Source organism: Rattus norvegicus, chromosome 14 (assembly GCF_036323735.1).
Source record: "Rattus norvegicus strain BN/NHsdMcwi chromosome 14, GRCr8, whole genome shotgun sequence".
NCBI lineage: Eukaryota > Metazoa > Chordata > Mammalia > Rodentia > Muridae > Rattus > Rattus norvegicus.
Genome location: NC_086032.1, coordinates 20,371,847 through 20,516,025, shown reverse-complemented (window position 1 = coordinate 20,516,025; position 144,179 = coordinate 20,371,847). Strand labels below are relative to the sequence as shown.

The following is a 144,179-nucleotide window of genomic DNA, read 5'->3' as shown; positions in this document are numbered from 1 at the left end:
CAGCTCCTCCAATTGTAAGCAGAGGTTTAAAGGGTTATGTTTTCAATGGCCTCAACTTTACAACAAATCTTTTGTTTCAGAAATCGCCCTCATCCACTGAAGAGGTAAAGTGATTTCACATGTTCTGGAATTTTGTAGTTAAATATATTAATATATAGTGTGTACTATTTTTCCTTAAGATATCATTTCTATCAAATGATATTACACAGTTCAGTGTTACTGTGGTTTTGGGTTTTGTTTTGTTTGTTTGTTTTTTGTTTTTTGTTTTGGTTGAAGGACTAGGAGATTTAAGGACACGTTCACTTCTCTTCATTCGTGGCCCCACATGCATATGCATATCTTGTGCATGACAAAACGTTTTATCCACACTGGCATCCTGCCCATCACTGTACGTGCTTAGCAGGATGAGCGGGTTAAAATGAAACATAAGCTTACAAAGTTTGACATTATAAAAAGTATAATTAACAAGGAAGGCAGCACTTTACCAAAAAAAATGTGAAAACTGAATCTGTGCCACAGGGAGTCTATTATTAGGAAAATACCTTGCAATGCATCTAAATAAAACAACTCCAGGCATAAGAAACACTGAGTATAATTCTTTGAGTGACAGTCAAGCCGTAGCTATATAAATGACCAAATTCTAAGATCCTGATTTGGAAAACCAGGGAGGGGGGCATTTATGATAGGATATAAAATATTAGATGTGCATGAGTAAAAAACATTCCTATTTTCTGTGAATTCTTACATAATTAGGTGACCTGACAGGTCCATGGCAGTCTTTCAGAATGGGATAGATAAATCTAGTAGAACCACCAGAGGAATAAGTAGGGGTCCTATCACAAGAAAGAATTTGAAATTTGGTGGTTAAATGCATGACCGATGTTATTAAAAATGCCCATTTAAAACAGAAATATCGCTGGGAAATTTATATATGAAAAGCCAAGCTCGTTTTTCATACTTTCTGGCTGCCCTTCTGATAATAATACCTTGAAGGAAACGAAAGTTTGAGGAAACAGGACAGATATGGGACATGGGTCACAAATAGTGGGGGAAGAACATGGACCTGAAGGCTTCAAGTAGGACAATCTACAGAGAAGAGGGTGCGGGGTGCGGGGGTGGTGTGAGGTGCTACAGGCACAGATAAAGAACACAGTGAAGAGTATCCTGGAAGAACCAGTCCTCCATCCTCCATTAAGTCTTAATCTGCATTCAATGCATAGCTTACCTATGCCCATCCTAACCTGGGCGGTGTATTCTGTAATATGTCACACTCTGTCACCTGTACACAGTGTTTCTCCTTCAGTTTGGATTGATTGGATTTTCTCAAACTAGTTTCATTTCAGTAGTTATGGATACATATTAGTTGTTTTTAAAAAAAGGTGTTCCCTTAAAAACATTATTCATATATGACCACAGTTATAACAGAAATAAATACAGCTACGTGTATAAACGATCGGCCAACTTCAATGAACTCATTTTCTTCTGTTTAGGATTACTTTGGAAATCGCTACCCACTTAAACCATCTCTGAATATCCCCTATGGCCTATGGAATGATAATTTGCCACCTTTTGTTTTGCCTCCTCTTAACACTCAACAAGGAAACGCCATCACCAAATTCTCCGGAAATTCTGAGCTTGAAAGAGGGCTATCTCTATATCCTTGGATTCCCACTTCTCCCAAATTTCGCTATATATACCAAAACTATAACTACCCCGCAGATGCGCCACTGAATGGTCCTGCAATTGTTCCTCTTCCTCCTCCCCGACCCTTTCCTCCCAGGCCATATCCCTTTGTCATCCCTCCAAAGATTTCTGTCATCTCACCCATTGGACATGAGCCTGTAGCAGCTTCTGCTGTGCCTGCTGAAGGCGAGGCTTTGGTACCTGAGATCCCTGTAGATAAACATATTGCGGGTCTGCCTCCGGTGATCAAACTTGCAACACCCATGCCACCCTCTGAACCCAAATCTCTTGCACCTGAACCTGCTCCAGCCCACTTTGCTGCACCCGAGCCTGTCCCAGTCCATTTTCTTGCACCGGAACCTGCTCATCCCCAGCCAGAGATGGCTGTGCCTGCCGCACCCCACCCCATGGCACCTGAACCCGCTGTAGCCCTATCTGTGGGAGCACAGCCTCTAGAAGCTGAAACCCCTGCAGGCCAGTCTCCTGAGAACAAACCTACTTCAGGTGAGCTTGCTGTAGCACAGTCTCTGCCGACCTTGCCTGCTGCAGGCCAACCTCCTCCGGATGAACTCATGGCAAGCCAGTCTCTTGTGGGAAAACTTATTACAGCTGAGCCTACTGAAGCAAAACAGGAGGGACCTGAACCTTTTGAGGCCAAATCTGCTAGCCACGAACCACAGCCGTTTTCTACCAGGTAAATTACCTATCACACCCAGCCCTGCCTTATAATTTTAAACATATGCTTTATTTCAGACAAGAGACGAAACCCTCTTTATGTTAGCGATCCTGTTTGCAAGCAGATTCCTCTGGAACTTTTATAAAGCACCTCAGAATAACTAGAAGATTTAGAAAAGAAAGCCCCAGGGCTACCAAATGAAGTATATTTAATCATAAATGAAAATGCCCTTTTCCGTTTTAGGTAGAGAAGTGAGATTTTTCTGGAGAAGAGAGTGATATTCATTTGTTTCTGTAAGTCATGCATAATAATGAGATGTGGAGGTTCTGGGTTAACTGCAACTACACTACATCTCCTCAGCTGACACTGCCTCCCAGTAGTCATGTATGTATATGCACATATACACACATGGAATGACAAAGTGAGGTGCAGTCGCCAGTTATCAGCCCCTCAGGAGATAAGACATGATGAATTTGTTTCCTGTGTAAAATTTTCAGGTTGTTATTAGAATAGGTCTTTAAACTGATCCAAAGTGAGTATGACCTGACTACCCTGCAACGATACTCATCCCTTTCGGAACAAGCTCCTCTAAACCGGAAGGAGACTGAAATGAGGAGGAAGGCTGACCAGTAAGGCCTGCCAGCCATTCTCCATCCTCACCCACTTTCTGCTCCCACACCCTGTCCTAAGAAGAAAGGCCCCGAGCCAAAGTGCTCAGTTGATCTCCTCACTTCCTATGTAACCAAAAATAAGCGAAATAAAACAATTTCCAAGTCCTAACCCCGAATTATTACCAGGTTATGATTATAAATGTTCCTTGGACTGGAAAGAGGGAGACATTATTTTGTCTGCCAGCCAAATAAAATTCGACTGAGGGGCCACCCATGCCTAAAGTTATGTTGAGAATAAATGTGCTGTAAGCGATCTCTGTCAGTGATGCACCTTCACAAATAGCCATTCATAAAGACATTATACACTTTCAGTTTTTCCTTAAACCCCTAACTCTAGCTAAATTATTTGATGCTTTATTTTACTAGTATTTAAGATGAGAGGCCTATTAGTGAATAACATCAAGATATTAGATTCATTTAACAATTTCACATGCATTTAGGCACATGTATCAAGTTTCTTACAAATGTAAGATACTCAGCATGAAATGGGTAAAGTGGAAAACGCTACCTTTCTAGACAGTCTATTAAGATGGAAAATAATTTTCCTTTACTTCTTTGATTCATCTCAAGGGACATTGTAGATCTATCTCAATAGCTGCTCCAACCCATGATCTGTGATATCTGCGTATGCATTCAAATCAACCGAACTGCTGCGATTTGATTAAACTGTTACGCTGATGCTTAGTAACTCCTCTAAGAATATATAATTGTAAGCACTCTGCATCTGTATGCAGATGGGGAGAGAACATTCTTTCTTTTAAATGTGTATTGTGATGAGTGCTTTCAGATGATCATTCTACATAGGCTTTTATAACAAACTCTTGAGTAAAGAAAAACAGTTTTGCTCTATATGTACAAAAATCGACAGTTTATTATGCAAAACTGACATGTTATCTTACTGTTTTACAGATGCTGATGAACCAATCAAAGAAACCTAAACATTCTTTCTTTTCCCAACAAATATTCCCTGTTTTATTAAAGCTATCAGTCTCTCCACATCTGTTGGTTTGTGTTGGATTTCTTTAAACCTATAACAAAATAAGATTGATGAAATACTTTATTATTTTCAGTCCAAATTATAAAATACATACTTTAACAGAAACATAAACAAATTTAAGTATGTGGTACCAGTACCTTTGGCTCTAGGATACAGCACAGACACATTGTTGCTTTTTGTTCTTAAATCCTTTCTCCTGAAGACCCTGTGACCACACACACGCTCCCCACCCACTGCCATTTTCTTGGCTTCAAAATGTCGTCAACTTTTCTAAGCAATTTTTAGAAATTTTCAGAATGTCTGTGCCTGTGTCAGAAGCCATTCTGAGCTCCTCACAATGATGAAGCCCTGACAGTAATCATACAAATAGATATTGTTCTCACTTTAAAGACAAGGTTTGTCCATTATTAAATAGTTACAAAGTATTTGTACAGAGATAAAAGAACATGCCAAAAAATTGTGGACTTTCACTATTGCTGAGAAGGATAGGTGAAATGAACTAGTGTGAGGTTGGTCAGTGATTTTAGTACTTTCTTTTCACTCTTGCAACAAATTACCACAAAGTACAATATATATATATTTTTTTTCTCATGGTATGAAGATCAAAAGTTCAAAAGTAATTTTACCAAGTTAAAAATCAGTGTGTTGGCAATCTGTGCCACCGATGGCCCTGGGGAAATTTCTTCCAATCTCTGCCTCTGGCTGTCGCCTTGTGACTTCTACCCACCTTCCACTCTTTGATGTGCAGTCACATGCACCCATGGATGAAAAGGGAAGATGAGAAATCCTAGATAGGTGGATACACAGCAAATCTCAGCACTTCTTACCTTACTAGTTAAAATTTATTCTCTTAGTTTTCTTCCCACAAATACAGAACAGCCACTTTCTTGTCAGATCAGAAATATCTCAAGATCCTTACCCTTCACTGAATCAGAACGAGACTTTTCCTATTCCTGAACATCGAACAACAACAACAACAACAACAAAAATTGGCCAGTTCCCTAAATGGTGGTCCCATGAAAAGCCTGAGACAGAATTGCCGAAATATTCCCATTTAGAAGGTTGTCGCTGCTCCACCATTGGAAACGGAAACAGAAGAGACAATGTAGAGACATGTGCATGATTTTCCTCTCTGGAAATAAAGGTTGTAGTGATGATTTCCTCCAATCATATAAAAAGTGTGCTTAACAACTTTGGACTATCAAAGTCCACCTCCTGCTTGGAAGGCTGAAGTCCTGTTATATTGGATTTACTTATTTTGCAGAAAATAGAATGACAATTAGCATAGGATGGGGGCTGGCATAGTGTTCAGACTGTGTATATATGCTGTTAGAAGATAAAAAGTTGTGGAAACAAGGACTCCAACTAGATGACTAGATAGTAATGTGTTATCTACTAGAAACTTATGGAGAGAGTATACATTAAGGATGGTCACTCTCTAACAAATCATTTACTGTGAAATGAACATGTCAGTTCATTTAATCGTGGTAATATTTTATACTATGTGTATGCATGTATATGTATATATTACATATTTGTGTAGTGTATATACATTTAAAATATGTAAATACACATATATATCAAACATCATTATACACTTTGAAAATAGATAGTTTGCCAGTCAGATCCCCCAAAAAAAAAATCTCACAAGGGAAAAGAAAATAAAGGCTATCTCAGTCAAGCAATTAATATTATAGATTAAATTAAATATAAAACCCTATCTATTTAAAAGAATTAATTATCTGAGGACAGAAACACTCAGTGGAGCCTTTTTCCCTGAGGGTTTCTTTGACAACCTAATTTAATAAAAGTCTTCAGGATGCTGACCAACTTGCTTTCAGTTAAGGCTCTTGTGCCAGTATATACAATATATGTGCCCTTTCTACAACAAGTTTCTGTTAGTCCATATTGTTTCCTTACTTCACTGGCTACTCTAAAAATGTCTTCATGGGGGTGGGGGGAAATCACTGGGAATCTAACCATACCTTTTTATCAAGTTATTTTATTAAACTAAAATTATTTACTTGACCTTAAGCATGTAATATGTTAAACAGCATTCTACTTATTGTTCAGGATGAATAAGAAGTCAGCTTCCCAGTGGTGTTGAGGTCCAAGCCTCTAGCAACCATTCTTCTCACATCCATGTCTAAAAGGAGCATTTCCTGAGGCAGCTTCTTGTCCCGTCTCGGGCAACTTGTTAGAACTCACAGAATCTAAAGTGCGCTCATGGCAAACACAGACTTGCTAGGGTGTAAAAAGGTGAATGTGGCCAAGTGGCACATATCATCCTGAGGACACACACACGCACTGGGAAGACAGATTAAGAGCCAGAGTTTGAGGCTAGCCTGGGTTACAAAGGAATTCATGACTACAAGAGAAGCAAGGGTCAGGGTAGGGTAGGCAGACAGAGGACACAACAAAGACGGTGAAAATATATAAATTAATTTCTAGAAAAATATCCTGTCTTGAATTTGAAGTAAAACATTGAGAATTTTTTTTTAGAAAAGAATATTTTACTCATAAATAAACCTTAACTTTTGGGTATGGGGGTTCGCGTGCACATGACTGTGCTCCATCTAAATGCAGTACAAACAGAGGCCAGGAGAGGGAGACAGAACCCCTGGGACGAGTTAATGGAGAGTTGCAAGTCACTGTACAAAAATTCAACCTCCCACCCCCCCTCCCATCCCCGTCCGCAACCGCCCCCCCCCTCCGCCCTTAGAAGGGCAACTAGTGTTAACATACTGCCCCCTCTCCAGCCCTAAATCTGTAATTTTTTTTCGATATTAAAGTTGATTTATGTATGGCCAAATGTTGAGAAATTCTAGTTGCAAGAAAATCAGGAATATTTTGGGAAAATCTAAAGTTTAGTGGCCTGAGAGTTTAAACGAGCGCTCAAAGGGCGGCACTTAGAAAGGGCCTTAAGGAAACTCTTCCTCTCTGGGCAATCAATAAGGATATTTAGAGCAGGGGATGATTTGAAGAACACTGGTTTTATGATGATTGATATAGAGTCGGAGTTTCTGGGTTAGAAGGAAAAGAGAGGACCCAGTTAGAAAGTCTTTGTTGGTCCATCGTATATAAATATACAGCACAGTTCACAGGTTTATGACCAAGAGCATGGGTTCGTCCCCTTTAACAGGCCCTAGCCAGAGAGAATATGAGGAAAACGGGGCCCGAGCCACTATCTGCCTAACCAAGCACCCAATTCAGTCAACTTTTGTTTATTCATGCATCTACTGAGCCCCGTCCATGAGCCTTTCTCCCTCTGCCTGTACTAAATTCTGATAATACTTCAGTGATCAACGGTCCCCTGATCCTGCCAGAGTAATGGATGGAACCGAAGGCCCACAGAAATAGCAAAAGGGGGTGGAGGGTCCTCCTACTTAGTCCAATCCTTCCTCCTAGATTAAAAGGTGCCTGGCTTTTTTTTTTTTTCTCAGTTCGTTGGTCTCTATGGAAACCACTGGCAACGCCCCACCCCCCACAACACCTACACCACTGTAAAGACTCCCAAACTAAGAGTCACATGGTCTGGAAGCTGCTCTAATATTTTTAATTTCTTCAGAATGTAACTCTTCGTGTTTGTGCTGCAGTCTGCATGCTCAGGAGTAGACAGACCTTAGGCTCGGAGGTGAGGCCATACGCTGCCATGGCAACATCCTGGACCTTGAGGTTTTAGGCTGCAACCACTGCAACGAAGGTCCAAGGTCTGGGCTGTCACTTTCTCACATTGGGTGTAGAGTCTTGGGACTACAGGTCGTCTGGCCAGGTAAGAAAGACCGTCCTGTTCCTCCAGCCGCAGTGTAAGCAGCGGGTTGGATTTCAAGAATGCCCTTCCAGAAACACATCTGCTACCCTCAGTCCAACAGCCAGAAGAATCGAGTCGCCCCAGAGGGAGGTGCAACCCCCAGGGCCTGTGTCACCTCTACCTCGGCCTCTGGACCCCTGCCCTTCTTCCAATTCCGACCTCGGCTGGAGAACATGAACTGGAGGCGTCTGGACACCATTGATGTAGACAAGGTGGTGGGAACTATGGACATCCTGACACTTCAGGAGAACATCATGAACATCACCTTCTGCAAACTGGAGGGCGAGAAGTGCCCATACTGCCAGGCAGAAGTGGACCCACTGCTGTTGAAACTCATCCGCCTGGCACAGCTCACCATTGAGTACCTGGTGCAGTCTCAAGAGTTCCTCACCTCACAGCTGAGCATGGTAGAGGACCGGTTACGCCTGAGCCTGAGTGGCTTCGAGCAGAACAAACAGCTGCTCGCCAAGCAGGCTGAGGATATCAGACTTCTCAAGCAGGAGTGTCGGCGCAGGAAAAAGATGCTGTCTGCCCAGCAGCTGATGATGGGCCAGGTCCAAGCCGGCCATTACCAGTGTGGTTTTTGTGACAAGGCTTTTATGAGTCAAGCTTCTCTCCAGAGCCACCTCCATCGCCGCCACGCTGCTGTAGATTCTTGTTCTGGGAAAAAGGCAATGGCAAGGAACGACAAGCTCCAGGAGGAGGTCACCATGTTGAAGGAGCAGCTGCAGGTCACCAGGACCCAGCTGGAGTCGGTGCAGCACACCCACAGAGTCCGACCCTCTACAGACTATGAAAGGCAGAAAATAAATGAGGAGGACTTCCAGAAGTTAGTGGTTAGTTGGGAGGAGGAAGAAAAGCAGACACTGGTGAACGAGATGGAGAAAGTCAAGGACATGTTAAGGAAGGAGTTTGAGGAGTTAACATTGAAGAATTCATCTTTAGAATATCAATTATTGGAAATCCAGAAATCTAATGTGCAGAGTGAGGTCAACATGGGCAGGGAGAAACTCCCCTAGGTTTAAAAACTGACTTCCTTATTCCCAATGTTTCCAAAAGACGCTGCACATCCTTGAGTGCAAATAAGCCAGTGACCAGATGAGTTTAAAGTTCTTAAGGGAAGAATGCAGCAAGGAGCAGGGTTATCAGGTCTTTCTTGGGCAACTACGGCCGCCCTGATGACATAATGTTACCGCTCTGTCTGGTCCAGAGACACTGCTTTGCTGCAGACCTCCCTACTCTCTTATACAGTCTTTCCACCCCTTTCTTCTCCACGTTGTCTGCTGAGTCCTATGGGGTGTGTGTGTGTGTGTGTGTGTGTGTGTGTGTGTGTGTGTGTGTGTGTGTGTGTGTGTTTTAAATGTCTCAGGAGCAGCTGCAGTTCACCAAGACACAGCTGGGGCTCCAGAATCCCTTGTTCTCTGCAATTTGACCAATTGTAAGGCGGTATTAACCACTACCGGCTACAAAGAGGAAGTTTCTCTGATAAAACATATTATTTAGACGGCACTTTGTCATTCTAACGAGTAAGGAAAATAAGTTGAATCTCATCCCAAAATAGTTGGTTATCCCCATATATTCTTGCCGCTGTTATACTGTGATAATATTTACATTTTATATTTCTAGGAATATAGACATCTCCCCCCATGTACAGATGTAAACTTACAAAATTTATATTTTCAATACCCAGGTTATAAAAACTTCTTTATATTTTAAAACATTTTCAGAGTCATTTTATTGGGTAAGTGTTGGTCTCATACGGATTCTGTTACTTGATCCTTCCTGTATTGTTGAAGACCTGTGCGTGAGGTTGATTCTTTTTCTTCTTTCTAAGTGTAAATAAAGAACTGTTTGCATTAACAACAACAAAAATACCAAGAAAGACCTTTAGAAGAAAATATAAATAATATTGGATAATTAAGATAGACAAACAGTAGAATGGGAGGAGAAATAAAAGAATCTAGACTTTCAGTGTTGTTCAAACAGGTTAGTAAAAAAAGGTATAGTCAATGCATAAAAACATTAAAATTAAATGAATAGAAACATGTAGCAGTGGAGGGTGGAGAATGAGGGGTGCACTAGAAAGTCCCAGAAACCAGGGAAGCAAGAGGTTCTCAGGACCGAAAGGGGATGACAGTAGTCAAAATACCCAACAAAGGGGAGAGAGAACCTGTAGAGACCACCTCCAGCGGATGGGCACAGCCCCCAGTTGAAGGATGGGGCCACCCACACATCTCTAAATTGTTAACCCAGAAATGTTCCTGTCCAGAGGAAAGAAAGGGCCAAAAAATGGAGCAGAGACTGAAGGAAAACTGTTTCCTCTGCAGACACCAAACCCAGACAATATTGCTGAGGCAAGAAGCGCTTGCCCACAGGAGCCTGGTCCAGCTGCCTGAGAGGCTCTGCCAGCACCCGACTAACACAGATGCAGATACTCAAAGCCAACCATTGGACTAAGCCCAGGAACCCCAATGAAAGAGTTAGGGGAAGGACTGAAGGAGCTGAAGGAGATTGCAGCCCCATAGGAAGAGCAATATCAACTAACCTGACCCCTCAGGTTAAACCAACACTAAACCACCAACCAAAAACTACATGGCTGGGTCCATGGCTCCCGCTGTATGTGTAGCAGAGGATGGCTTTGTCTGACATCAATGGGAGAAAAGGCCTTTGGTCCTGTGGAAGCTTGATGCCCCAGCGTAGGGAGATGCTAGAAGGATAAAGGATGGTGGGTGGGTGGGTAGAGGAGCACCCTCTTAGAGGCCAAGGCGAGGGGATAGAATGGGCGGTTGCAGAAGAGAGACCAGGAAGGGGCACAAAATTTGAAGTGTGAATACATTTTTAAAAATGAAAATTATCATTTTTATGAGGAATTCTATTTTGCTTTAGAGGGAAAATATGAAAATAGAGAAAATAGAGTTATGTCCCTTTATAAGTGACAAGGGCAACACACAGGAGGGCATGCAATTCGAAATGCCAAGTTGCAAATATGTAGAAAACAAAAATAAAAAAAAAACTTTTTAAGAAATTTCTCATTGGGGTTAAAACTAAAAAGGCAGATTTGACCGATGCTTCTTCCATAATAAAATGAACAACTCCTGTGATCACATTAGATAATAGAATTTACAGGAATTGAGGAAAAATTGAAAACAAAAAGATTACTGCTCAAGCCGTCACGTAAGTAATCATACAAATCTTTTCATTTTTAATTATCAGCTGAAGGTTAAACATCTTCTACATTAATAGGTGACAATCAGAAGCCAAGACCACACCTTCTAAAACTTTATGGACTTAACTGCCAAACAGAAATGTAGTGGAATTAGGATTGTCTAGTAAGACCTGAAACTATACACTAGAGTGACGTAGAAACCAAATACAGTAAAACACTATCAAAATACTAGCGGCCACTGTTAAAGCTCTCGGAAATAACTAAAAAAATCTAGCAAATAAAGATAATAAAATTTGTTTGAGAATATAAAACTTTGTATAAAAGCCAACGTTAAACTATTACAAATGTTAAATCATTTTAAAATACGTGCCAACCAGTTAGATTATGTTCTCTTTGAAACCAAAGCTGAGAAATGTATAACTTTCCACTAGTCATGTGCTAGTCTGCAGTAACATAGGTCTCGGAGCTTATCTAGTTCATGAGGCAAATTCTGACAGTATAATAAGTTACAGACTTGAAGGACTATTTGGAGTGTGTTCAGGAGGGATAATGATGTGTTCAAACATCCTCGTACTCCTTGAGTAGATGTTTGATGTCTAACCAGCATGAACATGAAGAATTCACCTTAGAGACACTGAAGCCACGGTGATTTATGATCATGAATGTGTATAAGAGAAGGGTAGATAGCAGTGAGTGGTGACAATACGCAAAGAATTGACAAGTTGTGGAGAAATGGAGCCCCAACAATTGGAGGACCCCATCCAAAAACCTCACAATAGAACATGATGGCATACTGGGTGGGTAAAGGGAAGCAATGTCAGCTTCAGAGAACACAGTGTTTGTGGGGATGTGGCCCTGTTCAAGGTGGCTGGTCTTCTCTCATTTGGGAAAATTATGAAATAATGAAGACATCTACGCAAAATATCTTCTACAGACAGAAAACTTAATTTTCTTTCCTTATTTTGCTACTCTTCCCTCTGTGAACAGGACTTCTAAGTATAATACTTAATTTTTAATAAATATGTTAATTTCTCAGAGAAATTGACAATGAAATTCCTGAGATATATATCAGGAATTGATTATATATATATATATATATATATATATATATATATATATATATATGGGCACGAACCTGAGAGCAAGGTGGGTTATGGGGGCATTAATGGAAGGAAATGAAAGACGGTAAAAGATATATCTTAATTTAATAATTTATTTTCTTTATTTTTCCTTTTATGTGCATAGAAGTTTGGCCTGCATGTATGCCTGCATGCGGATGTCAGACCTCGGAGTTATAGACAGTTGTGAGCTGTCATGTGGGTACTGGCAATTGAACCCAGGTCCTCTGTGAGAACAATCAGTCATATGTGCACATATATGTAAGGTAAAATCTTAATACAAGCCAGAAATTAAAAAATGCTCCGTGAAATGCATTGTGTGATATTATAAGGGATAATCTGTTTGAAATGACTATTACTTAGGTAAGTTATGAACTTCAGATCACAACTAGATGATTCTTTGATTATATTGAATAAAAATAATCATCGATTACATTAGTGAACATTTTAAAAAACCTTTTAAAATTTCTTAAACAACTAACTCTCTCTTTGCTTTTTAGTGAGGAAATGTTCAATACTCCTGGAGTCTTTCCAGTGAATCGGTAACCATTTACTATTTTAACATTTAAATATGACTTTTACTGAATTTTTTTAGTACCACATTTGAAACACACTTCCTAATTCCCCTAATCAATTACTAAATTGATTATAACAATTTTGACCACTGAACAAAAAAATCTAAGTTAAATAGTCTATGTATCGTCATTAACTTTAAAATATATAATATATGAAATTAGAAAATACAGTTATGCTTGTTTGTTTAAAACAATCTTTCACTATACAGCCCAGCCGGCACCAAAGGGAGGAGAAGCCCTTGGTCCTGCCAAGGCTGGACCCCCCAGTGTAGGGGAATGTCAGGGGGAGAGGCAGGAAGGGGTAGATGAATAGGTGTGGGAAAGGGGATAACATTTAAAATGTAAATTAAAAATATCCAATAAAAAAAGAATGATTTTCCTTATGATGAAGAAAAAAAGGAAATCAACCATCCCCCTGCTTGAACCTCCAAGGCTGTATGTCTCTTCCCGTTCTCCTCATTTGTGATTAAGCTATACCCTGACAGAATATATCACACAAATACTGGTAACTTAAAACTTGAAGACTAAACAAGAATACATAAAAGTAAACAATAAGATGTTAATTTAACCGGCTTATTGGAAGGTGTGGTGTCAGAAATAATGAGATACCTGCTTTTGTAACAGATTAAAGGCCAGTGGCACATGCAGCTCAAATATATTTCACTTTTATTTCAAAGTGTTTAGCTTTTCCTTCCATAGTGACCCAATCTGGTCATTTAGACTATCACAATTAGCTTTGTTCCAACCTGTACCAAAAATATATATAGTTATCCACAAAATACAATTATTATAAAATACAATAAAAAGTACAAAGAATCTACACATGATCTTAAAGCTATTGTATGGTCCAGTGACCGGTCCAACTTGGGATCCATCTCAAGCGGAGGCTCCAAAGCCTGACACTATTACTGATTCTATAGTATCAGTACTTACAAACAGGAACCTAGCATGGCTGTTCTCTGAGAGGCCCGACAAGCGGCTGACTAAAATAGACACAGATAACTACACCCAACCATTGGACTAAAGTCGGGGCCACTGTGGTTGAATTAGGGAAAAGCTGAAAGAAGTTGAGTAGAGCAACCCCATAAGAAGACCAGCAGTCTCAACTAACCTGGACCCCTGAGATCTCTCAGACACTGAACCACTAACCAGAAAGCATACACTAGCTGGCCCGATGCCCCTGACACAGATACGGCAGAGAAGTGCCTGGTCTAGCCTCAGTAGGAGTAGATGTGCCCAACCCTTGAGAGATCTGAGGACTCAGGGAGTGGGGAGGCTTGCTGGGGAAGGGGGTGGGCATCCTTTTGGAGAAATGGTATGAGGAAAGGTGGATGGGGAGGGCAACACCTGGATTATAAAAAAAAGTAAGTAAAATAAATCAACAACAAAACAACCCATATTGTATGGGAACTCTAAATTTTAGTTGCAGCATTACTGAATTTTCTCATATAAAGAAGAACATTTTGTTCAAAAATTAATTTAATGCCCATGCCATTAGGATTTAGTGAGTATCTAATGTGATGGGAAATTCCGAGATGCTCTCAGCGAAGAAGTCGAGAGCTGCTCTAATCCCCAGAGGGATTCATTCTTCACCTACTACTACCTCTACCTGGAGAGTTCCAGATGGTCACAGTGAGCACTTTCAGGAGGCCTCCTGGTGCCCCAGAGGATTTAGCACATTCTCCGGTTACAAACAACAGATGGCAATGTTTCTGGATATAATCCCAGACACTCCTTCCAGACCAGACACGACCGAGGCAGTCAGGATGCTGGTCTCAATATTAACACACATTTCTCATTTGTCTGATCCTTAGAATTGAAGTGACTGTGACCATTATAATGACGATTCTTTCAAACACCTGCCTGGAGCCGACAACGTGTGGGCTCTTCCTGTAGGTGGTAGTAAAGGACTTCTAGATTTTGCACTTCCTATAGAGTGGAGACAAGGTAATTTCAGGTGTTAGTAGACATCGTTCAGTGCCCCAAGGTCAAACTTACTAACAGGATAGTCCAACCTGACTGTTGTTTATGGATGTGGTTTTCATCCCACAGCTTTTAAGTAGAGCTGATGGTAATTTAAGCATGGTGTTTGTAGTGTAGACGGCACCAGATTTCAAGTAACGTACAAGATGAAGCAATGCCAAGTAAGCAAGTGATACACGCAGTTGCTATTGCTTCAAGAATTTTTAAGAGAATATTTTTCTTTCTGAAATGAATCTTTTTGTTTTAAAATGAAAATTATGACAATATAATTAAGTAGGGTATGTGTTCATTTTTTGTCTTAGCTCATTAGCATATTAAAAACAGTTCCCAGGTTCAGAAAACTTATGTACACAGAAGTAAACCAAGTTAGTATTATCTCAGAAGAAATAGATTTTCTTTTTTTTCTTGGATATTCTGTGTATTTACATTTCAAATATCCCATTTCCCAACTCTCCCATCCCCCTGCTTCTATGAGGATGCTCCCACTCCCACCCACCCACTCCCTCCTCAACACCCTGGCATTCGCCTACTCTAGGGAATCCAGCCTTCATAGGACCAAGGGCTTCTCCTCCTCTTGATACCAGACAATGACATCCTCTGCTACATGAGTCCCTCCATGTGTATTCTTAAGTTGGTCGTTGTTTCCAAAGGTAAGCATTAATTTTTATTTCCTGCACATGTACAGAAGTTCTCTTCCATTCTTCTGTTTAAGATAAGCATTAATTTTGTATCTTCTGTATTATTTCATTAGTGAGTAAACTAGCCAAATAACTAGTTTACCTGAAATTACATTGGTTGTCAGTGACAGAGAACTTACTCTGGTTAGAGTTTCTGATAATTCTTGATAGGACCAAGGATCCCCTTTATGCCATTAAAACTGTGGGGTGAACCTGAGACAATATAGTAAGATTTAGTATAATTAATAAAAAGCACTATGAAATTCTAAAATACTGCAGCAAGGATATATTTGTTAGAAACAATGGGATTATTAGTTTGGGTGTTACATTTTAAGAATTCTGTATATATTTGCATCATGGCTGTTCCCAAATTCAGACAGGAAGTCCAACAGTCACCATGTCAGTTGCAGTAGGTCCTTCATGCTACAGAGACAAATTATCCTAAAGATATCAGTGCCTTTTGAATATTATTTTCTCTCACACTAGGTCATATGTATGTGTATACATACATATACACATACAAACACACCACACACACACACACACACACACACACACACACACACACACACACACACACAGATGCAACCAAATTCATATGACCTCAAAATTCCAAGCCAAGGGTGGGGTGTGACGAACACTCTCAGCTGCCATAGCCAGGAAATGGAAACTATAATGAGTCTCTACCACATGAAAAGATGGTGCAGGAATCAAGGCCCTTACGCTTTACACCTCAAGCCATGCAGTGCCTGACCACCAACGGTTGGGGTTGGGCGGAGCTTGGAGGGTAAGCCATAAAGTCAGTGAAACTGGTGGTGAATGTGTTGAGTCACTAATACATTATTTTTTAATTTTCTGGTACAAATCTCTACAATATCTTCCTTCTAAGACACTGATTTCTACACCTACATACCCTCTAACAAAGCTCCACGTAGACCGTAGACCTCCCTTCTCAAATGTTGCTTCCCTGTGGTGCCCTGCTGTGGGCTGCAGCAGGTATCACAGCAGGAGTGAAGGACAGCTATACTCTTGTGGAATTGGAATTTCTTTACTTTCACTAATAAAGCCTCTTGTAAGCATTAAAGTTTTGGTTTCATGCCCCCCTCGGGGGGGCAAAGCTATTTTCTGTTATATTATGTTATAGTTTGACTCAACTAATTTTTACGTCTTCGTTGTTCCACCACATATGTATCATACATGATATCACACTGTATACCACTGATCTATAAGTAGCCCATTGTTTTCTGAAGAAAGAAAGACCCAAAATGGCAAATCATAGACTAAGGAACATGTTTGATGGGATGAGATACCAGATTGTTGTTCTCTGAGCTCCACTCCAAATATAGTCATTCACAGAAAGCTTTTATCCCATAAGAAGAACAACAGTATCAACTAATCTGAACCCCTCAGAGCTCCCAGAGACTATGCCACCAACCAAAGAGCATACACCGTGGCTGGCCCATGGCCCTCAGCACATATGTAGCTGAGGACTTCCTTGTCTGGCCTCAATGGGAGAAGATGCACCTAATCCTGTAGGTGCCCCAGGGAAAGGAGATGCTGGCTGGAGTGAGGTGGGTGTAGGAGGATGGAGGGGAGACCCCCTCAGAAGCAAAGGGGAGGAAGAACGGAATGAAGAAATCAGGGCGAGGGGACTGAGAACGGGGGTAACATTTGGAATGTAAATAAATAAAATAATTTTATAATAATAAAAAAGACAAATAACTTTTAGCTGTCCTCTGCTTCAGGAGTTATTCTGTGGAGTGGGAACTGGGGTCTCAACAAGAGAAAAGTAATTGTTCTCAAATTGCATTACGCAGGGACATACAGAAAGAAAGATAAAATAAGGTGTGAATAAACCAACTGCTGACCACAGAAGACAGAACACAGAGCTTCCACACACTGGCGCAAAGCCTTACTGTGTACCACTGAGGTACTTTGGTGTAGATGTACGTTTTCTGTTCCTCTCAGTGCATCAGAGAGCAGACATGCATTCGAGAGTTGGGCACATATAGGGTTCTAATGAAAAGATGGCCATTATGTCAGCCCTAAGATCTGTGTCACTTTCACTCAAACTTCCTGATGGCAAACTCTGTCCCAGCATTGGAAACTGTCAGCATGCCTCTAGGCTGCACATCATCACACCATGTTTGTATACTAAGATTGTCTAAGGTCTTCTATTTTATTAAGAATCTTTCTGATCTAACCAACCATTGAATCCCCAAGCCACAACCTCTGGGAATGGGGAAATGTAATAGGGTGGATGAGTAACTCCATTCTGTCTGTCCTGTAGGCCCATGTGCCTCTTATCTATCCCCTCCTTCAGTATCCCCACTGGCCCTGCCCAGTCTGCTTCCTGAAAGGACCCTTCTAGAAGCTGCCTATGTTATTATTCTCTTTCCTTGCCCCTCAGTTCATCCTGGACAACTCATTTTCCAAACTACTTGTTTGTAGATGTGGTCCCTCTAAGATGCCCTGACTAGGGGGAGCTTTGACACTACATTGTTCACTATTGTAAACAGCGGGCGTATCTGACTGCATTCTCAGCTGCACTAAGATGTTCTCCAACTTCTGACCTTTGATAACCTTTATACTGTATGACTAAACACCCCTCAAACTAGTCTTTTCTTTAAATATTATCCCAGTCAATATACCAGTACAATTTTTTTGTTGTAATCAATGACAACCAGAAAAAGAAAAAGAAAATTGTACCTACTAAAAGTAAGTTGTTATCTACTAGATACAAGAGAGTGTAAAGGCGAAAGCTGAATGAATTGCAATTCTCTTGATTATATGACTTTCTCCAAACCCTCAAACCTTGTTTCTTCCTCTACAGAAATATATAATTATATAAAAAGGAAAATTATAATACAGAAAAGGCAGGTGGTATGTAATCTCAACACTTACAAGAGTTGAGGCAAGAAATTTGATGAGAGTTTGAGGCCAGTGTACACTCTACACTGCCCACTATAACCTTGAGGACCAGGACTTCATAGAAAGACAGTGACTCAAGAAACAAAAGAAGAAAAGAAAAACACAGAGAAAAGAAGAGGCATGCATTTTCCCACTGCAGGATACTCTGCTTTGTGTATTTAGTATGCATACTTCTTGAGAAAACTTGAACCCCAAATGTTTATTCTTATTCTCTTTAAAATTTGATTCCTGATGTGTTCTATAGGCCAAATTCTCAACAAAACCAAACAAAAAACAAAACAAAACTTAAAATGCATGTCGCAAACTCTTTAGCATGTTTGTTTTACTTTAAATGTGTTTTATTTTGACTTTCATAGACATGTTTAATCAAAGAGAAATCCTCTTTTTTTTCCACTATTTTTTTTTACTGTAAATGTATTTCTCCTCAGCCCCTGGTCTCTTACCTTCTCTGTGTTCCTGTGGTGCTGTCAAAGTCACTGGTGACCTGCTCTTGATAAAGGTGTGGGTGTTTCTAAGGTTCATTTTACTCCAGTCCTTAACCCACTTTTTCTTATCCTAACAACAACTTCCCAAGTAAACTTTGATTCCTTGACTACTCATATTTGCAATGCCACAGGAAGGCTCTAACACAGCTGTAAATACCCAGTGTGCCCTCTATCTTAGTTTATTTTCTCTTCTGAGCTCCACAGGTAGCAAGTATCACGTAGTCATAGACCAGGGAATTCAGCCAAACAAAGCACAACTCAGGCTCATCAAAGATATCTCATCTCTGTCCTTTGAGAAGACTGTCAACCGCATTCACTACATCCTGGTGGCCCACTGCACTGGTGGTAAATTGTGTGTGTGTTAGGGTAAGTTTACTGCATATTTTTCTTTATATCAATACGGCACTGTTCTTATATCACCCACAGACCCAGTCACTTCATTGTGGTCGCTTAAGGGACCCACATATCCACTAAATTCTTAAAATAGGGTGCACCCCATTTTTTGCTGCCAAATCAACTTTTCTTGGTCAAGAATGTTGGGGCGGGGTGGGAGACCAGCCTTCTTCATGTGGTTCATTTTTCTACTTTACTTTAAGGCATGTTTGGAGAAAAAGGCTCTGTGTGGAAGAGCAAATGCTTCTTGCTGGCAACATCACTAAAAGCAGTCATTTAAGTCTCAGTTTCTGACAAACCACACAGAGATGTTCTGTCCTGGCTCCCATTCCACAAGTTCAAACCCAACTTAACCGAGTATAGACGGTAGGAGCAGCCAGTTAGCTAGAACCTATCTGAGGCTCAGGAGAGATGATAATTTATTAACAAAATAATGATGGCCCCTCAGCAGTACTACATTACTGTATCTCCCACCTGCACCTCCTGTAACCCGCGCTTATGTCTTTTAGCAATGGAGACAATCTTACATACTCCCACCAGAGTCCTTCAGTGTTGCCTCTAGAAGCCTTCTTCAGTATACATATGTCATGTTGCATATCAGTGGGGGCCGTCTCCAACAACAGCAACAAAATGAATATCATTCTTCTACAAGTAAAATAATGCAATTGAATATTTGGGGTGGGGAGATCACTTTGTTGTGATTCTCTAACACACACACACACACACACACACACACACACACCTATTAACAGGCATAACTGCATTGACCTCAATGAGATTTCCTTTTCCTACGATCTCAGTTCTGGACTGTACAGCTCTTTCAACAAAGTGGAGTAGAAATAAGTTTAAAAACAGAAATAACTAGGCTGCGAAATGTTTCTGGAAGATAAGTCTTCCTGTGAGAGACTGGCCACAGGAGGTTTTTAAAGGGACACAAGTCAGCTGTGTCCTTCTCAGAGAAGTGAACAGGTCTCAAAGAAATGAGCGGTTCCCAAGAACAAAGGGCAAGGAATGTGATCCTCGGATTTTAAATATGAGAAAAGCTGTCCTTTCTGAAAAATTGCAACAGAAAATGTAATGGCAGGAAATTCACTACACTCTCCCTCATGTGTTACTAAATTCCAAAAGTAAAAAGGTATCTGTGCCTAAAATGTACGTAAATAATGTGCTGTCTCGTGATCCTCCCTACAGCCTGTCTGGGGACTCTTTAACTATCCATGGCTCTTAGAGAAAAGAAGCAAAGTACCAGAGGGATTGCAGAAGTGTCTGACAGTCAGCCTTCACACCAAAGCTCGGTGGATGGCGTGGCAGAGAAGAGAAGACAGACCACCGCTCAACTCCATGAAAGGTAGTTTCAAATATCAATCTTACTTTGAAACCTGTTCTGCTCAGGCTAGGACTTCACTCCGTTAGCTTCTACAAGGTGGTCAGTTCCACAAATAATTAATAACCTCCATTCTAGCCTTGAGATTTTGTGGATACACCCCACTGGCTTCTACAAATCCATACACAAACATCTAAACTTCTTTGGCTAACTCACAGTGAGGTTTCCTCTACCTCAGGAAGGTAGTTCTTCAACTCCGACAATTTAAAATGACACAAAGATACAGACTATGAAGTTTTCAGTAACACCGGAAATAATTACAAATTGTCCAAAGCTGGCTTTGGGATCTAAGGGCTCATAATCCTGTCCCTTCTCTGGTATATGCTCATGCTCTCCATATTCTTGTGTCTATGTCTTGTCTCTGGATGTCACCTTAACAAGGAAAGTGGCATTTCACAAAGCAATCTATCCACCTCTAACCTCCTGAGATCCTAAATGCTTAGCATTTATTCATTTAAGCAAATGTTGGAAGAATCATTTTCTTTCTTTTTTTTTTTTTAACTTGAGTATTTCTTATATACATTTCGAGTGTTATTCCCTTTCCCGGTTTCCGGGCAAACATCCCCCTCCCCCCTCCCCTTCTTTATGGGTGTTCCCCTCCCCATCCTCCCCCCCTTGCCACCCTCCCCCCAACAATCTAGTTCACTGGGGGTTGAGTCTTAGCAGGACCCAGGGCTTCCCCTTCCACTGGTGCTCTTACTAGGATATTCATTGCTACCTATGAGGTCAGAGTCCAGGGTCAGTCCATGTATAGTCTTTAGGTAGTAGCTTAGTCCCTGGAAGCTCTGGTTGCTTGGCATTGTTGTACATATGGGGTCTCGAGCCCCTTCAAGCTCTTCCAGTTCTTTCTCTGATTCCTTCAACGGGGGTCCTATTCTCAATCCAGTGGTTTGCTGCTGGCATTCGCCTCTGTATTTGCTGTATTCTGGCTGTGTCTCTCAGGAGCGATCTACATCCGGCTCCTGTCAGCCTGCATTTCTTTGCTTCATCCATCTTGTCTAATTGGATGGCTGTATATGCATGGGCCACATGTGGGGCAGGCTCTGAATGGGTGTTCCTTCTGTGTCTGTTTTAATCTTTGCCTCTCTATTCCCTGCCAAGGGTATTCTTGTTCCCCTTTTAAAGAAGGAGTGAAGCATTCACATTTTGATCATCCGTCTTGAGTTTCATTTGTTCTAGGCATCTAGGGTAATTCAAGCATTTGGGCTAATAGCCACTTATCAATGAGTGCATACCATGTGTGTTTTTCTGTGATTGGGTTACCTCACTCAGGATGATATTTTCCAGTTCCGACCATTTGCCTACGAATTTCATAAAGTCATTGTTTTTGATAGCTGAGTAATATTCCATTGTGTAGATGTACCACATTTTCTGTATCCATTCCTCTGTTGAAGGGCATATGGGTTCTTTCCAGCTTCTGGCTATTATAAATAAGGCTGCGATGAATATAGTGGAGCACGTGTCTTTTTTATATATTGGGGCATCTTTTGGGTATATGCCCAAGAGAGGTATAGCTGGATCCTCAGGCAGTTCAATGGCCGGCAGCAGTTTTTCATAATCCAAGCTCTGATGTTAAAAGCCAAACTGAAACCATGTCCCTCTGAGGAGCTTTCTGGAATCACTGATGTGTAGGAAACATAGACGGAGGAAAAAAAAAAAAAACCCAAAACCAAAAACCAAAAACCAACAACAAAAAAAACCTGACTCTTGAAATTGGCAAGCCATCTAAATAACTGGTAAAACTGCAGTTCAGTTTTGCCTCCGGGCACACAGGTGGCTGGCCTGTGGCGTGTCCTTTTCAGCTCTGGTGAACTGGCAACGCCAGTGTCCTGAGGGACTTGGAGGAGGCAGTAGCTTGGGTTGGGTGGCATGACTTCTCATTTCCCCTTCTGACTCTATTTCCTTTGGCTGTTCTCTCGTTGGCAGTCAAGGTGCCCTGTTCTCACCTGTGAATACCTTTATTGATTTCTCTGGTCACATCTAATTTCCTCGTACTGGACACTAATCCGTGGAATACATCTTGGGTGAATCTGCTCGTGCTGTCCTCGGCAACACTAGTCTAAGCCCTTCACAGTGGAAATCCTGCAGAAGCTGGGCACATGAGTGTTTGCACAGCTCTTGAGGGATTATGGTACTTGCTCTGAGCTACACTAAATTTCATCCTGTAAAATCCCAACACATGTCATGTTTCCATTAGGTAAGCTTTCGAAATAGATTGTCATAGAGATAACACTCTTCTAAACATTTGGGTTTGTTTTTAGACACATCCTGTGCTTTGTACCTTAGGAAAACATGGAGCCACCTTTTCCATTGCCTATGAGTTACATGATCAAAACTCACCCTTGGAATGATTTGGTTTCTTTACCCATAGAACCTATAATTGCTCCAGTTTCTTCACTGCATATCACTGATGGGGATGAAGTAAGCGTTATCTTCAATTATTTGGATAGTGGGGTCAGGAATCTCTATTTACATAATTTAGAATGCTTCTCCCTCCCTCCCTCCTCCTTCCCCCCCAAAAAATGCAGTTTGAAATTTTTATAAGAAAACAGAAAAAGAACGTTGTGGTAAACAGCGCCCTCGTGTGGTAGAGCTCCAGGAAGTGCACCACTAAACAACAATCCTGGATTAGTGGAAGGAGCTGATACTTAGCCAGCTTTGGGATGACAGTTACACAGCTTAGGGCCTCACTGTACCCATTTCAGTCATTAAAATTGACTTACCTCCTTAAATGCATCTCAGTACAACACTCAAAGTTGTTCCCCACAGTCACTCATGAGAGGCTCTTTTGTATGATAAAAATTCTACTTCTTTTCAATTAGCCACATACATACTTAGATAAAATATCCAAAGACTGGACTCAGCAGGATATAGAAAGACACATTTGTTCAAGTCTGCAGTTCCATATATCATTTTATTTAAGTTTACTATTTCTGTATGAGAGTCTTGTTTCTTGAAATCAGATAAGGAGAAAATATGGTACAGGACTTGAAGAGGGAAAGTGCTCTGTAAGAGAAGAGAATGCGTTGAGAAATCACAGCTGGAAATTGATCCCTTACATTTAAGCAGGCAAAGAATGGGAGGTTGAGAAGAATGCACTGCAAACGTGAGCATGACCAGTGACATTTAGGGATATACCTTCTTTTGTGTAGAATAGAGTTTATTTGGGGGCATGGGAAGGAGGACTGAGAAGGGAGTAGAAGCAGAGACAGACAATTAACTGTTGTTAATTGTCTATCTCAGACAATTAACTGTTGTTAATTGTCTATCTCAGACAATTAACTGTTGTTAATTGTCTATCTAAACGAACTTGATTGACTACTGAAGCTACCTTATTAGTTTTAGAAAGGCATCCTTGAAATTATCCTACAAAGAAAAACACACATTAAGAGGCATGTGACGTCACTGAAAGAGCAAACTAAAAGATACAGTGTTGCAGTTCTTTTTCATGAATCTGTTCTGAGAAGCTATATTGGGCAGTCTTCAAAAGCGTCTCCACAAACACAGTGGGTGAAGAGCATCCGTGCCTCTTCAGAAAAGCCCCTCCCTAATGATGAACCATTTGAATCATGCAAATCAACTCAGTGTATTATACCAAAATTTGAAAGCTATTTCAGTACCGCGTGAGCTGCAATCAGCATAAAACAGCCAGTGAGGTGTTTTTGTTTCTTCAATAAGCAATTTCCAAACAGTTAGACAGTTTTATTCAAAGGAACCTTTGAGCACTGAAATGCTGTTCTGTCTTGCAGGGCTCCCTGTACTTCAGACAGTGTATAAATCATTTCCTAAATTATGTATTTTAATTCTCATAGTAATTCCACAAATCGAATGAGATGATCATAGTTACCAGTTACAACTAATGATAGGGAAATAAGGTCTCAAGAGAGTAGGTTCTCACCAGAAATGCAGGTAAAATATTTCAGAGCAAAGGTAATCTGAGGTCAATAACTGGTGCACTGGAAAGATCCTGGGAATAAACTTCTGTAAGAGGAGGAAAAAGTAAATCACTTGGTTGGAGTTAAGGAAGAGCTGAGAACAGGCTAATCTGAAATCTATAAGAAAACTTACTGAAATCCATAATTCAAATGTGTTTGTACACACTCATACACACACACACACACACACACACACACACACACACACACACACAGTAACCAATAACGTTTTTGTTCAGTTTTTGTCACCATGTATATATAACTATACAAGTGGATGCCAGAGTTAGCCAATTCAATAGATAACACACTGTCCTGTGAAAGCAATTTTCTGGAAGACATGAGAGGACTTCTTGACCATAAAGGTATAAGTAATAAAATAAAATATAACTCTGTCCTATGCTCTTGCCAAACCACATGTTACAAGTTGCATTGGCTTTTCGTTCGCTTGCCTGATTCTCCCCATAACACTTCTTCCAGAATGGTCTTACAAAACTATAATTGTGACACTAATAAGAAACACTCAGTATGTAGTGGCATCCTAATACCTCACCTATTTAAACTACATTTGCATCTCCCTTCCCCTACACTGCCGGTCTACTTTGATCTCAGATGAACTTTTTTTTCTGCCCTGGAGAATCCAGACTGAAGGAGCAGAGTTGATGAATACCTGCTCTCTGGACTGTTGCCAGTGGCCGCCGCAGAAAGAGAACGGCGCATTATCCTAAAGCTTCTGGTCAGAAGTAACATATATTTCTCACTCATATTTAGCTGATCAAAGCAAATCTCCAAGTGTGAAAGCTGAGAAGTAGACCGGGAAAGGCACCAGCATGAGGAACGGAAAAACTTACTAGACATTACTAACAGATGATGCCTACATTGCCTCGCTTAATTAACAGATACCAGCTGCCGACAAGATGGACCTCAGTCGTATTTATTTCCCTAAGAAAAGCTTACATGAGGTGACCCCCTAACTACTCTATCTCACCTATCAATTCACCACAAGTATCCTACCTCCCAATTATCCTGAATTATAAATGATCCCCAAACTGTGAGCTTATGTCATACCCCTTGTATTTGCACATGATAGCCACTGTGCTTAGAATGTTCTGTCCTTGTGTGTCTACGTAAGAAGACTCTCCTCTGCCTCTGGGTCCCAGCTCCAATAGTTTCTCCATTATAAAGTTTTACCAGAGGTGAATATAGTTGTGCATTCATATAAATTCCAGCGCTCAGGAGATGGAAGTGTAGTTTCCCTTTGAATGTATAGTGACTTGCAGGCGATCTTTACTGCTTATAAAGACCTTATCAGAAAAGGCACATAATACATACATACATACATGCATACATACATACATACAAACTTATTGTGTCACCCTACCCTTAATCATATACCCATAGTTTTCTTTTAAAAACTTCACATTAAAAGAAAAGTTACACACGTTTGTGGAATACAGATGGGAATACTTATTCAGCAATTGAAAGGAAGGACATTATGAATTTTGGAGGCAAATAGATAGAACTAGAAAATATCCACCTGAGTGAGGCAACCCAATCCAAAAGACATGCATGGTATGTACTCACTGATAAGTGAATATTAGGCCAAAAATACAGGAAACCAAGGATAGACACCAACAGACACTAAGAAGTTAAACAAGAGGGAAGGCCCAAGTGAGGATGCTTCAATCCCATTTGGAAGGGGGAAGAAATAATGCCAGGAGGCAGACAGAGGGAGAAACTTGGGTGGGAGAGAGGAAGGGAGGGGAATAGTGGGGCAGGATCAGGTATGAGGCTAGACAGGAGAGAAGCCCAGAGGGTCAGGAGGATGAATGGAAATACACAGTTGCATGGGATGGGGTGGAGAGAACCTTTAGAAAGTACCAGAGACCTGGGAGGTGAGAGAATCTCAGGACTCAGTGTGGGTGACCTTAGCCAAAATACCCAAAAGTGGGGAGATGGAAACTGAAGCGACAACCTCCAGGAGTTAGACTGGGCTCCCAGTGCCCACTGGGACTCACCAATCCACTTTCAATTGTTTTGACCCAGAATTGTCTTGTCTTAAAGAACTGCAGGGACAAAACTGGACCAGAGACTGAATTAAAGGGCATCCAGGGATTGGCCCAACTTGTGATCCATCCCATGGGTGGGCATCAAACCCTGGCACTATTACTAATGTTATGTTGTGCATGTAGACAGAAGTCTAGGATGGCTGACATCATAGAGGGTCTACCAGCAGCCGACTGAGACAGACACAGATACCTACAGCCAACCATTGGACTGAGGTCAGGGACCCCTATGGAAAAGTTAGAGGAAGGATTGATGGAGCTAAAAAGGATTGAGACCCATAGGAAGACCAACAATGTCAATTAACCTGGGCCCTTGGGAGCTCCCAGAGCCACCAACCAAAGAGCATACACAAGGCCCCCAGCCTGTATGCAGCAGAGAACTGCCTTGTCTGGCCTCAGTGGGAGAGGGTGCACCTAATTCTGTAGGAATTTGATGCCTCAGAGTAGGGGGAGAGCACCGTCTCAGAGACAAAGGGGAGGGAGATGAGGGGAAGAATTCTGGGAGGGAGACTGAAAATGGGGCAACATTTAGGGTATAAATAAATAAAATTATTAAAGAGTAATTTGAAATAAACAAAACTCTATCACAAATGCACGAGAGAGAGAGAGAGACAGAGACAGAGACAGAGACAGACAAGACTTTTTGTGTCATCCTGCCCTTAATCACATACCCATAGTTTTATTTTATCAATCTTCGTATTTAAAAGACAGTCACACTCCCTTGTTTGTAAATAATTCTCTTAGTTAAACTTTTCTGGATTATTCCTAGCATTCAATAAATAATTTTGGTTGAAAAAGGCCTTTACTCTAAGGGGATACTATGATTTAGATTTGGCAAAATAAGCAACATCAATGAATGGGACAAGAGCAGGGTAGATGTGTGTGTAAAGAATAGTATTGGAGAGTATTAACTGATCAAGCTGACTTTTATCTACGTAACTTTTCTTAATTAAGCCTGATGATAGTTTTAATTGTAGTAGAGGTTCATATATGATTAAATAAGTTTAGAGACATTTCTCAAGCCTCCTCTATCTCATGAGCCTTCTCCTTGTCAGATCAGAGTGTCCTTTCCTCTAAATTGGCATAACGAGGGTCATTCTAATAGTGAACAATACTCTTCACTTTTTGTGATGTCCTATACATTTGTCATTTGTATCGTTTTACAGGGCTATGAATAGACTAAAGCAACAAAGCTATTAAGAACATGAAATGACATTTATTTTTTTTTTGAAATGACATTTATATCTAAGCTATCGTAAGGTGAACTCATGCTACCAAGCAGCTGGAGGTTGCCGAACTCGTGCTTCCTAAGCAGCGGCCATTTTGACAGCTTTACCCAGGTGCTGATGGTAATCAGACTTCCAGAAACCTCAGCCGTCCCAGCGATTCAGACATGACTGCTTCATTATGGAAAACACACCCTTGAATTATGTAATATTAGCTTGACCTTTAAACGAAAGAACAAGACATTTAGCTTTTCAGAATTCTCCGCTGAGAGTTTCCCAGTATTGCTAAGAAGCTGCCAGAGATTTCTCAAGCACATCCTGCTAAATGAACAGGATTAGTTCTAGGACAGATCTTAACAATTCTTCCTCTTTGGACTCGACCTGTATCCCTCAACCTGTGCCAAGAGGAAGTCTCTGAAAGCCTATTTAAACTGTAGGTCTAAATGTCATTTTTCCAAAGTACCCATAAAATATACAAAGAAAAAATGGACTTCTATATTTCAATTCAAATATCCTTGTAAAAGCACATTTTCCCTGTAGATATTAGAAGTGCCTTTAAATATCTTTGGTTACAATAATAAAGATTTGTATTTATTTTAACTTTGTGTGACACTCTAGACATAGAATTTTTGTGAAAAGTTCTGAGTCCCTAAGCAAATCTAGTTGCTATTTCTACAAAACCTAATGTGCATTCTTTGCTGGGAAAATAACATATCCACTCAGTGAACTTTGTGTTCCATAGCATTGAAGATGAGAAATTGCTGTAAAAGTACCTCAGTGGTCAGGTTCCTCCTGACATTGCAACCAAACATCAGCCTCACTGACCCCAAATTATCCCACACCAGTTATTGCCCCAGTTTTTAAGAGAGGCATTTCAGCCCAACCTAACATTTATTTAAAGCTGGAACTTAGGCATAACGCATCCCCAGACAGTTCCTAAATCATTACCCAATGTTTATTCATGGAACCCTTTAGTCTTCTTCGTAGAGGTGGATCTTAAACGGTAATAATTTTTCATTGAGTTATACTTTCTCTTAATTGGTTTAAAATTTTTCATTTATACCTTCTGGGTTAGATTCTGTTTAGTAACATTTTTTAATGGTTTAGCTACAAGACTTTCTTTTTCCCCAGTTTTTGTCTTGTGAATAAAATCATGAGGTGACATTTTTTCTAGAATATTGTAATCATCAGAGAGATAATTTGGTAATAAGTTACCAGTGAAGCTTTAATATTTTTATTCTTCTGTCTGTATGCAAAAGATAATAGAAGAGACAGTGGTCTTATATGCATTAGCTCTGTGTCAGAGGCCTGTCACTGTCAGAGCACATGCTTTAATGTGATGGTCCAGGATTCTGGTGTAGATTTCAGTTCAGATGCTGACCCTGGACCTCATCCAAACACTCATAGTAAGACTTTTTAATATTAATAAATGTTGAGTGCCTCACCTAAACATGAGGTCATCAAGTCATATCTAAATAAGCCTTAGATTTGTGACTTAGTGCGATTGAACTAACTTATACAAAGACAACATTCGTACAGGGCTTGACACAGTCCATGTGTTAGATAAACCATGATGCCCTAATAAGCATCCTCATCCAAAAAAAGGGGTTGAGTGTGAGGTTTCATAGGACAATGCAGGAATAGTCTACACATCAGGGACCCACATGTACATATGGAAGAACAGAGCACAGGAAAGCACAAATATTCCTGAAGACAATGGCATACACATTACAAATTCTTAAAGTCTCTAGTGTAGTCATAAATATGACAGCCAAAGGCTTCATCTGTGGAAATATTATAAATCACAAGAGTTTCTTATTAGATAAAAACTGAGATCAATACTACTTATAAATGAATCTTCCTAGCGATGTAACAGATACTCGTGAATCCTGGTGTGTCCACAGCATTTGTTCCTTTCTAAAAAACATTCTAAGAAAGGAAGTTGTCTGTGATTCTGGCTTATTAATTCCTGGCTTTGGTTGCTTTCAGTAATTGTTATTACAAGTAGAAAAGCTCCTTGGAAACGGGATAGAGAAATGCTATGCTTCTTTGCTAGAATACGGCTTCAACAATGAGCACTATGTGACCTTCATGTTTCGTGATCTCAGCTAAGTACACTGATGACTGGAACATGCCTGGATTTCTTTTTTCCTCATGGCAGACATAAGCAACTGCAGATTTTGATGAAGCAAAAATAAACAGCTTATCCAATAGTTATCACTTAGAAAATTCTCTACCAATCTAAGATTTGCCACAGAAAATTCGTAAGTTGAAAGATATTGATTGCAAGAATCTATAGGAGACTAGTGTGTGCAAGAGAACTGGAGAATTTTCAGCAAATGCTCAAAAGAAATGCTACTCATTCTAAGAGGGTGGCTCTCGGTGAGCTCGTCTGTCTAGTGGAAGAACACCCACCATTGGGATAGTGAGATTTAGAAATAAAAGGCCACAAAGATGAGTGAGTAGAAAAAGAGCATGTATGGAAATAGATGGGTCATGGATGAATATGACCTAAACTTCTTATATGAAACTCTCAAGTACTAATAATAAAGATCAACAGAATGAAAAATGCTTGCAAAACTGTGTAGTCTTTCAGTCTCAAGTAGATGCAAAGTCTATGATGGTGAAACACTTGTAAAGAGACAGTTCAAAGTTGAATTCTATTGGTGAAGAACTAGTCCATAATTTAGCAAATTAACCTCTTCGAATTTGAATTACCAATATAATGATGATAACCATACTTTAGAGGTGCTCAGGGGAACCCAATGAGAAGATCCGTTTGGACCACAAAGCAGAGTCAGACACCTGATGCTCTAACTTACTACTGACATATTTATGTTGCAACCCATAAGGGTCTATGAGCAACAAAAACCATTTTAACGGTTGAAGAGTTCACTAGCTTGTGAAGGCAATGATGTGCGAAACGGGCTGTTACTATCTCTTCAGATTCTGTAGTGAATAGCCCATTGTTAAACCATAACTGGATATTAGACTTAGTAGAATACTGACATTAAGGAAGTTTGAAGTTCCTTCAAATCAGGCATCTTTTATTGTTTCTTTGTTCTTTTCACTTTTGGTTTGGGGCGTTCCGAGTGTTTTTCATTTGTTTACTTACTTTGGTCAGAGATTTAGTTCACCAGCATGTCATTGTCTAAAGGAAAGGAGAGAATTAAAGAGAACAGGACCCCTGTTGAAGGAATCAGAGAAAGAACTGGAAGAGCTTGAAGGGGCTTGAGACCCCATATGAACAACAATGCCAAGCAACCAGAGCTTCCAGGGACTAAGCCACTACCTAAAGACTATACATGGACTGACCCTGGACTCTGACCTCATAGGTAGCAATGAATGTCCTAGTAAGAGCACCAGTGGAAGGGGAAGCCCTTGGTCCTGCTAAGACTGAACCCCCAGTGAATGTGATTGTTGTGGGGAGGGCGGCAATGGGGGGAGGATGGGGAGGGGAACACCCATGAAGAAGGGGAGTGGGAGGGGTGGGATGTTGGCCCAGAAACCAGGAAAGGGAATAACACTCGAAATGTAAATAAGAAATACTCAAGTTAATAAAAAAAATTTAAAAAAAGAGATAAGTGCTTTAAAATGTAAGTGGAATCTTCATAATACTATGAAGTTAATACTTTGTATCTATTTCAAGCTTTTCAATGAAAGAATTAAAGCTTATGTATATTTACAATAAAGTCTGTCCATGGTGGTGTAATGGACTCGGAAAATCCCCTGGTACATGTGACTCAGCTGTCTCTGAGCTCTTCTTAGCTACTTCTGGAGTCAGGCCGTTGAGAGTTTAACAAAAGTCCCCATCAGTCTGTGTAACTGATAACTCAGAATCTGCCCCTTTATTGACGTCCTCCTTCCCCCTTCTGTACTGCTTGTCATGAGTCCTTATTGCCCTATGTTCTTCTCCTTGAGATCACTTCTCAAGTGGTACCGCCTTGGGACTTTCTCATTCCCACTGTTGCTTCTGCTGCAGGGCTGTTCTTGTTGATTGCAAATGCATCTGCTGTGTCTTCCTCACCATATCTTGCCTCTTTTCCTGAGATGGATTCTTCCTTAATTTCAGGAAGTTACTGATTTCTGTCTTCAGACCTGGGATTTTTACCCAGTGGCTTTCTGAAAACTCTACTAATAAAGTAATCCTTGCTCACAAAAATCTTCCATTTCTAAGAATTTGCAAACTCACCAACTTAAATTTATACTTTTTCTCTTAGTAACAATTATTATGGTACCATGTGTTTCCTTCTCAAGTTAGATATTTATAGGCCTTAGAAGAATGCTAGATCCAGAATCAAAGGACTAAAATTCTAACCACAATTTTCCTTTTTTTAATTTATTTTTATTTTTATTTCATGTATGTAGGTGTTTTGCATGTATGAATGTACTACACTTGCCTGCCTTATTGCTCATGGAAACTATAAAATGGTGCAAGAGACTTTGGAACTAAAGTTACAGAGAGTGATAAATTGCCTAGTGGGTGCTAAAAACCCAACCTAGGTCCTCTGGGAAAGTGGGCAGTGCTCTTAACTGCTGGGTCATCTCTTCAGTAACCTCTCACACATTTTCGACAGTGAGTTAAATTAAATTAAAATTTTAATTTTCTTAGAGACTATAACCATACCTCTTATTGCTAACACCGAGGTTCCTTTGGTGCCTGGCATGGACATGGCTTTCCAGTAACTATTTGTGTCAGTGGAAAAGCAATGAAGAAAGATGCTGGACCTCCTGAACCTCATCTTTCTCATTGAAACAGGTAACTCATCTTGACTATATTGGAATGTATTAGAACTTGCTGGAAATTATAGCTCATATATTATAAAAATCATTTTATTTTAAGGAGTGCTAAAAGTTCGGATTTATTTTTTCATAGTCCACAGAAACAGTGGGCAGCTTCACAAAGGTATTCTGTGAGACCCTTGATTGATTCTTCAGGATAGTTCATAAAGCGAGCAAAGATAACATTGATAGAAAAAAACTAAGCCACTTCAGGTTACTAAGACAGAGCACAGATACGGAGACTTTCACTGCTACCTAACCCAACAGTCATATGCACTTGACCCATGTGATTTTGTCCTTTTATTTGAGTGAAGGTTTGTTTTGTGCTGGTGATCGAATGAAAACAAAATAATGATGTCCAGTTACAATTTCTAGTTCAGAATTTTCTCATCCTGTGTCCTTAACCTATACTGAATGCCATTGCTCTGGATCTTTTTCCTCACTTAAATAAAGTAAATCATTTATTTAACAAAGTTCCATGAACTATGTTCTAGATAAATGATGTAATTATAGTAAGGGCACATGTATAACAGAGTAAGACAGACACACCCAACATACACACTGCAGTACAGAAACAAGGTCTTCCTCTCTCCTCAGGTACAGATTTGCTTTCAATGATATAGGGACTTAGAAGGTATCATATATTAAGGCACAGGCTGTGGTTTTCCAGATGTTTCAACTATTACATATATGGGAAGTTTTAATACTTTTTAAATTGTTTTTAATCTTATAACATGTATGTGCACATGCATGTGAAGGTTGTCCATGGAAGCCAGAAAACAGTTTCAAAGTCTCCGGAACTATAATTACATGTAGTTTTGAACCACATGGTGTGGGTGATGAGAACCAAACCCAAGTCTTCTACAAGAACAGCGAGTGCTTTTGATCGTGGAGCCTTCTGTCCAGACGCTTAGCTAGCTTAAGATATTCAACTAATGGAAAATTCAAGTAAAGTCTCTTAATTATCTTCAGACTTCAAGAATAAAGCAAGATGAAGCTATTCCTATCAGGATGTTATCATCTCAGTTTAGTGCAAAGGCTTGGCAAGTTCCTGACTCGGTAGTGGGGTTAGCTGCCCCGGGGCCTGAAGGATGTAATAGAAATTCTCAAGTGACTGCTAACTTACAGGATATTTAATTTAATTTAACAATACTCAAAGTAAGCCAAAGTCTGTCTATCTACACACTGTGTGTGTTTGTGTTTGTGTGTGTGTGTGTGTGTGTGTGTAAATATGAAAACTACCTAGTTTAATCACTCAATTATTTGTCAGCATTTTTGAGCCTAGAATGGTTATTACATTAAGCACCAAGTTTTAGTAATTTAACTATCACATTCTAGCACAGTCTAAATATCTAATCTTGAGATTTTTTTGATGCATATAATATCTAGTACTAACTTATCTTCCTTTTTGGGTCACTTACTTAAGTTATCCATTTTTAGATGATAAAAGGAGTGGGACAAAATTAGCCTAGGGGAGTTAGTCATGACCGAGGAAAATCCAGGAGTGATCACAGAAAAAATGCCTCTGGATAATTGAAAGGCATTACTTAGGGTGTGGGAATCCATACACCACCAAGATGATTAGGAAAGGGGTTATTAGCTAAGCCATTGTCTAAAACCCACTGATTCACTGGTCCCTTTCAATCATGATTGGTCCCTTTTTTTTCTAAAGATGGGTTTTAAATTTTAAGAGGATCTGGACACCAGAGTGAGAAAGAAAGGGACACAGATCTTACAAAGAAGTAAGGTAAGATATCTTTGCTTTGATAGTTTACGAACCCAGCTTCTGGTACACTACCCTGGGTGCCCTAATCTGTATCTATATCTGTGACATGAAGTATGGTGGGAACTTTGCAAGTAGAGGCAAGAGACAAGAAGTGTCTACCAGTAATGCATCAATACCGCCTTATGCCTTGTCCCTTTCCTGGATTAGAGAAATAAGGCTACAACCCCTACAGTCAATAATCGGGAATAGTACGAGACTTCTAATGGAAATTTTATCTTTTGCTTAGGATTCTTAGATTTTTGTTGTGATTCTTTTTCACTAAGAACATCAAGATCATCCTAATACTAAGGATCCAGTCAGTTAACCCCAGGCAGGGGGCTCCATGGGGCATTCACTTCTGTCAAAGTCTCCCAATCACCTGCTGCTAAATGAACTGTACGATCAAGCAAACAGCTCTTCCCCATAAATAGCTACGCTGAGAGAAAACAGTTATTAAGATAACATTTTATTTTGAGCAATAAAAGATAAGACTGAAGAACTAACTCAACTATTACTTGGATTTGACAGGCCATCTGATGAATTTTGCAAGGCCTTTCTTTTTGTCATGACATTTTAAGCAAAAAGTATCTTTTAAAGCTATGTGTCACAACTTGTTGTATAGGTATATCATCTGAAAATGAAAATTATAATTCTTCTTGGACTCATCGGAGCTACATCGTCAGCCCCGGTAAGTGGTTTGTGGTGCTTTTGATTTCATGTAAACCCATGCAATTCCCTCCCTTCACCACTTTCCTTTCTTTCTTTTTTAGCTTATAACACAGCGTCTATTGTCTGCTAGCAACAGCCATGAGGTTAGTTTAAGCAATTAAAACATTCTCCTGTATTCTGTATGTGAAAACACACTGGGAAGAGATAAAAGCCTGCACCCGCCACTCTAGCTCTTAAACATCTCCAAATACATTTCTGTGTTGCATCATTGTTTTGTCTCTCAGGTGCCTTGTTAAAGGCAATTGCAAATTCCCCAAGCACAGATAGAGCGTCATCTGTATACTTTGTTCCAATGGCACCCTACGTGTATCTTAAATATAAATGTATAAACCATACCCAAGTCACTGGGATGAGCTGAAGCTGTGAGCTCTTGTTCACGGCAGGGATGGCAGTGTTAAACCTGAATCTTGTTTGCAACTCTAACTTCTAATCATTGTGCAGTCTTGTTGGGGGAATGTGTCCCTTCAAACTGAGAGCTGATCACCCCCGCACTGCCTTGAGCTCTAGCTATAGAAAACATATAGACTGAATAGTCATCTTGTTTCTATGTTTTCTCTCCTTTTCTAGTTACTCCTGAATCTTAATAATGGTCAACTTTTGCCACTGCAATTTCAGGTACCGCTGTGTAAATATTTGGCTCAAAGGGAATATATTTCTAATGAGCATTTCTTATGGTATGGGATAAGAGCAAAATGCATTTACTTATATTTGTTTTATAAATGGTATGACTTGATGAGTCAGGGTGGGGAGATACCAAGGGGCCCCATCCTCTCAGAGGAGAATAGGAAAGGAGATGGGGGAAGGAACTCTGTGAGGGGGATTAGGAGGGGGGCAGCATTTGGGATATAAGCAAACAAAAATGGACAAACAAAACTTCGTATATGCCAGGTAGAAATTCTGATAATCTTTGACATAGTTAACTATTTTAAACAAATCACATGTAGTCAACCCTGAGGAATGGGGTGCTAGGGGTATCTTTTGAATGCAGTCAAAGGCTGTAGAAGCTTGTGCTCTTTTATTAACTCTTTGTGTTCCATGTTTTTCATCATTTGAAAACGGTGACATTTATAAGTAGTTGAAATGCTGTCTTTTCATAAAAACTGAAATATGGGGGTTGGGGATTTAGCTCAGTGGTAGAGCGCTTGCCTAGGAAGCGCAAGGCCCTGGGTTCGGTCCCCAGCTCTGAAAAAAAGAACCAAAAAAAAAAAAAAACTGAAATATGTGAATTGTCTACACTTTGTTGCCTTTCTTACTGAGGATTGATTTCAATTTCTTTCTTTTTTATGCAAAAGAGTTATTGTTCCTTTTTATCTTCGCATTTCACAGAGCGCCTTCAACTCCTGGATTCCTCCCTTCCCTGGGCTTCTACAGCAGCAACAGCAGCAGGCTCAGGTCTCAGGACGCCCACAGTTTCCTCTCTCAACACTAGAGAGCTTTGCTGGGCTATTCCCAAATCAGATACCTTTCTCAAGACAGGTTGGGTTTGCCCAAGGAGGTCAGGCTGGCCAGCCAGACTTCTCACAGCAGCAGACACCATCTCAGACCCAGCAGGCTAATCCTGTAAGTGAAGCTTCTTCCCTTTTGGAACTGTATGACAGAGCAGAAAGGTTTTTGTGAATTAGCTTTGAAATATCACGGGAGTTTAATCCAATTTTCTCCTATACTATTGCAACCACCCCTGAAAGTATCTCTCTATATTTTCTGATTTTTAACATAAAAATAACATTAAGATCAATTGCCCTCAAATATAGTCAATAACCAGGAGCTCAAACAACATGTGGATGCAGTATTTGTATGGATTCTAGCTCATGTAGAAGGTCAATTTTACTAATGAAAACGATACCTGAGAAGCTGTATCTAGGGAAAGGAGAATTGTAACAATTCAGAGAGATTTGCTTATACGACTTTGTGGCTCTTCTTTTGCTCAGATGTCCTATGTGGTTCCTGTAAAAGTGCCTCAAGATCAAACACAGGTAAGTGAAAAGAATTCCTTGACAAAGACAGAATGAATTCCTTTATATTCCCTTTTGTCCCCCTGGGTCTCTAGCACCAGGACCGCCAAACTGTGTACCATCCATCACTATATAGAGGCACTATAAGTGGCCTCTGGGCATCTGCTGATGCTGGCCTAACTTGATTCTTTAAGAACAGGCAGATAAAAAGGGTCTCTAGGACCCTTGAATATCTACGACATCACTATGCAGGAAGTGAATGAGTCCAGTAAGACCAGTATCATACCTTCCCTGTATTTAAATGCCGTCACTGGGGAAGAACTGAAGAGTAAAACTATGAGCTAACTTTTTACCTTCCCAAATTTTGTGTCACGTGATTTTGCATGCATACCTGATGTGTAGGTATAAATACCATACTTTATTATAATGATATTTATTATTATAAATAACACTAACACACATTATTGGTCTGTTATAAAATTCCACTGAAAACTTTTTCAGTCTCTTTTATGCCGTATTTAAAATATGACTCTATATTATAATTTAATGAGTTTTTCCCCCTGGAAGAAAAAATCAAATTAATATTAACTGATAGATTAATTATTGGAATATAGAAACCCTGTCAATATTAGGATAATTAATTGTATAATACCTTAGGTTTGAAGGAACATGGCTTATGTATAAATTGTGATTCACATGAAGACTATTGACTTGTTCAAACAAAGTTATGCCACTTGGCTCTTCTATAAGTATAATTATGCAATTAAGTTTTGCTCCCACTGCCATTACATAATAACACAATTCTAGACATTATCTCATTGTATATCCTTAGGTCTGTAGTGAATCAGATATGTGACACATACGATTACTTCATTTTACGGTCCAGGAAACATAGTTTTAATGAGATTAAGTGTCTTAACCCAGTGAACCAAATAGCTGTTAGAAGTCACTCCTCTACCCACTTTTCAACCATTAATCCAGTGGCTCTCTGCATAGGCTTTAGGTCAAAAGTTTTGTGGGCTATTTCTAGAATTGCAAACACCTAAGCTCTACCTTAAGCCTAAAATATTAGAATCTCTACTGTACCAGACGAACATTAGGTTCCTGGAGTCTTAATGGATAATTTTTACTCTTGGCAAGGATTTAAAAAAAAAAAGACACCTATTAATCAAATTGTATCCATTTCAGAAACACAGTTGCAATTATCTTCAAACCTTATATCTAATATAATCATTTGGTGAAGCAAATCCTAAAACAGCATTTAAAAGTGTCTGCATGTTCGGTGTTCCTTATTTTCCAAACATGCTCTCCATACAAGCACATAGACAATATAGCTAGAAGCCAATATACGGCAATGTGGGTGTGGTGCTTTCCTTATTGTTTCTCCAATATTCTAAGACTGATAAAGATTACTTTCAGATTTCTTTCTTTGACATTTGTGAGTGTTTTGCCTCACATGCAAACAGCACCAGAAGTCAGAAGATGGCATTGGATGCCTTAGAACTGGAGTTACTGGTGGTTATGAACCACCATGTGTGTGTGTGTTGGCAATCAAACCGAGTTCCTCTGTGGGAGCATCCAGTGCTCTTAATCTCTGATCCCTCTCCATTGCCCAGGAATTATTTTAATAAAATGCAAATCACCAAGTATTCAATTTAATTTATTCTTCATTTACTATGACAGAAATTCTAGTATCATGTTCTGTAGAATGATGGTCCTCAAAATCATAGGAAAAATACTACATGAACTATTAACCAATGTATAACATTTCCAAGATGGCGTTTATGAAAAGAACTCATGCTTACTACACTTAGTTTAATCCACTATATCCTAACTTGTTTGACTATGCATCCTTACAAATGAAGCCCTGTATCATGTTGGGTTCAAGCCATTTCACAATTTGAGAATCACTGTACATCTGCTATGCCTAGTACATTTGCTTGGAATGGTAGCTTATACCTGTGGAAACACCAGAGTGGAAAGTATTGCACATCCTGATCTAATGGACTCTCTCATGCACTTCTGTTTCCAGATGTTTCAGTACTACCCAGTTTACATGCTTCTGCCCTGGGAGCAACCACAGCAGACAGTCACATCCTCTCCCCAGCAGACAGGGCAGCAGCTATACGAGGAACAGGTACTATGACGGTTCGGTTAAATTTGTGAATTTTAGAGTAAGGTAATTTCCCTGCAAAAAAGAATAATTGAGGATTCAGTGCATGTTCTTGACCACTTGACCTCAGAGAATAGGACATAGTGTCTCTCCTCATAGCAAACCTATAGATTAAGCCTTTAATAACAAGGAGTGAAGTCAGCAAATGGTTCTAATAAAAACAGGCTTAAAACTGACTTTTTTCTGAATTTGATTTTTTCTCACATTCAGAATCAAGAAGAATTTTTTCACTTAAATATAAATACACATACGTGATTATTATTAAAATATAAAAATATGAAAGATTACAAAGAAAAATAGTTTTGGCCATTAGAACCTAAGATATAATTTGATAACCATATGTTTAGTTCTGTGAATATAGCACAAGCTTTAAGAATTTTAATGTAAATTCAGGTCTCTCATGATGTGGTGTTAAAAGATATCTTGACATTTAATGATAATTTTTTGAAACTAAAACATGTGGACTTTCAAAAAGCATTTAGTTAGTGTAAAAGATATCTAATTTGAAGTAACCATTTCTCAGAAATTTATGTCTAAAATCATCACAATAAATCTAATGACTTTTTCAAAATTCTGACAGATACCATTCTATAATCAATTTGGATTTGTACCACAACAAGCAGAACCTGTGAGTAAATACATAATTTTGATTTCTAAAACTATACTTGGAACTACTTGCCTCTCTATTGCACACATAGGTATCATTCAGATAGAAAAAATTCCAGAAATTTTAATATAGAAATTTTAATTTTTAGATGTATGAAGTCAGAATTACTGACACACTGGTATGAGAACATAATTAAGAAACCATAAAAAGATTTCTTACATGAGCAGGAATTGCATTGAGCGGTTCTGGAAGGAGAACACTCACGTAGTAGTCAGCTCTGGAATAGGCTGTTCAGGAAGAAGGGGTATTCTCTTGAAGAATACCCCTTAAAGAAACAGCAGAAGGTGCAACAGGCTGTAAGTGGGGAGCCAGTCACTAGCAGGAGCCAGGATGTGAGGACACTTGCTCTCTTACGTTTCTCTTTAGATAGCATTATAAAGTTACACCTTTCAAATTCATCATGTTCAAAGACGTTCTTCCTGGAAGTCAATGCACTACAGAAGCCAAACCAAGTGTCAGAACAGTTTTCTACCTGCCAAGAATGCCTCTCTCTCTCTCTCTCTCTCTCTCTCTCTCTCTCTCTCTCTCTCTCTCTCTCTCTCTCTCTTTCCCCCCTCTCTCTCCCTCCCTCCCTCCCTTCCCCTCCCTTCCCCCTCCCCGTCTCCCTCTCCTCTCCCTCTCCCTCTCTTGTCTCCTTCCCCATCTCCCTCCCCCCTCTCTCCTTCTCCCTCTCCTTCGCCCCTCTCCTGTCTCCCCTCTCCTTTCTCCCTTTTCCCTTCTCCCCTCTCATTTTCTAATGTATTCACTTTACATCCCCCTTTCTGATCACCTATTCTCACAATCCTTCTCCCATCTCCATCCTCCCTCCCCCCATTCTTCCTCTTTTCCTCTGAGCTCTGAGTGGGTGTGGGTCCCCCTGGGTATTCTCCCAACACACACACACACACACACACACACACACACACACACACACACACACACACACACCCTGGTACATCAAGTCTCTGTGAAGCTAGGCGCTTCCTCCCCTACTGAGGCAAGACAAGGCACCCCAGCTTGTAGAACATATCCCACATACAGGCAACCGCTTTTTGATAGTCCCATTTCCAGTTGCTCAGGACCCATATGAAGGTCAAGCTGCACATCCGCTACATATGAGCGGGGAGGCCTAGGCCCAGCCCGTGAAGGAGTTGAAGTGCTGTGGTTGCCAAAGGAATGTGTAATGATCCGTCCCTGATCTAAATATTGTTACCTTTCTGCTTCTTCAGGGTGTACCAGGAGGACAGCAGCACTTAGTTCTTGACAGCTTTGTAGGCACAGCTCCAGAAACTCCTGGAATGGTAAGAGTCCTTACGAAAACGTTTGCAGCAACTGGAAACTGACTAGTGAATTCAGAAGGTCCCCCCCCCCCCGGGAGTATTCATTTTAATGTAAACGCTGTTAGGTCAACAACTGTTGTTTTCCCCTGTAATCTCTGTTAGGCACGTTCTAAATCATTCAGTTCCTCGAATATTTACTGAGAATTTTCTCCCAGAAACTTTTCTGTGCATCTTGCTTAAAAACTCAGGGCTTTTGTCAGTTGACAGTTGCTTGGGGAGAGAGAGAGAGAGAGAGAGAGAGAGAGAGAGAGAGAGAGAGAGAGAGAGAGAGAGAGAGAGTCATTTGTCATTGGTGGTGATGATTAATCCATGCATTAATGGATAGTCCTCACCAATGTGCACAATAACATTACTAATTTAATGCCATATATTTTTTAAAGAAAAAGTAAAAGAGGAAGCAGGAGGAGGGGGAGGAAGAAGAGGAGGAAACGCAGAAGTTGGGAGAGAGATGTGCTAGGGGACTCCAGAAGAAGCTAAAAGGGAAAACGTGGTGTGGCTATAATCATAAAATGTATCGGACATATGTGACATGCTCTTAGAGTAAATTAAAAGGTGGCTGTTAGTATTCAACTATAGTTTTCAAATATAATCTCAACCTTTCTAAGATAGCTTATGAGCTAAAATGCTAATGAAGACACGTGCTGTTTCATTTGATGCCTGTCTGTGCCTCTTACTCCTTGAGATTCACATTCTTCCAGTTTTAAACCGCTACTGAAAGCTGTAACCACTTTGCTCCATTCTTGATCTCTACAGCCAGCAGTAGAAGGCCCGCTGTATCCACAAAAAGAACCAATCGGCTTTAAGCAAGATAATGTAGGCGTTTCCACGCCCTCAACTTCACCAAAACCCGACACGGGCAATTTTTTCACTTCTGAAATAAACCCGACGATTGCTCCACTGCTTCCAGAACAGAAGGTAGAGTGAACAAAGATTCGTCTGATGAAATATGTGTCTATGATCTAAGTGAGATGCTAATTTTTATGGTCAGGCATCACAATAAAAGCATGAGATATATACTATGTGGCCTCAACTCTGGATCAAGTGGTTAACAATTGTTTCAAATCAATGTGTCAGAGTGCAATTTGATTCTATTTTAATATACGCTCTTATGATGTTCTTTCTCTCTAGGTCAATGCTGATAGCCTAAGAGAACCATAAGACTTTGTTTACATCACTCAGAAGTTTTGGTAGGTATTTTTTGCCAAAATTATGCTTTAAATTCCATGAATTCATTGGAAAAGTAATGATAAATTCTTACCCTAACAATTACAAAGAAATAAGATAGAATTTATATCTACCTTCAAAGACCATGCTGATTATAAAATTTTCCTAATTTTTAAAAATAAAAATTAATGTTTTAGAGTTATGACTGCTTCATAACTTTCTAAAGTTATATATTGCTTCTGTATAAAAGAGATTTCATGCTCTCTACGTAATCAGCCTTCCTGAGACATTCTTTCATTTTGCACGCTAAACATTGTGATAATGTCAATATTCCCTTATCTGTTTAAAACAAAATCTTAAAATAATAAAAGAATTGTACAATGGCAAAGCAATTTCAAAATTAATTGATTATATACTAAATATAACTGTTGCTAATTGTCTAAACCAACTTGGTTGACTACTGAAGCTACCTTATTAGTTTTATAAAGTCATCCTTGAAATTGTACTACAAAGAAAAACACACATTAAGAGGCTTGTAACGTCACTTAAAGAGCAAACTAAAGATACAGTGTTGCAGTTTTTTTCATGAATCTATTCTGATTCTTCCTTCTACAAGAAGCTACACTGGGCAGTCTTCAAGAGAAAAGCGTCTACACAAACACAGTGAGTGGAGAGCATCAGTGCCTCTTCAGAAAAGCTCCTCCTAATGTACTATTTGAATCATGCAAATCAATTCAATTTATCATACCAAAATTTGCAAACTACTTCAATACCGTGTGAGCCACAGTCAGCATAAACCAGCCAGTGAGGTGTTTTTGTTTCTTTAATGAGCAATTTCCAGCAGCTAGACAATTGTATTCAAAGGAACCTACGAGTACTGAAATGCTGTTCTGTCTTACAGGAAGAAGATGAGATGGTACCTTGGCGTCTTTTAAAGATTATTGTCTTCTTATATGCTAATAGAAGTTTGTTTAATGATATAAAGCCTCTTCACTGATCTCATTTTTCTTTACTTAAAAAAGATATACTATTGATGTCACAAAAAATAATGTATCATGGAAAAATCCTATCTTTATAATGTTGTCATTTCCCCAAAGATTATGGGGTTATATAATCTGGAAAATGACAAGCACTAAAAATAAAGCATATTTAACCAAAAAAAAAAAAAAAACAGGCCTTCTTAAAACATTCTGTAATAGGGGTTGGGGATTTAGCTCAGTGGTAGAGTGCTTGCCTAACAAGCGCAAGGCCCTGGGTTCGGTCCCCAGCTCCGAAAAAAAAAAAAAAAAAAAAAAAAAAGAAAAAAGAAAAAAAAAACATTCTGTAATAAAGGGAAAGTTGATTCAATGAAAAGCTTCTAAACATTTATGTGACACCCAAGCATGCACACACATACATACACACACACACACACACACACACACACATACACACACATACATACACACACATACCTACACACATATACATACACGCACACCACACACACATACATACACACACATACATACACACACATACATACACACACATACATACACACATATACATACACGCACACCACACACACACATACATACATACACACATGCACACACATACATACACACACACATACATACACACACATACATACACACATATACATACATGCACACCACACACACACATACATACACACACATACCTACACACAGATACATACACACACACCACACACACACATACATACACATACACATACCTACACACAGATACATACACGCACACCACACACACACATACATACACACACATACCTACACACAGATACATACACGCACACCACACACACACACACACACACACATACACACACACAAGTTCATGGTAATAAATTAATTTGATAACTGTGTTAATAATGAATGCCTCTAAACTTGTGTCATTCAAGAGAATAAATATGTACTAATGAGTAGATTTATGATGAGTGTGCTGATTGGTATTGAGATAAACTATGTGTCTATTTTTCTCATGTCAATATCTGGTCACTTTTCCCCGATTCACTCTGTCAGGTTGCTTATTATTCATTCTCGATGAAAATCAAACTTGTTTTGTTCTATTTTTGTTTTATGCTGTTTTACACTTTTTTTCCTTTCAAGGCAGGGTCTCACCCTATAGCCTTGACTATCCTGGAACTTAGTAAGTAGACCAGACTGTCCACGAATTCATAGAAATCATTACCTTTCCCTGCCTTTTAGTGCTATGCTTAAACTGTACACCACCACCCATGATCATCTAAAGTGGTTTTGAAACAGATATTGGCTGTGGGTGCACTTAGTGTACCACAAATACACAGAAAGATGGGACCTTAATTCAAAAGGACAAATGGAAGACACATGCTTGCTTAGGATGGCAGTGTCCTGCAGAACCTGAGACATAGATTTTTCAGACATAGATTTTGAATTTCATCTCTTTTAAGTTTGAATGTTCAAGGTATCACTGAGTCTTTCTTTCCAGTTGTAAATACAACTGGAGTAAGATATGAATTTCAGAATTTCTGAAGGTGCTTCTTGAAAAACATATAATAGAGAAGTACTCAGAAGTCTTTTCTCTCTTTTGTACATGAACCTAAAAGTATTTTCAGCTTGCTTTCTCAACGCCCGGTCTTCAGCAAAAATTACCTGAAAATAGGCAATTTGGCATCTAATAATATCTTATGTGTCTGTTGGTAGATGCCTGTGAATCCACATACATTAAAGAAAAGATTAAAGAGTTCATATAATAATACATATTATTACATTGTTTAAGTAGATTTGGTGTCTAGGTTCTACAGTCGATCATATTTCATAGGATCTTAGCTGTGTCTACTCTTAATAGTGTGAGAACTCTGGGATCGAGTACTGGCTCTGTGGAAGAGCAGCCCATCCATTTCATTCTGTGCTCTTTCACCTGAGTCCACGGATTAAAGAACCAATTCTCAGTGCTTACCTGAGTTCTTAACATCGGACATGGCAAACACTGAGAAGTATAATAAAACCCAGCTTCTCAGCAGCTAAGAGAATTGTGTTCCCAAACATCCAACCAACCATTCAGAAAATCATTCTCAAATTTCCGTGACATAACTTAAATCAAGTACTGAAAATATACCTTAGAACATACTACACCAAGTTCCCAGTTTGTAAAGAAAACATAGCAAGAGGGATGCCTAGAGACTGGAGAGGAAGGAGAAGTAAATGTAGCTTCTCTATTCAGGACAAATCAGAGTAGTAATTGAAAAAAAAATCATGAGATCAAGTGTAACTTTGTATCTGCTCAAGGGCTTAGTGGTATTAGGGGTATAATAGAAAACACTTTTATTTATTTTATTTTATTTTTTAGTTTTTATTGATTCGATATCCTTAGAATAACCAAGCACTTGGCAAAACTAACCTGAGTGTTCTGCTGAACATTATTTTGGAAGCTGCCAGCATCTGAATGAATGCACTGATATTTTCTGGTCAATCTACCCCCCTCTCTTTCATTGCCAGCACAGCACACATTAATTCTCTGTATTAATAAGAGTGCATATACTTCTCATGCTTGGCTTCTCTTACTAAACAATGTTTCTTGTGACTCATTTTCCCGATGACATTACATTGAATATACATATATAATGAAATTCTTTATTCGTTCTCCTGGAGCATTTAAGTCGTTTCCAGTTACCATTATCAATAAAGTTGCCACAGTTGTTTTAGATCATTGCTTTTTTATAAACATGTAGATAGATGTTACAAAGGAGAGTCAAGCTCATGGGTAAGTAGATATAGCAAAAATTCTGTTAAACAGTATATAACAATTTATAGGTGTGGCTGTAGCCCATGCATAGCATGAAAACAGTGTATCTGAATTCTACTCCCTCTACTTCAGAACCAGCACTTAAAATTGCCTGCCTTAAAAAACTATTTTCGGAGTTGGGGATTTAGCTCAGTGGTAGAGTGTGCAAGTGCAAGGCCCTGGGTTCGATCCCCAGCTCCAAAAAAAAAAAAAAAAAAAAAAACTATTTTCATTAGCTCTTTGGCCACACATCCATTCACTGTTAGCCTCAAGAGCATTTATTTGGTTGTAGTTCTTTCTTCCCTGTCTCAAAAAATGCCGCAGGAAAGCTCTATCCCACCTTTGGTAGCATTTGGAACAGCTGACCCTGCAGTTTTATCTCAGCTTAATGCAGTGGGAGACACAGAGCTTAGAATTATTGTCTTTCTAATTTTAGCTATTATAACACTCAGGAGGAAGAGGCATCTCACGATTTTGTTTTTGAAGCGCTGTGTCTATGTTAATTTTCTATACTTAATGGACATTTGTGTTTTGAAGTCATGACTTCTGTATGTTTTCACATTCTTGTCAATCCCTTAACATTTATTCCACTTACTTTTGTCTGTATCTGCTGACCTCAATGTTTTTAGATTGTCTGTGGTCTTTTCTGCTGATTATTTTGATTTAATCATTATTATCTGTTTCTTTCACATATCCCTGCAGAGTTCTGTTTGTCTGGTAACTGTCCCTGACTTTGTAAATGGCAAAACAAACTGTGAGTTCTATCTTTTTCCTCCAAAGTATCCCTCTGCGTTGACCCGGTAGATGGTTGGTTCAGGGTTTGTTTGTTTGTTTGTTTGTTTGTTAGCAGTTATTTATTTTAATTTTAAAGGATTATCATACCCAATAACAATTAGTGAAAACTGTGCCATGACCTCAAAAAGAACAGGGGGCAGAATATGGAAGAGTTTTGAAGGAGGAAGGGAAAGGGAGAAATGTTGTAATTAAATCATAACCTCAAAAATAAACAAAAAAATACCATACAGAGTAATGGGTTATTGACATTACATTTTCATACACTTCAAACATTTTATTTTTGTATAGCTCCTGCCATCATTCACTCTATAGACATTACGGCCACTTGCCTTCCTTCCTGCCTGCCTGCCTTCCTTCCTGCCTGACTTCCTTCCTGCCTTCCTGCCTACCTTCCCGCCTGACTTCCTCCCTCCCTCTTCCCTTTCTAGGAGTCACTGCTCCACTTTCTTTCTGTCATTATTATTTATTTTTTTAATTAAGATGTAGTTACATCATTTTTCCCTGATGCTTCCCTCTTACCCCTCCTCTGTACATTCCCCAATCTTCACAGATTCACAGACACTCCTCTATCATCGTTATCCATACACATGCAAGTGAATAGATGTATAACCCGTTGAATCTGTTCAGTGTTGCTTACATGTATGTTTCCAAGGCTGACCACTTTGTATTTTATAACCAGTTGAGGATTTATTTTCCCTTACTTCACAATTGTTAATTGTCTATAGCATCAAGAGTGGACCCTAAGAAATTAACCCCATCTACATTGGAAATTCAACTGTCCCTGCGATTGTTCATGCCTTGTTTAGGCAACCATGATGTTGAGATTTCATGGGCATGGCTTCCCTGTCAGAGTAGAAATGCACAGCTTCACAACAGACTTCTTGATCCTCTGTCTCTTACAATCTACCCACAACCTCTTCTGTAATATTCTGTGAGCCTCTGAGCCTCAGGGTAGAGATTGCATTGTAGATGTAGCACTGGGGCTGGCTACCCCACAGTCAGTTATTCTTTGCCTTTGACTAGTTGGGCTTTCTGCAATGATTTCCTTCTATTGCAAGAAGAAGCTTCTTTATTGAGGAGTGAGGTCCACATCTATCTGTGCATATAAGGATGAGTAATTTAAGATGCAGCTAGAAATTATACTGTTTTAAAGAGTGAAAATAGTAGATTCCCCTCTAAGATCCATGGACCCACTATCCATCAATAGTCACCTAGGTTTAGAGTAGCTGGCTTGATTTCCTCCTGTTACGTCCAATTAGAAAGAGGGCCATTACAACCAGGATAGGAGTGCCACCCCCGCACCTGGAAATGTTGGTCATTGTTGTGGTTCATGGACACGACAACTGGGTAGAACAATTGATTGTTTTCTCAATTGACAGCTTGCATATTACCTCTGGTATAATAAAAGCTATTTCTCAGAGAGAAGGCTTTTTGTGTCATTTTCTGCTTAAATATCCCCAGTCCTGTGTCTGAAATCTGTGGACTCTTCTGAAATAGGCACTTATTTTCAACTTCTGGGGGGCAACCAAAAGCTATTGCAATAAAATATATTATTTTAGGACTCTTAACTCCCCTGACCAACAATTGGAAAGAAAATGGTTTCTCATGCCTGTTACTGTGGTTTATCGCTAGATAATCTAGGGCCGTTGGGGAGAGTTTATCATCCTGTGTGTGTGTGTGTGTGTGTGTGTGTGTGTGTGTGTGTGTGTGTGTGTAGGGGGATCTGTATGTGCAAGTTTGTGTCTCTGTGTACACATACTTGCATATAATACATGTATAATATACGTAATTTTAGATAAATATAGAGTCCTTATGACTTTTCCAAGAATCCTGTTTCTTTTTGTTATTATTATTACTTGACTTTTATTTGAATTTTTTCCAATGACACTTACATATTACATTTTTATTGGATATTTTTTATTTACATTTCAAATGTTATTCCCTTTCCCAGTTTCCTGTCCATAAACCCCAATCCCATCCCCCTTCCTCTTTTCCTATAAAGGTGTTTCCCTTCCCCAATCATCACCCCCCTTCCCACCTCCCTGCCCTAACATTTCCCTACACTGGGGCATCAAGCCTTGGCAGGACCAAGGGCTTCTCCTCCCCTTGGTGCCCAACAAGGCCATCCTCTGCTACATATGCAGCTGGAGTCATGGGTCTGTCCATGTGTACTCTTTGGATGGTGGTTTAGTCCTTGGCAGCTCTGATTGGTTGGCATTGTTGTTCTTATGAGGTTGCAAGGCCCTTCAGCTCCTTCAATCCTTTCTCTAACTCCTCCAATGGGGATCCCATTCTTAGTTCAATGGTTTGCTGCTAGCATTGGCCTTTGTATTTGTCACACGCTAAGAATTCTGTTTAACCCTCCTATTCTCCTTCTTCATTGTCCTTTCCCCCTGTTTCTCCACTCATTGTCAGCTGTTTGATGCCATTTTGCTCTTTAGCGTTCACTTTCCCCTCTCCTCAGCTCCACTTCCTTCCATTGTTTTTGCAAATACTGTTTTTGCAAGATTTGGAGCAGAAACAGCAGGTGAGAGAGACTATAAAACTGAGTCTGGGTTACCTTACCCAATATAGAATTCTCTAGTTCCATTCATTTACCTGCAAACTTCATGATTTCATTCCATGGCATATACATACCACATTTTCATTATCCATCCATTGGGGGAAGGACATTTAGATTGTTTCCATCCCTTAAGTGTTATGATTGGAGCTGAAATGGTTGAGGAAGCATCTGTAGAGTAGAATACTAAGTCCTTTGGGTACACACTAAGGACCGATATAGATGGGTCATGTGGTAGACTTGGTTTTTTTGTTTGTTTGTTTTGTTTTGTTTTAGAATTCTCCACATTATATTCCAGAGTAACTAAAACCAGTTTGCAATCCCACCATCAGAAAATGAAGATTCTCTCTTCCTCACGTCCCATCAAGCATCTACTGGCCATTGTTTTTGTGCCTTTTCACCACTCTGACTGGAGTAAGGTAGATTTTTTTTCTTTCCTATTGTTGTTTACATGTTTACATATCACTTTTGTTTTATCCCTTAGTTCCAATGAAAAATGAAGTCCTATCAACGTGATCTTTACAGATCTTGAGTTGGCTGTCTGCGGTCAACACAGGGTGACTATCAAACACCCCCGATTAGAGGGTCTCTTAAATTACAAGTCTTTCTCTAAACCAGTTCATGCTGTAGAAATCTCTGATCGGTATTTCAGCTTTGCAGCTCTTGTTTCCCCTGGGCTTCTCAAAACCTTGCCTTACTCATGCATACTTTAGGATCAACCAAGAATTTGAGAGCCATGTACTTAACCACGACTCTCACCTCAGAGTTTTGCTCAGGAACAAAATTTTCTATAAGGCCCTAGCCTGGAATTTCCATCTCTGCTGTCTCAGGCTGCTATAACTGTGACTTTGTCATCAGGGCCTACCTGTCTATACTCCCTGAGCATGGGTAATGCCAATACAAGAAAAGACAGAGCAGTGTAGACATTACCCTTTATGCAAGGGTTCATTTCTATAAGTTTTTGCCAACACTGATTATTACCCAACCTCTTCATTTCTTTTTCATTTTCTTTGGTTTCTTTCTTCTTTGTTTCTTTATCTCTTTGTTTCTTTGTTTCTTTCTTTCTTTGTTTCTTTCTTTCCTTCTTTCCTTCTGTCTATCTGTCTCTCTTTCTCTTCTGAGATAAGGGTCATACTGTAGAGGCTGGCCTATAACTCAACGCAGCATAGGATGGCTTCAAACCTCAGTAATCCTCCTGCTTCAGTCTCTCAAATGTGTAATTGTATGCCCAACTACTACTAGTTTTGAAGAATGAAGTAAGCACGTAAGTGAGATTTCCTATGAGAGGAAGCATGCTCACGTGACAAATGTTTTCTCTCATACATACTTGCTAAACTTATTATCTTGGACTGTTACTTGTCCACCCTCAGGGGAACACACATAATTTATCCTATAATGGTATGATCATTAAGAAATGAAAACCTAGTAATGTCCTACTTGTGCTTGAAAATAGTCCTTTCGGTGTGGCCTCTGTTTTCTTTTCAGCAACTTTTAGTAGTCTGAGAAGGCTCTGGAGGACATGGTCCTGGTGACACCGTTACCTTGCACCCTTGACCCTTCAGTTTTACCTTTTCTTTTTTTTATTCAACAACCAAATTTAAGTTTTTATCAGCACATACTAATTATATGCAATGTGCTTCATTATATTTTCATACATGTATATATCTTAATGTTTTTGAAATTAAAATATAATTACATTATTTTTACCTTACCTTTTCTCTGTCCAACCCCTCCCATGTATTCTCTTGCTTTCTTTTAATTAAGGCTGCCTTGTCTTTGTTGATTTTATATATGTGTGTGTGTGTGTGTGTGTGTGTGTGTGTATGTGTGTTGTGTACATACATATATAAACAAATATATTATTAAATATATGTACTTTATATAGAAATATAATATATACATTATATAAATATATAATATATAAATATATAAATAAAATGTACTTAATGCATTTAATGTTACTTGTATATGTATTATTTAGGGGCTGACCACTTGGATTTTAATCATATTCATTTCTGATAATGCTGTTCCTTTCTGTTTTGCCTAATTTTTCTCTTATTAAAATGCATTTTTTCAGGTAATACACTTTTGATTATGGTTTTACTTCAATTCATCCAAAATCCTCTCCACTTTCTTCCCATCCAGGCCTACACATTTTCTAGCTTTTTCTCACTAGAAAACAAATAGACATCTAAAATAATAATAAAGTAAGATAAAACAAAGCCAAATTATCAGAATAGGACCATAGGAAACTAACAAGAACAAGAGCCCAAGGAAAAGCAAAGGAAACACATACAGATCCAGAAACGCACAGCCCATATAGGAACGCCATACAAACACAAAACCACATGCCATACTCTACACACAAAGGACCTGGAAGGTAAACTAACTAAATAAGTAAGGGAGTAAGTAAATTAATAAAATAATAGAAACTCTTTCATTTTAACCTTTTAATTTAAAAATTAGTAAACATGAAGAAGGTCTCTTTTGTTTAGTGATGCTCTCTTCCCTGCATGGGAAGAAGGGCACTTTCTCTTCTTCGCTCATCTCGCATACGAAGCCCAGCGTACTCTCCTTCCATTTGCCCAAATGGCTGTAAGCTCCACGGAGGTATAGACAATGTCAGCCCTGATTCCTTGTACACTGTCATGTGCAGTTTCCAGCACTTAATGAACAGCTCTTTAATGAGCTTAATAATTTTATAATTTAATGGCAAAGGTACAGATATAAGTTATTTACTAATTCTCCTAAACAATAAAACATGAACACAAACTCTGTATCATAGTGAATTTTATTTTAAAAATTGCATATTTGATGTATCTAATATAAAATAAAATTTAGTATTTGCCTTAAGTGTCCCATTATGAAAAAACAAGTTATTTCAGAAATTTTCTTTTCTAGCCAAAATGTATCCATCATATTTTTAATCTGAATTAGAATATTTAAATGGAAAGACAATCTTTATAATACATTAATATTTTTGTCAAATAAATGTGATGTAACCTTTTAATATGAAATAATTTTTAAAAAACAGGTTTTGAAATTTCAGGAACCTCGTTATGATTCATTCGGTATATGACTCCTTTATTCATGCTCCTTATACTGCGGTTAGAAGTTGACTAATTCTAACCTCAAGTTACACCGTTTTATAATCTTATAATCCTTAATCCTCCAAGCCCCATTGTTTCTAAAGTAAAGATATTTTATTCCTTACTCCACAGGGCGCTCAAGAATGTACGTGTTTCAGACCCAAAGAAGAGAAATAACAAAGAGGCTCCAATGGGGGATGCTTGAATCTCAGAAGGGGAAATAAAGTCATCAAAGGCATAAGGAAGGTGGGAACTTGGTGGAAGAGAAAATGAAGAGGGAAACGGAAAACGGATGGAGGGAATCTCTAGGACCTGCCAGAGACCTGGAAGGCTCCAGAAGAGTCTATGAGAATGACTCTGACTGAGACCACTGCAGCCACCCCCTGTAGCCACGGAGGACTCCCCAGTGGAGTTTGTTCTGCCTATAAGAAGGGCAGGAACAAAGATGGAGCAGAGACTGTGCGGAAGGCCATCCGATGCCTGGCCCAACTTGAGGCCATTACCATGGGCAAGCCCTGACTCTTATTAATGAAACTCTGTTATGCTTTCAGACAGGAGCCTAGCACAACCGTCCAGAGAGGCCCCACCCAGCAGCTGACCTAAGCATATGCTCAGACCCACAGCCAAACATTACGCCGAGCAAGGGAAGTCTTAGGGAAGAGGGGGAAGAAATGAGGACCCAGGAGTGGATAGGGACTCCACAAGAAGACAAATAGAGTCAACTAACCTAGACCCTTACAGGCTCCCAGAGACTGAACCACCAATCAAAAAGGATAATGGAGGACCTAGGCATCACACATATGTAGCGGATGTGCAGCTTGGTCTTCACATGGGTCCCCTACCAACAGAAGCAGTCACTGTCCCTGACTCTGTTGCCTGCCTGTAGATCTTGTTCCCCTAACTGGGCTGCCTTGTCTGGCCACAGTGGGGGAGGATGTGCCTAGTCCTACAGTGACTTGATGTGTCAGGGTGCGCTGGTATCCAGGGGGCCTACACCTTCTCAGAGAAGAAAAGGAGGTGGGATTAGGGAAGGGAGGAGAAAAGGATACTGCAATCAGGATAAAAAGTGAATAAATAAATTAATGGATAAAAAGAATGTATGTGTTTGGGAACAACTACGTATATAATACATTTATCATTTGTAATATCTGAGATTGATCAGTCCTTTTATACAGTTATCTATAATATTGTGAAGCTCGCATAACTTTCTGCTTATGAAGATCATATTGGATTTGCTATAATCAAAAAGTTTGTTTAATGTAAAAATCTTAGATTTTTTTCAGAGATTTACTTTTATTATTTTTAATTATGAGCACTTGTATTCATATGTGTGTGGGTGTGTGCACATTTGCAGGTGCCCTCGGAACCAGAGGCGTTTGATACCATGAGGCTTGAATAACAGGCAGTTATGAGCCACTTGACATAGGTGCTAGGAAGCAGACATGGATCTGCCTCACCAGTAGGATGTGCTTCTTGCCACCGAGTTATCTCTCCAGCCCAGGACATGTAACATGTTGATAATTCAAATAAATAAATAAAATAGCCTTGAAATTATGGACAACGACCAAGAGAAAGATCAGACAAACACCAGAAGGGTAGTATCACATAGAGAAGAAAACCTTGGCTATTGTTACATTTAGAAGTATCATTTTGTTTAAATTGTCCCAGCCATGTAGCAAATTGGGGGAAAGGCTTTATTGTGCTTAACAATTGAGTAGTTATCAGTAGTTAAAAGACTTGTGGTAAATAAGCCAGTAGGAGAAAAGCCTGACTCAGATGAATATGTAGCCTCTGAGTCTTTTCCTGAACCTCTCTCAGTGGAGCATGTCTCTTCAACAAGCATTAGACAGGCACACAGGGCACTTACCTAATTGTGGGCAAAAATAGTCATACACAGAAGATAAAAATAAATACTAAACCCTAAAATTATTTTCATACATGTATTTGCAGAAAGAAAAAAGGAAGTTTCATGATAAACTATAAAAATTCATTGTAGTATGTATCAACTGTAGACATTAATGCTATGTAGCTATGTAAAATTATTAATAGTATCTGTTATAAATTCAAATTATGCTGGTAAAGTCATGTCATGATTCTGGTAGACAAGAAATAATTACATGGATGCTTAAATGCTGGACTGTGGTTTTAATGTCTTGTATAATAGAGATGTCTACACAAGTCTTTAAAAGCATAATTCACACATTCAATATGATTTATTAAGCACATATGTGGTTCCGATATTAGCCAGGCCTATTCCACTGATGAGTGATGTGGGTAGAGGCTTGTTTGGAAGGGGCTTTGATGCTTGCTCTACTCAATTCAAACTTAAGAATTCTGAAACATCTTTCTTTTAAACAGCTTGAAGGTCAAGTAACAAAGGAATTGGTGAATTTACTCAGTCATTACAGCATTTACACATACACTTAATCTGTAGGAATTTATAATCTCTAAGTTCACTTGTAAGTAAATATGATTTTAAAGAGAACTCAAGCAGGCATTTGTGTCCATTCTCTTAAAAGAAAGTCAACATCATTTTGTTATTTTGTTGAGTTTAACAAATCCTCATTAGTGACATATGTGAAAGGTTAGGGTTCCCGTTGGGGAGGGCCCAGGAACGGCAGGACCCCTGTGCCTGAGACACCTCCAGAACCTGAAGGGACAGACCAGATAAACAGTTCTCTGCACCCAAATCCCGTGGGAGGGAGAGCTAAACCTACAGAGAGGCAGAAACGCCTGGGAAACCAGAAGAGACTGCACTCTGCACACATCTCTGACGCCAGAGGAAAACACCAAACGCCATCTGGAACCCTGGTGCATGGAGGCTCCCGGAAAGAGCGGCACAGATCTTCCTGGTTGCTGCCACCACAGAGAGCTCGTAGGCAGCACCCCACGAGCAAACTTGAGCCTCGGGACCACAGGTAAGACCAACTTTTCTGCTGCAAGTGACCTGCCTGGTGAAAACCAGACACAGGCCCACAGGAACAGCTGAAGGCCTGTAGATAGGAAAAACTACACGCCCGAAAGCAGAACACTCTGTCCCCATAACTGGCTGAAAGAAAACAGGAAAACAGGTCTACAGCACTCCTGACATACAGGCTTATAGGACAGTCTAGCCACTGTCAGAAATAGCAGAACAAAGTAACACTAGAGATAATCTGATGGCGAGAGGCAAGCGCAGGAACCCAAGCAACAGAAACCAAGACTACATGGCATCATCGGAGCCTAATTCTCCCACCAAAGCAAACACGGAATATCCAAGCACTCCAGAAAAGCAAGATCTAGTTTCAAAATCATATTTGATCATGATGCTGGAGGAGGTCAAGAAAGACGTGAAGAACTCCCTTAGAGAACAAGTAGAAGCCTACAGAGAGGAAGCGCAAAAATCCCTGAAAGAATTCCAGGAAATCATAAATAAACAAGTAGAAGCCCATAGAGAGGAGTCACAAAAATCCCTGAAAGAATTCCAGGAAAACACAATCAAACAGTTGAAGGAATTAAAAATGGAAATAGAAGCAATCAAGAAAGAACACATGGAAACAACCCTGGATATAGAAAACCAAAAGAAGAGACAAGGAGCTGTAGATACAAGCTTTACCAACAGAATATAAGAGATGGAAGAGAGAATCTCAGGAGCAGAAAATTCCATAGAAATCATTGACTCAACTGTCAAAGATAATGTAAAGCGGAAAAAACTACTGGTCCAAAACATACAGGAAATCCAGGACTCAATGAGAAGATCATAATAGGCATAGAAGAGAGTGAAGACTCCCAGCTCAAAGGACCAGTAAATATCTTCAAAAAAATCATAGAAGAAAACTTCTCTAACCTAAAAATAGAGATACCCATAGGCATACAAGAAGCCTACAGAACTCCAAATAGATTGGACCAGAAAAGAAACACCTCCCGTCACATAATAGTCAAAACACCAAACACACAAAATAAAGAATGTTAAAAGCAGTAAGGGAAAAAGGTCAAGTAACATATAAAGGCAGACCTATCAGAATCACACCAGACTTTTCGCCAGAAACTATGAAGGCCAGAAGATCCTGGACTGATGTCATACAGACCCTAAGAGAACACAAATGCCAGCCCAGGTTACTGTATCTTGCAAAACTCTCAATTAACTTAGATGGAGAAACCAAGATATTCCATGACAAAACCAAATTTACACAATATCTTTCTACAAATCCAGCACTACAAAGGATAATAAATGGTAAAGCCCAACATAAGGAGGCAAGCTATACCCTAGAAGAAGCAAGAAACTAATCATCTTGGCAACAAAACAAAGAGAAGAAAAGCACACAAACATAACCTCACATCCAAATATGAATATAACAGGAAGCAATAATCACTATTCCTTAATATCTCTCAATATCAATGGCCTCAACTCCCCAATAAAAAGACATAGATTAACAAACTGGATACGCAACAAGGACCCTGCATTCTGCTGCCTACAGGAAACACACCTCAGAGACAAAGACAGATACTACCTCAGAGTGAAAGGCTGGAAAGCAACTTTCCAAGCAAATGGTCAGAAGAAGCAAGCTAGAGTAGCCATTCTAATATCAAATAAAATCAATTTTCAACTAAAAGTCATCAAAAAAGATAAGGAAGGACACTTCATATTCATCAAAGGAAAAATCCACCAAGATGAACTCTCAATCCTAAAAATCTATGCCCCAAATACAAGGGCTCCTACATACGTAAAAGAAACCTTACTAAAGCTCAAAACACACATTGCACCTCACACAATAATAGTAGGAGATTTCAACACCCCACTCTCATCAATGGACAGATCATGGAAACAGAAATTAAACAGAGACGTAGACAGACTAAGAGAAGTCATGAGCCAAATGGACTTAACAGATATTTATAGAACATTCTATCCTAAAGCAAAAGGATATACCTTCTTCTCAGTTCCTCATGGTACTTTCTGCAAAATTGACCATATAATTGGTCAAAAAACGGGCCTCAACAGGTACCGAAAGATAGAAATAATCCCATGTGTGCTATCAGACCACCATGGCCTAAAACTGGTCTTCAATAACAATAAGGGAAGAATGCCCACATATACGTGGAAATTGAATAATGCTCTACTCAATGATAACCTGGTCAAGGAAGAAATAAAGAAAGAAATTAAAGACTTTTTAGAATTTAATGAAAATGAAGGTACAACATACCCAAACTTATGGGACACAATGAAAGCTGTGCTAAGAGGAAAACTCATAGCGCTGAGTGCCTGCAGAAAGAAACAGGAAAGAGCATATGTCAGCAGCTTGACAGCACACCTAAAAGCTCTAGAACAAAAAAAAGCAAATATACCCAGGAGGAGTAGAAGGCAGGAAATAATCAAATTCAGAGCTGAAATCAACCAAGTAGAAACAAAAAGGACCATAGAAAGAATCAACAGAACCAAAAGTTGGTTCTTTGAGAAAATCAACAAGATAGATAAACCCTTAGCCAGACTAACGAGAGGACACAGAGAGTGTGTCCAAATTAACAAAATCAGAAATGAAAAGGGAGACATAACTACAGATTCAGAGGAAATTCAAAAAATCATCAGATCTTACTATAAAAGCCTATATTCAACAAAACTTGAAAATCTTCAGGAAATGGACAATTTCCTAGACAGATACCAGGTACCGAAGTTAAATCAGGAACAGATAAACCAGTTAAACAACCCCATATTTTCCTAAGGAAATAGAAGCAGTCATTAAAGGTCTCCCAACCAAAAAGAGCCCAGGTCCAGACGGGTTTAGCGCAGAATTCTATCAGACCTTCATAGAAGACCTCATACCAATATTATCCAAATTATTCCACAAAATTGAAACAGATGGATCACTCCCGAATTCCTTCTACGAAGCCACAATTACTCTTATACCTAAACCACACAAAGATCCAACAAAGAAAGAGAACTTCAGACCAATTTCCCTTATGAATATCGACGCAAAAATACTCAATAAAATTCTGGCAAACCGAATCCAAGAGCACATCAAAACAATCATCCACCATGATCAAGTAGGCTTCATCCCAGGCATGCAGGGATGGTTTAATATACGGAAAACCATCAACGTGATCCATTATATAAACAAACTGAAAGAACAGAACCACATGATCATTTCATTAGATGCTGAGAAAGCATTTGACAAAATTCAACACCCCTTCATGATAAAAGTCCTGGAAAGAATAGGAATTCAAGGCCCATACCTAAACATAGTAAAAGCCATATACAGCAAACCAGTTGCTAACATTAAACTAAATGGAGAGAAACTTGAAGCAATCCCACTAAAATCACGGACTAGACAAGGCTGCCCACTCTCTCTCTACTTATTCAATATAATTCTTGAAGTTCTAGCCAGAGCAATCAGACAACAAAAGGAGGTCAAGGGGATACAGATCGGAAAAGAAGAAGTCAAAATATCACTTTTGGCAGATGATATGATAGTATATTTAAGTGATCCCAAAAGTTCCACCAGAGAACTACTAAAGCTGATAGACAACTTCAGCAAAGTGGCTGGGTATAAAATTAACTCAAATAAATCAGTAGCCTTCCTCTATACAAAAGAGAAACAAGCTGAGAAAGAAATTAGGGAAACAACACCCTTCATAATAGACCCAAATAGTATAAAGTACCTCGGTGTGACTTTAACCAAGCAAGTAAAAGATTTGTACAATAAGAACTTCAAGACTCTGAAGAAATTGAAGAAGTCCTCAGAAGATGGAAAGATCTCCCATGCTCATGGACTGGCAGGATTAATATAGTAAAAATGGCCATTTTACCAAAAGTGATCTACAGATTCAATGCAATCCCCATCAAAATACCAATCCAATTCTTCAAAGAGTTAGACAGAACAGTTTGCAAATTCATCTGGAATAACAAAACACCCAGAATAGCAAAAATTATCCTCAACAATAAAAGGACTTCAGGGGGAATCACTATCCCTGAACTCAAGCAGTATTACAGAGCAATAGTGATAAAAACTGCATGGTATTGGTACAGAGACAGACAGTTAGACCAATGGAACAGAATTGAAGACCCAGAAATGAACCCACACACCTATGGTCACTTGATTTTTGACAAAGGAGCCAAAACCATCCAATGGAAAAAAGATAGCAATTTCAGCAAATGGTGCTGATTCAACTGGAGGTCAACATGTAGAAGAATGCAGATCGATCCATGCTTATCACCCTGTACAAAGCTTAAGTCCAAGTGGATCAAGGACCTCCACATCAAACCAGACACACTCAAACTAATAGAAGAAAAACTAGGGAAGCATCTGGAACACATGGGCACTGGAAAAAATTTCCTGAACAAAACACCAATGGCGTATGCTCTAAGATCAAGAATCGACAAATGGGATCTCATAAAACTGCAAAGCTTCTCTAAGGCAAAGGACACTGTGGTTAGTACAAAACAGCAACCAACAGATTTGGAAAAGATCTTTACCAATCCTACAACAGATAGTGGCCTTATATCCAAAATATACAAAGAACTCAAGAAGTTAGACTGCAGGGAGACAAATAACCCTATTAAAAAATGGGATTCAGAGCTAAACAAGGAATTCACAGCTGAGGAATGCCGAATGGCTGAGAAACACCTAAGGAAATGTTCAACATCTTTAGTCATAAGGGAAATGCAAATCAAAACAACCCTGAGATTTCACCTCACACCAGTGCGATTGGCTAAGATCAAAAACTCAGGTGACAGCAGATGCTGGCGAGGATGTGGAGAAAGAGGAACACTCCTCCACTGTTGGTGGGATTGCAGACTGGTACAACCATTCTGGAAATCAGTCTGGAGTTTCCTCAGAAAATTGGACATTGAACTGCCTGAGGATTCAGCTATACCTCTCTTGGGCATATACCCAAAATATTTCCCAACATATAAAAAAGTCACGTGCTCCACTATGTTCATCGCAGCCTTATTTATAATAGTCAGAAGCTGGAAAGAACCCAGATGCCCTTCAACAGAGGAATGGATACAGAAAATGTGGTACATCTACACATTGGAATATTACTCAGCTATCAAAATCAATGACCTTATGAAATTCATAGGCAAATGGTCGGAACTGGAAAATATCATCCTGAGTGAGGTAACCCAATCACAGAAAAACACACATGGTATGCACTCATTGATAAGTGGCTATTAACCCAAATGCTTGAATTACCCTAGATGCCTAGAACAAATGAAACTCAAGAGGGATGATCAAAATGTGAATGCTTCACTCCTTCTTTAAAAGGGGAACAAGAATACCCTTGGCAGGGAATAGAGAGGCAAAAATTAAAACAGACACAGAAGTAACACCCATTCAGAGCCTGCCCCACATGTGGCCCATGCATATACAGCCATCCAATTAGACAAGATGGATGAAGCAAAGAAGTGCAGGCCGACAGGAGCTGGATGTAGATCGCTCCTGAGAGACACAGCCAGAATACAGCAAACACAGAGGCGTATGCCAGCAGCAAACCACTGAATTGAGAATAGGACCCCCGTTGAAGGAATCAGAGAAAGAACTGGAAGAGCTTGAAGGGGCTCGAGACCCCATATGTACAACAATGCTAAGCAACCAGAGCTTCCAGGGACTAAGCCACTACCTAAAGACTATACATGGACTGACCCCTGGACTCTGACCTCATAGGTAGCAATGAATATCCTAGTAAGAGCACCAGTGGAAGGGGAAGCCCTGGGTCCTGCTAAGACTGAATCCCCAGTGAACTAGATTGTTGGGGGGAGGGCGACAAGGGGGGGAGGATGGGGAGGGGAACACCCATAAAGAAGGGGAGGGGAGGGGGATGTTTGCCCGGAAACTGGGAAAGGGAATAACACTCAAAATGTATATAAGAAATACTCAAGTTAATAAAAAAAAAAAAAAGAAAGGTTAGGTTATTTCTCTAGGTTTTCAATTCATACAAGATGATGATAATTATCTAAAATGCGTCAAACTTTTCTCCACGATCCAAATTCTACAGACCACATGTGTGGTCTAGTAGACTTCTGGCTTCTTTCTGAAATAAGAACCAATGGGTCCTCCACTGCAGTCTAGCAACCATACTGTGGTTTTCAAAGTGAATTTCCCTACTACTAATTCTAACCCACTAATGATTAAAGGAGTTTGTATTTGCATGACTGCTAGAATGTATCAGTGGCATTTCCTTCTGTCCCACCCTGTCTATGGATTATAGTTGAAATGGTGCAAAGAGATCACTTAATTCCATTGGCCACACAACAGTGCCTTCAGCCACACCTCAGTCTGTGGTCTGCAAGCTGCTTCCTGAATATCCACAGAGATGGGTGTTCTTGATACTTAAAGTTTTTCCTTTTAAAGTATTCTACTATGTTAACACATTAAATCTTTCCTCTGACATCTGAGTCCCAAAAGCTTATGGCCTTTTGTTTGACAATCTGTTCACCTTGTTTCTTATGAATCCCCTCAAACTCTTTTTCAAAGAAGAAAAATCACACACACACACACACACACACACACACACACACACACAGGCAGACAGACAAACAGACAGACAGACAGAAAGACAGAAAGACTCGGGGTGGGGGAGCAAACATGCGCTTAACATTTCTACCTCTGGATGAGAGCCTACTCTGACCTCCAAATGTTCAAAATGAAAACATATATGGTGATATATTGTATTTAGCAGATCACCAGTTCAGTTCTCTTTGAGTCAGTGAAACAAGGATAAATGTTGTTACAGATAATAAACTTTAGTGTTTCTTTGGGTTTTTCCACCCTTAGAGTGATAATATAAAATGCTGGTAATAGGCGGGTCTGGGAAACCAACTGCAGCAGTCAACACAATATTGGCAGAACTCTAGTTGTGGATTTTAAATTAAGTACTAACCCTCTCAATTTCTCAGGCCCTTGACCTACACAATGGGAAGGTCTAATAATCATTTTTGCACTTGCTGCTGTTTTAGAGATTAGGTGGTTTAATAGATATGTAACACTCATGTCTGTAAAGCAATAAGCCCCAAACCCATGAGAGACAAAACGTAAAGGAAAACCACAAAGGAAATATTCAGCATCATTCAGCCATAGTTCCGATGAAACTGACAATGTCACTCATTTCTCAGTTTCAATGGATTATGATGGTTGAGCTGGTAGGATACTGATTGATCCCAGGGAGTGGCTTTCCAGCCATGGACTTCTCCATTCCATTGCACTGGGAGTGTATAAAAGAGATTCAATGGTGAGGGGCCTGTCATCCACCACTGACGACGGCAGCATCAGTGGGAAGAAACTGAGTGGAGAGTTTCAGGTAAGAGGGCTCTGATTTACTGCTGCAAGCTATAGTCAAAAAACTCTTCTGGAGATCGATGCTATGTGTGCATATTCCTTTTTTATAAAGTACCAGAGTTGAAACTATCATGGAATGCTTGCTTGAAATTACAAACAATAATTTGACTATTATTTCTGTTTGTTAAATTTTCATTTCCACCATTTTTCTATACTAAGGATATAGTTTAAGATTGACCATAAAGGAATCTTTGCAAGGATGGGCACTGATGCAGGGGATGGGAATGAGATGAGATTCATCATTTTGAATTTTATGGACCAAGTCAGCAAAGATTTCAGGCATTCTATGGGTAAAAAGAATTAAGCACTTTTGATTTTGCCGCATGTAGTGCTGCAAATCTTTAGTGAAAACATTTGGGAGACAGAGGCCAGTGATTGGATCTCTGGACCTCTGAAAGTTTGAGGCCAACCTGATCTACCAAGTTCCAGAACAGCCAGAGCCACATAGAGTGAAACCCTGTCTGGACAGAAAAAAAAGAAAAGAGAATTACCACTTTGTTAGTAACTCCTTAAAGTATTATCCTTTATGCCCCATTCTAATATGTCGTATTGATTTTAGTATAAAAATGATTTAAATTCTCTTTTATATCAACCTTTGGATGAATGAAATTGTTGTGCCACAAAACACATCTGACTCCTTCATAACGTTAAGACTTTTCAATAGAACAATATACTGTGATGGCTTGAGGGAACAAAAGGTCATTGGTAATTATGGCATGTAGCCATTTATAAAACACAAGACATGGTCCAAAGGAGTCTGTGATTTTTTACCTCTCTGTTTAATGAGATTTTAAATAATCCTTGAAAATCATCCCATTGTATAAAATTATCTACAATTCTATACTCTTCAAAACTTAATTCCCCACTCTATCTCTTCCGTATGCTCTCAATATTTTGTAACTTCTATTTATAGTGTATACTCCATGTTGCTTTACATTACGAAGACTTAATTATTTCTGAATAGTCTCCACCTGAAAGGGCTCAGGCAGGCCTTATAGTTATTTCCTTGATAGTGGCCAGCACCATGTTTGAACAAAGAAGGTAAAAGTGTATTTGCATGGGGTTATACGATCGTTTTTCTATACTGAGAGTTGGTCACTGGAATGCTAAACTTGACAAAATTTTTAAATGCCTGTCTTTAAATTCATCACTCTTCTCCTGGTATGCTGTAGAGTCCAGTTACATTTTCACTGATATGATGAGAGAGAAACAAAGACAGAATTGAAGATGTGGCAATATTTTATTCTTTCATGTTTTAATCTCTGCCTCATAGGTACATAGAAAAACTCAGAAAGTGATAAAAATAAATAGCCATGATCTCAAAATCACCCCAAAATGATGTTAATGACATGAGAAATGAGCTAAATATTCCTCAGAAAACTGTATTGCATACTGAACAGTAAATCTCTAGTTAGTAAGGTATTTAAGACAGCATTCATAAATATTTTTAAAGAAACGATATAATGAAGTCGTAAAATCACAAATCATCCCTGTATTTACTTTTGAAAAGTTTCCCACTGGTAAACAGACAATAAAACTGCAAATGACCGGCTAAGTCTGGAGAGCTGTTAGTTCCACACACTGTACCGGGCTTGTATCACCTGGATTTCTGCTAATATTCAGTCTTCCTTACGATGTCTAGGACATTTCTAAACAAGATGAAAGCTCTTCTCCTGCTCTCTGCCATCCTGGCAATAACTGCTTGTCTCCCGGTGAGTAAATCACTTCTAATCTCTAAAGCGTTTACGAACTTTAGATTCATGATTCTCCATGATGTTATTACTCTCTCTTCACATTTCAGTGTATAAAGATATTTACAACCTGACCTGTAGCATTGTATTTCAGGAAATGTCATATGCTCCTTGGTGCATGACTGATCCCATGTAGTTCTTGTGCATAGCAAATATGGCAACATCTAAAAATGCGCTCTAAGAAACAGGAGCAACATCCAGTGCTACAACATGTGCCTGAGAGCTGGCTCAGTTTCTATTGCTGTGATAAACACCATAACCAAAAGCAATTTGGGGAGGAAATGTTTTATTGCAGCTTGCTGTGCTTGGGTCACACTCCGTCACACGTCAGAGCAGGAACTAAAGACAGAAACAGGAGACTAGAACTAAAGCTGAGGCCATGGAAAGGTCCTGCTCACTGATTTGCTCCCTATGGCCTATTCATTGTGCTGTCCAATACAACTTAGGACCACCTGCTCAGAGACAGTGCTGCATGGAGTGCGCTGGGCCCTTCCACATCAATACCTAAAGAAGATAGTGCCCTATAGACTTGCCCAAGAGAAATCAGATGGAGACATCAGGTTCCCCTTCCTAGATTATCCTACCTTGTGTTGAGTTGAGAAATCCAAGGATTGATGGTTGATTCTCATCACCACAAAAAGAAAAAACAATTATGATGCCCAGTAACAATTTTTACTGAATATTCTCTCTATATCATCTGGATAACCAAGTCTTATATTTTAATGGATAACTTGAAACAGCATTAGAAAGTAGTTGAACTATTTCTCACATGTACATGTATATATTTCTCCTGTGCACACCTGTATATTTCTCACATGTACACATGTATTTCTCATATGTACATGTGTATATTTCTCACATGTACATGTATATATTTCTTGTGTGTACTTGTGTATATTTCTCTCATGTACATGTGTATATTTCTCACCTGTTTTCATCAGCACAAATTAATCTCACTGATTGCCTTTCAGGTGCCTGAGGACCAGGAACGAGAAAAACGAAGTGTAAGTTGCTTTTCGTCTTCCCATGCCAGCTCTTTTTCTGTGAGATAGTCACAACTGTGCTTAAATGCATTTAGTCATCCAAACCTCTTGACCTCTACAGAGATTCTCAAGAGTCTTTGGGGTTTTAGCGTTAGACCAGTATATAGAGTTTGATATTTGGAGGAATACCTGAATTCAGTATAAATTAATTGGTTAATGTTTGCCTATATAGAGGCAAGTATCTTTTCATCTCGTGTAGCAATGACATGCAGGTTTAGTTGTGAGTCACTCTGTGACAAAGGGCACAGTGCAGTTCCCACAAGGGAATTTCCCAAAAGGTGCCCCCTCTTAAAGGCACCATCTCCCAGTACCACTGAGCTAGGGACCAAGTGATCCGCCTAAGGAAAGTGAACTGTCTAAGAACACTTGACATCCCATTCCAGATGGTAGTAAGCCAGTCTTGATAACCAAAGCAGGGAAAAAAATCAGTAAAACATTATTTTGGTATGAACAGACAAGTAAAAACATTCAGGAAAAATGGGGGGATGGGAACGAATCAAAGACATACATACAGAATGATTGGGACTTAGTAGGCCATGTGCTCTGATGAATATGTACCTGTCACATCCTAGAAACTCAGCACTCTATTATATACAGCAAGAACAAGGAGAAGTGAGTGAGCTAATGTCAGCAGAAGGTCTCTGGATTGGGTCAGTCTTGGGACCCAGTCATTCAGGAGGAGGAGGAGGCAGCATTTGATGCTTTCTGTACACACTGGTTTTAGCCAACCATAAACATTTGGTACATTGGCTAGGAAAAGGCTTAAACGTTCTTCTGAGCCTGATCTTGACTTGCCATTCCCATTAGTCTGAGACATTGGGATCACTGACCTGGTCATGCTTAGGTCAATAATATAGCACTTCGCCCATTCAGCACAAAACCAGGTAGAAATCTAGACACAGAGTGAGAGAAAGAAAGAGACGGGTATTTTTCAACATGTGGTTTGATTAATGGTCAAGTGAATCAAAAGAGGTAAAGATTACAGAGCCTTTACCTCTCTTATCATGGCCTTATAGCTATAGAAAGGATTATTTGAAAAAATTTGCTTTGAAGTCTGAGATTTGGAATATACTTATCTCTAATTTTCTAAACTGAAATAATCAAGCCCTTGTAAATTTTACAAATAAAAGCTGCAAGTAATTTAGACCTTTTAAACTTACTCCTTAATATGACAAACCCACATGAAAGACAGCAAGAGTAAAATAAGCCTTTGCTTTTTATCAACAGGCCAGTGATGAGTTACCTGAACGGATTTCTTTTCCCCCATTCGGGCCTCCATTTGGTGGATACCCCCCATTCTTCAATCAAGGCAACCCTTGGTATTATTATTATTATTATAATCCTTTTCTTGTGCCCATCATTCCCCCTACAACTCGAACTCCTTAACAGCAAATGAAAGAAAAGTCACACCGTGGTTTACTTAAGGTGAGTATGCATAGCACAATCACTTTTGCTGTTCTGTTTCCTATTCTTGAGTTTGAATGCATTGCTCCATTAAAGTAAATGTTCCTCTGTGCCTAGCTATGAGGATCCCATCTGTTTTACTATTTTTCTGTGGTAGATGTTGGTACCAACAGTAGAGTTGTATACTATGTCTCCTTTAGGTCCAATAACACAACAGTTTAAAGTCCTTATTTGCTACAATTTAATAAATTGTTTTCATATTTTTATTTAAGCACTTTCTACGAATACAGTTGTTCACTTTGAGCTGAATCACAGAACTAGGTGATGCAAAATGTTAATGTAAAGCTAAGACTGGATGAACTTATGGACCTAGACAGGAAAGGAAAATTCATTCCAATCCTTAGAAAAATAATGTAAGATTTTTAATGCTAAAAACCCAAAGCAATGTTGTAAGTGTACAATTTTTTTTAAAAAACCTATAGCCCTATGTTTCAATTAAAATAGAATTATTGTCATCTCAACATACCAGACTCAAAGTGATGAATCTGCAAGTCCTGGGTAGATTGGGTACAGGTTATAATGTAGACTAAACACAAAATATTATAATATTATAATATAATATAATATAATAGAAAACAAAACACTTCTCACTTTAACACACATAAATATGTGTATATATACACATGCACGCGCACACATGCACAAATACACACAAGTACACACATGAACATATACGTGCACACACCACACACACACACACACACACACACACACACACACACACACAAAGGCTCTGACTTTTTCTTTTTCTTTTTTTTTTTTTATTCGGAGCTGGGGACCGAACCCAGGGCCTTGTGCTTGCTAGGCAAGCGCTCTGAGCTAAATCCCCAACCCCGACTTTTTATTTTTCTACTCAGCATTTATGTCTTAAATACTTTCCAGGTCTTGAGCTACATAGATTTTTATGACAACATATATGATAGAATGCAATACACATATATATATATATACATATATATGTATATATACTTGTATATGCATAAAGATCTTATTTGCTTTCTAGAGAATGACCCATTTGGATTAGTAATCATATACCTTCCATTTATTTCAGGCTACTTTGAAACTGAATGTGAACCACTTCCTTGAAGGCTCAATATTCCTGTTAAGAGAGAAAAATAAATGCAACTGAAATAGCATACGCTGTGGTCTCTTGGGAGTCTTTTTACTAAGCATAAAAGGGAAGATCCTGGGTTTTTAAGTTTTCAGGGCTGTTTTTTATTTTCCATTTTTAATGTAGCATTTCCTTACTTTGGGGGAACTTTATATAAGCATACAATGCATTTTGATGCTGTTCATTCTTCCATCACTCCCTCACTTCTCTCAGATCTTCACCTCCCAACATTGTGTCCTCTTTATTTTTTAATAGCCCACCATGTCCAAGTTGAGTTGCCCATAAACTTGCCCTTACTTGCCCATCCACATGAGCCATATCCTTTTTCTTTCTATTAAACTATATCTCGTTTAGTATATTCTTTTGTAATTTTTTATTGGCCATTTTATTCATTTACAATTCAAATGTCATATCCCCTCCGCAAGCTGCCTACCTCCTCCCCCGAACTCTAAGAGGATGCTTCCCCACCAGCTTACCCACTCCTGCTTCAGCAGGATAGCATTCCCCTCTCCTGGGTCATCAAGCCTCCACAGGACCAAGGAGATGAGCCACATCTTTAAAAACGCTGACTCTCCTTCTAGAAATCATTGAATATGAAAACTTCTCAGTTAGGGGTGAAGGCTTTCAAGCCTTCCACTTCATGCTGGAATGTGGAGTGATTCCACTGGATAGTACATATGCAGACAAAACAAAATCACAGAGGACTCAGGAGCACAGTGGTCCTGTCATGTTGAGAAGAATCTGTATTGCTCTGGTTTTTCTCAACCTCTGATTCTTACAATATTTCTACCACCTCTTCTGCTATTGTCCCCAAGCCTTGTGTAAGGAATATGACACTTATGCCCCATGTGTGGCTGAGAACTATACAGACACCAAGCCTGTGAATTTTGACCAATATCAAATTTCTGCCTTCACAACCCATAATTCACAGAAACTTCTGCAATGAGGTCTGAGAGCTGCTGTGACATAGGGGACAGAGAGTGAATTTAGAAAGCAAGTTGATACTCAGGCCCCTTGTCAGAATAATATATTATAAAAAAACGTGAGACATAAAATTTAACATATTTTAATATACATATGTGTATTGTATACCTAGGCATGTGTCTGTCCAGATATACATGCATGTACATAGAAGCCAGAGTCCAACCTCAAATGTTCCTTCAGGTGCCCTCCACTTCAGTTTTCTAGACATGGTTTCTCATTGGCCTGATGCTTGCTGATTAATCTAGGATGGCTGTCCAGCAAGCCCCACCCATCTGTGCGTGCTTCTGCCTTCTCAGCATGGCGATTGGACATGCATGTCACCTTACCAGTTTTTCGTATTAGTTTGTTAGCTCTGGATACCAAACTCATTGTGTATATGCTTACATGCTATCTTAGTTACTCTTCTATTGGTGTGAATAGACATCAGGACAAAGATAATTTATAGAAGAAAAGATTTAATTAGGGGATTGCTTACATTTTCAGAGGGTGAGTTGGGGATCATGACATCAGGCCGGCATGGTGCTGGAGAAGTAACTTAGGTTTTAGTTCCAAGGCACAGCACAAAGGCAGAAAGACAGCCAACAAGGGACGGAATGGGCTTTTAAATCTCAAAGCTCACCCTCAGTGATATACCTCCTTCAACAAGACCACACCCCCGAATCCTTCCTAAACAGTTACATAAATTGCAGGAACAAGCATTTAAATATATGAGCCTTTGGGGGTCATTCTCATCTTCACTCAACACATGGAAATCGCTTTCTTCACTAAGCTGTTGGCCAGCCCTGCGTAGACTTGATCGATAAACACTTTAAGAAAAACGTGAATAGTAGAGGTGATTGACTCAACAACCCCGGAATATCCTGAATGAAAGTGTTCACAGGCTCATGCTGTATAAAGGCATCGATAGTATCCAGGAGTCAAAATTTACCTAATTCAACTAAAATAGCATTAATACTGCTATTACAAGTCACAAGGGCTTTAAAATCACTACAAAGTTAAATCCTCCCAAATCTCTTTCTTAGATGGAGAAACTGAAGCTTGGAGAACTCCCGTGGATCTTAGATGCTTGTAGCTCTAGCAGGTGATAGAAATGCAAGATAAAGCCACTGCACTCCTCTGCTCTGGTTTCAGGAGCACTTGTACTAAAATAAACTCTGAGTTGGGGTCAGAGACTAGTAAATCTATTTCTTTTTACCTCACTTCAGGAAGAAAAATCATTATATGGCTTTTAAGATGACTGCTAGCTGTTGACCTCGCTGCCACTTTTATCTCCAGGATTACCTCAAAGCACAAATTGAACGTTGTTTCTGACATGCTTAACCAACACTTAAAGTTCCTTATGATCGATGGTGAAAAGTCAACTCCCAACCCCATCCACCACAAACATAGGCCCAAAGGCCCACATACCTTCTCCCATCACTTGGGCCCACATATTCCACGCTCAGAAAATCCAGGCGTTGCCACTGTCCACAACCAGACTTCGTCACACAACTGTGCCTTTGCCATGGTGAGTTCTCCTTGGGAAGCATACAGTCCTCCAATTCAGTACTCAGATTCAATTTATCTTTTAAGAATCAAGTCAAATATTATGATCTTCATAAAAAGATCAGCCTGTCAAAAAAGATCCACACTTTGACCTTCTCCCATCGTACTTTATTTCTGCCCTTTGTAATTCTGACCATGCTATGCCTTCTAATAGAATAGTCCACATTGTTTTCTGCATATTACTTAAACAATGGAATATAAATCTAAATGCACTCGACTGAACATGTTATTAAGAACTACCAATTCCTAATATTTTTTAAAAAAGCATTTTCACAAATATCATTATGGAAGGTGGCAAAATGTTCATTCTCTCAGAAAATGAAATTATCAAAACCAGTATTTAAATGATGACAAATTTCCTCTGTTCAATTACAATTTTAGCACAGCCATTTGAGTAATTTCTTGGCTACCCATTTTCTGCTATAGGAACTCTAAGATCCAAAAAATATCCAGTCATAAAATTTTGGTCTAACTACAACTCACACATCTCATTATACATGTATTAAACATTCAAGTTCCTGAGGACTTAATTGAATGTTATGTGGGTTTTTCAATAGCAAAATTACATAATTTCCTACTAACCTGATGGTGAACACAGAGTAATGCCCTGAAGGAGAGAAAGGTACCAGGTGGTAATGAAAAAAGAAATCTACCTTGCAATATAAGAGAAAAGTCATTCAACAAATCTATCTTGGACAATGAGCCTTTCATTGTGTCACAATTGCTGCCCTTGTCTCCGTAGTTAATTACCAGGAAATTAGAAAAGTTCTGAGACTGTATTTCTCCACTGCAGTAAATTTGTCCACAATGCTACTACCCTTTGCACCAACCATGGAAACACTGCCATGCTCTGTGTGTATCCTGGCTGAAAGTCAAGGTCAGCCTAATAAGCCATTTAGTTAGGCCAGAGAACAGAAACTTCTGCCTTCCTAAGTCATTTTCTGGGATTACAGACTCCTTATGCACTTGGATAATAATCCCTTAACTAAAGCTTCTAATACTAGGACATCAAGAGGAACAAATGCTATGGTATTGATTTTATAGGAATCACTGCTGAAATCTAGACTGACATATTGGCTACCATTGTAGGACTGGAGACCAGCATGGAAGGAAAAGGGAAGGCCTAGGATCATGGGTAACCAAGTTTCTAGGGGCCTAAGACTGACAATGGCTACTATAACCTAGGAGAATTTAGGGAATGCATTCCTCTCTCTCTCTCTCTCTCTCTCTCTCTCTCTCTCTCTCTCTCTCTCTCTCTCTCTCTCTCTCCCCCCTCCCTCCCTGCTTCCCTCCCTCTTCCTCTCCCTCTTTCTTTCTCTCTCTAATCTTAGATACATGTCCTCAAGTCTCAAATTAGAACTTTGATCTTATTCTTTTAGTCATTTTCCATTTTGGGGGTTAGAGGAGAGATCCTACCACGTGCTTTTGATTATCCAAATTTATGATGCAAATATATTAATTAAAATTAACCCGTTTGTCCATCTGAGAATGTAGACATATCTTTAATCTCTAACATCTTTAATGATGTATTGTTAAGAAACTATCCCAATAAAACCTGTCAATCAAACCTCCATTTTTTACCTAGAATCTAATGTTAGTTTGTAGGATTGGGACCATCGAGTGAATTGTTTTCCAAAGTGTACTCCTTGCAACAAACATCTCATCAGAAGACTCCAAAATATACATTTATCATTAAAATACTTGCACTGTAAATTTCCAATAGGCACATGTATTCTTGAGAGAACCAGTTGAAAAAGATTTTTTTTTTTGGTCCAGGCTTTCAAAGCTAAACTATGAAAGAACCATTTGCCCAAAGCATCTAAAAAGTAGTTAATAAAACTAGTGTGTCTCCAAACTGTGCTGTTTAAAGTATAACCAGCTTGTGGATACAGCAAATTCATGGAGAATAATATATACTATATATAATTATAATATTACATTATATTTATTATTGAATTATATATTATATATTATTGAAAGAGATTTTCATGGGAAAAATATAGTTACATTATTTTGACATAGGTAAAACAGTTATCTTGTCACACATTCAGTGATCGGTCCCAAGACCCTCCAACCCTCTCCCAGTACCTGAGCAGTACCTCAGATGCCTACATCCCTTAATAAACAGAAGATGTGGTGTCTGCTCGTGGGCTATGTACATCAGCCTACATGCATTAAACTGCTCCTGGGTTGCTTATAAAGCATAGCACAAAGTCCTGTGCAAAAGTGTCCAGTATAGATGGGGCAACACAGCCTAATTATGCGGCCCAGGGAAGGGGTCAGAACGGAAGGCCAGGGCCCTGGAAGATGGTGGAGGAACCACATCTTAGCCTGCACATCTTCTTCTCATTTGCTGGTACTGAGCACGGGACAACCACGTAAACAGTTTTCTGCTTGGAAGCTTCTCTGTTTATTTTTAAAATATTTTTAATTTGTTGTTGGCATCTCTAAATATTGAACTGGATACAGAAGGTCACCTGTACCCTTTTTTGTACTGATCATGTGCTGATCCTTAAGAACTTGGACAAAGATATTTTCCTTGATATTCTTACATGAAAGGGAAGTAAAAACATACAGAAGCTTAGCAAGTGTAACAGGTCTCCTAGGGTGGTTTTAGATTTGCTTTGTTTGCTTTTATTTTTTTTTAATTCTTTGAGAGATTCATACAATACTGATTATATTAACTTGCCTCTAAGTCCTTCCAGATTTCACACCCTCTCCCTGCTGCAGTCTTCCCTACTCTTCAAATTTTATTTTTTTTAATAACTCAAGTTCAACTTTTTCTTCTTGAATATTACTAACTGTGGCCATCTACTGGAGGATGGCCCACCAACCAGGACCTTAAAGATAATGAATGCTCCCTGAAAAGCCATCAATGTCAGTAGCTCCTCAGAAGTCGAGACTCTAAGTTAACCTCCTCTCTCAGTATTAGACTGTAGACTGACTGGATCTTGTGCAAGCAACCACAGCTACTTGGAGTTCACAAGAGCAGCATTTGTCAGGTCTGGAAGACCCTGATTCAGTCTAGTCCTTACTGACTCCTACACTCTTCCTGCCTCCCCTTTCCTGGTGGTGGCTAAGTCTGAGGGTAGGGGCGAAAAAGACAAAAGGAACTAGTTCTGCCTGAATTAGGAAAGGCCCCATGGGTAACTTTAACTGAACCTTAGTGGATAAATTCCTTATCTTCTCACTTACTTCAAACTGTTTTTCATATTGCTTGAAATAGGATCCTCATAGCAGCCTCTTCCCAACCCCTCTAAGTGAACAGCTAGATGGTTATACACTCTCAGGATCCATAGGAAAGAGTGCTGCGAGCAGACTGAGAAGCTTCCGGGCTCGCCTCTCAGAGTATGAGGTTGCTTTGCATTCAGAGCTTGAGTAGATCGCATACTCACAAACCAAAGGTGGTGAATCTGTTTCAGACTACTAAATATCTACAACTGGGGTCTTACTCAGCAACGTGCTGTTCTCCTCAGAGATTTAAGGATGTGGGCGTTTTATATCCCTTTTACTTTTCATTGAAGAACGATAGAATATCTAGAGAGCTAGCTACACAGTTGAGTTTACTTAGTTCAACTCAGCGATGACAGCTCAAAGCTACTCAGACTTAGATTGCCTGCACATCTTCTCATTTGCTGGGACTGTCCCATGCCAATAGCATTTGTGTACGTGCTGGACTTGACTAGGCGTTGCATAGTAGCAGACGGGACTGGATTTGTTTGAGTTAGCTTTTTCATTCAAACTGCCTGAAACGGGAACATTGAATAATCCATGTGGATCAGAGGATACAGTTGAGCTCTCCAAGCCCCTCCACTTGGAGTGAGTGGACGATCTACTTTAGAAATGCTGTTCTTCCAAGACTGGACCCCCAGTGAACAGGATTGTTGGAGGGAGGGCGGTAATGGGGGGAGGATGGGGAGGGGAACACCCATAGAGAAGGGTAGGGGGAGGGGTTACGGGGATGTTGGCCCGGAAACCGGGAAAGGGAATAACAATCGAAATGTAAATAAGAAATACCCAAGTTAATAAGGATGGAGAAGAAAAAAAAAGAAATGCTGTTCTAAAGAGAAAGCTTCCCACAATTCACAGGTATTTTGGACACATTCCCCTTCTGAAGTGACTTTTTTTTTAATGTTTGAGTCCCTTTTTGATTATTTTTTAACAAAATAATGAAACAACTTAAAACTTTTATTCTTAATTGATGGTTGAAAAATGACAGAGTGGAATAAAGCGTCTTCAGAATCTGGGGACTGATCAGACCATAAACTTCCACCTTTATCCCCTGACATCCTGAGGCAATAGGATGATTTAGCCATCAACATACACAGGCTGCCAGGAACAAAGAAGAACAGAAACAAACTTCTAAGAAATAGAAAGTCTGGACGGATTGTGGAGACGCTGCACAAGTATCCTCTGGATCAGAACAATGTTCCCAGCTTTCCAAGACATGTAATTGTTCTAAGAAACTGAGGAATACATAAAAATTCTACAATGCTGATGTTATTTCTGACCTACATTCTGGCAGTTCTACATGTGTTCCAGTAAATACCTACCTCCATCTAATGAGGTTTTCACAAAGTGAAGTCATTGCTAACGTTACCCCGGGAGTGTGGGGTGGGCAGGGAAAGCAGGATACCATTTAGGCAAAGTACATGTTTGGCTACATTTTACTAAAACTTTTACAACATTAGCAGTTTTACAATCCACGTTCTAAATCAGAGGGATCTGACCTTAAAACAGAACAATGATTCCTAACTCAATCCCTTAATGTGGTGCATCCAAAATGGGACCCATTAAAGGTCCCATAAAAGCATTCAGTGTCTGAACTGTTGAGGAATCCATACTGAAGCGAAAATGCGAATGCCCAGCCTCCACAGTGATGAAAATGTTCCATGCATGAATTTAATTTACAAAAGGTGCTCATAATTAAGATTGTTAATTTTTTTATTTTTAAAATAGTTGTGAATTTGGAAGAAAAATGACCAACATGGACCGTACTAAATATAAAGTCATGTAAAAATCATAGTTCTTCATTAAAAATACTTAAAACGTGAAAAATCATTGTGACTATTGGTTTTTATTTTATATTAGCAATAGCTTTAGCATCAGCGAGATGAAATGTGTAGGCTGAGAATGTAATCGGTACATTTTTATACGTTTTCTTATATTTCTATAAAGCACAGAACATACGTTCTTTAAGGAGTTTGGTTGTTTTCCATACATGTGCCTGATTTGCGTCTGTTTCCGGTCTGCAGTGTGCTGACTAAGACTGACCTGCAGGTGACCCTGGTGACCTCAAGTCTTTCCTTTCTGTCATCATCCTATTGGGTGAAAAGTAGGAGGGAAATGGGATCTGACTCCTGCTACTAATACCCTGTAATTAGTCCCGGTTATTTATCTTGGGTCTTCTCTGCCGCTAAAGGGCCAAGCAAACCCTACTGCCAAGAACTGACTCCGTGTGAAGGTAACTAACGTCTGCCCCGGGCAGTGAGGACGTGGAGTAGCCATTGGGAAACCACCATGGTTATTTTGGAATCACACTTTCTTTCTTTTATCCTTGATTACTAAGCTTAAATACATCTAGGTATCATTTCAATATGAATGTGTAACTTAGACATTAGTCTTTAGATACTGTTGCGATAAAATAATTAACTATGCTTTGTCTTAAAGTCTAGGCTTGATACTGTCAAATTATAAGAGACATTGTTAATTCTAATATTTATAATAAGCCTTACTACTGCTATAGAGAAACAGAGAGGGCTAATTTCCTCAGGAAGCTAGAACTATATGGTGTACTTATATATTATATTATATTATATTATATTGTATTATGGAATGTCTTTCAAAGCTGACTTAATCCATAGTTTCAAAAATAATGTCTCCTTAGAAAGCGACAGTAACAAACACAAGTATATACCAGTATGTATCTGATACATAAAGTAAAATATTAGCTTTCTACTGAAAAGGAGCTATTATCATTTAATGTTAATGTATATAATATTAAATATTTATATACTACATAACATGCAATATTATATCTATAACAAATGTTAACATAAAAATAAAATAAATATAAAAATATATTCTTTAATTATTGAAGAGGAGTCTATGATTTAAGCAAAGATATTATTTTTCAAGTAATGATTTGGAAAGGTAATGAGAGGATAATGAATTTAACAAGGAATTCTGGCCTCTCAAGGGAACATTTGCTTACGTTGTTCAAACTTGATTACACATGAGATATTTGCAATTCAGTGATTTCTTAGAAGTGGCTCTGAAGTCAGTTTAGCAAACAGCCTTTCTAATCACTGAGGTTCACATCAGGAGAGGTAAATGGGGTTTGATATGCATTCCTTTTCCCTCCTGCAGAGTGGGGCCATACAGGTGTTGATTCTGTGACACTTATAAAGTTTGCTTTTCCATAACTCACATTTACACAAGTGTATCAGAAATAATAGCTTCAGTAAGACACAGTGTTCACATGACAATACAATATATAGAAGCTTGAAGTGCTGTGTTGCTATCCAAGAACTATTAAAATTAAATGGGCAGATGAGCATTGTGATTCTGTTAGGAAAAGACTAACTGGTGTCTTTAACCAGCTCAAAGTTGTTTAAATTGCCATATCTACAATACATTAAAGCAGCAAAATTAATCATATTTCTATTACTGGAAAAGTAAATTTATATTATGACAAATGCTGCCTCCCAGAAGTTCCATCCCATAGCTGATATATTAATTAAGGGTCACAGAATGTTTGACAAGACCCAGTTTGAGGTCCTGTAACAAATGTAAGGTGTAGAAGGAGGAAATTATTTCCTGTTACACTGCCATGGTAGAGCCTGGGTTTGAACCCTTGTCTTCTCACACTGTATGATTTTCAGTTTACAGAGCCACACCTTGTTCTGTTACACAGAACAGCAAGATCTGTACATTTTAGGCTCTAAACTTTCAAGCTTTATCTTCCTCAGACAGCACTCAGTCAGAGTGTCCATGGATGTTCTCAAAGCTTTGTGTGTAGTGCAAATCGCTCATCCATGAGAGCCCATGTGGTTGGTTGCCAAGGGCAAGCTCTACCCTTACAATCTCAAAGTTTGGCAAAGCACTTAATCCCAGTAGATTTGTATCGGATAAATGAATAATTATGTTTTAATGATGCTTTCATAGTCAAAAATTAGCTTCAAACTAATTTTTACTTCAAGTTCCATGTTTCTTTTATTTTGAGGAGATAGATTTCCTGCACTGGCTAAATCTACCCATAAATTCAGATTTTCCCCACCTCCCCAAGGAAAACATTATATGCAATTACTTCTAACTTGTTATCCAAAGAGTCTTAATTTAATTTTTCAATTTACTTTTAGGTGCAATGATGAGGAATTTTATCGTAGTTATGAATATCCTGGCACTAACTCTGCCCTTTTTGGTGAGTTAATTTCACTTAAATTTTATTGGTAGATGTCAAATAAATTTTATTTAAGAATTCTAGTTATATGAATATTAAAATATAGGTAGTTCAAAAAGCACAACAGCTGGTTACTAGTCTGTTTATTTGTATTATAAGAATAAATAATCTTCTAGGTATTCATTTAGTTACCATAATACATACTTTATTATTAGAGAAATCCTTTCAAAAAGTCTAGAAATTTATATTTAAGTTAGAAAATATAGCCTGGTCTGGCCTCACTGAGAGAAGATACACCTAACTCTGGAGAGAATTGAGGCCCCAGGAAGTGGGAAGGGCTGGCAGGGGTGGGGCAGCCTTTTGGAGACAGGGAGAGAGGAGGAATGGGATGAGGGACTGTGAGAGGGTAGACCAGGAAGTGGGCAATGAAAAAATAAAAGTAATAATATTTTTTTAAAAAGACAGAAAATACTGTAAATAAAATTCATAAACATTAAGTACAGGAATCCTAGTCTAAGATTAGAAATCCTTCTGATGAAATTTCTATTCCTCCGATGCTCCAGTTTCCTTAGGTATTAAATATTTGAAGACTTTAAATAGTTAATTAAATATTTCTTATGATTTCTTTTTCGATAACTCCTTAGGCTGCAGAGGTGCAAAACCCAGACTCAAACGTAAGTTGATATTGTCTCTCTTAGAGACATGAACTCCAAGCACGATATTGTGAAAAACTGAATCGTATCAGAATGCCTCTTGTTTTAAAGCTGAATAAATATTTAAATGTTTCAACAAGTTTAAAAGACCTGCAGGCTTTTTTAGTATTCGAATTCCTATCTTTTGTGATCCTTCGTCCTGTGTGAGCTAGCCAACTCCTTCCCAGGTATCCATGTCCATAATTAGTCCCATGGCTGGTAGACACAGAATTGCATTTTATGTTAAAAAGGTGACCATGTGGAAGGTTCTGTTTCTTTTAAGCTGGTTTTCATTGCAGTTTAGGCTATGCGTATGCTTGGTTTTCATGCTCATTCTGAAATTCCAGGAACTTCATCTGCCAGCAGCAAAATAAAAATATAAACTAAAATAAAAAAGGAGTCAATCTAGAGAGTAGCGTGTACTCTCTTGTCGTTGTGATTATAAAATTTTGCAGTGCTGAGCATTTGTTTAATTATTAAATGTAAACAGGTGTCTATTAGGCAATTCTTTAGAGTAAATTCTTGGGATCAAAATTGCCTTTAAAATTACAATGAGTTTTACATTTAGTTACTTTTATTTACTTGCTAATATTATACTGCCTGCTAACTGCATGTTAACTTGGATTTTCTCTTTGAGTAATAGGAAGTAATTTTAAAAACTATAATGAATCCCTCCCTGCTCTTTGAGCCTACTTTATAACAAACGTTCCTTCTTTTTTATTAAAAATTTTAATTAGCAAATATCAATTATACATAATAATGTAGTTCATGACAGCATTGATACATCCATATGAGTTGTGCACACTATGCGTGTTTGTGTATAGCAGGACAATACTGTCTATTAGACTTTTCTAGGTGCTGTAATTAAATACGTAATGTCTAGTTAGTACTTTCCATATATGCTATATTTCCATATGGGGAAACATATTTTACATTATTAATGACCTAATTTCTTCAAAACAAACAAATATTAGTTCTATGTTGTTACAAGCAATGTTCCATAAGATGAAAATCATACATGAAGTGGGAAATGTATACATCCAAATTTGATAAAATAATGATGCAGGATTTTGTTCTTTCAACATTCCATTTGCTCAAGACAAAATACTGCACCCTTCCAAAAGCTGCTGATGTTGTTTTGTACCATGCTCAACAATCAGAACCTTTCTATGCAACCTTCTCTTTCTGCAGTGCCGTGAGAAGAACGAAGTAGTGTACGATGTGCAAAGAGTCCTGTACACACCTGTCAGCTCTGTCCTGAACCGCAATCATTATGAACCTATTTACTACCACTACAGGACCTCTGTGCCTGTTAGCCCATACGCGTATTTCCCAGTTGGTCTAAAACTACTTCTACTTCGGTCTCCAGCCCAAATCCTCAAATGGCAACCAATGCCAAATTTCCCCCAGCCTGTTGGAGTACCTCATCCCATTCCAAACCCATCCTTTCTTGCCATTCCCACAAATGAAAAGCATGATAACACCGCCATTCCAGCCAGCAATACCATTGCTCCCATTGTGTCCACACCAGTTTCTACCACAGAGTCAGTGGTAAATACTGTGGCCAATACCGAAGCTTCCACAGTGCCTATCAGTACCCCGGAGACTGCCACAGTCCCAGTGACCTCACCTGCAGCATAAAAGCGCAAAGGAAACATTGAAGAAGACAGTCAAGGTAAGTGAGTATAAGTAAAATGAACAATCCAGGTAACAAGTGTGGACTTAGTCACACGATCACAAATTCTGAGCTGGTACAAGCAATAACTCATATTAAGGAAAAGGAAAGCAGTTAAGTAGAATTGTAACTTAGAATAAATATAGCATTGACAAATGAATTTTTGTTTCAATAAGACATGAAAACAGTTTGCTTTCACAAAATGAAGAAACACTGAGCTTTTATGAAGCATTTTCCTGAAGACTATGACTCTTCTTTAATCTATTAGTTTTATTTCATCCATACTTAGGCAAGCAGTGAAGTAAAATACTTTGTACACTCTCATGTTCTGAGTCTAAAATTACCAAAATGGCATTTCTTTTCTTTTATTTTCATCTTTATCAACTTGAGTATTTCTTATTTACATTCGGATTGTTATTCTCTTTCCCAGTTTCCGGGCCAACATCCCCCTAGCCCCTCACCCTCCCCTCCTCTATGGGTGTTCCCCTCCCCATCCTCCCCCCATTACAGCAAAATGGCATTTCTTTAATCAGGTTGTATACTAGAGTCACATGTAGTTGTGGGCCTATAATCCTAGCTGCTAGAGGGATTGAGGCAGGAAAATCGTAAGTTCACAACCAGCCTAGTCTACAAGGAGAATAGGCCAGTCTAAGAAACTTAGGAATATCTTGTTTCAAAATTTAAAAATAAAAAGAGGAAGGGCTGAGGGTATAATTAAGTGTAAAGTTGTTGCTTAACATACAGGAGGACCTAGGTACAATTCCCTGTATAGACGGAAGGATGGATGGAAGGAAGGAAGGGAGGAAGGAAGGAAGGGGAACAAAACAGAGAGGCACAGACTGATAATAAGGAGGAACATTAAATCTAAAACAGTATTGCTCACACTCTAATATTTATAGGGTAAAAGAAATTATATATTTTCCATGTAGTTCGTTACTTCAGATACTATTCCTGTAAAGATCCATGAAGTTGAACCTCATAAGTATATTTTTAGTTAAATCATGAAAGAAGAAGATAAGTGCTTAGCTTTGAAAACAAGTGAATATTGACTGGATACTTTCAGAATATTAAACACAAAACAAACAGCTATTGATTACTTGAGTAGGTTACTAAAGCTTAAAATAATTTGAAAACTTCTAGGAAGTTAAATAATAAGAAATATTAATGGTCTTTTTAAAAACTCACAAAGTATGAAACAATTGAGGTACAAAATTATGAATGCTGAGTTCTATTATAAGAAGCATTTTTATCCATAAAACTGAGTGCATGTTCTATGGTCGAAGCTACCACTCAATAAATATAGCTATATATTTATTTTATGCTATATTTATCCTAAGTTGTGATCTGAGAAATTGCTACAGGCAGGAAGAGGAATCGTCTACCTTTTCAGCAACGACCTTAGACCGGTTAATGTTCTCTTCGGATTTTGATTTTGTTGTTACTTTGAGCTCACACTCAAGTACAAATGTGGGTAGAATATATGACGTTAGAGCCTGTTCAGATTCAAATGGGGGCTTACTACTACACTGTGTCTACATCAGGACTAATTCAGAGAACAGAAACCACCTGTGACTTCTTTAGACTATCATCCGCAAACATCTTGGATTTGTTATCTAGTAACATATGCTGAGAAAGAGATGATTCCCAAAGAGAGCTTGAGAATAGAAAATAGGAAAAGGATGAAAACAAGTATCATTTGATATGGAAGTATATGTTTTATTGATCCAAAATCATTGTAAGATTATGCTTTTAATGAAGTAATCAGTGTTCAATAGTATGTTTGTTCGTACTTCATGAATCTAGAATCTTGAATTAACATCGTTATATATCATTTATAATGAAACTAAATGAAGAATAATGTTTTTGTATAAAGCTTACCTCAATTACGCTGCGTGCTATAAGCCAATTTTATGTGTTTGAATTGAAACATTTAATTTATGGGCATAAAAGAACCCCTGAAAAGAAAGAAAATCTTAAATGTAAAAACTGTTAGCATGCTATGCATGAAATTCCTAAACTATCTTTATTTTTTACAGGTCTGAAACCAAATTCCAACTTCAAACTCTTCTTCAGGGATTTGTCTACCACCATTCAAGAGAAAATGCAATTTTCACAGATTCAGATCTTTTTCTTCTTCCTATACATTTTACATTGAAGCCACAGTTAATTTTGTTTTTTTTTGATTCTTGAAGAATAAAGTTAATGAAATGCAATTAATATGTTTTTTAAACATTATGGGGTGTGTGTGTGTGTGTGTGTGTGTGTATATGTGTGTGTGTGTTGCATTTGCATGCATGGCATGGTTGTGGAGGTCAGAGGATAACTTGCATAAGACCCAGTGATGAAAGTCAGAGGTCAAGCTAGGTAGAATGTGCCTTTTCTCACAGAGCCATCTCACAAGCCAATAATGAAATGTCATAAGTGGAGTATATGGACACCCCCAGGGAGCACTGCAGACTTAATGTCCTGAGGCAAATTCAGTGTGACTTGGGGTTTACAGTAGAATTCACAGAGGTCCATGATCTGACACTAAGAACTGCCATACTAGGATAACACTGAAATATTTAAACTATGACAGTGAAACCAGAGAATATCTAACCCATGATGCTTGATTCAGGGGACAACTAAGTGACTCTTCTGGGCATTAAATGCATATGCTCAAACAAAAGTCTAGAGCATACCCCAGGGCACAGGTGTGCTGTAGGCAATCACAACTAAAATCACAGCTACATCATTAAATTCCAGAACTTGATAGACACACTAGATATGCAAGATTCATTTCACCCATGATTCATTCAAAACGTTCATGACCAAACACACACCACACACACACACACACACACACACACACACACACACACACACACACTACAATAGGATGCTTTAGGATTTCACAATTTTTTCACCCTTCACAATAGACACAAATAATATAAAATATCTTGGTGTAACTCTAACCAAACAAGTGAAAGATCTGTATGACAAGAACTTCAAATCTCTCAAAAAAAAAAAAAAAAAGAAAGAAAGAAAGAAATCAAAGGAGACCTAAGAGAATGGAGAGATCTCCCATGCTCATGAATTGGTAGGATTAACAGAGTAAAAATTGTCATCCTACCAAAAGCAATATACAGATTCAATGCAATCCCCAACAATATTCCAACACAATTCTTCACAGACACAGAAAGGGCAATTCTCGATTTCATATGGCAAAACAAAAACACCAGAATAGCGAAAATTGAAGACCCAGAAATAAAGCCACACACTTATGGACACTTGATCTTTGACCAAGAAGTCAACAGTATATAATGGGGAAAAAAGCATTTCCAATAAATGGTGCTGGTCTAACTGGCAGTTGGTATGTCAAAAAATGAAAATAGATCCATATTTTTCACCTTGCACAAAGCTCAAGTCCAAATAGATCAAGGACCTCAACATACAACCAGATACACTGAATCTAATAGAAAGAAAAGTGGGGAAAGGGCCTCGAACTCATTGGCATCAGGGGAGGAGGGGGTATTTCCTAAACAGAACTCCAATGGCTCAGGCTCTAAGATCAAGAATCGATAAATGGGACCTCATGAAAAACTTCTGTAAGGCAAAGGACATAGTCAACCTACATATAATCTATACTAAGCCCACATCTGATAGACTGCTAATACCCAAAATATATAAAGAACTCAAGAAGCTAATCTCTAGGATGTCACATTCCTCTGAAAATATTTGATGAATAACCAGTGTTCGAAAATATAATATAGTTTTCCATTAAACAAATATTACTGAGCCTATATCTATCAGCAAAGTGCTTGCTGTGTAAGCATTGTGGACCTGGGTTCAATTCCCAAAACCTATGTAAAAGCCTGACATGGTGGTACACAGATTTTTTTTCCTATTAATGTATTTATTCACTTTAAATCCTAATCACAGCCCTCTCCCTCCTCGCCTTCCAGTCTTATCCTGCCACTGCCTTCTCCCATTACTCCCTCCTCTTACCTGTAACTCAGAGAAGGGGAGCACCCCCCCTGGATACAAACCCTTCCTGGCACATCAAGTCATATCAGAACTAGGTGCCTTCTCCTCCACTGAGGCCAGACAATGCAGCCCAGCTTAGGTAAAGGGATACAGAGGCAGGCAACAGAGTCCATGTCAAAGATGGCCCCTGCTCCAGTTGTTAGGGGACCCACATGAAGACCAAGTTGCACATCTGTTATATATGTGTAGGGGGCCCAGACCATGCATGCTCTTTGGACAGTGTTTCAGTCTCAGCCCTCATAAGCCCAGGTTAGTTGGCCCTGGGCAAAAGCCCAGGTCTTTTTGTGGTGTCTCTGATCCCTCTGCCTAATGTTTGGTTCTCTGCATATTTTTTCATCAGCTGCTGAATGAAAAAATGAGCTACTGTCTGCAAGCATAGCAGAGTATCATTAATAGTGTCAGGGGTTGGCTCTATGTCATGGGGTGGATCTCAAGTTGGGCCAATCATTGGTTGGCCATTCCCTCAATCTCTGCTCCACCTTTATCCCCGCACATCTTGTGGGCAGGGAAAACTTTGGGTCAAAGATTTTGTAGGTGGGTTGGTGTCCCACTCCCACCACTGGAAGTTTTACATGGTCCCAGGAGTTTCGCTATCCCAGGTCCCTGCCTTGTCCCAGAGATGCTGCCCCATTCCTTTACCCTTCTCTTTCCCAGCCCTCTCATCCCCCACTCCCATTCTCCCCACACCTGATGCCTCACCTGTTCCCCTCTTCATCCCCTCCCCTGCCCAGTTCCTTTTCTCCATCCACTTCAGAGGTCTATTTTACTTCCCCTTCTGAGTGAGACTCAAGTGTCCTCCCCTGCACCCTCCTTGTTACTTCATTGTTTTCTTTGGGGAGGGGGGTTGTAGCATGGTTATCCTGTATATATGGCTAGTATCCACTTATCAGTGCGTACATACCATGCATGTCTTTCTGGGTCTGGGTTACCTCACTCAGGATGATATTTTTCTAGTTCCATCCATTTGCTAAGAAATTTCACAATGTCCTGTTTTTAGAAGCTGAGTAGCAATCCATTGTGTAAATGTAATACATTTTCTTTATCCATTCTCCAGCTGAGGGACGGTTTCTGACTATTATGAATAAAGCTGCTATGAACGTAATTGAGCAAATGACCTTGTGGTATGGCACTTAAAGAAATGTTCAATGTCCTTAGTCATCAGAGAAACGCAAGTCAAAATGACTCTGAGATTCTATCTTATAACCAGTCTAGATAGCTAATATAAAAAGCTCAAGTGACAGCACATGCTAGTGAGGATATGGAGCAAGAGGAACACTCCCCCATTGCTGTTGGGAGTGCAAACTTGTATAGCCACTTTGTAAATCAACCTGGCATTTTCTCAGAAAATTGGGAATAGTTCTACCTTAAGACCCTGCAATACCACTCCTGGGCACACCCAATAGATACTCCACCATACCACAAGGACATTTGCTCAACTATGTTCATAGCAACTTTATTCATAATAATAGGACACACTTTTAATCTAAGCAGTGGGGAGACAGACACAGGAAGATCCCTGATACCCACCAGCCAGACTGCTTAACCTAATGGGTGATTTTCAGACCAATGGAACACTGTCTCAAATGAGGTAGATAGCCTAAGGATGATACCTGAAATTATCTTTGGGCATCTTCACATACATTTACATGACACATTCAGATATGATTGGTTCATCCTTATGACATCAGACCAGGAAACCATGAATTGTCTAGCAAAGTACTTACTGGTTACCATATAATCCATTGCTACAATATTTTCACATATGTTCTCTGATCAAGTCTCTCTGTGGCTTAGTTTTTTACATAATTTCATTTAACTCTGTATCATTCAAACAGTTGAACTTTAATTTTTAAAAATTATATTGTTAATTTCTTTTTAAGGAACAAAATAATAAACAGCAAAATTTTGCTTCATTAATTAAAAACCAAATTATATATCATATTATATATTATGAATATAAATTATGAATATATATGAATGCATATTCATAAGAGCAGAAATGACGTAAAGAAAGCTACTTCACAAAGGCCACCCCAGCATGGGTGGCAGCTGACAGAAGGTGGAAACCTGTAGCACACCGCACAGCATGCAGGCAGCTCAACTTGTTGGGGTAGTCATGGAGAGGGAAACTGGTCAGTTTCTGAGATTTCCTAATAATGTTTTATTTTGGGGGGAAGGAGGTACACAATTTTCATTTCTTTTTTATTTTTATTTACTTTTACACTCCAGATTCTATTCCCCTCCCAGTCCACCCTCCAATTGTTGCATATCCCATATCTCACCCCAACCCTAGGCTCCACAAGGATGTCTCCACCCCACCCTCCCCACCAGACCTCTAAACTTCCTGGGGCCTCCAGTCTCTTGATGGTGCATCTTCTCTGACTGAACCCAGACCTGGTAGTTCTCTGTGTGGGAGTCCTCATATCAGCTGGTGTATGCTGCCTGCTTGGTGATCCAGTGTCTGAGAGATCTGGGGGATCCAGGTCAATTGAGACTGCTGGTCCTGGTACAGTCGCCCTCCTCTTCAGCTTCCTCCTGCTCTTCCCTCATTCAATGACAGGGGTCAGCAACTTCTGTTCATTGGTTTGGTGCACGTATCTGCATTTGACTCAGCTGCTTGTTGGGTTTTCTGGAGGGTAGTCATGATAGATCGTTTTTTATGAGCACCCCATAGCCTCAGTAATGGTGTCAGGTCTTGGGGTCTTCCCTTGAGCAGGATCCCACTTTGCGCCTGTTACTGGACCTTCTTTTCCTCGGGCTCTTCTCCATTTCCATTCCTGCATTTCTATCACACAGGAAGAATTATGGGTCGCAGTTTTGACTGTGGGATAGCAACCCCATCCCTCACTTGACGCCCTGTCTTTCTGCTGGAGGTGGGCTCAACAAGTTCCCTCTTCCCTCTATAGGGCATTTTATCTAGAGTTCTACCCTTTGAGTCCTGAGAGTCTCTCACTTCCCAGGTCTCTGGTATATTCTGGAGGGCCCTCCCAGCCTCCTTCCTCTTGAGGGCACCTGTTTCCATTCTTTCTGCTTCAGTTCTTTTCCCCCACCTAACACCAGATCATGTTCCCCTCTCCCACCCCATTCCCACCTTCTTTCTCTCCCTCCGTCCTTCCCTCCCCCTTGTGTTTGCTTTCTTCTCACTCCTAAGGGGGACTGAGGCATCCTCACTTGGGCCCTTCAGCTTGTTGACCTTTTTGAGTTGTGCAAACGGTATCTTGGGTACTCGGTACTTTTTTGGCTAATGTCCACTTACTACTGAGAACATACCATTCATGTCTTTTTGGGTGTGATTACCTCGATCAGGATGATATTTTCTAGTTCCATTTGCCTGCACAACCCAGGATGTCCTCGTTCTTAATAGCTGAGTAGTATTCTCTTGGATTTTCTAATATCTTATGGTCATTTGGGTCATTCTTACATGTTTAAGAGATTTTTATAAACTGAAAATATTGTTCAAGCATATTTATGATATTCTATTTAGCTTCAGGCTGATTGAATATACTGGTTTTATTGCTTTCCTTTTTTTAACTTTTATTGGATATTTTCTTATTTATATTTCAAATGTTATTCCTTTTTCCGATTTCCTAGACATAAGCCCCTTATCCCATCCCCTCCTCTTCTTCTATAAGAGTGTTCCCCCTCCCCAAACACCCAGCCCGTCTCACCTCCCTGCCCTGACATTCCCATACACTGGGGGGGGGTACAGTCTTGGCAGGACAAAGGGCTTCTCCTTCCATTGGTGCCCAACAAGGTCATCCTCTGCTACAAATGCAGCTGGAGCCATGGGTCAGTCCATGTATAGTCTTTGGGTAGTGATTTAGTCCCTGGGAGCTCTGGTTGGTTGGCATTGTTGTTCTTATGGAATTGCAAGAGCCTTTAGCTCTTTCAATCCGTTAATTCCTCCAACAGGAATCCAATTCTTAGTTCAGTGGTTTGCTGCTAGCATTCACTTCTGTTTTTGACATGCTCTGGCTGTACCTCTCAGGAGACATCTATATCTAGTCCCGTCAGCATGCACTTCTTAGCTTCATCAATCTTACCTAGTTTTCCATATATATATATGGAAGGCAGGCTCTGAATGGCCATTCTTTCAGTTTCTGCTCCAAACTTTGCCTCCATATCCCCTCTATGAATATCTTTGTCCCCCTTGTAAGAAGGGGTGAAGCATCAGCACTTTGGTTGTCCTTCTTCCTTTGCTTTATGTGTTCTGTGGATTGTATCTTGGGTAATTCGAGCTTTTTGGGCTAATATTCACTTATCAATGAGTGCATACCATGTGTGTATATCTGTGACTGGATTACCTCACTCAGGATGATATTTTCTAGTTCAATCCATTTGCCTTTGAATTTCATTAAGACTTTTTTTTGATAACTGAGTAGTACTCCATTCTGTAAATCTACCACACTTTTTGTATCCATTCTTCTGTGGAAGGGCATCTGGATTTTTTCCAGCTTCTAGTTATTATACATGAGGCTGCTATGAACATAGTGGAGCAGGTGTCTTGGTTGTATACTGGAGCATCTTTTGCGTATATGCCCAGGAAAGGTATAGCTGCGTCCTCAGATAATGCAATGTCCAACTTTCTGAAGAACCTCAAGACTGATTTACAGAGTGGTTATACCAGTTTCCAATCCCACTAAAAATGGAGGAGTGTTCCTCTCTCTCCACCTCCTCACTAGCATCTGTTGTCACCTTAGTTTTGATCTTAGCCATTCTGAATGGTGTGAGGTGGAATCTCATGGTTTTATTAATTTGCATTTCCCTGATGACTAAGTATGTTGAGCATTTCTTTAGGTACTTCTCAGCCATTCGATATTCCTCAGCTGAGAATTCTTTGTTTAGCTCTGTACCCCATTTTTAATAGGGATATTTGGCTCTCTGGAGTCTAACATCTTGAGTTCTTTGTATGTTTGGATATTAGCCCTCTATCAGATGTAGAATTGGTAAAGATCTTTTCCCAATCTATTGGTTGCCTTTTTGTCCTAATGACAGTGTCCTTTGCCTTACAGAAGCTTTGCAGTTTTAAATTATTTGGGACTATTGTGAAGGGTGTCATTTCCCTAATTTCTTTCTCAGCCTGTTTATCCTTTGAGTAGAAGAAGGCTACTGGTTTGTTTGAGTTAATATTATACCCAGCCACTTTGCTGAATTTGTTTATCAGGATTAGTAGTTCTCTGGTGGAACTTGGGGGTCACTTAAGTATACTATCCTATCATCTGCAAACAATGATATTTTGACTTCTTCCTTTCCAATCTGTATCCCTTTGATTTTTTTCGCTGTCTGATTGCTCTGGCTAGGACTTTGAGAACTATATTGAATAAGTAGAGAGAGAGAGAGTGGGTAGCCTTGTCTAGTCCCTGATTGTAGTGGGATTGCTTCAAGTTTCTCTCCATTTAGTTTAATGTTAGCTACTGGTTTGCTATATATTGTTTTTACTATGTTTAGGTATGGACCTTGAATTCCTGATTTTTCAAGGAATCATGAAGGGGTGTTGAGGGTGGGGATTTAGCTCAGTGGTAGGGCGCTTGCCTAGCAAGCTCAAGGCCCTGGGTTCGGTCCCCAGCTCCGGAAAAAAAAAGGGGGTGTTGAATTTTGTTAAATGCTTTCTCAGCAACTAATGAAATGATCATGTGGATTTTTTTCTTTGAGTTTGTTTACATAGTGGATTACATTGATGGATTTCCCTTGAAACATCCCTGCACCCCTGGAATGAAGCCTACTTGATCATGATGAATGATCATTTTGATGTGTTCTTGGATTCAGTTTGCATGAGTTTTAATTGAGTATTTTTACATCGATATTCATAGGGCAAATTGGTCTGAAGTTCTTTTTGTTTTTTGGGTCATTGTGTGATTTAGGTATAAGCATAATTTGGCTTCATAGAAGGAATTTGGAGGTTGGGCGTTTAGCTCAGTGGTAGAGCGCTTGCCTAGCAAGTGCAAGGCCCTGGGTTTGGTCCTCAGCTCAGAAAAAAAAAAAAAAGAATTTGGTAGTGCTCTGGCAAATTCTATTTTGTGGAATAGTTTGGACACTATTGGTATGAGGTCTTCTATGAAGGTCTGATAGAATTCTGCACTAAACCCATCTAGTCCTGGGCTCTTTTTGGTTGGGAGACTTTTAATAACTGCTTCTATTTCTTTAGGAGTTATGGGATTGTTTAGATGGTTTATCTGTTCCTGATTTAACTTTGGTACCTGGTATTTGTCTAGAAAATTGTTCATTTCCTCCAGATTTTCAAGTCTTGTTGAATATAGGCTTTTTTAGTAGGATCTGATGATTTTTTTAATTTACTCAGTTTCTGTTGTTATGTCTCCCTTTTCATTTCTGATTTTGTTAATTTGGACACACTCTCCATACCCTCTGGTTAGTCTGGCTAAGGGTTTATCTATCTTGTTGATTTTTTTCAAAGAACCAGCTCCTGGTTTTGTTGATTCTTTGTATAGTTCTTTTTGTTTCTCCTTGGTTGATATCAGGCCCGAGTTGGATTATTTCCTGCCTTCTACTCCTGTTAGTTGTATTTACTTCTTTTTGTTCTAGAGCTTTTAGGTGTGCTATCAAGCTGATAAAGTATGCTCTCTCCTGTTTCTTTTTGGAGGCAACAGAGCTATGAGTTTTCCTCTCAGCACTCCTTTCACTGTGTCCAATAAGTTTAGGTTAGGTATGTTGTGCCTTCATTATCATTAAATTCAAAAAGTCTTTAATTTCTTTCTTTATTTCTTCCTTGACCAAACTATCATTGAATAGAGAGTTTTTCAACTTTTATGTTTATGTGCGTTTTCTGTCATTGTTGTTATTGAAGACCAGCCTTAGTCTGTGGTGATCTGATGGGATGCATGGGATTATTTCTATCTTCCTGTATCTGTTGAGGCCTATTTTGTGACTGATTATATGGTCAGTTTTGGAGAAGGTACCATGAGGTGCTGAGAAGAAGGTACATTCTTTTGCTTTAGGATGAAATGTTTAATAAATATCTGTTAAGTCCATTTGCTTCATAACTTCTATTAGTTTCTCTATGTCTCTGTTTAATTTTCTGATGTTTTTTATTAGGAGCTTTTTGCATTTTGCATTATCTTTGACAGTTGTGTTGATGTTTTCTATGGTATCTTCTGCCCCTGTGATTCTCTCTTCCATCTCTTGTATTCTCTTGGTGATGCTTGCATCTATGATTCCTGATCTCTTCCCTAGGTGTTCTATCTCAAGGGTTGTCTCCCTTTGTGATTTCTTTATTGTTTCTATTTCCATTTTTAAGTCTTGGATGGTTTTGTTCAACTCCTTTACCTGTTTGGTTGTGTTTTCCTGTAATTCTCTAAGTGATTTTTGTGCTTCCTCTTTAAGTGCTTCTACTTGTTTACATGTGTTGTCCTGTATTTCTTTAAGGGAGTTATTTATGCCCTTCTTAAAGTTGTCCATTATCATCATAAAATATGATTTTAAATCAAAATCTTGCTTTTCCGGTGTGTTTGGATATCCTATATTTGCTTTGGTTGGAGAACTGTGTTCTGATGATGCCAAGTAGTCTTGGTTTCCATTGCTTAGGTCCCTGTGCTTGTCTCTCACCATCAGTCTGTCTCTGGTGTTAGCTTGTCTTGCTGTCTCTGACAGTGACTTGACCCTCCTATAGGCCTGTGTGTCAGCACTCCTGTAGATCTGTTTTCTTTCAGCCAGATCTGGGAACAGAGAGCTGCTCCTGGATTTGTGTGACCTGAAGCCTCCAGGCCCGTTCCTTGGCACTGAAGAGTTGGTCTTACCTCTGCTCTCAGGGGTGTAGGTGCTCCTGGCTCTTGACACAGGCAGAAACCGGAAGGGTCCTGCCCCTGACTGCTCCTAGGTCCCTGTCCCCAGAGGGCACAGATTGTACTAGGCAATTTCCTCTTGGGTCAGGAATGTGCACAGATAGTAGTTGTCTCCTCTGAGTTCTCAGGATTGTCCTCAATTCTGAGGGTCCAGCTCTCTCCCCTCTGGGATTTGGGTGCAGGGAGCTGTGGGATCGGTTTACTTCAGTTCAGGATGCAGGCAGAAACCAGCAGGTTCCTGGCACTGACTGCTCCTATATTCTTATATCCAGAGGCACTATGCAGTTTCCTCTTAAGCCAGGAATATAAGCAGAAGTGGGCAGAAGTGGCGGTCTCCCCTGAGGTGTCAGGATTGTCCCCACTTCCGGGAATTTAGCTCTCTCCACTACAGGATTTGGGTGCAACAGATATACTGTTAATATGCTTACTTCAACACATATTGTGAGCATATGATCCATGTGCTAATTCCATATTGTTTATGAGACAACTTAGAGAAAACATGTAACTTTTGTCGTCTAATAATTCACAAAGAAGGTGAGGAACATGATGTATTCCTGGAACTGGCCAACTAACTCCAAAAATAGAAGAGACAGTATTTATAGACTGAGAACCCCAGGGCAATATTTAACAGGGAAAATGTTGTAAAAAGGGTAATGCTTGAGTAATAAGTGGAATTTTCACTCTGTGGTTTGAACCATATAATTAGTCACCACTTTAATAGCTGAAAAATATTTTGTTTCCCTTAGCCAGTCTGGAGAAAGTCCTAAGTCCAAGAGCTCCCTCTTTAGGCAATTTTGAGCATAAAGATGTTGGAGCTCTGATTGCCTGCAGGTGTCAGACTATCATGTTACTTTAACACAGATTACAAATACATGAAAGTGGAAAAATCACACTGACATCATCAATAATACATAATAATAATAATAATGAATAAAAAGGCAAGGAAGAAAACTAAACATACATAGAATATTACCTTAACACAATTAATGAGAAGTTAGGAACAATATGTTAACTAGAAACTTGCCATGTAAAATGTTTTATAATGTGTAACATAATTGAATGCTTATATAAAACCATTCACTATCATAATTAAAGTGAATAATTAACTAACTTATTCCACTTTAAGGAAACAGCAAATTTATATACATTTTTACATATTTTTAATAGTTTTTGTTTTCTAATTTTCTATCAGAAACATGAAGTTCTATGCAAAACAGATAAGTTAACATGTAAAAACGTGTTACTTAATAAAATCTGTTAGATAAAAATAGCTAGAAACAGGATTCTCACGAGTTTTTAAAAAGTCAATGCAATTTTAATAATGTTCTACCTATTACAACAGTAGCCATGCTCACTAACAGTGGATTGAGAAAATATTGTTAGTACTGCAAGCATTGGAGCCATGTTGAGCCTGGTTTATTTTTATCTATAAGCCATATCATACCTTAAAAACATGGTGCTTTTGATGGTCTCTATTCTATCAAGCCTCATACCAAAAATATGATGGTTTAGTTCTGACTGCTTCATGACCTAGGTTTTCTACTCTCTATCAGTGATATATAATATATGTATAATTATGATTATATATACTAAAAGATATGTTTCAGAATCAGTCACATTTCCCAAAGAAATAATGCTATTTTCACATTTTTAATACAGAATTTAGCATCAAGGAAACAAAAGCTAATGCCAGCATAAATAGGCAAGTTCAATAGTTATGAGTACTGGCTGCTCTACCAGAGCCCCAAGTTCATTTCACAGCACGTACACTGGGTAGCTCACAGCTGCCAGTAACCCCGACTCCTGAGAATCCAACACCCTAATCTATTATCTGCAGGCACCTACATTCACATGCTCAAAATGCTACACAGATACATGCAAATATACAAAATTAAAAGAAAACAAAACTAAATCTATTTTTAAGTGTTAAATGGGGATCATAGAATGGTTTTTGAAAGAATCAAAAAATGGATATATGTAAAGGCTAACATTGTCAATGAATAAAAAATAATAAATAGGTTTGTGATTACATAGGCTGGAAAGTTGATAGAGATGCAAGAAATAACAAGCCACTTACTTCTTTAATTTTGGGCATAAATTATTAACTACCAAAGGATTCAGTCTATAACCTTGAAGATATTAATAACAGTCATTCAAACAATTGCTTATGTTTTCCTTATTATCTTAAAACCAAGAATTCGACTTTGAAGTTAAATTGACTAGTAGGTCCATGTACTTTTAGCTTATTTAAGATAGATGAACCTATTATTTATTAGAAATACTCAAGATCATAAATATTTATCATTTTTTTAAAAACAAGGCTATTAAAGAGTCTAGTCACAGCATAGAGGTTTATAAAGGACATAATCATGAAGTTTAAAGAACACAAACTATAATACAATTATGTTACCTTTGCTTTAATGCATTTGCAAGCTCAAGTGAGCATTTTTTATATTTGATAAGTATTTCTCAGAGACTCATCAGAGCTGATCATCAAGTTGAATATATGATATGTGTAGAATCAGGCAAATTTTACCTTAATTTTGTCAAAATATTGAAGATTCTCAAGAGTAACCACAGTTCTTTATAAAACTTTATGAAAACTAACCTTTGAGTAAAGCAATTTTTAATAACTGGGCTAAATTAATACCATATTTAATAGCATTGGGGTTTACATATTAAACATGATATAAATTATATGTTAGAAAAGTGATCCAAGTTTATCTTGAAATTTTTTGCAAAACAGAAGGAAATAATCGATCAACAGCAAAAGCACCCCGAATCACTGTTTTCTTCCCAACGAGGTAAAATTTGGTCTTGAATTCAAATAGATACACACCATGTTGTTATCTTCTTTTGTTGACTTAGAGAGATGGTGTATAAATCATTGAACTGTACCAAATACTAAGGCATCATGTTACGGTTCCTTTATAACTTATATAGCTGATTATGAATTGGTGGAATGTGTGTTTTCTTTAATTGTCTCCTCTTTTCTAAACAGATCTTACAGACATTATTCAGAGATCCAAATCTTTGCACAGGATAAATCCCTAGGTATGCAAGGAGTGAGGGTAAAGCAGCACTAAACACTCAGCTATCTGTCCGCAGCAACTTCACAGGGGACTGTGTAACCCGGCTTTGGAAAAATCAAAAAGGACAAGGATCAAATGTCGATCATAAAGCTGATGACACCCTTGCTATGAGGTTTATATAGTGGAGACCAGCGAGTCCCATTTAAATAGTCCATGTGAGAGACGACTGTTTGGAAGAAGGAGGACAAAAAGATAGAATCTTGAACGCTTTTAGAAGTCTCTGCTGTTTGTCAACCAAGCATAAAGGGTGAAAAGAAGAAGAGATAGGAGGTCAGATTGATTAAAGATTTCAGACAAAAGCTACACAAAAACCAAACAACGATAACAAACCCACTAAAGATGGCAAAAGGTGCAGCTAGTGATTTTAGTGAAACAAAAAATTTAGATTGTCTTTTAAGAATGTTAAGATTAGTACGCCTATTCATTCAGTAATGTAGCAGAAAGATCAAGTAAATTCTGGGATAAGTCAGCCTGAAGGGTAAAGCATATGTCAAGGTCAGCAAAACAATGTATTTAAGACATGGTACGATGGCATCTCACCTATATGAAAGATGTACCCAGTAATAACTCACAGTAATAACTGGTAGTGAAGAAGATCAAGCATCAAGCCCTGAACACCCCACTTTTTAGAACCACTCTTCTAAATAAAACCTTATTTGACATTTTTCATCACTTTAACCCAATTAAATATATTTATTCTCCTTGGCTAAAAGAGAAATGTCTTATATTCACATGAGAGAAGAAACAAAAGTATCAGCAAACATATACTGTGAACGAACATGGGTGTCTGTGTTCCACAATCATTGTCAGCCATCCAGACCCCAGGAGGAAGATTCCATATGAAGACAATGGCTAAACCAGAGAACCGGATGCTTCCCTCAGAAGGCCATGAAACTGAACACTTTTTTTCCTCGTGTCATAGGACAAAGAGCCTCTCACCCCTTCTTGGCTACGTCCCCTTACCTAACAAAACAACGATTTTAAATGTCATGAAGGAGCATATAGGGTCATTGTTCTAAAGTGAGTGGAAAACTTCCAGAAAGAAAACAAATCAGTACAAATTGGATCCACAGGACACTCTGCAGCACACATGGCCTCTCAGCCTGAAACAAATGGATCTCATGAGAAGGTGGCATTGTGTATTGTTTTGTTATTGGCATGTGTGTTACAACACTTCAGCCAAGTGGCTCAGAAGAGATATCACAGCAATGATATCTGTACTTGAAGTGTGAATCTGCTTAGAGGACTCCACAGAAAATAAGGTCACCCCCCCAACACACACACACCATCTGGTTTTCTATCAGCATAGATATTATCATTGTAGTGATGTGTCTTTAGTGCTAAGAACAGAGCCCACCCCCCCCCGGAAAATATGTTAAATGTTTTCAATAAATGAATAAATGAAGGTTATCAATGATGAACATATAAAATGTAAAGCTAAACAAACATCTTCCTTACAAATCATTTTGTTTTGAGACAGAATCCCTCTAGACAGCCCTGACCGTGTGGGAACTCAACGTGTAAACTAAGCTGGCCTGCAACACACAAAGATCCAACTCCCTCTACTTCCTAAATACTGGGATTAAAACCTATATATTCAGTTAGCCTTCAACAATATGCACAACTTCATTAAGACACCTTTTTTTTGTGTGTCTTCCCTATCTCATAGAAAATTTATTTTTACACTTTAGACCTAGTGAAACTCAGTGTAAACTTTGAAACTCAATGTTGTGAAGTGACAACAAAAATAATTTCATGGTTAAGAGTCACCATGAAGGGGGCTGGGGATTTAGCTCAGTGGTAGAGCGCTTACCTAGGAAGCGCAAGGCCCTGGGTTCGGTCCCCAGCTCCGGAAAAAAAAAAAAAAAAAAAAAAGAGTCACCATGAAGAACTGTGTTAAGGGGTTGTAGCACTAGGAATGTTGAGAGCAATTGCTTTAGAATTTAGAGGGAGGCAGCAGACTTGTCAGACTGAATCAGACAGCAGAAAACAGCAATCATCAGTTAGCCACGCCAAAACTTCATTAGCATAGAAAAATTTCTTCATCCCCCTCCCCCAGCCCAATGCAAGTCCTGTTTGTTCCATGTCAACAAAGGGCTCTCTGCTCACATGTGAGCATCCAAAACCAAACCTTGTATCTGCCAGATTCATGTCATATTTCACTGTAACTGAAAAGACAACTAGTTACCTGCAAATTACAGCTGAGAGGTGAAATTAGTGGTTTCAACTATCCAACAGTCATTGTCTGCAATCTAGGGCAAAGAAAGGCTACTGTATCATTTGCACCAAACTTACCCATTCTTACTGATGAATGATAGTCTCTAAGATATGCAAAATTGTACAAATCACACTAACAGAAAACTTCTGACAAGGACCATAGGTGTTCAACCAACAGCAGATATCCTTGGTAAGCACTACAGTCCCCGGCTCTTTAATGTATTATCAGCAGTGTTGTGTCCAAAGTAAATCCCCTGATGCTTGACACAACTAATTCAATAGGTACTGTATCTCAGACTTCCAATGCTACATCCAAGGCACCAGAAACACCAGAAACACTATCACCACTATGCCATTTGTATATATGGCATATGCACACACACACACACACACACACACACCACACACACACACACACACACACACCACACATCCTCAGAGCCTGTTTCTCCTGCAACCACCCCACATTCACAGCAGCTTCAGCAGTACCTGCATTAGAATTCATGCATCAGGGAACTGCCGCTTCATTCCACAACTTGCTCAAATGCAGGGCTAACTCTACATGCTCTTATTTCTACTGCTGTGTCTGATTCTAACAGAGAGGACTTAGAAACTGATACAATCACAGTAGACACCATCACCCAGTAAGCCACAGATGACCTCTCCACTCAAACTGCCCCTGCAAATGTGTAACTTTAACATATTTCATTAGGTTTAGTAGAAATTTGTTATTTTAAATGGCAAATATTTTGAGGGCTGGTATTCTGTTTACTGCTGAACACGATGGCTTTTCTTTCTTACCAAGTTGGCCAGGGTAAGCCTTAGAGGAGTACACCTCTGAGTATATCTATCTCTATCAATGATTTCCTCATCACGACTCTGGCCATGTGACTGGGCTAGTTCCTTGATGTATTTATGTAATACAATAGCACTGTTGGGAAGAGCTAAAGGTCAGGGAGGTAGAGCCTAATTATAGAAAGGAAACCACTTGGGTTTAAGACCTTGGGTGCTAATTTCTTTTTCCTTAGCCTCATCCTCTATTTCCATATCTCTGCTTCCTAGCCACGTAACATAAGCTACTCCATTCTACCACTTGCTCCCTTTCATGAAGGACTGACATCTGAATCTGTGAGCTAAATTTCTCAGGTAATTTCCCACATATTGTCTCAATGCCAAGAAAAGTTCCCAATATAAAAAACTAGTACCAAAGGCCTGGGTCATGCTGTGACTAAACTCAACTTAATATATGAGGTCTGGCTGAACCCCTAATGAAAGGATTGTTGGGGGGAGGGCAGTAATGGGGGGAGGATGGGGAGGGGAACACCCATATAGAAGGGGAGGGGGAGGGGTTAGGGGGATGTTGGCCTGGAAACTGGGAAAGGTAATAACAATTGAAATGTAAACAAGAAATACCCAATTTAATAAAGATGGAGAAAAAATATATGAGGTCTGGGCCTTTGAAACAGATTTGCAGGAAAGACTTAAAAATATGGAGAAATAGTTAGGAAAACCCTAGAATACAGAAAACACAAGTTCATAGTGACTTGGAGATTTCAGAAGAGCAGAAGGCCAATCGAAATATAAACAGTGAAGGCCAGACCTATAAGGTTTCAAGCAAGAAGAGGGAGGGTACTGGGAGGGTGCTGTAGTCCATGCCTAGCACATCGTAGCAAAAGTGTGTCTACATTTTTTTTCACCAGTGTTGAGAGTGTGTGGGAGGATTTCTTGGAAGCCTACTTTAAAGATGACAAACTAAGTTTGCGAAAGAAATCTCAGGCAAAATAGCATTGAATCTGAGGCAGGGTTGTCACTGGCTGGTTTACTGTGAGAATCACAAATAAAGAGCAGAGAGAAGAGTTTGAAGATAGTGTGGTTTGTCCAAAAAAGAGGAAGGACATTTAACGTCACAGGCAAAGAAAGCCCAATTGTTAGAAAGATATGTAGCATTAAAAAGAAGCCAAGTACAGGAAAAATCCCTCAACAGAACACCAATGGCTCAGGCACTAGGGTCAAGAATTAATAATGGAGCATCATAAAACTAAAAAGCTTCTGTAAGGCAAAGGACATTGTCAATAGGACAAAACAGCAACCTACAGATTGGGAAAAAGATCTTCACTAACCCTACATCTGTCAGAGGGCTAACATCCAAAATATATAAGAAAATCAAGAAGTTAGACTCCAAAAAAACAAATAACCTAATTTAAAAATGGGGTACAGGACTCAACAGAGAATTCTCAACAGAGGAATCTTGGATGGTTGAGAAGCACTAAAAGAAAGGTTCAACACCCTTAGTCATCAGGGAGATGCAAGTCAAAATGATAGGTGGGAAATTCCACCTCACACCAATTAGAACAGCTAAGATCAAAAACTCAGGTGACACCATATGCTAGTAAAGATATGGTGAAAGAAGGACAGTCCTCCATTGCAACCTTGTAAAAACTACTCTAGAAATCAACCTGGTGGTTTCTCTGAAAATTAGAAATAGTTCTACCTCAAGACCTAGCTATACCACTTCTGGGCATATACCCAAAAGGTGCTCCACCATCCCACAAGGACACGCGCTCATAGCAGTTTTATTAGTGATAGCCAGAAACTGGAAGCAATCCAGATGTCCCTCAACCAAAAGATGGATACAGAAAATGTGGAACATTTACAGAATGGAGTAGTATTTAGCTATTAGAACAAGGATATCATGAATTTTGCAGGCAAATGGATGGAACTACCCTAAGTCAGATAAACCAGTCCCAAATGGACATGCATGGTATGTACTTACTGATATGTGGATATTAACCAAAAAGTTCAGAATACCCATGATATACCCCATAGGCCCAAAGAAGTTAAAGAAGAAAAGCCCAAGTGAGGATGCTTGAATCCCACTTAGAAAGGGGAACAAAACAGTCACAGGAGGCAGAGGGAGGGAGGGACCGGGATGGGTGAAGAGAGGGATAGGGGAATAGGGGGCCAAGATCAGGCGTGGAGAGAGACAGGAATGAGCCACAGAGGGCAAAGAGAATGAATGGAAATATGCAGCTTCCAGGGACCTGGGACTGGGGATTCTCTAAGAAGTCCCAGAGACCCGGATGAGGGAAGTTCCCAGAAGTCAATGCAGGCGTCTTTAGCAGAAGTGCCCAAAAGTTAAGATATGAACCTGAAGAGACTACCTCCAATAGCCAGACAGGACCCCCACTGGAGGGATGGGGACTGATGTGTTCGTAAAAAGATGAAGAGAATGAGGATATATTTTATGGATGAGTGGTGAGGTATAGGGGAGGGGGTTCCTCCGTGGGCCCATGATAAGGCATGATGAGGTCCCTTCCCCGTGAGGGACCAGCCACAGAATGGTATAATATAGAGTTTATTCAAGGCATGGGGAAGGGAGTCAAGAGAGTGGTAGAAGCAGAGAAAGGCAGAGAGAGAGAGAGAGAGAGAGAGAGAGAAGGGGAGGGGAGGGAGGGGAGGGGAGGGGAGGGGAGGGGAGGGAGGGGAGGGGAGGGGAGGGGAGGGGAGGGGAGGGGAGGGGAGGGGAGGGGAGAGATGGGGAGGGGAGAGATGGGGAGGGAAGCAAAGGGAAGGGAAGGAGAGGCCTGCCATGAGTACATAGAGAGAGGGGAAGGGAATAGGGATGGAGGGGGAAGGGGCAAGAGGACAGAGAGGGAGCAAGAAGGCAAGAGCAAGAGAGACAGAGAAAGAAAGGAACAAGCAGCCCCTTTTATAGTGAGTCAGGCATACCTGGCTGTTGACAGGTAACTGTCAGGCAGAGCTTAGACAAAATGCTTACAGGGACACCAACACACCTACAAAAATTTTGACCCAAAATTAGTCCTGTCTAAAAAGAAATTCAGAGACAAAGACAGAGCAGAGATTGAAGGAATGGATGGCTAACGGTTGACCAGCCTATTTTGAGACCCATCCCATGAGCAGGGAATCCCTCACACTACTAATGATGCTATGCTATGGTTGAGGACAGGAGCCTAGGATAGTAGTCCTCAGAAAGGCAAACATTGGATGAAAGTCAGAGACCTCTGTGGAAGAGTTAGGGCAAGGATTGAGACCCACAAGGAGAAAACAACCCCACAGGAAGACCAACAGTATCAACTAACCATTGGGAGCTCCCAAAGACTGCGCCACTAACCAAAGAGCATACGTGGGCTGATCTGAGGCCCCTGATAATATGTAGGAGAGGGCTGTCATGTCTGTCCTCCATGGGAGAGGATGCACCTGATCATGCAGAGCCTGATGCACCAAGGCAACCGGGAGAAGGGATCTGGTTGTCAGCTGCCCTCTCAGAGGCAAAGGGGATGGGGGAGGAACTCTGCAAAGGGAAGTGGAGGCAGCTTTGTGATGTAAATAAGTTAAATAAATAGCCAAGTACCTTCCACTGGGACAACAGAAAAGATTCATTGAAGGCATCTTAGGAATTTACTACCCATCTCAGGCATTAAGGGTTCAAATAAAACACTCATTTGAAACACCCCCCAGCCCCCACCTTGAAAGAGAGCTCCTCCTACTGGGACACATCAAGAAGTATTTTCTGAGGTTCCTTCATCCAGACATTCAGAGCCACTCTCTAGCTAACAAATAGAATTGGCTGGTAACTCTAGCACTGTTCATGTAATGTTACTGTTTTGGAAAGAAGCAAAGATCACTTTACTAGAAAATGAAGGAAGCTGTTTCCTGAACCTCCTGGGAAAGCAGAAAATCATTGTCTTCACCCTTCATTAAGGAAATTTCTCTTTGCAACACAAACCACTAAAGGAAACAACAACCAATCAAAATGCAGAGTTGTATAAGGCAGTCACTGTGGGTGCAACTCCAGTCGCAATGGGTGAATCTACAAAATATTCCCTCAAGAAACCTTGTGGAAGAAGCAGTGGAAAGACTATGAGAGCCGGAGGATCAGGGAGTTTGCTGTGAAATTGTGTCTACTAGTAATGTCAGAAGATACACCCAGAGTCTCGACATTTCTGCCCAAACATGAGCTAAACGACAGGGAACAGAGCTCACCAATTCGTTATCCCACATCAAATGCTCAACTCTGAAAACATAGACAAGTAACAGTATACAGACGAAACAAGTCAGATTTAGGAATATATGAGTATATACATGTACATAAACGCTTGCAGTAACAATTAATGAATAAAAACGTCATGAGTTTGAAAAAGAGCAAGAGGGGTACATGGAAGGGGTCGCGGGAAGGATTGTAGTTATTATATTCTCAAAAGTAGGAAATGAATGTTAAAATGTTTAAGGGGCACTGGGCAGGGGTCCATAAATACTTTGATCTTTACCAAACAGATTGCTATTCAAATGCAGTGGAAAGGGCATCCTAGTCCCCGGAGATGCATATGTTTAAACATTAACCAGAAATTGAAGATCTCTCACTTTGGCCTCTGCCATATCGGAATGACTCTTGGCGTCCAGGGCAAAGATGATGGCTAGAGTCTAGGAAGGGTAGTGAGAAGAGAGAAATGGAGAAAGATTGGACAGGGAACATTTAGTTAGTTAGAAAAAAAGTCTGGTAAGCTGCTATGAATTAGTTCAGCTACAGACTGGCATAATGTAGTTTAAGAGAGAGAGAGAGAGAGAGAGAGAGAGAGAGAGAGAGAGAGAGAGAGAGAGAGAGAGAGAGAGAGAGATATTCCAAGATAAAAGCCCGAGTATGGGCCTTGAGAGCTTGTTTGGAGGTTCTAACAGGGAGCACAGCTACTACTATACCCTCAACCAAAGACCGGTCCTCCTCTATTCCTGGAGGGCTATCTTCGACCAAGCGTGCAGCTTCAAGAGGGAAGCACACGGAGCGGTGAGGGAGGAAGGGGGCACCCGCCTAGTCAGTCAGAACGGCCAAATCAACACTGGTAATCAATGGGGTGACAGATGTTGCAGCCAGATCACCCTCGCATCTATCAACCACAGGGTACACATGGAGGGACCCATGACTCCAGCCACATATGTAGCAGAGGATGGCATTGTCTGGCATCAGTAGGAGAAGCCCTTGGTCCTATGAAGGCTAAATGCCCCAGTGTAAGCGAATGCCAGGGTGTTGAGGAGGGAGTGGGTGGGTGCCAATGGGAGAACCTTCATAGAAGCAGGGAGTTGGAGAAGAGGGTATGGGAGGTAGGGAAAGGGGATAACATTTGAAATGTAAATACATAAAATATCCAATTAAAAAAGCCTGAGTGTGGCTCAGTAGTAGAGTGCTTGCATAGCATGTTCAATCTGAAAAACCTACAGAGAAAAAGCATGGTGAATTAAGAGGTGGTTAGGGTTAAGTTGATTTAAATATCATACAATATATACGTGTATCAAAAGATCACCTGGCACCTAAAGAATAGATACAGTTCTTATATTAACAGATGTGTTTCTTATTTTCATCATTGGCCACACTATGATTACTAAAATAATAAATTGCAGTTACTTTGCTGTATGAAAGTTTTAACCCTTGGGATAAAATTTAACAACACATAATCTAAATATTTCTAATATCTAAGCCAAACCACTTTGCTTTAGTACTTCAGAAACAACACTGATATGTTTACATGTTCAAATTCTGATTCAACTCTTAATTCTGCATCAAATGACATATTAAAACTGCTAGAAGAAAGATGTTTCTCTGAATCTCAGAAATATTATAATCCAAAGCATGATTGTGGTGACACACCAAGTTCAGCAACGGTGAGCGAAGAGACAGGATTCTCAGACAGCAGTGAATGCAAAAGGGATTTCTTATTTTGGAATTTAATCCATTCTGTTAGTGGATAAAATTATTTTCTAGCATTTCAATATGTATTTATGTTATAATATAAATATCTAGATATTCAGCACATATACTTATTCTTTAAATGAATCTGAATCAACACATTCTTCTTTCTGAAGAGGAAAGTTCTTTCTGAACGGCTCACCTACTCTTCGAAGTCGACCTAAAATTGTAGGTTCAACTTCTCCAATCACTTTTATTCTTTCTTCAACAATATATGTCATATATTTATCTTTCCTTTAAACTCTACTATTCCGTTGTTTCCAATGCCTGTTTTTCTAAACATGGTGTTTGGGAACCTGTTGGCAAGCTGTTCTAAAATGTTCTTCTCTGGTTATCAGATATTAAACTGCACAGCAATATCATTCCCATTGTTGTTATATTTGAAGCTGTTTAATTTTTCACATGATCTTGACTAATAGGTTTGAGTTAGTGTTTTCCATGTAAATAATATGTTAATAATTCCGTGATATATTTTTGTTAACAACAAACTAGATTTATTTTCCTAAAGCTTTCTGAATATTCTTGAAATCACATTGATGAATGCATGATTAATTTTAATATAAACATTAAGCCTGTAATATGATAAGGTGCTACATAAAGAGTTTCTTCATGAAATTGTCAACTATAAACTCAAATGAGGAATATGTCACCAAAGTCCTTAGCTTCCAACATCCTCTCTCCTATTCCAACATTCAGTCAAAATGAGAACCATGAACCTAAAATAACACTGGCTTTAGAGATATCATTTGATTGGTCTAAGAGAAAAGGGAGGTAAATTTTATTATGACTGAAATCAGTGGAACCGTCATAATTATATGTAATTTTTCTCACTTGCAAATTCTTACCTCAATTCTCAGGAAAGACAACACAGCTTATACACGCTTTATTAGAGTGCTTATCAAACACATACCCAGTGATTCAAGTGTAGCCAAACTCTGTCTTCCAACCTCCACACAGTCCTTGAAGAACAAGATAATGGGAAAATTTTATCCAAGAGAAATAGCTGAGTGGAAGCACACACACTTGCTGTGTAAAGTGGAAATGCCCTTGTTTGTCCTCCATTGCTTCCCCTCCTCAACAAATCCATCCACAGTCACCCAATGCAGAAATGAGTCCTATTTCTTAATCCATAGTGAAGGGTATAATAAATATCTGTTGAATAACTAGATTTCCTTCTAAATCTAATAATAATGAAATTGAATGTTATGTTTAATATATATAACAAATATTATTAGGAAAATTAAATGTGCAAATAAACTAAATTTTAAAATAACAAGTATAATAATGGCATTTAATTTTACAACATATTTCCATAAACCTTTTCTTTTGGTTTTGCAGGTAACTAGCACAAGGGTGATAAGAAAAAAGAGTATTTAAAAATGAATTTAGGTTATAGAATAATTAAAACAATATGTGTAAGGGCTAGCACAAAGCTTCCTGATTCTGGGGCTGGTGTTCATATAATATAATATAATATAATATAATATAATATAATATAATATAGTAGTTTAATATAATATTGTTTTACAAAAGCTATTATACTATTTCTCAGTTACAGATAAAAATCATATATATTTTCATATACATCGTAACAGCAATTGAATAATGATTCAGAAAACAGAATAGTAATTATTTAATATACACGCTTAAATTTTGGGATTATCTGTAACTTTTAATTCTCTAAAACAAACACTTTGGATTTAAAAGCTTAACCATGTATTTGTACCAATGGAGAAGAGACTACATACTCTTAGGATGTTATTTTTAACAATGATCTCTTCATTTATATTATACTTCAGAAAACTGAAACAAACTACATAAATGTAACTGATCAAGTTTAGAATCTTTAACAACAATTAAAAATGTCTAGAACAATAATAAACAATAATAAATTAAACTAACCAATGAACATAAAGGCCTTTGTGCTAATTTATGATGTTAATGATCATGTTTATTCTTATGACTTCCAACAAAAATATAGATAAGAAAGTTTGTAGTGTTTCTGGAAGAAAAAAATTTAAACAGCAAATGATTCAAGGATAAGCTGATTAATACACACACACACACACACACACACACACACACACACACACACACTAATTTTTCCTAGACTCTACTCTGCACCATAGCCAATAGATGGAAAGTAGGAGGGACATAGGGAAGGCAGGCTTGCTTTATTAGAGACAAGACTCCATTGGTTCTTCATCTGAAGACATCCAATTGTTGGAACTGGATGAACTCAAAGTAAACCAAGGAGTTTACTGCACCAAGGTAACTGTATAAACAGTTCTAGTTCTTCTAGGACACCTTCAATGCAGAACATGCTTTCTTTGACTAATGTCTGTTTTCTAACCAAGATGAAGCTGGGGGCATTAATGAGTTCAATTCTAGACAGTCTTAACTAAAGGGGAAATTATACTATTGGACATTGTCATAGAAAACAGTACCCAGAATCTATCAAAGAAAAAAAAAAGAAAATCTTTGAAAGAAACTCAGAATTTAAAAAATGTATGAAGCCAGAATGAGGAATGGAGGCACTGCTGCTAAAGATTAGAGAATCTCTTTGACATCAAACCAAATTAGCTCACTTGATTGGGTCTGAACCAATATATAGGCAAAGCCTTACTGAAGTGATTGTGATAGGATATCTGAAAGAGTTAGAGAAAGAAAATATCATGAACACACACACACACACACACACACACACACACACACACACATGCTTGAATACACACAGTGAGGCATAAATGAGTATTATCAGGTAATTGTTAAAAATTCCTTTAAAGCCACTTATAGACTTTTTTATTTTTTCATCTATAGAATAAACATCAATGGGAAGCAACAAAAACTTTTAACTTGGAAACTAGAATAATCAGGTTTGTATTTTCTACTTTATACAAATATTAATTGCACAAAGTAATTTTTATGACATTTCCATAAATATGTATGTGTATATGATATGATGTACTTTGATTATATTCCTTCCTTTGAGTACTTTGTTGTTATTCTTCCTGCCCTCACTGGTCCCCTTCCTATTCCCAAAGAATTTCTCTATTATTTTCATGTCATTTTTTTCAATCCTAATTTCACATGTGAGTGGAAACTTGATATTTGTCTTTCTGAATCTGATTTACTTAGCGTGATACTCACCAACTTCTTCATTTCCCTACAAATGCCTTAGTGCGTTCTCCTTTCTGCTGAATACGAACCTATTGTGTATCTGTATCCCATTTTCTTTAGCTACTCACCCATTGCTTGGCGTTTGGGGTGATCCCATAACAGAAGAGTAAACAGGGGTGTGCAGGTATTTCTACTGTATCCTGTATGCAGACTAAGAGTCCAGAAGTTGTATAGCTGAATCACATTAATTAATGTAAATTAGATCAGGTACTATCAGGGGTAGTATGGAGATTCCTCAAAAATTAAAACCAATTTTACATTTCATAAAATTCACTGTGGCTATCATATCAGTTGAAAGTAGGACTCTGGGTGAGTTCAGAAAGAGTCTTGTTAATCGTGAGAATAAAGGTACCTATAATGTAGGGGCATTGTATCATTTTTTCTAACACCAATGCCTCCCCTTAGAGTGCGTAGTAAATATTAGGGAATCAAAGTATTTGCTGAATTACATAATGGCTCACATGACCAGTAAACTCTTTTCTTTAGGTTCATCTCTTACACTAAGGGCAGGGAAGCCGAGGGCCCAAAACTGTGCTCACATGCCTCATACTACCTGAGGTAAAGCTACACCAAGATAGACATAGATACAGACTGCTCTCATACCTCATTCCCATTTTCCATTTACTAAATTCTAATGCCTGTTGCTGTGCATATACATGCAAGGAATGTGACATTGTAGAGGGAGACACTGGACAGCTGTATACATTCCATCATATACCTCTCAGTGTTAGGAAGAAACAAATCCTTAGAAATTAGACTAGCACAATCAGAAATAGATGTGATTCTTCAGTACCTTTCAGTGAGAAGTGTATATCATTCAACATGAGTTTTCAGCACACAAATATTGGATAATGACATAAAACGTTTTCAGGAAATTATATAGAGGAACCTAAAGAAGAAAACTTATGTATTGAGGAAAATAAAAGGTTAAATAACTTAAAAGAGTTTCTTGATTTTACAAGTCTGTCCTGACATAAAACATGGAGTACCATGCCATATGCCACACGCCACACATAGTCCTCCAAGCGAAGTTAAATGAAACTGAATTCAGAGGTTAATAGTACATCAGATGAGAGTTATCCATGAGCTCATTGAAAAGAATGACGGTGTCTTTAAAACATGTGTGTGAAACAAACTCAACAGTGCTTTTGTAGACTTTTTGTCCCCTTTTTGCTTTTGCTTTTGTTTTGTGTTATCGTTCTTTTTTCTCTCATATATTTGGTTTCTCCTTTTTTTTTATGTTTCTGTGGGGTTTTTGTGTGTATTTACAGTTTCTTGTCATTTGATTGTGGAATTTTGTTGGTGGTTGATTTTTGGAGAGAGAAAAAGAACATAAGGTTGTGCATACAATGGTGAGGAAATCTGGGAAGAATTGAGAAAGAAAAAAACATAATGAAAATATATTGTATGATAAAATTATTTCAATAAGAGAAACATGTGCTTAAATTTCACAACTATTTATAATCCAACTCAAGGAGAAAAAAAGTACTTGTTCTTAAACTGTCCCCCTTTTAAAATCACTGGGAGGGACTTTAAAGTCATCATAGCCTTGTCAAGAACCTGGCATACATTTTTCTGATTTTTGCCCCTAAGGTGTTAAAAAGACAGGATGAAGACTTTGATTCTACCAGGACTCATTTTGGCCTTCGCCATTTGCTTCCAGGTAAGTTCCCAGTCTCTTGAAAAACCATAACAACTGCCTAAAATTAAAGGCTATGTAAAATTAGGGTTGGGTTAAAAGTAAGATGATGGCATTGTTAGAAGCCAGGATAGATTAACACAAGATAAAAAGGAACAAGAACAGTTTTTCTTCCAACGTTCATGGGCATTAGTCTATTTGAAAACATGTGGTAGCGCTCACCTGCAGCAGATGAATCCCAGGTAGCAGGAGGACCGCAAGTTCAAGAATAGCCTAGGCATCAAGTGTGACCCTGTCACAGAATGTCTGAATGAATAAATAAACAAACAAATAAATAAATAATCAACTGGACTTTGGAAGGGGAGAGCTAAATAAAGGGAGAGATAGAAGGAGAAAAAAGAAGTTAGAGTATGGAAAAGCAGACTGTTGTGTGAGGAGAAGGAATGAGAGAAAATACTCTGAATAAACATAGAAGATATGGAATTAAATTTACAAAGGAAATGTGAAGTCTCCTTAATGTCCACACCATGCTCCTCAGTAGCCACGTCCTGCTCCTTAGTGCCCCTGCTGGGCCAGCATCTCCAGGTGAAGCAAGTTCTCTTCTGAATTGCACCATCTGTTTCTGCTATCTGCATCCTTAGGATAAAAAGCTACAAAGTATTTTCCCATTTAAGACAAAGGTGATTTAAGACAAGGGGAATAGCCCCTTCAACCAATGTCTTCAATTGACCCTAGATAAAGAGAAATCATGATGATTATAAGCTCTCACTTTCAACTCATCTGAAACATGACTTGTAAAAGTAGATTTTGATCTTGATGCTCTGAGTGAAACTGTGCTTTCGATTTTATGCCTTTCTGTTTACTGCTGTTCTTTCACAGGGTTGGTAGAGGGCTTTCTGTTCCGATTTAATTGGAAAATATTCCTTTGTTCCTTATGCTCCCCTTTGGAAACATTTTTAGAATTACAGTTGGTCTTTACATATTGTCAATTTTACTCAACTATAATTTATTACAAAATTTTTTCCACAGCAGTCAATAACCCCCAGAGAAAGCTGCTTTTGACAGTAGAACTTGGATGTTTAGGTCTTGGATTTTTTTTCCTTCTATTGAAAGTAATTTTTCTTATATACTATATCCTGATTAAGGTTTCCCTTCCTTCTCCTCCAGTTCCTCCCCACCTTGGCTCTCATCCTAATCTAACCCCTCTCTATTTCTTGTTAGAAAACAGACATCTAAGGGATAATAACACATCAGAATAGTACAAAGCAAACAGAAGGAAAAGAGCCTAGGAAAAAAAGCACAAAAAACAAATATAAATGCAGAAACCTACACATTCACACACTCAGAAAGCTCATAAAAACACTAAACTGGAAGCCGTAATATATACATACAAAGGACCTGTAAGGTGAAAACACAAAAACCATTGATGCATAAATGAAACAAAATTAAATTAAAATTAGATTTAAGATATTTAAAAAGTAAAACCTTGACATTATGAGACAGGGAACTGTAAAAAATGACATTGAGTTCTTTCATTATGAGCCACCTACTCCTAGGCATGCACTCTACCCCTAAGAGTAGGTTGTTTACCCAATAAAGATCCCTTAGAGAAAACTAAAATTTCATTTGCAAGTAGTTTTCAACTAGAGATAATCTATGGGTTAGAGATAATGGCATGTGTCTACTTCTCCTCTCAGCTCTAGGAGCCAACCTGATGCTGATCCATGTAGGCCCTATGCATGCTACCTCAGTCTCTATGAATTCTTGTATGTCAAACTTATTCTGTGTAATAGGCCTTGTTTCTTTGGTGTCCTTTCTGCGGGATTCTCTGAGCCCTGAGGAGAGGGATTTCATAGAGACATCTTGTTTAAGGCTGAGTGTTAGGAGGTCTTTGACTCTCTCTGTACAATGTCTGAGTGTGGATCTCTGTATTTGTCCCCATCAATTCCCCATCTTCCATGAGGAAGCTTCTCTGATGATGGCTAAGCAAAGCACCAATCTATGAGTAGAGCAGAAGACATTAGGAGTCATTTGATTGCTGTGGTTTTTAGAAGAACAGAGTTGTTCAGGTTTTCCCTTGGTCCCTAGGCTCTCTAGTCTCAGGTTCTCAGTCATATAAGCAGCCTTGGGGGTGGGCTCCACCTCATGGAGTGAGCCTGAATTCAAATTAATTATTGGTTAATCACTCTCCTCACAAGCTTCATGCCATCTTGTTCACATATCTTACAGGCAGGACACTATTATAAATCAAATGATTTGTGTAGCTAGGCTGGCGTTTATGTTTCCGTCTTGCTGGCATACCTTTCTGTAACAAAGATGAGAGAACACAGCATTATGAAGTTAGACAGAAGCTCAGCTTCCCCACTTTCAATATGTAACGTAGGTGAGGTTTCACGTCAGTTCGTGAAGAGCAACCTACACCCTTGGCAACAGTCTGAGTTGCCTAATACCATATTTGACTTCCTGGGGCTGGGATACCTTCCTCAGAATGATTTTGTCTAGCTCCATTCGATTACTTTCAAATTTACTGATTTCATTTTTTTAAGAGCTAAGTAATATCTCGGTATGTAAATAAATATACTACAGTTCTTTACAGGTTCTCCTGTTGAGGGACATCTAAGTTGTTTTCAAATTCTGGCTATTATGAATAGAGCAGCAAAGAACATGGTGTCAGTGGGAGGATGAAGCAACCTTCAGGTATATGCCCAACAGTAGTATAGCTTGATGTTGAAGTAGATCAATTCCCATCTTCCTGAGGAACTCATTGCTGAGGAACTCCTGGGGAACACTGATTTCCATAGCGGCTGTAAAAGTTTGCTGTTCCACCAGCAGTGGAGGACTGGTCCATTTATTCCACATCCTCATCAGCATGAACTGTCATTTGTTTTATTGATCTTAGATACTCTTATAAGATGAAAGCTCAAAGTAGTTTGATTTGCATTTCTCTGAAGGCTAAGGATATCAAAATTTCTTAAGTGTTTCTCAGCCATTTGAGTTTCCTCTTTTGAGAATTCTGTGTTTAGATCTGTACCCCAGTTTTTAATTGATATCTAGTTTTCTTAATTTTTGTTTTTTGCTTTTTAGTTCTGTATATGTTTTGGATAATAACCTCTATCAAATGTGTAGTTAGCAAAAATCTGTCCCTTTCTGTAGGTTGCTGCTTTGTCCTAATGATAGTTTCCTTTGCTGTACAAAAGCTTTTCAGTTTCATGAGGTCCCATTAGTAAATGTTGCTTTTAGTGCCAGCACTAACCACACTGTGTTCAGGATGTATTTTCCTGTGCCAATGAATTCAAGGCTATTCCTTACATTCTTTTCTGTAAGGTTCAGTTTATCTGTTTTTGTGTTGAGATCTTTAATCAATTTAGAGTTGTGAACATTATGAATGGTGATAAGTATGGATCTATTCATATTCTTGTACATACAGCCATCCAGTTTGACCAGCACCATTTGTTATAGATAATATCTCTTTCCCAGTGTGTGTTTCTGGCTTCTTTATCAAAAATAAAGGGTGTCAATAGTATGTGGATTTATGTCTAGGTCTTTGATTTGATTCCATTGGTCAATATATCTGCTTTTGTGCCAAGGCCATGCTGTTTTTATTACTATAGCTCTGTAGTATAATCTGAGGTCAAGAATGGAGACACTTCCAACAGCCCTTTTTATTATTCAACTTATCTGCTTCACTAACCTACTTGCTTCTCTGTCAGGTTTAACTTGAGGCTTCCTAGGAAATGTTTGCTGAAGTTGGAGTCTGGAATAATAGGATAAGTAGGAAGGAAGGTTGGAGGAAATCTATGTGATCCACTAGAGAGAAGGGCATCGAGGAAGGGGAGGCCACAGCAGATGATCTTCTACAGAGCTGGGGATAAGATTGGGGGATTGAATTTGGAAGAGAGAAAGAAGGGGTAAAGAGGTGCCATTTGACTACTTCTTTTCCTGGCTAGAGTGGGGCTGCAGGGAATGCCTGCTGAACTTGGAAGCTGAGATAAAACAATGAGTAGGGGGAGGGAAGTTTGGAAAGTAAGATCTGTGTGATTGACGGGAGGCAGGGGCTGAGAGGAAGAGGAGGCTGCAGCAGGTGATCTGCTGTAGAGCTGGGATGAGACTTGGGAGTTGGATTTGAAGGACCGGAATGAGAAGTGAAGATTTAGAGTTATCCTATCTGCTTTCCAAGCAGGAGTGTTCAGGCTTCTTTCTAGTGTCTGAATACAGACATCTGTATTATTAGGGCAGAGATATGAAGAGATTTTATGCATTTTAACTTTCTTGGTTAAACAGATTTCTTCCTTTCTGTAAAATTTATAAAAACAGTCTGTACAGTCTGTCTTGAAGGCAAGAGGGGAGCTTTAAAGATTGATTCTAGAGACTAGTTGTCTATGAACTCAAATCCCATCGAAATCCCATCACGTTTTCTGAAAGCAGCCAGCTTAGCTTGGCAGGTACTGCAGGCAGGGTATGCAGTTGAGTGGCATCTACTCAGACACTAAGCTGGAGAGAAACGTTGGACTAACAGTGTCCCATGCTGTGACCTGCATGGATTGGTCCTGGAAACCTGATTGAAATAATATGGGAATGAAGAAATGGCAAACACTGCAGAAACAACAACAACAACAAAACAAAACCTACAGAAAAACTGGGATTGGGTGAGCTATGCCCATTCTCACAGAAGGCACAACCCAGAAACTCAGCAAGTTAATTATGAACAGCACTAAAAGGAAGGGTTAGATGGAGTCTGTGATAGACTATAGAAGAATAGTCTTAAGCTGTAAACATTTGTAAGGAGCAAGCTGTGGCTAATAGTTTCTGGACCAGGTTTTGCCAAGTCCATGAATAAAAAGTATCAAGGTCCTTGACATTATTCTATCCACATCAACAATACACACTCCCTCAGTGCTTTGCCTACTCCTCACAGTGCTGGCTGCTATGATTTTTACCTTGCTTCTGGTTCTACCTAACTGAAGGTGTCTAGCAATTCCATTTCTCCAAATGTTCTCTATAAGGTGAGGCTGGAGCTTCATAAGAAGTGTCAAGGAATAATGGTGAAGTAGGAGATTACTTCCAGTTCTTTTTCACCATGTAGAAACTAGTATCCCAGGGAAATCTGTTTAGTGCTGTGGCAACATGGGGAAGGATACATGTGGTGCTGTCAAACTGAGACCATTATTTTAACACTTCATTCATTTCTAGAACCACTTGAAAGTGTCAGACTTGTTTTGGAAGTTTTCATAAAGATTTTCTGAGATACTGGTAGCTGCTAATTGAACTTTATGAGGAGTGGCTCTATATGCAATACCATGTTTCAGGCTATTCTGTAGTTTTAAAAAGGCCATACCTCCTCCTAAAATGAAAGAGTAGTCCAATTCCTGAAAGGAGAATGAAATGACAACATTTATTCATTATCTCATTTGATAATATCTTCTCTTTGCCTGCAGTTCAGTGACAGTCAGAAATCATGGAAGCAGACAATAGAAAAGGCATTCAACAGTCAACCCATCCAAAAGTCAACTTCCAAGACATCACGAAGCCAATTTTCATCTACACAGCTTGACAAACAACGTTCATCCTTGTCTCATGATTCTGCCTCACTTACCAACAGATTCTCCCGAAGGGCTTCTTCATCACCCTTCAATGCTCAGAATGTAAAGACTTTATTTTCTAAAGTTAGTTCAGAGATTAAAAAAGGAGCTGACAAGTTATCTTCAAACCTTAGGAAATTAATTAGAAAGAGAAGATCTGACCGGTCCAGGCCAGTTAACAGACAGGTAAACCAACCTATGATTAGATCAGCTACTCGAATATCTAAACCTAGAATGAGATCTTCAGAAACCTTGAAAAGGACCCAGTCTAAGCCATGCAGAGAACAACCATCTAAGTTACAAAAGAAAAGACAAAAGATAAAGGAAAATTTGGCTACTAAAAGAAATCTCAAAAAAACTAAATTATCACCTAAGAGAAGGCAAACCTCATCCTTAACACAACAGTCCCGTAAGTCCAGAAAGGAAAGGCAACAGCAAAGGAAACAGCAGAGAGCCGCTAAAAAGGCTGTAAAGAAAGAGCTTAGGAAGATTAATTCCAAAGTGTCACTTCTGAAAAGGCAAACCTCATCTCTAATAAACAGGTTAGGCAAATCCAAGACCAAACACCCCAAACTCAATGAGGAGAACACACTTAAAACCTTTGAAGAAGCAAAGAGACTACTTTCCTTAGCAGAGGAAATATTCAATGCATCTATGAGGGGACAACCAATACTTACTCAGAAATTGTTGGCTTCACCTAACCCAACTATTTCTAGTACCAGTGCGAGAGCCTCTTCCACTGAGAGATCAACTTCAGCTCTGGTGATTGGCACTACTACTTTAGTACCATCAACCATTAACTCAGCAATAGAGGCTACATCCACAAATCCTTCAGAAGAATCCACACACCCAGGTACTTCCCCTAGTCCTACAACTTCCAGGGACACAGTGGTTAGGTCCACAACTCATTCAGCCTCTGCCTCTACCACTATATCTGGTTCTACCTCAGAGGGCTCAGAAACTGAAGTAAACACCGAAGATAAGACCACCACCCCAGCCATGGATGCTTCTACCACTAAAGCTGTCTCTACAACTTCAACAAACATAACTACCACACCTCCCATTACCACTACAAACACCACCTCTGTGCTTACTGGAGACAAAACAAAAACAAGTTTCACTACTCTGGGCATTGAGGCCACCACCCGTGGTAGCACACTGTCATCAACCAGTATGGCCATACCTCTTGCTCCTGCCACTACAAAAATACCCACAACTTCTGCCTTTGTTCCTGTTGGTTCTACCAGGAATGCATTACAAGGCACCACACCTGTAGCACGTTCTACTAGAAGTGTACCTATCACTGTGACAACTGTAAAAAATGTGACTAGCACATTAGTGACTACAGCTGTCACTCAAACAGCAGTGAAAACAAACAATGAAACTACAACCCAAGTGCATGTGGGAACCACTAAATCAACAATTGGCACAACCGTGTAGCTTATATGATATCACTCAGTGCTGTTACAAACGGATTCCACGATCTCAAAGACAAACTCTGTGTCTACAGTTATCACCACAGCTACTGGATCCTTAACCACAATACTTCCAAGAGCTATTGTCCCAATATCTAGAACAGATACAACCACCAGTGTGGCTATAACTTACCCCAGAAACACAAATGCTGCTGCCTATACGACCCATGTGGGTACCTCCACTTTCATGTCTGTGGCTCCCTTCCTGACCCCTAAACATGGAAATTTGGGTAAAAATTCCACCCAGGTTTCTGGAACTACAACAGCAGGAGGCCTCCCCATCAACCAGAGAAAAATAGAACTTCTGAAGAGATATCACAGCTCCACCACTGATGACCCAACTTCTCCACCTGATTTTACAACCTTAGAAATAGGCACCACAACTATAGCTAATATCACATCTGTGGAACCACTGGCCACGACATCTGGGGTTACTTCATTAACAACCATAATCCCCATAGCAGCCACCACAACCTCTACATCTTCAGTTTCAGATGTCACAATTACTGCCAGAGCCATGTGCCCATCACCCCACCACAATTGCAGTTACTCCATTAAAAGAATGATTGTTCAGCTGATGAAACCGTGGCTCCAATGGAACAGACTTTAGTCACCAAAAACACAGCCTCAGCTTAAGCTACCTCTGCTACTAATAATAGCACAGGACACCATTCCTACAACTACAGACAAAAAATTGTAAGTGGCATTAGCCCTGCATCATGGTAAAATCAATGCAAACAATCTTTTCAGACATCTCAGTGAGTGCAAATTATCTCATGCCAAGGAAATACACAAAGAAATTCAGTATGCTCTATTTGTCCTCAAACACCTTGAATCACTTCTAGTTACTATTTACATTTTACTTTACTTTTGACAAAGATTCATTATTCTGAGTTTACACACAAAGATGTAGAGGTGTAGGGTGTGTGTGTGTGTGTGTGTGTGTGTGTGTGTGTGTGTGTGTATGAGAGAGAGAGAGTGGGGGGGAGAGGAGAGAGAGAGAGAGAGAGAGAGAGAGAGAGAGAGAGAGAGAGAGAGAGAGACACTGCAGAATATGTGGTAGCAAAACAAGGCTAGAATACACAGGTTTTAATACTTTCACCAGCTATCAGAATTTAAGGAAGGTGATCTCAGAGATGGTTGAAAAGATTGTTGAACCATAATCACTTGGTTTTTGTCTTAAAAAAGTGATCACTAAGTTCAATCTACATTTCAGAAACTATACTTTGAAGACTAAAGAATGGATCAGCAAGAAAAACATTTATCTCACAAACATCAGGACTAAAATTCAGATCTCCAGCACTCATATACAAGTTAGGCAGATGTGATGGGTGACCAATAATCCCAACACCAAGGAGGCAAAGTGAGGGATCCCTGTAGCATGCTGGCTAGCTAAATTGGCAAGCTCTGAACTCAGTTGCCAGACCCCCACCTCAATATACATGGTAGAAAGCAATCAATGAAGATGACATCTAACGTCAACTATAATGTTTAATATCTACAAACACATGTACATGTGCACACATCCCTAAAATGTGGGCACACATACGTACACACACACACACACACACACACACACACACACACACACATACCCCCTCTACTTTTCAACAAGGTTCCTAGTGAATGGACAATGTTGTCTAATAAACTACTAAATATAAGTCCCGGTCCCCGGGTCTTCTGCGGTTCTTCAGGCAGAGAAATAGTCTTGTATATATAAGCTCAAACACAAGCATGAGTAAATCACAATAAAGAATTATAAGTAGTTATTCTAGACAACTTTATTGAGGATTAGGCCAAAGTCAATGTCAAAATTAATGATGATATATCATTATTAATAAAGAAAATCTGTGCAGAAGAAAATACAATCTAGAAAAATTTGTAGAACCAAGATAAAATATAATGAAGACCTATTCATTATGAATCCATAAATGTAAAATACCTAAGCTGGAACTACAGGTGTAACTCAGTAGTAGAGCATTTCCCAAGAGGCATAAGGCTTAAGTTTCAATGCCTAACATTAAAAAGATAAAAATTAAATATATTAAGATTAAGCTAGCAGAAATAGATTACTTCAAAAAACTGCCGTAACTCATATTTGCAAGTTTTATTTAACGTTTTGTAGTTTTTAGTGCTATATGGATAAAGGGATTCAAGACAGCAATCATAATGGGCAAAGCTATTAATATAGTGAAGTAGAAGTGACATGCAACATTCTAAATATATAATGTAAGAACATATAATATACTCTAATATAATTAACAGCAGCCAGGAAGGTGGAGGGTCTCTCAGGGTGACACAAAACAGAATGGATAAGAACTGGAAAGAGAAGAAATAGAAACTAGCAATTCTGAAACACTTGGCTATGGTTATAGTACAATGAACTAATCTGTTCATTTTTATGTCCTAAAACTTCTCTATATTTAACTGCCTACCCTCATAATTGGCAATATTGATCGAGAACTTACTGCTGTCCTCTGAACTATGACATCATTCTAGAAATCATGCTACCTTCATTCTCTAACTTTCTAAATGTATTCACTTTTATTTCTTCAGCTTTTGTTCAATAAATCATTTTTAAACATGTTTTTTCTTACAGTATTTGTGTGTGTGTGCGTGCGTGTGCGCGCATGTGCGCACATGTGCACACGCGCATGTACACGCACACACACGTATACCCTATAAGGCAAGAATGGAAGTCAAAAGGTCAGAGGACCCCTTCTACCATTAAAACTTCTCTTGAAGCCTTTCCCTTGCAATTTTGTCTCAACCCCACTGACAGTATAGAAACAAGCATAGTATACATGCTCAGAAGGTATCCAGGTAACTCAGGTACCCTAACACTGCATAGTGCTAATGGACTCCCTCTCTCGTCCTCATCCTACTATAGAATGCTGCTTGGTGAGCCAAGAGGCTTGAAACAACTTCCTCTGTCAGGAGCCATAATGGGGCAAGCTAATAATTAGCAGGTGATCTTCCTGAAATGGTCTACTTCAGATTAGTATATAATCTGCAACAGGTTTGCTCTTATGCAAGGCTGCAAGAGAATTCATTTTAGGAAAGATTCCTGCACTTACTATACTTTTCCTGTTATTGTTAAACATATATAACAATAGCTAGGTATTAGCCCACCCTTTTGGAGCAGATCTCTGCAGATCTATGAAGATGTACTGTCTTATAGTGATGCTGTATAGAAAATTAGATGACTTCTTAAGTCTTAATGATGATCCTATAAGAATTGCTAAAATTATATCAGGGATTATTAAGCTCTTTTATAGTGGGACTGCTATTAGTCCCAATAGTGAAAACTGCAGTGAGAATTCTGCCAGTCTCCCATGTGTCACCAGTTAATTGCTCTCAGATGGTAACTAGACCTTCCCCTACTCAGAGCGCATTCCAAGAGGTTGTAAAAAAATTAACCAAAGGTCATAAAAAGGGAACTAACAATTTATTATAGGTGCTAGGACAAAAGATTAAATAGACTGGGTTTCTCTATACAAAACTTCACTAATAACTTAGTTACGGTTTTAAACCTTCAGTGAACCTGTGGGGTTCTCTGTGGTGTTCTCAGAAACAGCAAGTGTGGGCCAAGGCTTGTTTAGCTTCCTACCTCTTGTTTCCCTGACTCATGTTGCCTTTACAATGGTTCTCTTTGAGTTTCTAGGCCCAGGGTGAATGTGGCAGTGGAAGTTGAACTTCTCCATTAAGGTGCTTCCAAGTCCTCCTGACACCCTTTCAGTTCCCATCCCTGCCTTTCTCGATAATCGATAATTGATAATGTATTTCTAACCCAGTTCTTTATAGAGAAAGACACTAATCCATTCCCAGTAGCCTTGGATGAGCCTGACTGCAGGGTGTGCATGGGGTGGGGGTTCTTTTTGTCAATTGTAGAGTCTTATTCTTTGTTGTTACTGAAGATTTCTCAGGAAGAAAGGATCCATGCCATAAAAAGCCATTTCTCAGCTGTGCACAATGTGATCCTTTTAGTAATGGGATACTTGAAGTCCGCTGTGTTCCTGGCTTGTCTCCTGTGTGAGGAAAAGCAGCTTCTCTATCATGTACAACACAGGGATAAGGAAAAGGAAGCTTTTAATTTTTTTATTCAATATTTTATGTATTTACATTTCAAATGTTATCCTATTTCCTGGTTCCCCCTTTCCAATCCCCCATCACCCTGCTTCTATGAGGGTGATCCCCCTCCCAACCACCTACCCTCACTTTACCACCCTGGCATTAGGGAAATGAGCTATCCTCTGCTACATATGTGGCTGGAGTCATGTGTACTCTTTGGTTGGTGGCTTAGTCCTTGGGAGCTCTGGGAGTCTGGTTGATTGATATTGTTGTTCTTTCTATGGGTTTTCAAGCCCCTTCAGCTCCTTCAGTCCTTTCTCTAACTCCTCCATTGGGGTTCCAGTACTCAGTCCAATGGTTAGCTCCAAGATTCCTCATCTGTATTAGTAGGGCTCTGACAGAGCCTGTCAGGAGACAGCTATATCAAGCTCCTGTCAGCAAGCACTTCTTGTCATCTGCAATAGTGTCTGGGTTTGGTGACTGCATATGGGATGTATCCCCAGGAGGGGCAATCTCTGGATGGCCTTTCCTTCAGTCTCTGCTCCACTCTTTTCCCCTATATTTTCTCCTGTGAGTATTTTGTTCCCCCTTCTAAGAGGGACTGAAGCATCCACATTTTGGTCTTCCTTCTTCTTGAGCTTCATATGGTCTGTGAATTCTATCTTGAGTATTCCGAGCTAAGTTTTTGATTAAATGAAATGCAAAGAGAGGAGGTCGATTGTGTCTACTGCCCCACCCTTACCCTTCCATTACATTTAGAAATAAACTAGGAGTCACTCCCAATCTTTCAAAAGAAACATAATATCAAAACTATCTGAATTTCTGAAATGCACATGTAGCCCTTGGCCGTATGTACATTAAAAGAGGAAATGCATCTGATCAGTTTTTAAAAGTGAGTAGTCCAGGTAAGACCAGCTGCCCCTATAGGGAAGAGTCAAAGAGAGCACGCAAGCATTCCAGAAGTATTCTCCATGCTTCCTTCCAGTTGTGGCCCCTCACAAAATGTAAACACCATAGTGGTATGTGTCACTTCATTTTTCCTCTCCAGAGTTTCATTTCCAGCTGACTTATAAGCGGAAGATGCCTGGGCAGACAGAAACAAGGATCTCAAGTGCTATGTATTTTAAGAGGAGTCAGTTCTTTGTTCCCCGCGTATCCACTCAACTACAACCCCTGCAAATCTCAAATTATCTTATATTCTCCTTTTTGTCATTGGTTGCTTCTCTTTTAACTATTGTATTTTGACCTTAATATTGTTTTGCTTTTGTATTTAAAAAAAACATTTTATTTTTTCATCAAGTACCTATTGAGATAGTTTTAAATTTTTGGAGATTACAACATAATTATAGCATTTCTTCCTCCCCTGTCCTTCTTTAGCCCTCCCATAAATGCTTCCTTGCTCTCTTTCAAATTCATGATCTCATTTTCACTCATTATTATTACATGCCTACTCAGTCCATGTAATGTTACTGGTATGCATGGTTTCAGCACTGATCATTTGGCAACGGACAAGCAACTCTTCCTTGGGGAGGACCATCTCTCCCATTCCCAACTGCCCTCAGTTTCTTGCAGTTCTTTGTGTAAGGTTGAGGCCTTATAGGAGTTTCTCTATTCAGGTTGTCATATCCATTTGTGTCTTACTTGATCTGGTCATGCTTGGTAGGTATGGTGGTAATGCTTTTTAAGTGTGGCTTCTGGCATTACTAGGAGACAAATTCTTACAGCAAACTTCCTAATCCTCTTGCTCTTACCATCTTCTGACTCCACACTCACCATGTTGTCTGACTATTGATGAGACTAAAGATTTTCCAAGATGATCTGGGCAATATATGCAAATATATGAATATATGCATACATATGCATGTGCAGGCAATTCTCCACAATCATGGTGGTTATCTAATGGTTATCTGCTAATCAGGCAGTCAGCATCATATAATCTTTAACATGGGCATGGTTAGTTTTATGGAAGCCTCATTTTACATTGTCAACAATTTTATTGAGTCATTATGGAAGGTACCAGTGGAAATACACAAACAGAAAATATAATACTCATTTTCAAAGAACTGACAGTTTATTCTGGGAATAAAGTATATATGTCCACATTCCATCATCCTCATGTATTTAAGTATTAATAGGTTCACCAATTTTTCAGTTTTAGGAATAGAATAATGAAACTAGGAGCAAGATGGGTAAAATCTGAGTAATAAATTAAATAGTCAAAAGAATATAAACTTCATAGCTTTAACAAAAGAGAAATCACTTATTGGGAATGTTCTTGGACTTGTAATCTGGGTAAGTAGGTAGAGCTAAATTAAAGAGAATTTTCAAGGTATAGTTAAAGGAATGAAAAATTCATAGAAATATAATTTTAAGGTTTTACTGAGGTAATATCTGATTCTACGTTTTCCCCTTAGCATCTAAATCTTTGGGCCATGAGTAAGACCAGGAGAGGACTCAAAAAGACCCAGGCACTGTCATTCAAATAAAAATTTCTCCTTTCAACGTTCCTATAACCACAATAGAGTCTGTGGTACATAGGCAAGACTGACTGTTATTAAGCCTTCGAATCTCATTATATACAGGATGCACTCAAAGTTCTATGATTGCCACCCATTCCTAAGCCCAAACTCAACATCAATATCTGCCTAACTTCCACCAAGCTAACAGCTATGGATCCCTTGGACAGCATAAGTGAATTCTGTCAAAAAACATGTTCCCACTTTTCAAAAGCTTTCCTAATTGATGCTCCCACCAATGTATTTCAAAGTGCCTTGGCTTATTTCTTTTGTTCTATATACAAAACTTCATCAAACTATGAATTGTTGAAGTATGGTATTTTGGGGAGCCTGAGTCCACGAGTCTAGGTTGTGGTCATTGCTATTGGCATCCAGAGTAACCTATCTACCTCCTCTGGAAAAGCTACACTTTCACACAAACAACAGGAATGGAACTTTGTGCTGCCAACAAGAGTAGAGTGCTAATAACATTCAACAACCGTCCTTTGGAAATCAATTTGAGTTAGAAATGATCACCATACTGTTTCCTAATTTATATCTCCTCCTTCAACATGATCTTTTGGTCTATAAAATGTGCTTGTTTTAGCCTCCACAAACATTAGGAAAAGCAAATTCTGGAAGCTGAGTATTAGTATCGTCTGAAAAGAAAAAAAAATGAACCATTCACCTCAATGAAAGGAGGCAATGGATTCAGACTTCTTAGACTACAGGAAGAGAGAGAGAGAGAGAGAGAGAGAGAGAGAGAGAGAGAGGCTATTTTGACGTGGAGTTTCTTTTTTTTTTTTTTGGTTCTTTTTTTCGGAGCTGGGGACCGAACCCAGGGCCTTGCGCTTCCTAGGTAAGTGCTCTACCACTGAGCTAAATCCCCAGCCCGACGTGGAGTTTCTTAATATGCAATGCTTTGGTTTCATTGTTCCAGGTTCAACTTTTAAAACATAGGCAAACTCTTAGTTGTTTTAGATCTTAAAAGATGAATTAGTGCCAGCCAGGGATTCTGCATCTGTGACTATCGGCTTCCTTGAAATGAAAAACCTGTACATATAATCTCCAGTTGAATCCTCTTTCCATCCATAAGTACCTTTTAGATTTCCAAACAATTACTTCATTTCCATTGAAGAGCAATATTGATGTCATGAAAATAGTTCTTTCAAGCTCCAAAAGTGATAACATTACAATTGTCCTGCTCACTATGCACGACTTTTGATCTAAAGTTAATTATTATGTTTGCAGATCCTTTGAACACCAATACTTTTTGATTAAAAAAATCCAGTCTTGAACATAACTGGGAGGATTTGGTACTTGTTCAAATATGTAACAAAATACTATTAAGGAGAGCCGGAACATAGAAAACTTGAGAATGCTTCCCCAAAAGATTGATAAGGAAGTTGGATTAATTTGTTTTTCTAATGATAAAGACTTTTTCTATTATAGTCAATATGGGACTTCATAGATGTATTATATGAAAATATATATGAGTAAAATGTATAATTACAAATATAGAAATGTCAACGTGCCTAGAATAGAAAAATATTGCCTCCCAGCAAGTTCAGACTAAAGGTTTATCTTGCCTGACAACAGACTCTTGTACCACTCCCTGGAGAAACAGATGAAATCGAATATACATTTAGACTCACATTTTTAATGGAGTTTTCAGTACATGGCAACAAATAACTTCATCAAGTAGCATAATAGGAGTGTTGTAATTTGTTCATTATATGTAAAATATAGTTTCAGCTTCAGAAATTGGATAGCAACTATTGTCAAGTTTAGTGAATGAAACAGATATCCAAGAGATTGGCATGGTATTTACATATTTTAGGAGAGAATCATTTTTATTATTTATTACTCTGTATTTTAAACATATTTTTCAGCTATTGAGCAAATCACAATCCTGTCCTTAAGAAAACAACAGTCTATAAGTTAAGAGTCTATTAAAGCATGTAAACTATAGCACCCCTAAAATGCCACTATGGTGTATTAAATTTTGTCAAGGACAGAGAAAGAAACAATTTTTAAAGAGGCAAGTGGCATTAGAAGCCAGGGAATGCTATTTTAAAGGTTTCATAGTGCTTAAAATAGGAGCACTGCCTCTTTAAATTTAAGATAAGCTTCATTCTGTGTCTGAAAGATGAACTTGAAAGCCAGAAGGTATTTCCTCTCCTTTCTTTTGTCTCAAGATTAGCTCAAAAAAAATCTCTTAGATGAGACCCAGCCCAGCTCTCACATCCCACCTCCACTCTCCACTCCACCCATCCTGACTGCCCAATAATAAAGATGAAGAGGCCTCTGTTTCTTCCTTAGAGTTGTGCTTTCTTTGTCCAGATTCATTTTCATGAATTTACGAAAAGCTAAAACCAGAAGGCAACTGAGAGGAAAGAACAAGGTCTTATAAGGTAAATACTGAATAAATCATAACTTTTAGATGAATTCTTTCTTCAAACATCCACTTTTCTGATAACCCTTTTGTATGGACTTTAACACTGACTGAATATTTATTCCTTAATTTCTACCTAAGTGGTCTAGAAAATTCCAACAAATAGAGAGAAATCAACATGAAAACAAAGGTTAAATAATGTGATTTCCTTGCTGAAGGATTCTGGGGAAAATGTGTTTGGGAGCTGTACGCTTGACTCCCTTGCTATTTCTTTCTTTTTTTTTTTTTTTTTATTAACTTGAGTATTTCTTATATACATTTCGAGTGTTATTCCCTTTCCCGGTTTCCGGGCAAACATCCCCCTACCCCCTCCCCTTCCTTATGAGTGTTCCCCTCCCAACCCTCCCCCCATTGCCGCCCTCCCCCCATAGACTAGTTCACTGGGGGTTCAGTCTTAGCAGGACCCAGGGCTTCCCCTTCCACTGGTGCTCTTACTAGGATATTCATTGCTACCTATGGGGTCAGAGTCCAGGGTCAGTCCATGTATAGTCTTTAGGTAGTGGCTTAGTCCCTGGAAGCTCTGATTGCTTGGCATTGTTGTACTTTTGGGGTCTCGAGCCCCTTCAAGCTCTTCCAGTTCTTTCTCTGATTCCTTCAATAGGGGACCTATTCTCAGTTCAGTGGTTTGCTGCTGGCATTCGCCTCTGTATTTGCTGTATTCTGGCTGTGTCTCTCAGGAGAGATCTACATCCGGCTCCTGTCGGTCTGCACTTCTTTGCTTCATCCATCTTGTCTAATTGGGTGGCTGTATATGTATGGGCCACATGTGGGGCAGGCTCTGAATGGGTGTTCCTTCAGTCTCTGTTTTAATCTTTGCCTCTCCCTTCCCTGCCAAGGGTATTCTTTTTCCTCATTTAAAGAAGGAGTGAAGCATTCACATTTTGATCATCCGTCTTGAGTTTCCTTTGTTCTAGGGATCTAGGGTAATTCAAGCATTTGGGCTAATAGCCACTTATCAATGAGTGCATACCATGTATGTCTTTCTGTGATTGGGTTAGCTCACTCAGGATGATATTTTCCAGTTCCAACCATTTGCCTACGAATTTCATAAACTCGTTGTTTTTGATAGCTGAGTAATATTCCATTGTGTAGATGTACCACATTTTCTGTATCCATTCCTCTGTTGAAGGGCATCTGGGTTCTTTCCAGTTTCTGTCTATTATAAATAAGGCTGCGATGAACATAGTGGAGCACGTGTCTCTTTTATATGTTGAGGCATCTTTTGGGTATATGCCCAAGAGAGGTATAGCTGGATCCTCAGGCAGTTCAATGTCCAATTTTCTGAGGAACCTCCAGACTGATTTCCAGAATGGTTTTACCAGTCTGCAATCCCACCAACAATGGAGGAGTGTTCCTCTTTCTCCACATCCTCGCCAGCATCTGCTGTCACCTGAGTTTTTGATCTTAGCCATTCTCACTGGTGTGAGGTGAAATCTCAGGGTTGTTTTGATTTGCATTTCCCTTATGACTAAAGATGTTGAACATTTCTTTAGGTGTTTCTCAGCCATTCGGCATTCCTCAGCTGTGAATTCTTTGTTTAGCTCTGAACCCCATTTTTTAATAGGGTTATTTGTTTCCCTGCGGTCTAACTTCTTGAGTTCTTTGTATATTTTGGATATAAGGCCTCTATCTGTTGTAGGATTGGTAAAGATCTTTTCCCAATCTGTTGGTTGCCGTTTTGTCCTAACCACAGTGTCCTTTGCCTTACAGAAGCTTTGCAGTTTTATGAGATCCCATTTGTCAATTCTTGATCTTAGAGCATAAGCCATTGGTGTTTTGTTCAGGAAATTTTTTCCAGTGCCCATGTGTTCCAGATGCTTCCCTAGTTTTTCTTCTATTAGTTTGAGTGTGTCTGGTTTGTTGATTTCTGTCTATAAAGATTCAGAAATTTCTCTGACTGAGGAGAGGGTGTTGATCTCCACTGAGAGCACTTTCTTTCCATGTTATCATTTCTAACAATGGACCCAAAGTAGCTAGATATTGTCCATTTATTAGTTAAACAGATGTATTAACTAAACATCAGAAATAGTAGAACATACATAAGTTATTTCTGTTTGGGAATTGTTTGTTTCTTTGTTTTAATGGTAGTGGAATTATATTGCTTATTTGGGTTTTTTGTTTGTTTGTTTTGTTTTGTTTTGTTTTTTTGCTGTTGTTTGTTATTTTTGGTTTCTCTGTGTAGTTTTGGTTGTCTAGAATTCATATGTAAAACAAGCTGGCCTCAAAGTCAAATTCCCCTGACTCTTCCTGCTGCTGGGACTAAGGGTGTGTACCCTAACCTCCTGACATATTTCTGGCATTTTTAAGTTTCTATTTATATATGACAACTCAATGGGCAACTAATAGAGAAAAACTTTGTACCTTCCTTACAGGGAATTACTAGCAAGACAAAATGAAGTTCTTGATCCTGACTGTGACCACCTTGAATTTGGTGATTTTCTTTCCAGTAAGTTTTTTGTTTTCAGTATTTAATATAACAGTAGTTTTAAAGAACTAAACATTGATGAGGGAAAATGATCTTAGAAGATAAGTTTTCATAAAAGAAATACTATAAATAAAACATCATTGCATGTCACATGCACATATTTGTTAAAATTACTTATATAAAAATTTTAAATCACTTATATAAGCTAGGCCAGGTAGGGCACACCTAAACCAGAGCTACTCAGGATGCTAAGACTGGAAGATTGCAATTTCAAGTCCTATCTGGGCACAGAATGAATTTAAAGCCATCCTATGCAACTCAGTGAGATTCTATTTCAAAAATTAAAATCAAAAGTAGACTAGGGATGCGATCAAGGGGTAGCTCTCTTACCTAGCATATGTGAGGTCTTGGATTTAATCCCTAGTACCACAATTAATTATTTAATTATAAAGTTGAACAAAATATAGCAGAAGACCTTGCATGGCAATATAGCTTTAAAGCTTCTCATACCCTTTTCCATTGTAAGAGATTAGTTGTTAAGACTTTGCCATGCAGGGTACTTAATTCTAACATCAGCTTCTCCTCACAGTGGTATTGTATATTTTTGACTTAATTAAGATGAAAACAGAGACTTTCAGAACAGTGTCTTATTTGATAGAATTGGTGTTATAAGTTGATATGTGTTTTTTTAGTAAAGCATGTACAAGGGGAATGTCACCAAGAAATTGCACTTCTTTCCCTTTAGTATAATGGAAGTCAGGAACTATACAGTCAGACAAATCAACATTTTTCTGCCAATCCACCTTCATGCAAGCAAACGGCAAGTAACCCCTCATATACCCCCAAAACAGAAGAATATTCATCTACAGAAGATTCAAACAGCTATCCTTCACCTTTCGATGGGATGGAAAAGATGAATGGATCTCCCTCAGAGGGAAACCACTTAGAGATGGTTCAAACTGATGTGTACAACTTCCCTCCATTGGATAATGATGTGCTACACAGCTTGTTCACGGATCAGAGTTCAATCAGATTTGCTTATCCCAAAGAGACAATAGACAATCCAAAAAGCAATGCTTTGCCCTCTGCTGGTATCATTCACATTATTCCTGCTATTTCCAGCTTTGCACCTAATTCCCAAATAAGACCAAGAAGGATAAGGAGGCCTCTTTCTAGTGAAAATGGCATTTCATCTCCCATGCCAGTGACCTACTACCAGTACGAGTTTGATCTCTCTGACACTCCTCACTTTGATAGAGACTCAGAAATAACTCAGAGTCTTGAACATTTCTCATCCACTGGCAGAACTAAAGCATTGTTTGCCTCTGATCCTGCTATAGACATGCAAAATTCTTTGGAGAAGCTCACTGCCTTGGCAGATGAGAGTGCCCTTGTCACACTAAAGGAACAATTCTTTCCTGAAGCTGGTACCACTACTAATGAGGAAGCAGAGCAAGATGTATTCTTTACTGACTCTACACCTCCCATAGAAGAAAGTATACTTATTCCAAGGAAACGCTTTATAAGTTTGATAGGTAAAGAAAAACCAGCTCTCTACACAGAAATAGAGTCTGAAGAAGAAAAAGATCCAACCTTCCAGGAAATAGAAGATATTCCATTCTCTCATAATTTACAGCATTTTGAAAAAGATGGGTTCCAAGATAGATCCACCACAAACTCTTTTTCCCGATTTATTGCTGTACCTTCTACTAAAATAACAATAAATGAAGCAGAGGCAGAGGATGATGCTGACTTTCAGGAAACAGACGATATTCCATCTTCTCATAATTTACAGTATTTTGAACTAGAATACAAAAACTTTGAAAAAGATGGGTTTGCAGATACTGACACTACAAAGTCTCTTTCCCAATTTACTGTTGTACCTTCTACTAAAATAACAATAAATGGCAGAGACCTTATAATTCCTGGGGAAGAATATGTTGATGGCCTGTATGTCACTAACCCTACAAACAAGAAAATGTACTTTAAGCCAATGGCCACCAGAGTGAAAATTAATAGTTTAGATGAAAGTACTAAACACAATGTAGAGACGGAAGGTAGTACTGAAGTCCCTACTTCCAGTAATTCTATTCACCAAATTGAAAGAATGGGTTATTCTAGACCACTTAATATATATTATGATGTTATCTCCAAACCAATTTCTGATGCTAAAGAGGACCCGTATATGGCCTGGAACACCATCAGAAATAAACAACTACCTTCCACAATGTACAGCAGAAACATCATTGACCTAGGAGATGGCTATCAAGCCCATACTGACATCACTGCAAAGAAGAATGACAGACTGACCAACAAAAGACAAACAGCAAGCAATGAAGGAAGAAATAACATTCATGTAATGACTGATGCAGTAAATGATAACTTCTATAAAGATAAAGACGACAGTAAAATAGACTTGGCTTCCATAATTGATACCTGGCCAGTAAAGAAATATATCGTCAAAAGTAATGATATTAACACTCTGAAAAAAAATCCTAATGACCTAGGAAAGGCTTCCAGTGACCATCCTAAAGTATCTACAGATGAAGAGACTATATCAGTTGATGATTTAGCTGTCCCTTTCAATCCTTCTCAAGGAAAAAATGCTGTTAAGGAAATCTCCTTGACAACTATTTTGTTACCTCAAAATTATCTTCCTAATAAGACTTCCAAAACAGCATCAGAAGTAGCAATGACCACAGATTCTCATGAGGCTGAAAACATATTTTCTAGCCCACAACATGAATCAGAAACCTCTTTTAAGGAAGATGCAACATTGAACTATGAAGCTGATCTCCAAAGAGCAGAAAGCATGAAGTCAGAAGAGGAAGAGGCATTTGAAGATGAAATCATCAGGGATTACATTGAAAACAGCCTGGCTAACACACAATATTCAACCAACCCTGATGCATATGACACTACAACTTTCAGAAGGATCATCAAACCCAGGACTGATCAACCTGGATTGGAAGTTCTGGAAAATATGGTCTCAAAACTTCCACGCAGAAGTTCTAATCCTGAAGTTCAAGGAAAAATGACTGCAACAGATGGTAATCGTGACTCTAACAGTGATGAAAGTTTTAGTGATAACATTTACACAGTGATGGAGGAAAATGACCCAAACATTTATATCTTTACCCCAGAAACAATGCCTAGCTTTATAAGAAGAGGGTCCAGTATTCCAATGAAAGATAATACAACTCCCAGTAAAGCTAAGAATCATATAAGCAAAACAAACTTAATGGCAATTTTGAATCAGTTTAATGTCGCCAAAATGCCACCAAATGCCACCATACTTTCTCCTGACATTTCTGCCCTTGAATTTCAAGAAGGCAATGGCCACAATAGCAACTTGGTTCCTTCTGTAGAAGAAATCCGGCCCACAGGACTGAGATTTCTGTTAAGGCCCAATCAGAGAGTATCTAAACGTCCAGTTTTCCTTGGGCACAGTGGCATGTCACCTGATACACTAGTGACATCAGACGTACCAGAACCAACAAAAGAACACTTGGCTTCTATTGACTGGGAGATCATTGATGAACTGAGTGCTGTTAAGCCCTTTCCCCAAGTCTCTTCTGTTCCTCAGGAGGATCCTATGACTTTTCCAAAGAAAGTCATAAGGGTAACCAACCTTTTCGCCAGTGAAGATGGAGACATCAACAGTAAAACTGATGGCATGACTCTCTCAGCTAATAGAGCCCTCCAAAAAGCAACCTATGAAAGCAGAGGGATAAACAGAGCAGCTGAACTCTCAAGCCGCCATGTCCAACAATCAGCTATCAGTCCATCTGCAAATGGAGGGGCCACCCCAGGAACTGAGGCTAGCTCATCCTTCCGTAATGACAAGGCTGTCGAGGAAGAAAAATTCTACACTTCTGGAGATAGCATTCCAGTGGACTTAGAAGACTTAAATATAATGAAGGTCACTCCATTCATTCCCAAGCCACTAGTTACTTCTGCTCAGCGGAAAGGATTTGGAAGTTCAAAAACACCATTTTATCCTGGTTCCACAATGAGCACAACAAAGTTGACAAAGGTTCAGGCTAGAGATCCACTTCTTGATAACTTGGAGCAGCCAGCCATAAACTCTTATGTTAAAATCTATCAACTACCCAGGAAAAGAACTTTTTCTCCTAATGACTTTATTGAAAACAGCAATTCTAAACCACTAACAAGTAAAACCGTCATTCTTGTTCCTGAAAACTTAATCAACAACTTCGGTCTCATAAGTGACAGATCCTTGACCCATTACTCAGAGATAGAACCTATGGCATGGAATATCATTGAATCCTTTGATCTTATTAATGAAACTGATGATCAAGAAAACGAAGCCATCGAACTTCAAAGAGACTTTCACCCCCTTACCTTGAAATCAATTGTTCCTTCTAAAACTTCAGCAAATGTTATCAGAAATTCTATAAATTATGATACAGGCTCATCATCTACTGTGAAGAGAAAAAATATTATTGCAAAGGTGCCACATTCACAGAACAGCAATATTCCTTTGGCAGAGTTTGGTTTCATCTCCAATGATGAATTTCCCTTAGTTGATGATTCCGAAGATTTAAGCAATAAGGTTTCACTCCCCTTTTTCCCAGTGAATACAATGGACCCTAGGGAAGGCACCGTTATGTTTGAGATAGACGACAATTCTGAAGGAGAGTCTGTGCTGACTGAAGAAGGTGGGTACAAAATATTTCTAGCTCTAAAAAAGCCTGCAAAACCTTGGTTAATTCCTGATCCCTCCACTGAATATCTTGAAACACCTGGTCCACTAACAAGTATCTCTTGGAGTAATTCTCCAACTGTGTGGCCTTGAAATAAAGACTGATTATGCTGATTTTATTCATGCTATTGCTTACCTTAAGAGTATATATCTTAAATCCAGCTTCTCAAACTTAATCTATCTTCCTTTTCATTTCATTGTATATATGGAAAGAATATAGATGCCATTTCTTTTTAGGAAAAGTCCTCCTGGTACAATATATTCTATAGCATAAGATATGTACTATATATGTCTGAGGATAGTGATTGTGAATGTGTTTCACATAATTATGTTTTTGAATTAATAGATAAAGCAAAAAATCCTTTATTAAAATATACATATTCAGATATTTCCCCAAAGACAAGTGGATGTCATGCACAACACACCACAACCGATGCTTTACATCGTCTCTCTAACCCAACACCTTCGGAGGTACAAACCAAAGAAAGTTAGTAAGCTGTAACACCCAGAGAAAAAACAAGAGCTTTGATATGGATACCATTCCTTTCCAAAGATCTGATGACTGTGACAGTACCAAAGCTATGGACCCACAGATCATCTCCTAAACAATGCAAGTCAGAATTTTCCTTCTATAGTTTAAGTAAAATATTTTGGAGAAAGTAAAACAGATGTCAAATGTTTAAGGGGCATGCAATTCTCTTGGAAAATCACCAATAATTTTCTTTTCAGACACTGAATCACAATGGATACTTAGAATCTTGCTATGAAAAATAGTTATAGCTTTCTTAGGAAAAACAAAGTACTAATCCTTTATGCCCATAAAGCGAATACTCCTCTCTCCAGTATATCTGCTTTAACTGAAAACGAAGCAAATTATTGTATAATACAAGGTTTAGTGGTGCTTCTCTTTCAACTCTGCTTCTTCCTGATTTCTATAAAAACATAGAATTTTTAATCGATACAGATGTTAATTCCTCTTTTTCTGAAAGATATCTTACATAAAACCAAAAAGTTTATTCTCTCAATTGGGACAAATAGCAATATTAACTATTGTTATCTTTTATAATCATCTCCCCGCCCCCACGTGTATGTGTGTGTGTGTGTGTGTGTGTGTGTGTGAGAGAGAGAGAGAGAGAGAGATTGATTGATTGATTTATTGATTGATTGATTGATTGCCTGAAACTCCCATTGTAACTGCTAAAAACTACTGGAGAGGATGTAGTCTTAACATTCTGAGTGTTGGAAACCTACACCACTAAAAAACGATAATATCAGCAGCACTGGAGTCTGTTTTCAGATCCAGTTTTCTTAACTGGGTAACTGTCTCAGCAAGAGAAAGCATAGTATACATAAAACATTCTTGAATGGCTTTCTCTTGCTCTACACTGGTTGCTAAAGTAACACCACTGGGTCTTCCAACAACAATGCTCACATTGAACCTAACATATCTTTCACTGCTGATATCAGGGACAAAATGTTTGATACTGATCTTCTACCAATCGTAAGTCAAAACCAAAGCAAAATTTCAATTCATTTTTCTATTTTTTTATCTAATGAACAAAATGAACAGAATTTCTTTTATAACATGAGACAACTTTGGCTTCTACAGTGGAAGACGTAACTTCTGACATGTACTGTTAGACATGTCGCTTTATAGATGGAAATGTAATAGGAACGATAGTTATCTAAATGGAAATAAAGCTTCTAGAAAACACTGAGTCCATATCTTGAGACTAAAGATAGTATTGCTGATGTTAAGTCAGTCAGTGAGGACCCTATCCATGCATCTAAAGCTGTTACTCAAGCTTCTACATTCTCAAGGATCCCTTCTAGCTAGATCTGTTTCCCCTGAAACCAACTCCATGAGAAGATTCACACTTCCTATTAAAGAATCTTTATCTTACCCAAGAGAGAGAAGATTCTCAATAGGAATTTAACATAGCTAATCTTGAAAGAGAAAGTACTGAATTTCAAGCACCAGGAAGTAAGATTATCATCCACAAACCCATTTTTGAGAAAGAAAAGCTACTGACCATTTTTAAATTCCTTTTATACTCTAAGCTAACAAAGATTTGTGAGGAAGCCACATATTAAGAGATTATGTTCATTGCTTATACATAAAGACAATTGCTATAAATATTTGCACTGTTGTAAATGCCATTTTTCCTCTGAACAAAGAAATAGTGATGGCTGAGAACACAACATCCTTCCTAAGAATAGGGCCCAGCATCTCAACCACTGAATAGAAAGAAGACAAAACCACAGGCGTTAGCAGACAATTCTCCAATTAGCCTTTCCTAGTGTCTCTAAGATGGGAATTGTTTTCTGAGTAAAGAAGATATTGAACATGTGACTTCTTTAGTGACTTTATATGAATGAGAGTTGATTCAGGTAAAATTAGTAATTTAGTTCAGTGTAGTAGTCCATGTCTTTAACCCCATCACTTGGGAGGCAGAGATGGATGGATTTCTATGAGTCAATACCAGCCTGGTCTGAAGAGTGAGGTTCAGGACAGCCAGAACGACACAGTGAGAAGCTGTTTTCAGAAAAAAAAATTACTCATTTTTTTCTTTGCTTGCTCAAAAACTGTTAAAATGTTTAAGCTCCTTATGAACAGGCATTGTGGTAGCTAGTTGATATGCTGCTTGTTGGATAGTTGATTCTTTGAAAACTGTGCGTGCCACACTTCCTGATAGCTCTCAAGATACTCTCTGCACAAAGTAAGTGTCAACAATGGGCATCACTCTGACGGCAACCTTTTCAAAGTTTCTAAGTTTGTTATCCCTGAAAACCATAAATGTACCTTCCTAAGAACTAACTAAGGAGCAGTCTCATTTTTGCAAACAGAATTCATTTTTCACAGAAGAAAAGAGTTTTTTTCATGAACCCAATGAAGTTACTACTTAGAAAAAATACATAATCACTGAGCCTAATACCTCAAAATTCAAGCAAGTAGAAGATATACATGAGCCAAGCAAGCTTTTGCTAACTACCAAAATAAAACTTGATAGATGTAACCAGATAATTTTTCTAAGAAAAGGTCAGCTAGGGCAAATAGTAAGATATGGATTCTAACTATGAAGAGGCTGCTATGCATGAGAAATTAATAAATGGTAATTAACCCTTAAATCAGGTAATATCCATGATGCCAATGATCTACAAAAAGAGAACCTTGTATTATTCCGTTTAAAAAGAATAGTCAGTTTCGAGACTGTTAAAATTTACCACATGCTTTGTGAACCTTGATGGATGGTATACAAGATAAAGTGACCTTTAGAAGGTACAGATGCTGACAACTTTTACCTTTTAAGAGAAATACGGGTGCTACAATCACTGTGACTGAATTTTACAGCAATACTAGTAACAGAAGGGGTAGCATGACCACAAAAGCAATTATAAAGTTTAAACGTATTTAAATTTAGCATCAATTAAGATGGAATTATCGCTTTTTCTGGCATAGCTAGCTGAAAGTTAAATGCTTATGAAAGAATATTTTCTACATCATTTCAATTATGTCCAACACATAATCATATAAGATGGCTATCAGTGTTCTATGGCTTTTTTTTTTATCCTTTCGGGATAGTGTATATACACAGAATATTTTTCTCCTAAAAAGACATCCACTCTTCTCTGTATAGCATACTTCATCCTGAATTTATATTCGCAAAACACTGAATGATTAATGGAGATTTTAAAAACCCTCCATTAAATGAGCCAATTCAAAGGATGACTTTATTCTGTGTCTTCCTATATCTAATTGATGATATTTCATTTATAAACCAATAACTTGGATCTATACCTATCATAATTTCCTTCTCTGTGACAATGACAACATTCCCAATATCGATAAAGACACTGGGCCATGATATGATAATGCAAGTGAGGCCAAGGCAGGAGGATCCTGAATACAAGGACAACCTAGGTAATGTAGGCAGACTCTCTCTCAAATAACCAACAGCAAGGAAGCAAAAGAAAAGAAAAAGCACCACTTTCAAAATCGGCAGTGACAACATCCTGAAGTACAAAACCCTTTCTGGAGAAACCACTGAAGCTTTGTAAATGATTGCATGTCTACAGATATTAGTATCATATCTCTGCCATGCCAATCAACTAAAAGGAAGCTGTGAGCACTGTTTCCATAGTTGATGGAGAAATAATTTTGATTTTGAAATGGCGGCTACCACTCACTCTAGTGCTTCCACCTCTTCTCATGTTAAACTTGTGTGAGTCTGAAATTTGCATTTCCTCTGATCCATGGGGCAAGAGATTGGCTTTTAACACTGACACTGAAAAAAATTTCCCCCACAATCTAATCAACTAAACCTTATTGTCAATCACACAGTTATTGCCCCTTAAACTAAGCAGCTTATCTACAATTATTTCCTGCTACAACATCATTTGCAAATCCATCTGAAATGAATAACTTCTGGAGCAGCTATGGTTGCTTCAGCCCTTATTCTTTATGCCTTGTGAATTTAAATACATGACAGCAACTTCCTGTCAGAAAAGTCTTCTGAGGTTGAAATAATAATTTATAGGGGCAGAAATCCATAAAAAAAACCCAAACCTACAAAACTTGATACAGTGTGCCTCAAGTTAACTGAAGAAAACACAAAAAGCCTTACCAATCTACTAAGTATTATTATTATTATTATTATTATTATTATTATTATTATTACTACTATACTTTAAAAATAATATTTTCCTCTCAGAATAAAAGAACTGACAAAAGTATCTGCCACATAATTATCTTCTTTATTCTTATTCACTATCAAAAGTGTTTTTAAAGTTTAGTTATTTAAGCACCATGAATCTCAGAGAAAAGAATAGCCCTGCTTCCTATAATACAGGGTCACTTACTTGTAAAACAGTTGATTTCAACAAAGATAACTGAGAGCCTTCCATCATCCTGAGTGTCGCTTACTGACACTAAACCACAAAGTACCTAACAGGCTTGAGTATGTCTGTGTTCAGGGGCACTAGGCCAGGTCAGAAAGCATACACTTGTAACTAGAAACATGGTAAATCCTAGGTTCTCTAAAAATAAAATACTTAGTGTGGGTTTTTATTTTATAGTCAGAACTCCATCATCTTTTCTTCTAATATTAATACTCATTCTAGGAGATGTCTAATCACAACCAAGAAACAGCTTCCATGGTGAGCCCCTGTCATTACCTGGGTGATTGATGTAACAATCCCCATAATGACCAATGCTTCAGTCACTATGCTGGGCACAACTCCCCTGCCCAGGGATGCCACTAAGCCCAGAGGAAAGATCTGTGAGAGTGCTCGGTGCTCCTCTGCCCCATGGCTGAAGATGGATCTCCCAAAATTTATTCTCGTCCTCCAAGAGACAGCAGTAAAACACCAACAGAAGCGGACATTTTCTTTGGGGCTGACAACACTATTCCTAAATCAGAAACAACTATTACCTCTGAAGGAGACCACATTACTTCAGTAAATGACTGCACCGCGGATGGTGATTTTTCAACTACAGTCAACAAGCTCACACCTACAAAGGAAAAACTTAAATTAGAAGAAGATATTGAAGCAAGTCTGAAATCAACAACTCTTCCAGAGAAAGAAATTACCACTCCGACTGAAACTACCAACTCCAAACCTAAGGAATCAATTACTGAAAATTTCATTCCGGTGAAAATTGGAAATATCTCATCCCCAGTTGGCACTGTTTCTTTAATTGATTTTTCCAGTAACATGGCGAAGGAAGACATCCTCTTAGCCACCATTGACGCAGAAGACAAAGAAGTCAAACCCACTACTGAGCTCTCTGAAACACAGGAGGACAGCTCTGCCAATGATGAGGATACCTCTGTACCTCCAGATGAGAATACTGAAACTGATGTTAGTTCTTCAACTAGCTCTGACGTTCCTGATGATGGAGCTGTCCAGGTCACTGACTCCTTTAGTCCTGAGTCTGACGTCCCTCCCTCTACTGAAAAGGAGGTCACCACCATTCCAGACAACGTTGCAGAAGACAAAGTAACTAAGATTGACTTGATTGTTTCAGAAGATAGGCCCAAAACTGTGACTAAATTAAGTGACTCCGAAGAAGAAAAATTTATCACTGTTTTTGAACTCACTAACTCAGCTGAAAAAGCCAAAGATAACCCAGAAGATCCTTTAACTGATGAGGAGCCAGCTGACGGAGTTAATACTTGGGTGGAAAAAGATGCTGCAAATGAGGCAGAGTCTCATGCTGTTCTGCTTACCGCCGTTGAATCTAGGTACGACTTCGTTGTCACTGCCTCCGAAACTAACAGCGTCGTCGTGGAGGAACCACACGTTGACACAAAGAATTCGCCTGAAAAGGATGCAGCAGAGTCTGTCACTAATGTCACAGAGGAATTTCCTTCAGTGACCTCTGTAGTAGAACAGAGTGGGAACAAGGAGGACTTATCTACCAATGACTCCGGTATCTTTAAACTGCTCAAAGAAGAACCAGATGAACTCATGATGTAAAACCAGTAACATAAGGGAAGCCACATAGACACACATGATGGGTTAAGAGATAGTCATAATATCTAAGAAGTTACTCAGCAAGAAAAATCTTTAAAAGAAAAAAAATACTGTGAGCATTTAAGGCAAGTATATCAGACTTAGAACGTACAGATAGTCGTGGATAGAGGTCATGCAGCAAAACACATTAAAGAGCAATTTTAAAACCAACCTCAGCACTTCTTAGGTTTCAGTTATGTAACTACTTACCTTAGTGTAAAATCTTTCCATATTTTAGAGGCATGAAGAGGGCAAGTAGTGGAGGAAGTCATTCTTTGCAATATTTAATGACGTGGCATTTGGTTCATTCTAAATATTATAATTTAGTGAAATTAAGGATGTAAAACGAATCAAGAAACATGTAAAAATTACTGAGGCATTAAAAAGCTTTCTGATACTCCTTTTCTAAACATTTTCCTTGTTATTACCACAGATGTATTCTCTTTAATTATAATACAGATTGGAAACCTTCATGAATGTAAGAATCAAAGTTCCTTGTAATTTTAATATCCATGTGTAACATAAGAAATCAGACATCTTCTCTCGTATTTAATGCTAGTTAAAATAAAGTGTTAGTTTTACCTGTGTATTCATTTGGAAACATAATATATTAACATGAATTGACTGTTCTTCCTGCTAAGATTTATATCCTGAATTTTTGTCAATTTTTTTTCAGATCTTAAACGTTGACTATTGTACTCTTCTTAGACAGTTGGTTAGCAATTCAAGGACACATATCTTCATTCTTTTCTGATTCAGACTTTTCAAGTGGGTCTGTTGTCACTGGGCTGATTCTCCTCAATAAATTATTCTGGCAGCAACTGATTTACTGTGTGATGTATTTGATATTCTGGTGCAGAATTCTTAAGAATCTTACATGAAAAATTAAAATTCATTGGTTAAATAAAACCAGAAATAGGATCTTCTGTAAAGATCTGTAATTTCATTTTACTAAAAATGAAGAAATCAAAACAGGCTAAAACACCGAGTAAAGAGCAAATATCGTATATGAGAGGGAGTGGGTTTAAGTAGACTCTGGCCTAGGATAATTAAAATACACACATTTAACTGTGAGATTATGAGCACTTCAGATCATGGCTATTGTGGCTACTTTCCCTCAAATAATCAAGTATCTGGGAAGAAAATAAATTGGAATATTGTTTAAAATATACTCTAAAACTCTTTTACAAGTCTGTTTCCCCAAATAAAGATGACAAGTCTACCTAAGCATATAACAAAAGGCCAAAGATTAACATCCTCAAAACAATGTATAGTCAAAATTATATACAAAAATAACTAGTGCACAATCCAAAATCAAATAACTAGAAGAACATAACATCATATTTGGCAATGCAAAGAGTATTACCCTTATTATGGAAGTATTTTCTCAAAGAGAAATACCCGTAAGGTCTCACCAACAGGACTGGCAAAGCATGAGCCATGAGCTGTATAAAGATGATCACAGGGCCCCAACTATACACAAAGCGCTACAAGGAACTCAGAAAGGCTGAGAGTAGGAGAAATAATCTACAAGGAAGAGCACACCAATTGGTTGTCCCATACCAAATAGTACCCTGTAAACATGCATGAAAGCAATGTCACACAGATTGAACAGGCTGTATTTAGGACTATACAGTATGTACATATACAGGTAGGCATGGAGCAATTAATGAAAAAGAGACCATGGATTTGAAAGAGGGCAAGAAAAAGGATATGGGAGGGCTTGACAGAGTAAAGGGCAGAGGAAAATTACATCAGTATAAGCTCAAAACTAAGAGAAAAATAAAGGCCCTGGATCTCACCTGACAGCACCATGGAGCTGGCACTGGTAAAGGGGGTGGATGTAAGCCATTCTGAGGGCCCAAGTGTGGGAGAGCTAGTCTCACCACTCTTGTGCCGTGAGGTGGTGTGAGAATGGGGTGCCCATTCCCTTCCCTCATGGTTGCCCGCAGCAGTCTGAGAGCTGGCCTAAAGGAAATGAGAGCAGGAGGGCTATCTCTGTCCCCTCACTGGCATTAGCACTCCAGAGAACAGCCTTGCACTTTGCCTGGACAACATGCTGGAGTTGTGCCCTGACGGCAAAGAAGTGGGTGAGCCAACCCCAAGAGTGTAAGAGAGGGAAAGCTGGCCCAACGCCTTGCAGATAGGGCTGCACGTGGGTGAGTGGGCCCTGTGCTTGACTAGCCTGGTGCAATCTGCCTCCTGTCCATGGCAGCATTGGGTGGCCTAGCTGGAGCAGTGCTGGAGAATTCCCCTGGTGTTTCAGAAAAAGGAGAGCCAACACACCAACCAGCTTTGATACAACCCAGACCTAGATCCAGAGCTCTGAGTTGGCCCACCCCAAAATCTGTACCATGCTTGGAACTTAGGAAAGGACCAGTCCTGGAGATCCAAAGCTACAGGATCCTTACAATACAGGGCAACAACAGAGGAACCAGGAGTCCTGATGAGGATCCAATACTGATGGTGTCACAGAACCAGAGATCGCAAACCAGAACACTTACAAGTGAAGATGTATGGACAGAAGGATTTAAAAGTGTGATATACTACACCTTTCATGATGAGATGCTTGCTATCCTCTTTTGTTTGTGTGTGTGTGTGTGTGTGTGTGTGTGTGTGTGTGTGTGTGTGTGCGCGCGCGCGCGCGCACGCGCGCGCGCGCATGTGTTTATTTTGGGAGGAAGGATGAAAGGGTGAAGGGGGGATATGAGGGAATGGGAAGATGAACACTAGGAACTGGTGTACATGATGTGAAACTCACAAAGAATCAATAAAAAGGGTTTTTTTTAATGAAAAAAGCATGAACAATGTTTTCATATGTTTTAATCATATTCTTTTCCCTACCCCAACTCCTTTCACATTTATCCTAACTCTGCTCACCTAACTTGGTGCTATCATCTATCTGTCTGTGTGTCTGTCTGTCCTGTCTGTCTGTCTATTCTCCTAATTCAGAACTTGTCAAACCACATAAAATTACAGTAAACATATTTTAAAATATAAAACTATTGTATGCTATTATTAACCACTTGACAATTGACTAATTTTTTTAAATTAATTTATTTATTCTCTTTATATTCTGGTCACAACCCTCCCTCCTCTCCAACTAATCACACCCTCACGAATCCCATCCTCATTATCCTCAGAGAAGGAGAAGGCCCACTTGGGTACCACCCCCTTATGAAACCTTAAACAGCAGGACTCTCCCACTAAGGTCTGAACCAGGCAGTCCAGCTAGAGGAAGAGGTGACAATGGTAGGAAACAGAGTTGGTAACAGCCCCTACTCTGATTGCTAGGGGACCCACATGAAAACCAGCCTTCACATTGCTGAAATGTGTAGGGGGTCCACCCCCTTTATGCCCTTTGTTTGGTGGTTTAGGCTCTGTGAGTCCCCTTGGGCCCAGGCTAGTGGACTTTTCTTGTGGTATCCTTGGCCCTCTGACTCTCCCAGTCCTGTCTACCATTCTTCCACAAGACTCTCCAATCTGCCTGATCTTTGGCTGTGGGTCTCTGCGTCTGTTTCCATCAGCTGATGGATAGAGCATCTCAGCAGATGGTTGTGCTGGGCTCTGTTGTATGCTACACTCTACAAGCATAGCAGAGTATCAACTAGTGTCAGCGGTTGTTTCTCTCCCGTGGGGTGGGTCTCAAGTTAGGCCAATGATGAGTTGGCCATTTCCTCAGTCTTCACTCCATCTTTTTTCCCTGCACTGATTGTAGGCAGGACAAATTTTGGACCCAAGATTTTGTGGGTGTCCCCCTCCCTCCACTGGAAATCTTGTCCGGCTACAGGAGGCAGCCACTTTAGTCTCCATATGCCCTGCTATTAGGAGTCTCAGTTAAGATCACCTCCATCGATTCCCAGAAGCTTCCCCTGTCCCAGGACTCCAGATATTCTCAGAAATGCCCCACACCAATTTCCATTCTCTTTCCCAGTTTGCCACTACCTCCTCCTCCCTTTCTCTCCATACCCGGTTCCCTCCCTAACCCCTCCCCAACTCAGTCCTGTGGTGTCTGTTTTATTTCCCGTTCTGAGTAAGGTTCAAGTATCGTCTCTTGGACCCTCATCGCCTAGGCTTCTCTGATCGCCTGGGCTTCTCTGATCGCCTGGGCTTCTCTGATCGCCTGGGCTTCTCTGATCGCCTGGGCTTCTCTGATCGCCTGGGCTTCTCTGATCGCCTGGGCTTCTCTGATCGCCTGGGCTTCTTTGGGGTCTGTTGATTATAGCATCATTATCCTGTATTTTGTGGTTAATGTCCACCTATAAATGAAAATATACCATGAGTGTCTTTCTGGGTCTGCGTTACCACACTCAGGATGATAGTCTCCAGTTCCATTTACTTGCCTACAAATTCCACTATGTCTTTGTTTTTTATTTATTTATTCTTCATTTATATTTCATTATTTAATTAATAGGTAAGTAGTATTCCATTGTGTAGATATACCATATTTTTCCTTATCCATTCTTCAGTTGAGGGACATCTAAGTTATTTCCAGTTTCTGGCTATTATGAATAAAGAAGGTATGAACATAGTTGAACAAGTATCCCTGTGGTATAGTGGGACATCTTTTGGGTCTGTGTCCAGTGGTACAATGGGGCATATTTTGACTCTGTGTCCAGGAGTGCTATAGTTGGGTCTTGGGGTAGAACTAGCCCAATTTTCTGATAAAACACCTAGTTGATTTCCGAAGTGGTTGTACTAGTTTGCACTCCCACCAGAAATGGAGGATGTTCCCCTTGTTCCACATGCTCACCAGCATGTGCTGTCACTTGAGTTTTCAAACTTAGCCATTCTGACCAATGTAAGATGGAATCTCGTGGCCATTTTGATTTACATTTTCCTGATTATTAAGGATATTGAACATTTCTTTAAATGCTTTGTGGCCATTAAAGATTCAATTGGGTAATTTGGTTATTGGTGTATAATTTCTTGTTTTGTATATATATTTTGAATATTAGTCCTCTGTCAGATGTAAGGTTGGTGAAGATCTTTTTCCCATTCTGTAGGCTGCTGTTTTGTCCTATTGGTGGTGTCCTTACCCTTACAAGAAGCTTTACAGTTTCATGATAATTGATCTTGGTGGCTGAGCTATTGGTGTTCTGTTCAAGAAGTTGTCTTCTATGCCAATGTGTTCAAGTCAGTTCCCCACATTTTCTTTAGATATATTGTCTTGTTTTATGATGAGGTCTTTG

At 39.0% G+C, this 144,179-nt stretch overlaps 6 protein-coding genes, 2 long non-coding RNA genes and 2 pseudogenes across 20 annotated transcripts in view; 7 read left to right on the top strand and 3 right to left on the bottom strand.

Moving 5' to 3' along the window:
- Prr27 (proline rich 27) overlaps positions 1-4,028 on the top strand; it is a 15,864-nt gene extending 11,836 nt beyond the window's left edge. For 2 of the 6 annotated variants that reach the window (XM_039092685.2, XM_006250795.5), the window contains 3 exons: positions 81-104; positions 1,491-2,377; positions 3,940-4,028. In XM_039092685.2, coding sequence (XP_038948613.1) covers positions 81-104; positions 1,491-2,377; positions 3,940-3,946 — 918 coding nt within the window. In that variant the 3' untranslated portion in view covers positions 3,947-4,028. Of the gene's footprint in view, positions 1-80; positions 105-1,490; positions 2,378-2,602; positions 2,653-3,939 lie in introns of all 6 variants that reach the window. The other 4 variants (XM_063273817.1, XM_006250797.5, XM_006250796.5 and 1 more) reach the window with 3 other exon arrangements.
- A 3,464-nt stretch (positions 4,029-7,492) lies between these two features.
- On the top strand, positions 7,493-9,551 carry Dzip1-ps1 (DAZ interacting protein 1, pseudogene 1; annotated as a pseudogene). Its single transcript, NR_003527.2, has one exon. The product of NR_003527.2 is annotated as a DAZ interacting protein 1, pseudogene 1 (transcript).
- Positions 9,552-19,273: 9,722 nt separating this feature from the next.
- Odam (odontogenic, ameloblast associated) lies at positions 19,274-43,496 on the top strand. Of its 2 annotated transcripts, none has more exons than XM_063273575.1 (12): positions 19,274-20,514; positions 34,944-35,009; positions 35,092-35,133; positions 35,618-35,665; positions 36,377-36,610; positions 36,979-37,023; positions 39,035-39,139; positions 39,756-39,803; positions 41,051-41,122; positions 41,915-42,076; positions 42,290-42,348; positions 43,227-43,496. In XM_063273575.1, the coding sequence occupies exons 2-11, from the start codon at positions 34,959-34,961 to the stop codon at positions 42,317-42,319; spliced, it is 837 nt and encodes a 278-aa protein (XP_063129645.1). In that variant the 5' UTR covers positions 19,274-20,514; positions 34,944-34,958; the 3' UTR covers positions 42,320-42,348; positions 43,227-43,496.
- Positions 23,444-41,159, bottom strand: LOC108352727 (uncharacterized). 3 transcript variants are annotated; one of them, XR_010057680.1, is made up of 6 exons: positions 41,035-41,159; positions 40,002-40,276; positions 38,962-39,190; positions 36,513-36,637; positions 24,449-24,531; positions 23,444-23,556 (listed from the first exon to the last, which is right to left on the bottom strand). It is a non-coding gene; the product is annotated as an uncharacterized LOC108352727 (long non-coding RNA). The 3 variants fall into 3 exon arrangements; XR_005493196.2 differs by having other exon boundaries at positions 36,513-39,190; XR_005493197.2 differs by having other exon boundaries at positions 36,513-39,190; positions 40,047-40,276.
- A 15,155-nt stretch (positions 43,497-58,651) lies between the features above and the next one.
- Positions 58,652-106,017, bottom strand: LOC120096584 (uncharacterized). Of its 2 annotated transcripts, none has more exons than XR_005493193.2 (6): positions 105,337-106,017; positions 82,417-82,493; positions 70,632-70,835; positions 68,717-68,817; positions 68,165-68,228; positions 58,652-66,557 (listed from the first exon to the last, which is right to left on the bottom strand). It is a non-coding gene; the product is annotated as an uncharacterized LOC120096584 (long non-coding RNA). The 2 variants fall into 2 exon arrangements; XR_005493195.2 differs by having other exon boundaries at positions 70,632-70,741.
- Positions 62,799-68,265, top strand: Fdcsp (follicular dendritic cell secreted protein). Of its 2 annotated transcripts, XM_063273447.1 has the most exons (5): positions 62,799-62,833; positions 64,514-64,583; positions 65,594-65,626; positions 66,893-67,090; positions 68,181-68,265. In XM_063273447.1, exons 2-4 carry the CDS (start codon positions 64,530-64,532, stop codon positions 67,049-67,051), a joined length of 246 nt encoding a protein of 81 aa, XP_063129517.1. In that variant the 5' UTR covers positions 62,799-62,833; positions 64,514-64,529; the 3' UTR covers positions 67,052-67,090; positions 68,181-68,265. The 2 variants fall into 2 exon arrangements, with proteins under 2 accessions (XP_063129517.1, NP_001009505.1); NM_001009505.2 differs by lacking the exon at positions 68,181-68,265 and having other exon boundaries at positions 66,893-67,091.
- Csn3 (casein kappa) lies at positions 76,196-82,749 on the top strand. The gene is made up of 5 exons (NM_031562.2): positions 76,196-76,233; positions 78,131-78,192; positions 78,816-78,845; positions 80,055-80,538; positions 82,575-82,749. Exons 2-4 carry the CDS (start codon positions 78,136-78,138, stop codon positions 80,502-80,504), a joined length of 537 nt encoding a protein of 178 aa, NP_113750.1. The 5' UTR covers positions 76,196-76,233; positions 78,131-78,135; the 3' UTR covers positions 80,505-80,538; positions 82,575-82,749.
- Positions 98,700-116,926, top strand: LOC134481833 (mucin-5AC-like). 2 transcript variants are annotated; one of them, XM_063273816.1, is made up of 4 exons: positions 98,700-98,815; positions 107,247-107,302; positions 109,200-109,269; positions 114,681-116,926. In XM_063273816.1, the coding sequence occupies exons 3-4, from the start codon at positions 109,216-109,218 to the stop codon at positions 116,262-116,264; spliced, it is 1,638 nt and encodes a 545-aa protein (XP_063129886.1). In that variant the 5' UTR covers positions 98,700-98,815; positions 107,247-107,302; positions 109,200-109,215; the 3' UTR covers positions 116,265-116,926. The 2 variants fall into 2 exon arrangements, with proteins under 2 accessions (XP_063129886.1, XP_063129885.1); XM_063273815.1 differs by lacking the exon at positions 98,700-98,815 and adding an exon at positions 106,631-106,697.
- A 20,823-nt stretch (positions 116,927-137,749) lies between these two features.
- Positions 137,750-139,812, top strand: Cabs1 (calcium binding protein, spermatid associated 1). Its single transcript, NM_022263.2, has 2 exons — positions 137,750-139,073; positions 139,664-139,812. Exon 1 carries the CDS (start codon positions 137,779-137,781, stop codon positions 138,949-138,951), a length of 1,173 nt encoding a protein of 390 aa, NP_071599.2. The 5' UTR covers positions 137,750-137,778; the 3' UTR covers positions 138,952-139,073; positions 139,664-139,812.
- Positions 139,813-142,961: 3,149 nt separating this feature from the next.
- The window catches only part of Ppid-ps14 (peptidylprolyl isomerase D, pseudogene 14), an 18,161-nt pseudogene continuing 16,943 nt past the window's right edge, over positions 142,962-144,179 (bottom strand).

Coding starts and splice junctions, on each gene's coding strand:
- LOC134481833 (XM_063273816.1), top strand. CDS start 109,216: ATGAAGACTTTGATTCTACCAGGACTCATTTTGGCCTTCGCCATTTGC. Junction 109,270..114,680: donor CCTTCGCCATTTGCTTCCAG/GTAAGTTCCCAG, acceptor CTTTGCCTGCAG/TTCAGTGACAGTCAGAAATC.
- Cabs1 (NM_022263.2), top strand. CDS start 137,779: ATGGCTGAAGATGGATCTCCCAAAATTTATTCTCGTCCTCCAAGAGAC.
- Fdcsp (XM_063273447.1), top strand. CDS start 64,530: ATGAAAGCTCTTCTCCTGCTCTCTGCCATCCTGGCAATAACTGCTTGT. Junction 64,584..65,593: donor CAATAACTGCTTGTCTCCCG/GTGAGTAAATCA, acceptor ATTGCCTTTCAG/GTGCCTGAGGACCAGGAACG. Junction 65,627..66,892: donor AGGAACGAGAAAAACGAAGT/GTAAGTTGCTTT, acceptor TTTTATCAACAG/GCCAGTGATGAGTTACCTGA.
- Csn3 (NM_031562.2), top strand. CDS start 78,136: ATGATGAGGAATTTTATCGTAGTTATGAATATCCTGGCACTAACTCTG. Junction 78,193..78,815: donor CACTAACTCTGCCCTTTTTG/GTGAGTTAATTT, acceptor ATAACTCCTTAG/GCTGCAGAGGTGCAAAACCC. Junction 78,846..80,054: donor TGCAAAACCCAGACTCAAAC/GTAAGTTGATAT, acceptor CTCTTTCTGCAG/TGCCGTGAGAAGAACGAAGT.
- Odam (XM_063273575.1), top strand. CDS start 34,959: ATGAAAATTATAATTCTTCTTGGACTCATCGGAGCTACATCGTCAGCC. Junction 41,123..41,914: donor CTCCAGAAACTCCTGGAATG/GTAAGAGTCCTT, acceptor TGATCTCTACAG/CCAGCAGTAGAAGGCCCGCT. Junction 42,077..42,289: donor CACTGCTTCCAGAACAGAAG/GTAGAGTGAACA, acceptor CTTTCTCTCTAG/GTCAATGCTGATAGCCTAAG.